The sequence below is a fragment of the Bos javanicus genome, chromosome 5 (assembly GCF_032452875.1).
Source record: "Bos javanicus breed banteng chromosome 5, ARS-OSU_banteng_1.0, whole genome shotgun sequence".
Taxonomy (NCBI): Eukaryota; Metazoa; Chordata; class Mammalia; order Artiodactyla; family Bovidae; genus Bos; species Bos javanicus.
This window is the reverse complement of record NC_083872.1, coordinates 55012598-55156776: the sequence shown is the minus strand read 5'-3', so window position 1 is coordinate 55156776 and position 144179 is coordinate 55012598. Positions and strand designations below refer to the sequence as shown.

At 39.5% G+C, this 144179-nt stretch overlaps 1 protein-coding gene across 2 annotated transcripts; it reads right to left on the bottom strand.

Annotated features, from left to right (window-relative positions):
• Positions 1 to 73389: 73389 nt before the first annotated feature.
• On the bottom strand, positions 73390 to 125188 carry LRIG3 (leucine rich repeats and immunoglobulin like domains 3). Of its 2 annotated transcripts, XM_061416645.1 has the most exons (19): positions 124618 to 125188; positions 118687 to 118758; positions 118325 to 118399; positions 93862 to 93993; positions 93238 to 93381; positions 92070 to 92213; positions 91629 to 91772; positions 91052 to 91195; positions 89743 to 89823; positions 88645 to 88716; positions 86386 to 86457; positions 85713 to 85876; positions 82848 to 83168; positions 80765 to 81046; positions 79140 to 79592; positions 78007 to 78165; positions 76248 to 76391; positions 75881 to 76156; positions 73390 to 74669 (listed from the first exon to the last, which is right to left on the bottom strand). In XM_061416645.1, the coding sequence occupies exons 1-19, from the start codon at positions 124851 to 124853 to the stop codon at positions 74425 to 74427; spliced, it is 3360 nt and encodes a 1119-aa protein (XP_061272629.1). In that variant the 5' UTR covers positions 124854 to 125188; the 3' UTR covers positions 73390 to 74424. The 2 variants fall into 2 exon arrangements, with proteins under 2 accessions (XP_061272629.1, XP_061272630.1); XM_061416646.1 differs by lacking the exons at positions 73390 to 74669; positions 75881 to 76156 and having other exon boundaries at positions 76304 to 76451; positions 124618 to 124953.
• Positions 125189 to 144179: the final 18991 nt, after the last annotated feature.

Genomic DNA, 144179 nt, shown 5'->3' with positions numbered 1-144179 from the left:
TGACATTCCAGATGTTCAAGTTGGTTTTAGAAAAGGCAAAGGAACCAGAGATCAAATTGCCAACATCTGATGGATCATCAAAAAAGCAAGACAGTTTCAGAAAAGCATCTACTTCTGCTTTACTTACTATGCCAAAGCATTTGACTGTGTCGATCACAATAAACCGTGGAAACTTCTGAAAGAGATGGGAATACCAGACCACCTGATGTGCCTCTTGAGAAACCTATATGCAGGTCAGGAAGCATCAGTTAGAACTGGACATGGAACAACAGACTGGTTCCAAATCGGGAAAGGAGTATGTCCAAGCTGTATATTGTCATTCTGCTTATTTAACTTATATGCAGAGTACATCATGAGAAACGCTGGGCTGGAAGAAGCCCAAGGTGGAATCAAGATTGCCAGGAGAAATCTCAATAACCTTAGATATGCAGATGGCAGCACCTTTATAGCAGAAAGTGAAGAAGAACTAAAGAGACTCTTGGTGAAAGTGAAAGAGGAGAGTGAAAAAGCTGGCTTAAAGCTCAACATTCAGAAAACAAAGATCATGGCATCTGGTCCAATCACTTCATGGTAAATAGATGGGGAAACAGTGGAAACAGTGGCTGACTTTATTTTTCTGGGCTCCAAAATCACTGCAGATGGTGACTGCAGCCATGAAATTAAAAGATGCTTACTCCTTGGAAGGAAAGTTATGACCAACCCAGACAACATATCAAAAAGCAGAGACATTACTTTGTCAAGAAAGGTCCATCTAGTCAAAGCTATGGTTTTTGCAGTAGTCATGTATGGATGTGAGAGTTGGACTATAAAGAAAGCTGAGCACTGAGGAATTGATGCTTTTAAACTGTGGTGTTGGAGAAGACTCTTGAGAGTCCCTTGGACTGCAAGGAGATCCAACCAGCCCATCCTAAAGGAGATCAGTCCTGGGTGTTCATTGGCAGGACTGATGTTGAAGCTGAAACTGCAATACTTTGGCCACCTGTTTTGCAGAGCTGACTCATTTGAAAAGACCCTGATGCTGGGAAAGATTGAGGGCAGGAGGAGAAGGGGACGACAGAGGATGAGATGGTTGGATGGCATCACCGACTCAATGGACATGGGTTTGGGTTGACTCCAGGAGTTTGTGAAGGACAGGGAGGCCTGGCGTGCTGTGGTTCATGGGGTCGCAAAGAGTCGGACACGACTCAGCCACTGAACTGATTCAGCATTTATACCATAAGTACCTAGTATACCTTCTAATAGACATAGAAGGAAATAAATGTCAAGTTCACTAATTCATTACACCTTTATTTTCTAGATCTCATAGGGAAACATGAAGCATTTTTATTGGCTAAATAAATATTGGAAGTGTATTTGTAATTTTTTTCCCTCTCTAAACAGCTTAATCATAGTGACTATGGAACTGTGTCGTTTCCCTCAAACTTTCTTACTTACCAAAAAAGATTATTTCCAAAATCAACAACCACAACAAAAAAACATTTTTAATGTTTTGTTCAATTCAGTTTTAGGACCCAAAGAATCTAAATAGATTAGACCAGAACTCAAATTCAAGATTTCACCTTACTACCTTGAAGACTGCCCATTTATGGTTTGGAAGAGAACACACAAGTAGTGTTCAACACTAATATTGAATAAAATGTTTTTGAAAGACTTAAAGTAGTCTATCCACTAGATCTCTCACTGAAATGTAAAATTTTTGTCTCAATATAAAGTATTTATTTAAAAAAAATTATGGGTCAAATAATCATCTTGCAATAAAATTCAGAAAGCAAATAGATTTTTTAGTTGGGTGAAAATAAAGAGAAATTAAAGATGCTTACCACCAGTGGGGGAATGGGATTAAAAAGGATATGAGGAGAAAATATCTCCAGGCCCACCCACTGTGAGAAGAGGTTCAGTTGGACCCAATAGCAGTAGTCTAAAACCAACATGACAAGAAACAGCAAAAGGAATGAAAACTTGGCCTTCATTCCTGCCCACACACATGCAACTGCAGTGGAAAGACTCACCAAGTGAATTGGCATCTGATAGTTTGCATATTAAGAGAATCAGCAAAGGCTTTTTGGCTTATGTTTAGTTGAAAGCTCTTTTCTAAGTTCACAATATAAAATTATGAACATATTAGTCAAAAGAATTTGTGCTGTTAGTATTCAGTAAAAAGTGCAAGAAAGTATGGAAATAAATAAAAACAGTAAATAAATATCAATGGAAAGGTTACATTTCTTTTTCCATTATTGTAAAAATTATGTATACTATATCAGAAAATGAAAGCTATAATGCAGGAATCTTCATCATTAAGACTTGTCATATGTAGTTTTTATAACTTCAAGCAAAAAAGGCACCAGATATATTGACTTATCTGTAGAAATAAATCTCATATGCTTAAACACTGGTAACTGATGACTATAATGATTAATAAGGTAATGAAGTTTGTTGTATTAAATCATTAATATAGTCTTATTTTCTTTGCAATTCTCCCTAGATGGGCATGTCACATAGCAAAAGCTCAATATATAGTTGTTATAATCAATAATAATAATCATAAGATTAATAGTTACTGTGGCTCAGATCATCTTTTTTTTTTTTTTATCTAATGGTTTTCAAGCCAATCCATCATTTGGCATCTGTGTACCAAGATATTGTATCAAAACGTTACTAAACTTATTTGGATTCCATTAACATGTCAAAAGTTTTGCTTTTTAAAGTTTCCAATTTCAACAAATACTTCTTAGGAACAAAAGCAGATACAAATACAAGCTTGCTATGAAAATATTTGATATGTCCACTGACTATAACTCACTTCAGTAAAAAATTTCTGGAGAAGAAAAAGAAGAATGTCATCTTAAGAAATGATATTGGGGACTTCCCTGGTGGTCCACGGATTAAGAATCTGCCTTGCAATGCAGGAAACGTGGGTTTGATCCTTGGTTGAGGAACTAAGATCCTACATACTGGGGACCAACAAAGCACGCAAGCCACAACTAGAGAGTCTGAGCACTGCAACAAAAGATCCACATGTGTGTCCCATGAAGATCCTGTGTGCCACATGCAACAAAAGATCCACATGTGTGTCCCATGAAGATCCTGTGTGCCACAGCTAAGACCAGGCACAGCCAAGTAAATAAATAAATATTTAGGTTTCCCTGATGGTCCAATGGTTAAGAATCCACCTTGCAATGCATGGGACACTAGTTCAATCCCTGGTCCAGGAAGATGCTACAAGCTACGAGGCAACTGTGCCTGTGTGCCACAACTATTGAGCCAACACTCTAGAGCCTGCAAACTGCAACTTCTAAGCCCATACACCGCAACTACTGAAACTTGCATGCCTAGAGCTCATGCTCCACAACAACAGAAGCCACCACTATGAGAAACCCAAGCACCACAATGAAAATTAGCCCTCAGTCTCTGCAACCCGAGAAAGCCCCTGTGTAGCAATGAAGATCCAGTGCAGCCAAAAATAAATAAATAATCATTTTAAACAAATAAATAGTAAATATTTTGAAAAGGAAATGATGCTGAATGGCAATGGGTATGGCTAAATAAAGCCCACCAAAACCTCTCTCATCCATAAAAACAATAAGAGCACTAGCAAAAAATCATTTAATTTTTTAAAACTCTGGAAATTAACCAAAGGCTTGCAACAGTCTGGAGATCATTTAAGAAAGATGACTAAACTTCAGTAAGAACAGCAAGCTCTGTGGCATTTACCTTGTTCCAGTCCCCACTCACCTTCCCAGTTCTGAGTCTTAAAAGCCAACAGCCCTGAAATTGTGGTGAAAACTGGCTGCCTAGCAGACACTGGAGGCCAAAGAAGGGGTTTGAGTTCCTTCAAGTTCTCCTTCCCAGATAACTATTATTTTCTGGCCTCCCTGGCACTTTCCTAGAAAATCTCTTTTGTGAACCTTGTCTATTTGACCTGACTGAGAGCTCTTTTTTTCGAACTGTGGTGTTGGAGAAGACTCTTGAGAATCCCTTGGACTGCAAGGAGATCAACGCAGTAGATCCTAAAGAAAATCAGTCCTGAATATTCATTGGAAGGACTGATGCTGACACTGAAGCTCCAATACTTTGGCCACCTGATGCAAGAAGTCAGTTCATTAGAAAAGACCCTGATCCTGGGAAAGATCGAAGGCAGGAGAAGGGGACGACAGAGGATGAGATGCTTGGATGGCATCACTAACTCAATGGATATGCGTTTGAGCAAGCTCCAGGAGATGGTGAAGGGCAGGGAAGCCTGGCGTGCTGCAGTCCATGGTGTCGCAAAGATTCAAACACGACTGAGTGACTGAAAAACAAGAGTTCTCTTAGTGGAAAAAAACCAGCCTTTTCTCTGGGGCATTTGTCAATAACAATCAATGGCAGCTGTTTAACATGACATGACAACTGCTTGAAGCTGTGATAATGGTTGGGGCAAACAACAAATTGAACAAAGCACTTCAATGAATACCTGAGAATGAAATGTCCAGAGGAGGCTTTAAAAATTTCCAACAGATTCCTGAGAATCTAAAAAGCAATGTACAAGAGTTGAGCTCTGTAACTGCATAAGAAAGATCTGAGAGGGCTCTACCATCTCACTTACTGTTACTCTGAGGTTCTGTGTGATCAGGAAGTGAAGATTAAGACAATGTGGCAAACTACCTGCCTGTGCATTTAGGGCATGTCCCAAAATAGACACTGAGTCCTTCATAAAAGGTTTCATCAAAGGCTCCAAAGACAGACTTATTGGTTCAAGGCCTTTAAAAATATCTCAGACCAGTCATTATCTAACCACTAAGCTAATTAAACAAAGATTTCAGTAAGCATGCATAACAAAGAATACAGGCTTAGCTCAGGAAATTAAAAGAAAAAAAAAACAACCCAGCCATATTTAAAAAACAGCAACAACAACAAATACTGGTGAGGAAGAGGAATTTTATTCCCAGTGTCACCGCATTATATCACTGAAATGTCCAATTTTCAAAAGTAATTACAGAATATGTGAGGCAATAAGAAAGTGTGGCCTATACATAGGAAGGAGAAAAGAGTCAACAGAAATTGCATGTGGAGAAGCCCAGACATTGGACTTATTAAACGAAGACATTCTATCTAGCTTAAAATCAGCTATTTCAAATATGTTCAAAGAGCTTTATAAAAGAACAATGTCTCATCAAATAGAGAATATCAATATATAGATATAAATGATGAAGAAGAACCAAAGAGAAATTCTGAGTTGTAAAGGACAATAATTTAATTGAAAAATTCTGTAGAGAGGCTCAATGGCAGATTCAGCTGGCAAAAGAATCAATTTCAATCAATTGAAGACAGATTATTTGAAGTTCTCAGGGAGGCCTGAAGTGCTGCGATTCATGGGGTTGCAAAGAGTCGGACATGGCTGAGCAACTGAACTGAATCTAAGGAACAGAAAGAAAAAGAAAGGAAGAAAATGAATAGAACCTGAAAGTTCTGTGAGATACCATCAAATGTATCAATATATGTATAATGAGAATCCCAGAAAGAAAGCAACAGAAAGAATAGTTGAAAAATTAATGGCCAAGCCTTTCCAAATTTAATGTAAACATTACTCTACACATGAAATAATCTCAATGAAATTCAAGAAGGAAAAACTCAAAGATAGCCAAATGTAGAGACACCACAATCAAAATTTCATATGCCAAAGCCAAAGAGAGAACCATGAAAGCAACAAGAGAAAAGTGACTAGGACATTCAAAAGGTCCTCTATAAGACTAACAATTCTCATCAGAAACTGTGAAGGACTGGGGCTTCCCTGGTGGTCTAGTGGTTAAGAATCTGCCTGCCAATGCAAGGGACACAGATTTGATCTCTGGTCCAGGAAGATCCCACATGCTTCAGAGCAACTAAGCCTGTGTGCCATAACTACTGAAGCCTGGAGCCTGTGCTCTACAACAAGAGATGCAATGAGAGCCCCATGCACTTCAACAAAGTGTAGCCCCTGCTTGTTGCAATTAGAGAAAGCCCATATGCAGCAAAAACGACCCAGTGCACCCAAAATTTAGAAATCTTAAAAAAAAAAAAAAAGGAACTGTGAAGGCCTAAAGGCAGTGGGATGACATTTTCAAATTCGTAAAGAAACTTTGCCAATCAAAAATTCTATTTCTAGCACACTAATCTTCAAAAAAGAAAAAGACATTTCCGTGAAATAAAAAACTGAGTGAATTTATCATTAGAAGACCTTCCCCATAAGAAATACTAAAGGGTGTTCTTTTGCCTGTAGACAGTCAATTCCAATTCACATAAAGATATAAAGACAAGTAAAAATATTTACAAAGGTAAATATAAAAGATAGTATAAATTTTTGTTGTTCTTGTTTATAATTCCTTTTCCTATCTAACTTAAAAGAGAACTATATAAAGCAATAACCTTAAATCTGTACTTGGGACTTCCTTGGTGGTCCAGTGGCTAAGACTTGGCACTCCCAATACAAGTGGCCTGAGTTCAGTCCCTGATCCCACAAGCCTTACCTAAAGATCTGGTATGCCCAACTAAGACCTGACACAGCCAAGTAAATAAATATTTTTAAAACATTTTTGTATCGAGACTAATGGTATACAGTGCATAAATATGTAATTTGTACTAATGAGAGGGAAGAGAATAGGGCCATAAAGAATGTTCTATGATACAAGGTCAATCATTAAGAAGATATGACTAACATTAATCATTATATTATTTCATTTATATATTATTAGCATATTAATTATATATATAAACCATAATCAAAGTCTCTAAATACAGAACAAAATTGACAAAGAGGAGAAATATACAATCAATAGTAATTGGAGATTTTAATAATGTGTAATTTTAATACACTACTTTCAATAATGAATAGAAAACTAGACAAATGATTATCAAGGAAGTAGAAGACATGAACAGCATCATGAATCAACTGAACCTAACAGACATTTTAAAAACACTCCACAGAACAACAGCAGAAAATACATTCTTCTCAAGTACACAAGGAACATTCTCCAAGATAGACCATTTATTAGCTTATAAAACAAATCTCAATAAATTGAAATTATAAAAAGTATGTTTTCAGCAGTATGAGTCCAGATACCGTTATTGAAAGATCTCTTCACCCCATGGAAAAGAAATGCAAAAAAGCAAAATGGCTCTCTGGGGAGGCCTTACAAATAGCTGTGAAAAGAAGAGAAGCAAAAAGCAAAGGAGAAAAGGAAAGATATAAGCATCTGAGTGCAGAGTTCCAAAGAATAGCAAGAAGAGATAAGAAAGCCTTCCTCAGCGATCAATGCAAAGAAATAGACGAAAACAACAGAATGGGAAAGACTAGAGATCTCTTCAAGAAAATTAGAGATACCAAGGGAACATTTCATGCAAAGATGGGCTTGATAAAGGACAGAAATGGTATGGGCCTAACAGAAGCAGAAGATATTAAGAAGAGGTGGCAAAAATACACAGAAGAACTATACAAAAAAGATCTTCATGACCCAGATAATCATGATGGTGTGATCACTGACCTAGAGCCAGGCATTCTGGAATGTGAAGTCAAGTGGGCCTTAGAAAGCATCACTACGAACAAAGCTAGTGGAGGTGATGGAATTCCAGTTGAACTCTTTCAAATCCTGAAAGATGATGCTGTGAAAGTGCTGCACTCAATATGCCAGCAAATTTGGAAAACTCAGCAGTGGCCATAGGACTGGAAAAGGACAGTTTTCATTTCAATCCCAAAGAAAGGCAATGCCAAAGAATGTTCAAACTACCGCACAATTACACTCATCTCACACGCTAGTAAAGTAATGCTCAAAATTCTCCAAGCCAGGCTTCAGCAATACATGAACCGTGACTTCCAGATGTTCAAGCTCGTTTTAGAAAAGGCAGAGGAACCAGAGATCAAATTGCCAACATCTGCTGGATCATGGAAAAAACAAGAGAGTTCCAGAAAAACATCTATTTCTGCTTTATTGACTATGCCAAAGCCTTTGACTGTGTGGTTCACAATAAACTGTGGAAAATTCTGAAAGAGATGGGAATACCAGACCACCTGATGTGCCTCTTGAGAAATCTGTATGCAGGTCAGGAAGCAACAGTTAGAACTGGACATGGAACAACAGACTGGTTCCAAATAGGAAAAGGAGTACATCAAGGTTGTATATTGTCACCCTGCTTACTTAACTTATATGCAGAGTACATCATGAGAAATGCTGGACTGGAAGAAACACAAGCTGGAATCAAGATCGCCGGGAGAAATATCAATAACCTCAGATATGCAGATGACACCACCCTTATGGCAGAAAGTGAAGAGGAACTCAAAAGCCTCTTGATGAAAGTGAAAGTCGAGAGTGAAAAAGTTGGCTTAAAGCTCAACATTCAGAAAACAAAGATCATGGCATCCGGTCCCATCACTTCATGGGAAATAGATGGGGAAACAGTGGAAACAGTGTCAGACTTTATTTTTCTGGGCTCCAAAATCACTGCAGATGGTGACTGCAGCCATGAAATTAAAAGACACTTTACTCCTTGGAGGGAAAATTATGACCAATGTAGATAGCATATTCAAAAGCAGAGACATTACTTTGCCAACAAAGGTCCATCTAGTCAAGGCTATGGTTTTTCCTGTGGTCATGTATGGATGTGAGAGTTGGACTGTGAAGAGAGCTGAGCGCCGAAGAATTGATGCTTTTGAACTGTGGTGTTGGAGAAGACTCTTGAGAGTCCCTTGGACTGCAAGGACATCCGACCAGTCCATTCTGAAGGAGATCAGCACTGGGTGTTCTTTGGAGGGGATGATACTAAAGCTGAAACTCCAGTACTTTGGCCACCTCATGTGAAGAGTTGACTCATTGGAAAAGACTCTGATGCTGGGAGGGATTGGGAGCAGGAGGAGAAGGGGACGACAGAGGATGAGATGGCTGGATGGCATCACTGACTCGATGGACATGAGTTTGAGTGAACTCCGGGAGTTGGTGATGGACAGGGAGACCTAGAGTGCTGCGATTCATGGGATTGCAGAGAGTCGGACACAACTGAGCGACTGAACTGAACTGAACTGAACTTCATCTGGAGCCTTCATTAGGGGCCTTCCTCAGTTGCCGCTGCATAGTCTACCTTACTTGGGAATAGGGGACTCCTGATGACAGTTTTCTTCACTTAGTACTTCCAGTTTCTTGCCTTTCCCCTTGGTGTTCCCTGGGGTTCTGCGTACATGAACCTTCAGGAACCTTTTCTGTTCAGGGCTCCCTCTACAGAGAGATGACTCCCACCCATATGCTAATTAACTTGGTCCTTGACCAGTGTCATTTCATGGGGAAAATGGAACAAAGGAGAATCAGCATTCTCTCAAGTTTAGCCTCTTGCATAGACTAAGTAAGGAAATAATTAAACACTTGACTGTTATTTTGGCTTGCTATCTTAACTGGCTACTCCAACACCTGGCAGCTTAGCTCTATCCAGCTCTCCTGAGTTCCTATCAGACAGAAGACCAAAACTGGCAAGTCTTTAGCTAGACTGGCCAAGAGAAAACAAAGAATGCTCAAATTACTAAAATCAGAAATGAAAGAGGGAACATTACTACCAATATCACTAGAAGAAAATTACAAAGAGAGAAAATTATAAGTAATTATATGTCAACAAATTAGATAACCTAGACAAAATGACAAATCCCAGAAAGGCATAAGCTACTGAAATAGAAAATCTAAATAGATCTACACCAACTGAAGAGATTCAATCAGTATTCAAAAAAATTTCCACAAAGAAAATCCCAAGACTGAATGACTTCAATGATGAATTCTTCCAACATCTAAGGACATCTAACAATACTTCACAAACTCTTCCAAAAAAATAGAAGTATTCTATACTCTTCTAGTCATCCCATTAGGCCATACCACACTGATACCAAAAATATCACAAAGACAAAGACATCACAAAAAGAGCAAATTATAGACTAATATCATTTATGAATATAAATGCAAAAAGACTCAACAAAATACTAGAAACATAATCCACAATGCATGAAAAGTATTATACAAAATGAGCAAGTGGGATTTTCCCCAGAAATGCAAGTCTGGTTCAAAAGTCAATCGTTATGATAAACCAATTAATACAATGAATGTCAAAACACACATGATTATCTTAATATATGCTTTTAAAGCATTTGACAAAACATTCAATACACTAAGATAGGAAGGAATTTCTTCAGTCTGTTAAAGGGCTTTATAAAAAAATCTACATTTAACATTGTACCTCATGATGAAAGACTGAATGCTCTCCCTCAAGATTAGGAAAAAGGCAAGGAAGTGCATTTTTCTTTTTTTTTTTTTTTGGTTGATGTTTTTATTTGTTGAAGTGGAGCTTCAGTCACTCTGCACACATTTAAGAAACATGGACCACTCTTTTTTGAAATAAACTCTTTACTTGTTTTCTCTAAGGAAGTACATTATATTTAACATTTTTCTAGAAATTCTAACCAGGGAAATTAGGCAAGAACAGGAAAAGAACATCTTCCATATTTGAAAGAAAGAAGTAAAAGTATGTTTATTTACGGATGACATGATCTTACATAAAGGAAATAATAAGAATCTCCCCTGCCCAGTACTAGAGCTTATAAGTGAGTTTAACAAGGTTATAAGATAAAAGATCAATATAAAAATCCAATTACATTTCTATGCACTTGCAATCTAAAAGTAAAATTAAGAAAATAATTCAATTTATAATAACATCCTTAAGAATAAATTTAAATGTAAGACTTTTACATCAATAAACTACAAAACTTCATTGGAATAAACTAAAGATATAAATAGATTCAAAGACATCCTGTGTTTATGAATTGGAAGACTTACTATTGCTAAGATGATCATAGTTCTCAAAGCTATCTATAGATTTACTGTAATCCCTATCAAAATCCTCTATGATGATTTTGCATTAATTGATAAACTGATACTGGAATTCATCTAAATATGCAAGATACATGGAATAACTGAAATAATGTTGAAAGAGAAGAGCAAATTTGGAGGGCTCACACTTCCCAATTTTAAAACTTACTACAAAGCTATAGCAATCAAAGCTATGTGCTTTGACATGAGGATTAGTATATAATCAATAGAATAGAATTGAGAGTCCAGAAATTAACCCTTACATCTATGGTCAATCAATTTTCAACAAGGGTTCCAAGACAATTAACTCTTTTCAACAAATAGTACTGTGAAAACGATATCCAAGTGCCCAGAAATAAAGATAGATCCCTATCTCCCACCACATACAAATGGATCAAAGGCCAAATGCAAGAGCTAAAACAATAAAATTCTTAGAACTCATAGGCACAAATCTTTGTAATGTTAGATTGTTGTTGTGTTTTAGTCACTCAGACTGTGTGACCCTATGGACTGTAGCCCACCACGCTCCTCTGTTCATGGGATTCTCCAGGCAAGAACACTGGAGTAGGTTGCCATTCCCTTCTCTAGAGGATCTTCCTGACCCAGGGTTTGAAGCTGGGTCTTCTGCATTGCAGGCAGATTCTTTACTGTTTGAGCCATGAGGGAAGCATGTGATGTATTAGGCAATGGTTTCTTATGTATAGCACCACACAAAGAAAAAAAAAAAAGATGGATAAATTGTATTTCACTAAAATTAAAATTTTTTGTGCTTTGAAGGATACTATTAAAAAAGTGAAAAGATAACCTGTACAATGAGAGAAAATATTTTCAAATTACATATCTAACAATGAGTTTTTATCCTGACTATATAAAGTATTCCTATAACCCAACAGTAAAAATTTAAAAGTGGGCAAAGAATTTGAAAATAAACATTTCTGCAAAGATTATCAAATGCCCAACAAGTACATGAAAAGGTGCTCTACAGCATTGGTCCTCAGGGAAATGCAAATCAAAACAATAAGGAGACCACTCATGTTCAATAGGTTAAATATTTTTTTAATGTTTTTTAAAAACCAACAAACAAAAAATAACAAGTATTTGGGGAGGATGTAGAGAAATTGGAACCCTCATACATTGCTGATAGGAATGTAAAATGCTACAGCCATTGCGGAAAATGGTTTGGTGGTTCCTTGATATGAAAAATATATGATAGAATTAGAATACAGTAGAATCCAACACATAGAACACAGACTCCAACACAGCAGTTCCACACCTACTGGAAGTGAAACTACCTAACAGAACTGAAGACATATGTTCACATAAAAACTTGTACATGAATGTTCATAGCAACATTCTTTGTAACATCCTAAGTGTAGAAATGGTCCAAATGTCTATCAACTGTTAAATGGGTGAAAAATGTATATTCATGCAATAGAATACTTTTGTTGTTGTTTAATCACTGAGTCATGTCCAACTCTTATGCTACTGTGTGGACTGTAGCCTGCCAGGCGCCTCTATCTGTGGGATTTTCCAGGCAAGAATACTGGAGTGGGTTGCCATTTCCTTCCCAGGGAAGCTTTCTGACCCAGGGATCAAACCTGAGTCTCCTGCTTTGGTAGGTTCTTTACCACTGAGCCACCAGGAAAGCTCCAACAGAATATTACTCAGCCATAAAAAAGAATGGAGCTCTGAAATATGCTACGTATGAACCTCAAAATATTACACTAAGTGAAAGAAGTTGTCCACAAAGGTTATATGTTGTATGATTCTATTTATCTTAAGTAGGCAAGTAGAGACAAATAGTAGTTATCAGAGGCTGGAGGTAGGGAGGAATATGAGTGATGACTAATAGATACAGGGTTTCTTTTGTGGGTGATGAAAATGTTCTGGAATTACCAAACAGTGATGACTGCACAATTTTGTGAGTATACTAAAATCCACTGAGTTGTATACTTTTAAAAGGTGAATTTTATTATGTGTAAATTATATCTAATAAAAATAGAATTTTTACTGGTTTTCATCAAACTTTGTTACCATGATATAGTTGAGAAACAGCTTGATAAAATTTTATTTTATATAATTTATATAGTAGGCATCTTTCTTTTGCTTGATCTTTTGCTTTTTATTAAAAACCATATTTAATGTAATCATTGGCATTATTACTCTACAGCTTCCCACATAAAAGAGGTATAAGAAACTGTCTATAGAGCTTTCCTGGTGACTCAGTGGTGAAAAATTTGCCTGCCAGTGTAGAAGACATGGGTTTGATCCCTGATCCAAGAAGATCCCGCATGCCGAGGAGCAACTAAGCCCTTACACCCCAACTACTGAGCCTGTGCTTTAGAGCCCAAAAGCCACAACTACTGCGCCCACGGACTACAACTACTGAAGCCCGCGTGCCCTAGGGCCCATGTTCCGAACAAGAGAAGCCAAGGCAAGAAGCCTGCTCAATTGTTAGAGAGTAGCCACAACTCTCCACAATTAGAGAAAAGCTCACAAAGCAACAAAGATCCAGCGCAGCCAAAAATAAATAAATAGATAAAAATTAAGAAAGAAACATTTATAGACTATCTTAGACAAAATTGACAAAGGAAAACAGTGTAGAATTAGTTAATTGGAAATTATGGAAGATATAAAAGAAACACATTTGTAGATATTTAGTGATGTTTTCAGGTAGGAGTGTGTGTGTAGAAATGATAATGAATAAAATATGGTTTTCTCATTAGCTTGGATGTATGCAACCAGAAATCTATCAGCAGCAGGGTAATTGGTAGACTACTTTTAAACCAGAAGAATCTTTGGTACCATGTTTTAGAAAAAATATATACTGTGATCAGTTTTCTGGCATGTACCCCTTTTATAGGGATCCATGAGGTTGTGAAAAAGTGAATGGTGAAGAGTAATAACTACTAAAATTTTACATCAAATCACCTAGTTGTACTAGGAAAGTTCCACTAATGTTGCTTTAATATGATTTCTCCTAAAATAGTACTCTTTTTCAAGCAATGCTTGATTAATATAGTCATAGCAATTATTTATATCCCTTTTCCACCCACATAATGTCAATGAAAACAATTAGATAACTTCAGCTAACAGAAGATTCTTTTTAAAATAATTACAGTCTTTATTTTCACCATTAAATTTAAATGAAGAAATATGACTGATTCTTACAGTCATTTTAGCTCTAGAAAAGATGCCATCTATAAGCGAATTCAAACTTTCAATGTTGTCACAAAGATTTGTCAATAATTTATTATTTAATATTAAAAAATATTTATTATTCAGTTCAGTTCAGTCACTCAGTTGTCTCCTACTCTTTGCGACCCCATGAATCGTAGCACGCCAGGCCTCCCTGTCCATCACCAACTCCCAGAGTTCACTCAAACTCATGTCCATCGAGTCAGTGATGCCATCCAGCCATCTCATTCTCTGCTGTCCCCTTTTCCTCCTGCCCCCAATCCCTCCCAGCATCAGAGTCTTTTCCAATGAGTCAACTCTTCACATGAGGTGGCCAAAGTACTGGAGTTTCAGCTTTAGCATCATTCCTTCCAAAGAACACCCAGGGCTGAGCTCCTTTAGAATGGACTGGGTGAATCTCTTTGCAGTCCAAGGGACTCTTAAGAGTCTTCTCCAACACCACAGTTCAAGAGCATCAATTCTTTGGCACTCAACTTTCTTCACAGTCCAACTCTCACATCCATACATGACCACAGGAAAAACCATAGCCTTGACTAGATGGACCTTTGTTGGCAAAGTAATGTCTCTGCTTTTGAATATGCTATCTAGGTTGGTCATAACTTTCCTTCCAAGGAGTAAGCGTCTTTTAATTTCATGGCTGCAGTCACCATCTGCAGTGATTTTGGAGCCCAGAAAAATAAAGTCTGACACTGTTTCCACTGTTTCCCCATCTATTTCCCATGAAGTGATGGGACCGGATGCCATGATCTTCATTTTCTGAAAGTTGAGCTTTAAGCCAACTTTTTCACTCTCTTCTTTCACTTTCATCAAGAGGCTTTTGAGTTCCTCTTCACTTTCTGCCATAAGGGTGGTGTCATCTGCATATCTGAGGTTATTGATATTTCTCCTGGTGATCTTGATTCCAGCTTGTGTTTCTTCCAGTCCAGTGTTTCTCATGATGTACTGTGAATATAAGTTAAATAAGCAGGGTGACAGTATACAGCCTTGACGGACTCCTTTTCCTATTTGGAACCAGTCTGTTGTTCCATGTCCAGTTCTAACTGTTGCCTCCTGACCTGCATATAGGTTTCTCAAGAGGCAGGTCAGGTGGTCTGGTATTCCCATCTCTTTCAGAATTTTCCACAGTTTATTGTGATCCACACAGTCAAAGGCTTTGGCATAGTTAATAAAGCAGAAATAGATGTTTTTCTGGAACTCTTTTGCCTTTTCGGTGATCCAGCGGATGTTGGCAATTTGATCTCTGGTTCCTCTGCCTTTTCTAAAACCAGCTTGAACATCTGGAACATTAGATATTAGCAAAAGTATATATCATGCTGAATACTTAGTTAAATTATTCTTACTTATGCATGTTAAGATTTGGGTACCAAGCTGTTTTAGGTTCCTAATATTTATTGTGAATAATTTTTTATATCAAATTTAACCATGTGATTATTACTACTGTTGTCTATTTTGAAAGATATGTTTTTCCTATCTCAAAGCTCTGAGGTGCCTGTGTTTATTCTTCTTAGGGAGTTGTCTGGTAATTGTTATTATATGCTATAATGTCTGACTTTAATCATTGCCCATGTTACTACTTTTTATTATATGTACTTGCCTTTGGTTCCTGCAAAGGGCTTTGCTGGTGACTCAGACAGTAAAGAATCCACCTGCAATGCGGGAGACCTGGGTTCGATCCCAGGGTTGGGAAGATCCCCTGGAGAAGGGAACAGCCACCCACTCCAGTATTCTGGTCTGGAGAATTCCATGGACAGAGGAGCCTGGCACGCTACAGTCCATGGGGTCACAAATAGTTGGACATGACTGAGCAACTTTCACTTTCACTTGGTTCCTGAATCCTTTGTGCTTGGGTATAAAAGTCTTGATAAATAAATGCCCAGTATCTTTTGGCAGATAAGTTGAAAAAAAGAAGCAGCAGGTAAGTGAATTAAGGAGCAGAGTGATTTAGCACACAAGGAGGGAAAAGAGGGAAGAGAGATTAAGAATCAAATGAGGATTAGTTTACAATCAATTAAAAATTAGATGTAAAAGTACTTAAAAATTTTAGCCTTGAATTAAAAATAAAAAAAAAACTGTACTCAGGAAAGGGACATATTAATGTGTGTTGAACTTGTAGGTGATTCTCACAAATCTTTGGACAGCCAATAGAAATTTTGCCACCCAATATTTCAACAGAACATGTGAGAAGAGGTCAATAATGTGTTGCCTAAGCTTTGTCAGGTTATTTTATCAATGTCTATAGGTCATAAATTTTGGATATTTAACTTCCTCTTCTTTATATTTGTGTGGCAGTTTGTTTTTCAGAAGTAACAGTCCAAAGAGTGAGGAGAGAAGCAATGAATAGACAAACCACGGAGGATTTTTCAGGCAGTATGACTCTTCTTTGATACCATGATGATGTCTATATGTCATTATACTTTTGTTCAGATTCGTAGAATGTACAACCCCAAGAGTGATCTCTAATGCAGACTATGAACTTTGGGGGAATATGATGTGTCAATGAAGGTTCAATCAATTGTAACAAATATTCCACTGTGGTGGGGGATGGTGGTCATGGGGAAAACAGCATGTGTGTGGGTAGTGAGTTTGTGGAAAATCTCTGTACTTTCAATTTTACTGTGAACCTAAAGTTTTTAAAACAGACAACTCATGCTGAAAACAAACTTCTGCTGCTACTTTCATAGGAAAGCATTTAATTTATTGTGTTGCTAATCAGGTGAGTATCTGTGCAATATTCTATATAAGTTTGTTTTACAGTCTTTACAGAATGATAAAGTTATAAATAAAAAGACATCTGGTTTCTCTAAGTTCACAAGAGTATGTTTTCAGTCTTCAAATGTATATTGTTATTAATATCTTGTGCTATATTACAAATTATCTCAAACAGCAATCTAAAACAACATAGAGTTTAGTTAGTCCAGAGTCTCATGTGGTTGTAGTCTGCTAAGTCACTTCAGTCGTGTCCAACTCTGTGCGACCCCATAGATGGCAGCCCATGAGGCTCCCCCATCCCTGGGATTCTCCAGGCAAGAACACTGGAGTGGGTTGCCATTTCCTTCTCCAATGCATGAAAGTGAAAAGTGAAAAGTGAAAGTGAAGCCGTTGAGTCTTGTCTGACTCTTAGCGACGCCATGGATTGTGGCCACCAGACTCCTCTGTCCATGGGATTTTCCAGGCAAGAGTGCTGGAGTGGGGTGCCATTGCCATCAGCTAATACTGAAGTCATCTTGAAGCTTAATTAGAGCTGAAAAATCTAATTCCAACCTCACCCATGTGTTTATTGGCAGGGCTTTGAGAAAGGGCAGTGGTTCTGTAAAAGATCTGTCAAGAGAATGGAAAGACAAGAAACAAACTGGGAGAAAATATTTGCAAAAGATATATTTGATAAAGGATTGTTATCCAAAATATACAAAGAACCCTTAAAACTCAACAATAAGAAAACCAACAACCTGATGAAAAAATGGACCAAAGACCTAAACAGACACCTCACCAAAGAAGATATACACATGGAAAATAAACATATGAAAAGATGCTCCACATCTTATGTAATGAGGGAAAAGCAAAATAAAAAATTATTTAGGTGTTTTCATTCCTCAAATAGTATTTGTGCTGAAACCTTTAGTTCCTGGATGTGTTGAACCTTCTCATTGTGTTACTGAGTGACCTCATGATATTTGAGCTAGTTTTCTCCGGTACAAGTGTTGAGGGAGGGAGAGAGAGAGAAAGGGGCAAGGTATAAGCCAGTCCTTTTGTAACTTAATCTTGGAAGAAACTTAATCTTGAAAGTACTCTTGTTACTTCCAAGAGTAAGTGTCCCATTACTTCTGCCATATTCCAACCAGTAGAAGTGATCAAGTCCAACTACACTCAATGGGTGGGTATTCATAAGGGTGAGTAGCAGTGTGTGGGATCATTGATGGCCATTTAGAGGCTGCGTACCGAAATGTGCCAAAGTCACCTGAGACTGATAGGATATCAGGCTACATAGAGTTGTAATCATTTCTTTAGAGAAAATGTTAGCTCCCAAGTTTCCAATGGGAACAATTGGATAGATAGAAAGGACCTTTATTAAGCAAGAGAATATTAGTGGAAGGCTGGGTTTGGGAAAGGAGAGCTCAGTTATGGGTGAGGTTAAACTGGTTAAGCTTGTGGTTAATTTGAGATGGACAATGGGAAGTGTCAAGTCAACAATTTGTTAGATGTGTGTAGCTCAGAGGGAAAGTTTGGAATAAAGATATTTATTTGAAAGTATTCATCATATAGATCATAATTAACAATATGGGCATGGAATAAATCATAAGAGAGAGAGAATATAATGTAAGAAAAAGAAGAAACCAAGTTCAAAGCCTTGGATAACTCAAGATTAGAAGCCAGTTAAGGACAGAGATCCTGCCAGGGACTCTGAGATAAATTATTGCCAAAGATGAAAGAACAGAGAAAGTTAGATCCTACTGAAGCCGAGAGCAGAGTGTTTCAAGAAAGAAGAATCTACAATTTCAAATGTGCTGAGAAGTCCATTAACAGGAAGACAGAAAAATGTCCATTGGCATGGCAGACAGAGAATTCGCTGGTGACCATTGCAGGAAGCCATATGGATGAAGGAGGGGGACAGAGCCCAAATTGGAGAGAGTTGAGGAATGAGTGGCAGATAAGTGAATCAGTGAGTACAGGCAGTTTTTTCAAGGCTTTGCACAGGAGAGGAAAAAATACAGCAACTATCAAAAGGAAAGCATTAATAGTCAAAAATGGTGGTTTCTTTTAAATATGGGAGTGAATATTTCTTCGCTTTTAAAATATGTGCATTATTTAAATAATGATGAGAAAGATGCCACAGAAAGAAATTAAAGAAACAAGAACAAAAAAGACTGTTGTAAGGTCCTGGGGAAAGCATGGGGATGTGAGACCACTAACACAGAGGAGGGCTATCTCCTGCACCATAATAGGAGGGAATGAAAGTGGAAGAGACAAGAGATAGGGACGCAGAAAAGTTTACAGATTTAATGGCCAGAAAATGAGGGCATTTTCAATCTGCTGGTTATATTTTCTCTGTGAAGTTGAAGAAGTCATGTGTGGAGTGTGTGCATGTGAATGTGTTCATGAAATGACACTTAGGTTAGGGAAGAGATACGTGAGTAAAGCAGTTGTTGGGAAACCTTCAAGTAAGCCGAAATAGGAGCAAATACAGTTACCCTGAAATGGCCTAATCCTTTGGAGAAAGCCAATGCTTGGTTAGACCATGATGGTGCACATGAAGCACTCTACTCTCGTTTATAATCTTGTTTCCTCTGTCATGGCTTTTGTGCATTCCTTGCTCCTTCTGTTACAAGGAGAGGAATCTAATGAAGGAAGTCTCCCCACGTGTCAGGGATTTGAGTGATAGTGACTCTCCGAGTGTTTGCTTTTAAAAGAAAGATGTCCGAAGAGGGTAGTGACCTCTGCCTAATCCCAGAGAGTGAAGTGCTAATTAAGAAATACAATTTATAGCAGGGTCTGGGGTCTACAGCTCTACCACCTGTAGGCTATGTGCCCTAGCTGGGCCTTAGTACAATCAGGCAAGTATAAATAATCATACTTAATTTTAGAAGTTTTAAAGAGATTTGACATGTTATCTATCAAGTTCCTGACACTCAGACACAATTATCACACTCAAGCAAAATAGTAATAGCTGCCACTGCTACCAGCACCACTATTATCAATGTGGTTATTATCATTCATGTTGTATATGTTGATCACAGGAACTTTCTTGGAAATAGTGCCTCATATACCAATACCTAAAGATCCCCTGGAGAAGGAAATGGCAACCCACTCCAGTATTCTTAGTCTGGTAAATGACTAACACCTTCACATTTGCATACCAATACCTACTGGGAGAGGAGTCAATTTATTCATTCATTAAATAAATATTTCTGAAAGCCTGTTCAGTTCAGTTCAGTTCAGTCACTCAGTCATGTCTGACTCTTTGCAACCACATAGACAGCAGCATGCCAGGCTTCCCTGTCCTTCACAAACTCCCAGAGCTTGCTCAAACTCATTTACATTGAGTTGGTGATGCCATCCAACCATCTCATCCTCTGTCATCCCATTCTCCTTTCACTTTCAATCTTTCCCAGAATCAGGGTCTTTTCCAAAGAGTCAGTTCTTTGCATCAGGTGGCCAAAGTATTGGAGTTTCAGCATCAGTTCTTCCAATGAGTATTCAGGACTGATTTCCTTTAGGATGGGCTGGTTGGATCTCCTTGTAGTCCAAGGGACTCTCAAGAGTCTTCTCCAACACCACAGTTCAAAAGCATCAATTCTTCGGTGCTCAGCTTTCTTTATAGTCCAACTCTCACATCCATACATGACTACTGGAAAAGCCATAGCTTTGACTAGACGGATCTTTGTTGGCAAAATGTCTCTGCTTTTGAATATGCTGTCTAGGTTGGTCATAGCATTTCTTCCAAGGAGCAAGCATCTTTTAATTCCAAGCCTGGGTGCTGCCCTAAATTCACCATCAGCTTGAGAGGGCAGGAAGGCAAGTAGACACATTATAATGTGTCAAGTGTGACATTCCTAGACAGAACCAATGTGCTGTGGGAGCCAAAGTGAAAGTGAGGTCACTCAGTCATGTCCTATTCTTTGTGACCCCATGGAAAGTAGCCCCCCAGGCTCCTCCATCCATGGGATTTTCCAGGCAAGATTACTGTAGTGGGTTGCCATTGAAAGGGGGCAAAGCCAAATGTGCCTGGGAGAATGAGAGGAGCCATCACTAAGATAAAAAGTTTAAAATGGGTTTTGAAGAATGACTAAGAGTCTGCTAGGTAGAGAAAAGGTACTTACGACAATGGGAACAGCATGAACAGAGGGCCACTGATCAAGGTAAAAGGCAGTTTTAAATGCTCTTGGCTTTCTGTGACTTGAATCTATGAGTCAACACTTCATAAATATTGCTTCTGATACAGAAATTGGACTTTGAGCCTGAGAAATAGTTGTACAAAGAGTGAAATTCATCTGGTCAGAAACAACTATTTCTTTGACACAAAGCTCAAGGGTAGGGAGAAACTCATGAAAGTGGAAGTTTAACTTAATGAGTTACTAACAGGCAAACACATTCCCTTCCTACAAATGCTTTTTATTGCAGCAGAGTTATGAGACAAACACCCCAGTCCACATGGAGCACATGCAAACCAGCTCTGTCAAAGGCGGTTAGTTTCCCCCTCTTCCCCTACCATAATAAAATCCCTCATTTGGGGTTGAGTATATCATCACCTGAACACAGATTTTATTTGTGTCTTTTCAGCTACTAGGTGTGGTCAAATGGCTAACTGTAGGGAAGTGATGTGGTGATTTCTGGTTTTTATTCTTCTAAGTGCATTCCTTTCATCCTCCTTTTTTGATCCTTGGAATGCATATGTGATGATTGGTGCTCTAATGATCATGATCTTGAAGTCGAAGTACCAAGATAGCTCACTTTTGAGATGGTGGAACAGAAAACTGTAAGTTCAGAAGATACAATGATGGGACCAAACTTAATGGCCTATGCATAAAATTAAATTTTATATTGCTATAATATTAATATTTAAGCAACTGCTTCAAAAAACTGTAACCCAACCTTTATTCTAAGTAATACATCAACTAGCAAATAGCATTCTGCTTATTTTGTAAAGTTTTGGCTAGGTTTTATATTTCTATGTTCTTATTTCTGTGCAAAGGGGTATCTTTTTAGTTGGTATGTTTTTTCCTCTAAAGGGCATTGTGATAATTATTTTATAGAAGCAAAACAAAAAATAGAAAGAGAATCTCTTTTAGTTCGACATGAAAAAATAAATATGTGCTTTTTACCCTGAGTTTCTCAAAAAGTATAATTAACTGCCTGCCTACTTGCTCTGAATCTTCTAGTCTCTGGGTTAAGTTCTTCCAGTGGATTAACTCATTCAATCTTCCCAACAGCTCTCTGAAGTCGGTGTTATTTTCAGTCCCATTTTACAGTTCACAGAGGTTAAGTAACTGACTAATGCCTCATAGCTGGAAAGGGATGGATTGGGGCTTTTAGCCCAGGCAGTCTGACTCCACAGCTTAACTATTAAACACCACTCTTACTGCTCCACAGATATGGATAGTCCTTTAAATTCTATGACCAGGGCTTGTCCTTGGCAGAAAAAATACAAGTAGAAACAAGCAAGTAAATGGCCTGGCATGAGGCACTCTTGTTGATCTATTGCTTAGTTCTTTTTAGACTTTATTCCTTGTTCCTGAGATGTTTAGACTGAGTTCCTAGTTGGCCCTTGGTGACTGAATTTTCTTTTGCTGAACCCCAGGTAAGTTGTCTGTAGCCCTTTTCTGTATAGTCAGACATCTGGAGCCAGAACATGATTTTGACTACTTGCTGTCCACAGTGGTCTTCTTCCCATTCTTCCTGGGCTACTGTATCATTTTCTGTCCTGACTTTAGATTTGTGTTCTTGACTGTTTTTAAGTTTCCTTATGGAAAAGTCAGTCACTGACTTGGAACCTTTGTTCCAATTCTTTATGTAGCCTGGCTTCTGGATTTGTCTAAAATTTCATTGTCTTGTCTCTTGGCCTTACTTCCAAACCCAAGTTTTAAACACTTAGGACTGAGAGTAACAATTTTGGTTTATAGTTTGATTCTAAAATAAAAGTACATTTAACTGCAGCATTGTTGGGCCACAATCTAGACACTCATTGGCTGGATCCATTCTCTCATTTATTCACCAAATATTCACTAAGCTCTAGTCATGTGCCAAGTATTGTGTTCCGTGCTGAGATAAGACCTTAAATGGGTTGATTCCTACACTTATAGAATAGTTACAAAGTAGTGAACAATATTTTAGTATTGTTCAATATAAGTATAGTATAGTATTCAATATAAGTTTAGTATAGTATTCAATATAAGCAGTAGTTACAGTAGTAAACAATAGTAATAGTAGTAAACGGTAGTCACAATAGTAAACAATGGTTACAAAATGGTAAACAAGAAATTAGAAGATTGAATGATGAGGATGGATCCAAGGCAATAATAGACCATCTGTGGTAAGTGGAGCTTGATCTGGGTTTTGAAAGCTATATGGTTAAGGAAATCAACCCTGAATATTCACTGGAAGGACTGATGCTGAAGCTCCAATACTTTGGCCATCTGATGTGAAGAGCCGACTCATTGGAAAAGACCCTGATGCTGGGAAAGATTGAAGGCGACAGGAGAAGGGGGCAGCAGAGGATAGGATGGTTAGATAGCACACTGACTCAGTGAACATGAATCTGAGCAAACTGAGGGAGATAGTGGAGGACAGAGGAGCCTGGCATGCTGTAGTCCATGGGGTCGCAGAGTCAGACATGACTTGGAGCCTAAACAACAACAATAGTTCACCAGATTGACAAGAGGAGGAAGGCTAAGACCAAGGGAGAAGCATTTACACAGGCATAGAAACAAAACTGGAAGCTCAGGACAGGGCAGAGGGAAGAGTTGGAGATGATGTGGAAGAGAGGTTTAAGTTATATTAGGAAATGCCTCATTTACCATGTAAAGGAGTTTAGGTTTTGAAGGGTTTTCAACAAGCCAATAAAATGATGAGATTTGCCAGCTTACCCACTCCTAAAGGCTTCTACACATCAACCTGCCACCAGGCTAGTGAACACAGAGTAGTGATTAATGAGCTCTGTGACCACCCAGAAAACATTCCTGGCAGCTGCAGGCCCCAAGATACATCTAGGAATCTGCTTCTCTGGGAACATTTAGGTCAGAAACAAGTTTGTGTTTGAGAATTCTGCTGCTGCCCGAGTCACATCTCTTTTTATCTACCCTGTTGCTGTTACCAGAGCTGATTGCTTCCTCCTCCTTTGGGTTATTTTCAGGGGTTGGTGTATAGATTAGTTGATACAAAGAAGGTTTTCATCTCCCTTGTTTTGAGATCAGGTGAGATCAATTGTGCAAATGTAAAAATAATTTGGTAGCCCATATAAATTCCTATTCCTAAGATGGGCAATAACTTATTATTCCTCTGTGAAACTGTAGTTTATTGAAATGGAAAATGACAATATTTTCTTGAGAATGGCATCCTGACATGTCTTCTGATCCTTTCAGCATCCTCACTGTCTGATGATGCCAGAAAGGGACATTTCTAGAGAGGTCCTGGAGTTGCTCTTCCTGACTCCAAACTTTCAGGTTGATGGATAAAGACAATCACACCTGATAGACTCATCAGTTCTGTCTCCATGACCATTTAACTTCATGTGTCATTTTGCATCTTCTGACAGCATTGGAATATGCAGTGGATTAGTACCAGGGATTTATCAAGATGATGTTGTTTATTGATACAAGACTCCTTTGGATCAAATAAGAAGTACCAAAGTCTAATTTTTGGAAGATGGAAAGATCTGTGTGGTCTTGTAATCACCACAGGCAGCTGTATAATATTCAGCTCATTTGGGGCTCTCTAATCTAGCCTCGAGGAGCTGCTTCATGTTTCCATCTTTTAAAACATGAGAACAGTGTTTCTTTCAACTTTTACAATGATTGAAATTCCCAATACCTCAATTCAGTCCAAAGAGAAAGAGTACAAGCAGGAGGAGAATGTTCCAAGCACAGGATACATATTTTTTCTTGGTGCAGCAATACTAAGAATTGAATATCAAGACAATGATTATCGTCCTGGATTAGAAAAAAAAAAAAAACAGAGAAGGTTACAAGGAGAAATGAAATGCTGGCTAGCAGAAGCAGCAGAGAAGATTTCATATTGGATAGTAACTAGTTCTGAGGCATTTTGGATGTTTTCTTGCTGACAACTAATTGGAAATTAAAGATTCCCTGGTGGCTCAGCTGGTAAAGAATCCACCTGCAATGCAGGAGACCCTGCTTCGATACCTGCGTCAGGAAGATCCACTGAAGAAGGGATAGGCTATCCACTCCAGTATTCTTGGGCTTCCCAGTTGGCTCAGCTGGTAAAGAATCTGCCTGCAGTGTGGGAGACTTGATTTCAATCCCTGGGTTGGGAAGATCCCCTGGAGAAGGGAAAGGCTACCCACTCCAGTATTCTGGCCTGGAGAATTGCATGGATTGTATAGTCCGTGGGGTTGCAAAGAGTCATACACGACTGAATGACTTTCACATGTAAAAAAGAGGTTCCTGCTTGCAGCTTTGTATTCTATTATTCCTTCTTTTCTCCTTTTATGCCTGACTTCCATGTGCTTGGAATAATTCATGAGAATTACTTTAAAATTTCAGGAAAAAAAAGCAATAGGTAAAAGCTTGCTAACTACAAAAGTATTACAGGGATGATTTCTGAGATTAAAAAGAAATGTGGCAATCTTTTCCACTGCACTATCTTCAGGGGGAAGAATAAACCTGGTATCATCAAAAGCAATGATTTTATAAAGCAACTATACTCCAATAAAAACTAATTTTTTTAAAAAGCAATGATTTTAGAGTCAGGAGACCTGGGCACAAGACCTCACTTGTATTGTTAAATAACTGCGTGTCTTTAGATGAATTCTCTGAAACTCAGTCATGTGGTCTGTAAAATGATGAGAAATACTTGATAACCAGTAAGGGCCCTATGTTTGACAATCATTTATGTTGTTTTAGAATAAGAAACGGAGAAGGCAATGGCACCCCACTCCAGTACTCCTGACTGGAAAATCCCATGGACGGAGGAGCCTGGTAGGCTGCAATCCATGGGGTCGCTGAGGGTCGGACACGACTGAGCGACTTCACTTTCACTTTTTACTTCCATGCATTGGAGAAGGAAATGGCAGCCCATTCCAGTGTTCTTGCCTGGAGAATCCCAGGGACGGGGGAACCTGGTGGGCTGCCGTCTATGGGGTCACACAGAGTCGGACACGACTGAAGTGACTTAGCAGCAGCAGAATAAGAAAATCTGCCTGCCACTGCAGGAAATGCAGGAGATATGGGTTCAGTCTCTGGGTTAGGAAGATCCCTTGCAGAAGGAAATGGCAACCCACTCTAGTACTCCTGCTTGGGAAAATCCCGTGGCCAGAGGAGACTGGCGGGCTACAGTCCATGGAGTCGCAAAGAGTTGGACACGACTAAGCACACACATTCACATACTAGAGTAAACCTCAAGAAACAGAAATGATGGGCACTGCCATCAACTTATTTAGAGGAATGGGACTCACACACGAAAAAAATGGGAGTTGCTCTTTCCTCACACTTGAAGCTGGAATTAGCTACCATGTATTTTAAAAGGAAACTTTGGAACACAATGAAGCTAGCACGTAGGACTAGAGAAGAAACCAAGCAACAGCTTCGGAGGGCAGGAGAGGTCCCAGTACAAACTGTTCCCTGTGGTTATTCTGTATCTGGCCCTTGAAGGGTGAGATTATAATTCACAAGGGGCAGCCTTTCGTCTCGCCTGCAGACCTCAGTTCGCACTAATACTCCAAATCAGTGGGAGTCCATCATGTCTGCCTCGGAAACAGCCAAGTCATTTCCGGTCTAGGAAGGAATAGGTATCAACACTGAAGGCTTGAGTAATGAAAGAAAAATACATCTTCTAAGATCCTGGAACACGGGCCTCCAAGGCGGTCCAAGGATAGGATTCAGGGTTGTTCAAAATGAGTTTTCTTTCATTTTATTTTATGACTTTGAAAATTATCCTTTGGACAGATTTTTGTCAAATTAATAAAGTCAAATTATTAAAGTATTTATTAAGGAGCTTCAGGCGCTGCTGTAGACAGTAAAATGACATGTGATTGTTGTGCTGCCATGTTATGATGTCCAGAATAATTTTTCTCTGATAAACATTAGGAAAAAATGAATCCTTGTGCTTATTAGGTAGTTCTGAGATCCCTTTCTTAAATGTATGCTTTTCTTAAATTCTTAATTACAGATCCAGATGCCGCAGAAGAAAGATGTATTTGTCATTTGGGGTTAGGTGTCCATCTCTTAGCTCAGTGGCTATGGCTATTGAATTGGGTCATATTACAGAATCACGGGAGTGCCTGTTTAACTATATGTTTGGAGGAAAAAAGAATTTTTAGAAAAGGTCTAGTAGACAATCCTGTAAATAAGTCCCAGTGCAAAAGCTGAAGTGCTCTGTGAGTTTTTTATTGTACTGCCAAGAAGAGATGTGACACAAATTGGACAGGCTTCAAGGAAACTGTGCTTTGGAAATAGAAGTGATTTGTGCCTCAGCTTGTGGTTTGTGCCTGTCTGTATCATCCACTCCAGAAATGTGGATCTTTCACTTAATATTTTGAAGGAAGTCTTAGAGAAATTGGCAGGTATGGCCTCCTTCTTTGGCATAAACTGGATGGAATTACTGATGTCCTCAAATGCAGATAGTTCCTGGTTTTCTTCCCTTACGGCTCACTACAGGACTTGGGACCAGGTCTCTATGGTTTACTGCTGCATCCACAGTGAATGGCATACAGTAGGTACTCAGGATATTTGTTGAATATATAAATTATGATGCCATCAAAATATTTTCCTATTTTATGTCTGTTCTGGAAACTTCAAGGAAGTTGATGTCTCTGGTTTGTTAGAAAAGAAAAACACAGTGTCTTTGACTGGAAGCAAAATGTTGGGACATTCTAGTTAGGTAGAGCATTTGAAAGATTTGGCAGTACATCTGGGGTTTTTTTTTTTTTTTTGGCTAAAGATAGAAGCCCTACACCGCATTACAGCTTATTGCAATAATTATCTTTCCCATTCCTTGTTATATCCATAAAACCCAAGAGAAGTCTTGATCCATAGTTGGTACCTAATAAATATTTGCTAAATTAATTATTACAAATACATTAGAATGTAATGACATCAAAGATTTTTGCCAATTATCTTGAAATAAGCCATGTCTATTGCTATGATGCTGTTGCCTTCATGAAAAATAGAATTTCTTCAAGTTTATAAGAAATGGAAACAGAGTATAAATTTCTTTTCACTATGTACAAAAATCTATGATTTTCCAGAAGACAAGTCACAAAAAACTTGATTGAACCTGAGGAGGACATTTCATTTTTATTGAAGATTAGATAAAGCCCATTCTAAAGCAGTTTGACAAAGAGAGGCTCATTACTGGCCTGGATTGTTTGCTGGATAATTTTAGCCAACCTAATCAGGTAGCTTTCTGTTTCAATGCCCTGCAGTAACTAACAAGCTTTTACTGAAGGCCTTATAATCTCCTTTGACCAAGCTGCTCCAATAGAAAAGAAAATGGAGGCAGAGTGAGCCGTCTAATACCAAAATAAATGCTTCTGTAAAGTGCAGTTTCTAAAGCAACAAAGTGAACTGCAGCAAAATTTTCTGTACATAAGTCTTACACATTTCAGGGGAGGCTGGTGATAGCTTTCAAGGAATTCTCAATGAGCTTTTGACTCCAGAATGTTAAGAACCACTGTTATCCCAATATTCAATTTACAGATGAAACTACACAAAGGTTAAAAAGTACTCTGTTATGGCTTCTGTGGATAATGTTCATTTTCCTCTCCAAGGAAAGCCTTTAAATGTGGGTGAAGGTGGAAGGCTTTGAGCTTCATGTTTATTATCTCATTTATTTATTCATCTTGATGTATTTTCAGTTTTGAGGCTGTGGCCAAAAGCGTGTTAGTTTCCTTTCTTGAGCAGCTGGTTAAATCCACATCCCACACTCCTCCATTAAGGTCTCAAGTTCCAGGCATCAGCCCTAACTGTCCCTGAGGGCAGATACCAGAGGACAAGGGACAGACCCTATACCTGGGAGCCTGAAAATTATTTGAATTAGCCAATCCACTGAAAGCCTGCAACACCCTTCCCGTCCATACCTGACTCCCCATACAAAAGTTGTCCCTCTTCCAGCCCCCCGTATTCCAGCTTGCTGTCACCTTGTCTCTGGAAACAGCCTCTGTGCTGTCATATGGAGTTGTCAATACTTCTGCCTTTCCTCTGTCCCTGTGCCATCATGCTCTGTCCCACAACAAAGGTCTTTAAATCTTATATAATACTCTCACAATAATCCTGCGAAATAAACATGGTTTGTGCATTGCAGATGAAGTAACAGCCTCAGAGAGGTTGGTCCATAGCTCAAATTTAACAATCTGTTAATTGATAGAGTTGATATCACAGTTCATATCTGCCTATTATGCTATTGCATGTGGTCCTAAGAATGTTTTAAATTTGCAAATTCAAATAACTCAAAATACTATATATTTCAATGATTGTCCTAGATTCCTTTGATCTATAAACACAAATGAGAACAAGACAGAGACAAAAACTACCAATATATGGTTAAGAAAAGGTGACTAAAATATGTAACTATCAATAATCATCACAAGTGACAGTGAATCTTTATTAGCAATTAAAAAAGAAATCAGTCATGATGGAAGTACTTATACCATGGAATTTGGCAAACATTACAAATAAGCACTTTTTTTTAAATGCAGGAAACATAATGTACCACTGTCACCATATATATCTTGTGAAAAAATGGTACCTAACAATTGAAGGTCAGTCAACAAATTAATAAATTAACATTAATTCTTACAAAAGAAATATTATAACTGCAATAGATGAATATCAATATAGGGTAGTATACAAAATATATTGCTAATTTTAAACTGCAATTGGCAAAGATGAAGAATTACATAATCTCTTTTTGTAAGAAAATAATATGCAAGAAAAACATGGCTGAAAACTGGTTACATGTGACTGATGAAATCATGAGTGATTTTTTGTTGTCACCCTAGATTTTCTAAATCTTCTGCATTTTGCATGAATTACTTCTGGAAAACTTCTGAATTTCCCTCTAAAAGTAGGGTCTTGGTGCTGTAAATCTGATTCCTTTTGTCTGATCATTGATCATACAAAACCACTGGAACAGTCAAACACAATCAGAGGTATTACTAGCAGGTGAAGAGCAGGATATTGTCATGAAGCAGACACAGAGTAGATCTGGAGCCGGAAGTCCTGAGTCTGAGTCTCAGCATTGTTCCTTATTAGCTGGGTAACATTAGACAAGACAAACTTCCCTGTAAAGAGAGGAGGGCCGTGCCTGCCTGGAGCATTCCTGCAGGGTCACTGTAGGACAATGTAACCCAAAGAATAAGACATTTTGTAAGCACAGAAAAAAAGACGTATGTATGATTAGGAATTATATTCAAGAGTCTCTTACTTGATGTTAGATGACTTCATCTCTTAGCTATTTTCTTTTTTTGTTGTAGTTACAATTTTTTATTTCCTGCTTTGTTTTTTGTTCTTATTTTTGTCTTTCAAAGCTCCACCCCTCCATTAGGAAACCTCCTGTGTCATCACCTTAACTATTTATTTACTTATTAATTAACTCTTTTCTGGTTTTCTATATTCCTCATGTACTGTACTATTCAGAATTTCCTGTAATTTTATATTTTTGCAATGTTCTGTTTAAAATTACATTTAAAAACTTAAAAAAAAATCATACCCACAAAATGGTAAATCTGAGTTATATGCAATGGGGTTCTACTATGTAATAAAAGTAGGAAGTAGGAATTCTGTATTTAATTTAATCAACAAATTATGATGTAAAATGATAATTAGGAAGCATATATTCAGGACAGAGAGCAATGAACACATAAAAGTGAGACTTTGAGAAATCACCTAAACTTTTTTTTTGGGGGGGGGGCTGCACTACATGGCTTGTGGAATATTAGTTCCCCAACCAAGGATTTAACCTGTGCCCTCAGTACTGAAAGTGCTAACCACTGGACAACTGGGGAATTCCCTCACCTGGTCTCTTCTGCTTTATTGCCATCACCTGCAAAATTGAGCACTTCAGTTTGTGTATTGTACAGAAAAAACAATATTATGAAAGAGACGTGCTTCAAACGAAAACACTTTCCCCAAAGAGGAGACTCACTATAATGTGCATTAATTTATTGCTGTGATGGTAATTCACACTTCAAATTGTAATTAATTACTCATTTAATGGACAAGTTTCTCACAATAGACTCTTGCTTTCTGAGATTAGGCAAGGAGTTTTCCCTAGCATCCAGTTTAGTTAGGAGTACATAGTAGCCACTCCAGAATACAATTAAGGAATACATGCATCCTTAGCAGCTCAGAATGGATTCACAGAAATAAGAAAATGGGTCTACACAAAGGAAAATATTTTTGCTTGTATGAATACATTTAATTATGTCCTTCATGGCACTGAGGATGTCCTTTCAGAGACAGAAGGGATAAGGTTTGACCTGGAGCAAGAACTGATGGGCATAGGATGTATCTGATCAATATGGCAAGTCCATATTGATAGGTTCTCAAACAGAAGCCACCATATCCAGTGGACAGGGAAATGCGGGCTCCATTGGTGTTAATTCAGTCTTCAAGATCCTTTGCTTCAGCTGTCCTTCCACATCACATACCTGATGGGTCTGCCCCACTCTGCTACCACCAGCTACCACCTTCAAATTCTTGAGGTGTCCTAGTGGAAAATCTTTGTTCTTGGACCTGCCTTCTTCTGTAGTCCTGCCCCTCACCAATAATTCTAATGAAAATTATTTCATCTGAAAGTATTTTTCCATTTCAACTTAGGAGATATGGTTTCCCTCAAAAGCCACACTGCTCTTGTGTTCCTACCAGAGGTGTTTTCTTAGCAAGAATAGTCCGTGTGTGTGGATGGTAATGACTTAATCACCTTCTTGTAAAGTTATGTCCATCTGTCGCATAAAAGAACAGTACCCTTTAGAGAGCACTAAAGGAAACTAGAGGACGGGTAGGAAAAATGAGCAGCTATTAAAAGAGGTAAAATGCTGCCAGTGAGTCTAACTGATAAGAGCAATTAATAAAGCATTAAATGTAGAGTAGCAAATATACAGCTTGGCATAAATTATAGTCACAGTTCATTTTTCTGTTGTTCCTAGAAGTTAACACACAAAACCCCGTGGCCTTCCAAAACAATACTTTCAGCTCTGTTAATGATGCTTGTTTCCTTGTTGAATGTAGCAGGTAATCTCTCCAAATAACTCAACTGCTTGGATATGATTAAAACTATGTCACAAAAGAGCTGAGGCAAACTGAAGCTGTAAGTGGGAGGAATGAACAGCTAGGGTATGGAGAAATAGGATTTCAGCAATTAGGAAGAAAGAAAGGAGGTTATATAGTTAAAGCTATTCTGACCTTCTTTTCTAAAGTACTTGAATGTTTATCAGCGAATACTCTCTCTCTGCCAGGTCTTTCACATAGCAATTATAACAATTTCTTAATCTCCAGAGAATGCTAGTATCTTCGAAGGCAATAAAACCTGTTCTAGAATGATGTTATGGGCTCGCAAAATACTTTTGTAAGCCTTCTAAAAATGCCATCTCCAGAAGTTGCCACTTTAGAAATGATATCATACCCCACATATTTGACATTTTAAGATCAGGGTTTTTAAGTACAATTTATTTCTGATGAAGACAAAACAGAAAGCATGTTCTGTATTGAGAGGCAGCCATGAAAATAGGTTAGTTTCAGTACTTTTTGCTGTTATGATTAGAAGTCATAAAACCCTGAATAAAAGATATATGATTTTAAATCTGAGGAGGGCCAAATAAATCTGCTGGCTTTCTCTAAGCAAAAGGTGAGGACATGGCCTAGAAACCTGTTTTGTGTGATGATGGTGAGGTCGATCATACCAATTTAATTGGTATAAAAAATTGAAATATGTGTGCAAAATTATTCCTCTGCGGTTATTTTATTCCCAAGATATTATAGATTTACACCCATCTAGGTAAAACTTCTTGCAAAGGGTAATTTCCATCCTGAACTCAAAGTCTAAATACAGTTAAGAATAAATTCATGCAAACTTACAGTTGACAGTTGAAAAAAAAAATGCATCTACAGGGTATAAAGTGGCCCATGCTAATTGGATACAAATTCTAAATACCTCTCATGCATGGATTCCATTTCAATCAGCTGTTAAAATGCTTGATAATATAAAAATAAGATGGAAAGGGGATCTTAAAGAAATTGCATCCCCTCAGGCAGTTTGATAAGTGTCTGGAGGTGATCCAGGTCCATTCGCTTTGCATAAGATTGGCCGAATCTACAGAAAGAATGTGAAAGATTAATGGCATTATAATTCAACATTACAGGGCTCACCAACCATATTTCATTCATTACCCACTAGATTAACAATGCAGGGCGCTGCCAATAAGCAGCAAGACAACACAAAGGGAGAGAAAACTGGAGCCATGTTACTTGCTCACTACACACTAAAAAGAAACCTGTTACTGCACAGTTCAATACAAACAACATTGGAGCCAGATATTTTCCAAAGAATCCTAAAATGAGTGAAGACAAGATACAATTTTACAAAGTACTATTTCCCAGGGAAAGGGCAGAGATTCTTTCTTTGATGACACACAGAACAATGATGGAAGTCTGTTCCACTTGGAGTTAGTTGTTCCCTCTATATGGAGAACCAATCAATTTACAACTATTTGTCTCATTTTACTGACATACCAGCTCTATGAGGTATGAATGATTGCCCTTATGTGAAAGACAAAGTTATAAAGTCTTAGAGAAGTTCAATGCCTTCCCCCACGTCCCTGGCCAGTGGCTGAGGAGCCAGAGCCCAAGTCCTCTTAAGGCCAAGTCTCTGTATGGAGCAGTGCTCTAAAGTGGTGCTTCTCAAATTATGCATGTTGAAAGAATTTTTTTATTTTTATTTTTTTAAATTAATTTTATTTTATTTTTAAACTTTACATAATTGTATTAGTTTTGCCAAATATCAAAATGAATCCACCACAGGTATACATGTGTTCCCCATCCTGAACCCTCCTCCCTCCTCCCTCCCCATACCATCCCTCTGGGTTGTCCCAGTGCACCAGCCCCAAGCATCCAGTATCGTGCATTGAACCTGGACTGGCATCTTGTTTCATACATGATATTTTACATGTTTCAATGCCATTCTCCCAAATCTTCCCACCCTCTCCCTCTCCCACAGAGTCCATAAGACTGTTCTATACATCACTGTCTCTTCTGCTGTCTCGTACACAGGGTTATTGTTACCATCTTTCTATATTCCACATATATGCGTTAGTATACTGTATTGGTGTTTTTCCTTCTGGCTTACTTCACTCTGTATAATAGGCTCCAGTTTCATCCACCTCATTAGAATTGATTCAAATGTATTCTTTTTAATGGCTGAGTAATACTCCATTGTGTATATGTACCACTGCTTTCTTATCCATTCATCTGCTGATGGACATCTAGGTTGCTTCCATGTCCTGGCTATTATAAACAGTGCTGCGATGAACATTGGGGTACACGTGTCTCTTTCCCTTCTGGTTTCCTCAGTGTGTATGCCCAGCAGCGGGATTGCTGGATCATAAGGCAGGTCTATTTCCAGTTTTTTAAGGAATCTCCACACTGTTCTCCATAGTGGCTGTACTAGTTTGCATTCCCACCAACAGTGTAAGAGGGTTCCCTTTTCTCCACACCCTCTCCAGCATTTATTATTTATAGACTTTTGGATCACAGCCATTCTGACTGGTGTGAAATGGTTCCTCATAGTGGTTTTGATTTTCATTTCTCTGATAATGAGTGATGTTGAGCATCTTTTCATGTGTTTGTTAGCCATCTGTATGTCTTCTTTGGAGAAATGTCTATTTAGATCTTTGGCCCATTTTTTGATTGGGTCATTTGTTTTTCTGGAGTTGAGCTATAGGAGTTGCTTGTATATTTTTGAGATTAGTTGTTTGTCAGTTGCTTCATTTGCTATTATTTTCTCCCATTCTGAAGGCTGTCTTTTCACCTTGCTAATAGTTTCCTTTGATGTGCAGAAGCTTTTAAGGTTAATTAGGTCCCATTTGTTTATTTTTGCTTTTATTTCCGATATTCTGGGAGGTGGGTCATAGAGGATCCTGCTGTGATGAATGTCAGAGAGTGTTTTGCCTATGTTCTCCTCTAGGAGTTTTATAGTTTCTGGTCTTACGTTGAGATCTTTAATCCATTTTGAGTTTATTTTTGTGTATGGTGTTAGAAAGTGTTCTAGTTTCATTCTTTTACAAGTGGTTGACCAGATTTCCCAGCACCACTTGTTAAAGAGATTGTCTTTAATCCATTGTATATTCTTGCCTCCTTTGTCAAAGATAAGGTGTCCATATGTGCATGGATTTATCTCTGGGCTTTCTATTTTGTTCCATTGATCTATATTTCTGTCTTTGTGCCAGTACCATACTGTCTTGATAACTGTGGCTTTGTAGTAGAGCCTGAAGTCAGGTAGGTTGATTCCTCCAGTTCCATTCTTCTTTCTCAGGATCGCTTTGGCTATTTGAGGTTTTTTGTAATTCCATACAAATTGTGAAATTATTTGTTCTAGCTCTGTGAAGAATACTGTTGGTAGCTTGATAGGGATTGCATTGAATCTGTAGATTGCTTTCACCATTACTATTCAACATAGTTTTGGAAGTTTTGGCCACAGCAATCAGAGCAGAAAAAGAAATAAAAGGAATCCAAATTGGAAAAGAAGAAGTAAAACTCTCACTATTTGCAGATGACATGATCCTCTACATAGAAAACCCTAAAGACTCCACCAGAAAATTACTAGAACTAATCAATGACTATAGTAAAGTTGCAGGATATAAAATCAACACACAGAAATCCCTTGCATTCCTATACACTAATAATGAGAAAACAGAAAGAGAAATTAAGGAAACAATTCCATTCACCATTGCAACGGAAAGAATAAAATACTTAGGAATATATCTACCTAAAGAAACTAAAGACCTATATATAGAAAACTATAAAACACTGGTGAAAGAAATCAAAGAGGACACTAATAGATGGAGAAATATACCATGTTCATGGATTGGAAGAATCAATATAGTGAAAATGAGTATACTACCCAAAGCAATTTATAGATTCAATGCAATCCCTATCAAGCTACCAACAGTATTCTTCACAGAGCTAGAACAAATAATTTCACAATTTGTATGGAAATACAAAAAACCTCGAATAGCCAAAGCGATCTTGAGAAAGAAGAATGGAACTGGAGGAATCAACCTACCTGACTTCAGGAAAGAATTTTTTAAATTCCCAGTTTGTCATTATTTTGTGATGATGCTTGGGCTAAAAGACCAGATTTTCCTAAAGTATTAATGGTTTTCTAAAAGTACTTTACAAACACTTATGAAGCACTTATAAATGTAAGAAACTATTCTAAGTCCTTTGCACTTATTAACTTAGTCTTTGTAATGGCCTGCCTGGTGGCTCAGTGGTAAAGAATCTGCCTGCAATGAAGGAAATGGAGAAGACGTGGGTTCAATCCCTGGGTCAGGAAGATCTCCTGGAGAAGGAAATGGCAAGCCACTACAGTACTCTTGACTAGGAAATCCCATGGACAGAGGAGTTTCGCAGGCTATGGTCCATAGGGTCCCAAAGAGTCAGACACGATTGAAGTGACTGAGCACACATGCAATGACCTTATGAATTAGTAGATAATTCATATGATACTATGGTCATTTTAGGATGGAAGAAATTGAGGCTTCTATTATATAATATTGAGGACTTTTTCCTTGCTCCAGTCTGGACCACAATTATCTAGACTTGCTAAGCAGCCATCTTGGGCATTCCCTTTACTACTCTCTGGTGTGAGATCTACTTGAATCTGGTCTTATCCTCTTTCTTGATTTTCTGTCTCCTTTAACTCTTCAGAAAGAGTACATGGGAAATAAAAATTTTTGACTTGCATATTTGAAAATATCTTTATTCTTCCTATATTACTGAGTGATAATTTAACTAGAAAAAATAATTTGATCTTGAAAAAAATATTCCCTTAGACATTTGAAAGCATTGTTTGATTATCTTCCAAAAGCTTTTATTGCTGATGATAAGTCTGATAATTATGTTTCTTATTCTATGGTATACTTCTACCTTACAATCTTCTAATCACTTTGACATTTTGAAATTTTGTATATAGGCCTAGTGTAGGTCTGTGGTAGGAAGAATTCTAAGATGTTTCTCAAGGTTTTCTGCCACCCTGATCAACATGCTCTGCACAATCGTAGGGTCTGTGAATCTTAAGAGTTTTACTCTCATTAATGAGCTTAAGTTTATGGCACAGTTGAAGTTAAGATAGGGGGATTAAGTAGGAGCTTGAATTAATTACATGAATCTTTTAATAACAGAAAAGTTGATTTTGTCTTTTCTTTTTTTTGTTTTGATTTTGGTTTTTTCAAGTCACAGAAAAGAAAATCAGAGATTGGAAGCATAAAAATGATTCAATGCACCATTGCTAGCCTGAAGATGAAGGGGGTCACTTGGCAAAAAAAGCAGGTGGCCTCTAGATTCTGGGAACTATCCCATCAGGATTTCAGTCTTTCAACCACAAGGAACTGAATTCTGCCAATAAGAATAAAATTGGAAATAGATTTTTCTCAAGAGCTTCCAGGCAAGAACTTAACCTGGCCAACACCTTGTTTCCAAGCCTTGTGCAGAGAACCTAGTCAAAGCACATTTATTTTGGATTATTTAAAAAATGTTGGTTTTACTCTTTCATGTTATAACTTTTTCATATATTTTGTAATCCTATTAATATTGTAAATTACATAATTACAATTTGTTTCCTTTTCCACTAAGCCCTCAACAGATACTTGTTGAATTGAGAGGAGGAATGAACAAGATAATAGAACTTTGTGTACTGGGTAGAGTTTCAGTGAAAAAGTTCTGCTTTATGGTGAACAGTCCAGGGAAGGCTTCTTTTTTGGAGATTGACTCCTCCAATATTTTGCCTGGGATAAATGCATAGTCATGATGAACACAGAGATGATTCAAGAGAATCAAGAAGGGTTAAGACTCTGCATACATCTTTATTTTGTCTCCTTTTTCTCAACCCTTCTTAATGTTTCTGGACTTCATTGTACCCACCACCCCTCAAAGCCTACCTGCAAAGTCTCTCTAAGGTTGTGCTGGCAACATAGGTACCCTTCTTGACTACAGCCCCTTTTCTTCGTGTTTAGTTATTTCTAGCTTCTTTTTCTATGTTTAATCAGTAAATGTTTTTCAAATTCACTTTCCAGAAATTTATTAATTTCTTTATCTGCTGAAGAGCCTCTCCATTCTTTTCATTGGTGAGAATTTATAATATTTTATGCCATTATATTATTTTAATATAATATCAAGATGGGGAGAGGAAGTGGGGAGATAAACACATGCTCAGTTAATAATCTTGAATCAGGAATTTGAAGAAAACATCCATTAAATTAAATTTATATATCTATATCTATCTATATATATATATATTAAGCTCTGAGTAAATGATATTACTCTTAATTTGAAAAATGGTATTTGATTGTTCACCCAAATGGATACAATTGGTGGGCTTACACATTATTTCGAGCAGAAAGCCTTCCCTTAAAAGAACTCTCAATTATACTTTCTTATAAAAGTCTTGGGAAAGAAATATAGGCATATGAGTATTAGAATTCTCCAGTGCTTCCTGCTAGTGAAAAAAGACAAGGAAAAAAAAAAAAAAAAGGCTGGAAAACAAGCTCAAAGTTCACAGAAGATCTCTAAGTTCTTGGGTATGACTTGAGAGAGAAAGGACAAAGGAGAGTTGTTTGTACCCAAATGGATTTCTCCTGTGTTTCAGACACTGTCAGTAGTAGATGCCAATTGCTGTAAGGCAGGGGTCAGCAAACTATGGCCCATGAGATGGATCTGTACTGCCATCTGTTTTTATAAATGAAGATTTGTTGGAACACAGCCATGCCCATTTGTTTATGTATCATATATGGCTACTTTTTCACTATAGCAGCAAAGGTGAGTAGTGCAAAAGAAATTGTATGGCCCACACAGCCTAAAATATTTATCACTAGCCTCTTCCTCCCTGGTGGCTCAGATAGCAAAGAATGTGCCTACCAAGCAGGAGACTCGGGTTCGATCCCTGGGTCAGGAAGATCCCCTGGAGAAGGAAATGGCAACTCACTCCAGTATTATTGCCTGGAGAATCCCATGGACAGAGGAGACTGGCAGCTACAGTCCATGGGGTCGCAAAGAGTCAGACATGTCTGAGTGGCTAACACTTTCTTTCACAGCCTCTTCCAGAGGAAGATAGTCTACCTTGGCTTAAGGCAAAGAGAACAATCCCATTCCTCTTTCTAGTAACTGGTTTAGGAAAGGGGGCATATGACCAATAATTGCCAGTGAGATGTGAAGGGAAGACAGCTTTGGGACTTTGGGAAAAGCTCTCCGCCCTTTTAAAGGAATGATCTTTCTTCTGCTAGGTGTTGTGTCTGGAAACGTGGAAAGGGCCTGGCTCCTGGAAGATGTATTTGAATCATTAAATTAACCAATTTAGGAGCTGTTCTCCCTCAGGACTTCTTGTTTTGTGAGATAATAAATGTTCCTTGTTTAAATCATTTTGAGTTCCTGTTCCAGGCAGCTCTGACATCCAGCTGAAAGTCTCCTATATACTATAACACCATTCTGCTTCCAGTACCAAGGCCAGCAGGGGGAGAGGTAAGAAAAACTAAGCTTCTGTTTCCATTTTCTCTCCCACAGTTTTGAGACCTCTGCTGCTTTGGCTACATCACTGCTTTTTAAAGAAGGGAGATCAATTCTAAATCAAGCTCCTCAGAACTACAGCATTGTGTTTGTTCCAGGTCCCATTTGGATCCTTTCATCTGCCAGAAGCTTCTAGAACATTCATGCCACAAGGGAAACTCTTGCTTTAGAAGTAAGGAAATATGTCTATCTGGATTTTTTAAGATGTCTCTAAATTACTTTATTTGAGGATTCAAAAAAAAAAAAACACAACAAAAGATAAGCATTTAAATGCAAACATCAAGTGTATCAAAATTTCTAGTTTCTACAAAATTTTAACACAGTTGCATATTTCAATTCATATTATGTGTATATATGTTTTAAATAATTAATTTTTTCTTCCAGGTAATGGTCTAAACTCATGATGGTTTCTAGAAGAATAATATGATTATTTTGTCTTATAAATACTTAGTGAGTACAGTGTTTTATGCATTATCTCAAAGTACTACCTTAAACTTAATTTAGTAAATCTAGTACCTTAAATTCCTTTGATTCATCACCTGGTCTACATAATTCAAGGTTCCTCAGAGAACTAATCGAAGCTATTTTCCAATTTGTAGCTGAAACAAGTATTTTTTCAGTGCAACCCCATTTCATAATAAAATGTTTTCTGGCAAATTCTCTTCTAGTATATAATTGTGATAGTCCTAAAGGCACTTTTAATTTTGTTAGCATCAAATTGTTCATGCCACTAGGTGTAAAGCTCATAAAATAAAGATGAAATTCCCAAACAACATGAAAATTTGGATCTCTTTATTTATATTGCTGTATTTTGTCTGTTTAATCTTTTATATAGTTGCTTTTTGCTTCAAGGGGAAAAATGGACACTGACACCAAGGAGATTTTGAAGCACAAAGCAAATGCAAGTTAAAGAAATATGTTATATTCTTATATATAAATATTCCTTTTCTTGGAATCATTCCCCTTAAGTACTGAGTTTATCTATTTCTTAGTCTGATTTGGGCAAAAAGAACAACAGTTACAACATTACATTCTTAATTTCTACTTAAAATTAAATACATAAATTCATTTAAACTTGATAATAATCCTACTGTTGTTATTATCATATTATATTGCAGAAAAAGGAACTGAGGTTTTTTTTAGAGTAAGTAATGTAACCAAGGGCTTCCCTGGTGGCTCAGTGGTGAAGAATCTGCCTGGGCAATGCAGGAGATGTGGGTTCAATCCCTGGATTGGAAAGATCCTCTGGAGAAGGAAATGGCAACCCACACCAGTATTCTTGCCTGGAGAATCCCATGGACAGAGAAGCCTGGCAGGCTGCAGTCCATGGGGTTGCAAAGAGTTGGACATGACTTACCGACTGAACAACAGCAACCAGGTAGCCAAGGCCACACAGTTCTTAAGTGGCAGTCAGCCTACAAAGCCAGTTCTGTCTGAGCAGAGAGCCACTCTGCAATATTCATAACCCATTCAAGATCAACAAAAAGAAATGAATCATTGATAAGAATTAGGTTAATAAGAATTTATTATAATATGCAAAACTTTTATCATGAATAAAGCATAATATGTCGGATGAGTCAGTGTTGGAAGGGAAAATTTAGTTACCAGTTAACAGAGTTTCCATTCAATCCTCTCATTTTCCTAATTAAAAATAATAACAATGGTGAAATAACATCTATTTATTCAGGAAATCAAAGTAGACAAAACTCTTTTATCTCCATGTATATCAACTTCTCTAAAATGGATAGAAACTCATACATCTCAATTACAAAAAACAAACAAACAACAAATTCCAATTAAAAAGTGAGCAAAGATTCACATGTTGTATGGCAGAAAACAACACAGCATTGTAAAGCAATTTTCCTCCAATTAAAAAATAAAACTTTTAAAAAGTGAGGGAAGGATCTGAATAGACATTTTTCTAAAGAAAACGTACACTAGTCAATAGGTATAAGAAAGTGAAAGTTGCTCAGTAGTGTCCGATTCTTTGCAACCCCATGGACTACATAGTCCATGAAATTCTCCAGGCCAGAATACTGGAGTGGGTAGCCTTTCCCTTCTCCAGGGGATCTTCCCAACCCAGGGATCAAACCCAGGTCTCCCATATTGCAGGCAGATTCTTTACTAGCTGAGCCACCAGGGAAGCCAAGAACACTGGAGTGGGTAGCCTATCCCCAGGAATCATTGCAGGTGGATTCTTTACCAACTGAGCTATCAGTGAAGCCCATGTGAGGTGAGGAATGTGCTAACTAACCTTATTGTGGTAATCATTTTACAATTTTCATGCTAAATCACTTCAGTTGTGTCCAACTCTGTGCGAGCCTATGGACTGAAACTCACCAAGCTCCTCTGTCCATGGGATTCTCCAGGCAAGAATACTGGAGTGGATTGCCATTTGTTTCTCCAGGGGATCTTCCTGACCCAGGGATAAAACCCATATCTCTTAGGTCTCCTGCATCAGCATGCAGGTTCTTTACCACTAGCGCCACATGGGAAGCCCATATTTTACAATATATATATACAGAAAGTCATCACGTTGTACATCGAAACTTACACGGTGTTGTATGTCAATTATGTCTCAGTAAAGCTGGGAAAAAGATAAAATTTGCCATTGTACAAGAAACCTGAAATATTGTGTTTCTTATAGCTCACAGATGAAGGAAATTATTGATAGATAAAGCTTATCACAAATTTGACAAGAGTCTAAAGATTTATTGACATTGTAATGAGTTGGAAGTAAACAAAAAATTTCTAAACTATTAATAATTTTTAAAAATCCCACAAATTTCTATCTGACTGAATTGTCTTTCTTATCTGTCTATGGACAGATTATAAAAAAGATTTTTACTATAAAGAGATAGCTAAAAACTCAGGGTATATAAAGGTGTTGTAGGCAGTTCACCAGCAAACTTTTTCTGTCATTTGTTTTTCTAGATTTTCTTATGTTTGTGGTATTTTTCAGCTTTTATAAAATTCAGTATTTTATTAAGATTTGTTACTTCATTTAAAATAAGTATTCAGGGACTTCCCTGGTGGTCCAGTGGTTAAGACTCCACGTTCCTAATTCTGGGGACACGAATTCAATCTCTGGTAGGGGAACTAAGACCTCTCATGTCTTGGGTATAGCCAAAATAAAATTAAATTTTAAAATACTTTAAAATAAAATAAATATTCAATTTGCACTAAAAATAATTCAAGGGTTGTAGGTAAATATAAAGTTACATGAAAAATAAAACCTTAACCCATTTTATTCACCTTAGGCCTTCCATATATTATTGCCCATTGTCTCTTCAGATATCTGTCATATGCAAAGAGTCAAATTGAACTAGCTAGGGTTGAGTATAATTTTACAAATGTTTTAAAAGGCTGGAATTAAAATAGCTCAAATATGAAACAGCTGTAAGGTATTAAGTAAAGTTATTATATCCTGTAGCTCTCTTATAACTCGGTTTAACTTCACTGGGATTTAAAGATGACACTATTTTTAATCTTGTAATATGAATGTAGTATATGCAGTTTAAGTAGACAAGCTTCACTTTTCACTCATCCTTTTACCTTTTCCGGGGTAAAAAATGAGGGTATTGTTTGGTTATGTCTTCCTTGCTAAACTGTTATGATTAAAAAAACAAAACAAAACAAAACAAAACACTTCTGTCAGCTTTCTTAATCAGTAATCCACAAATAAAAGATGCTTCTCCTACATGTATAGTTCAATGAAATTTCACAAGCTGAATGCCTCTGTAATCAGTACCTTCTATGCTATTCAATATAGCCACATGCAATCATTTACATTTAAATTAATTAAAATTAAATACAATTTAAAATTAGTTTTTTAAAATTCCAGACAAAATAGAGTAACAGGGGCCAGAGTTCCTTTTTTTTTTATTTTATTTTTAAACTTTACATAATTGTATTAGTTTTGCCAAATATCAAAATGAATAACCAAAAGCCAGAAAAGCATATGAAATAGTTTTCATAATACTGAACTTTAGACAAAAAAAGGAAGTGATCCCTGAAAGATGAAAACTATAAAGAAGGGACTTCCCTGGTGGCCCAGTGGCTAAGACTCTGTGCTCCCAATGCAGGGGGCCCCAGGTTTGATCCCTGGCCAGAGAATACCCCGTGTGCTGTAACTAAGACCCGGTACAGCCAAATACAGGAATAATAAATAAAATAAAATAAAAACAGTAAGGTGAATCCTGCCACTGCTATTGCTTACTGCCTGGAGGTTTCCAGCAATCAATACAGTAAGGGGAAACTAAGGGAGAACCTGATGAGAAGGTACACCTGGGCCCCTCAGTGTCCAGGATGACTGAAGTTTATAGGACAGAATACCAGAGAGGAGGAAGCTGCCCAGAGAAAGAATCCTGGGAATTTGCAGATATTCCTCTTTGAGTATTTAGTTGTGGAATTATCAGTACATGTGTGTGAGGAAATCACTTAAGTCTGGAAAATGAACCACCTGAAAGAATTAGAGGAAACAGTGGCCATCGCGATTTCAGGAATAGTGTTTGCCTCTCACAGTCAGGGCAGAAATTTCATAATTGAAGGACTTGGGTTAGAGCACAAGAAGGCTATTGGCTAAGTAGTGGGAAAAATTAACCCTAGACTAAAAGAGATCACCTCCAACAGACCTCCACAACTAGAAATGTTACAGAAAGTCCTTGAAGCAGAATAAAAATGTTACCAGATGGAAACCCAGACCTTCGCAAAGGAATAAATAGCACCATAAATGGAAACTACATAGATAAATGTAAAGTCTTTTCTTCTTATTATTTACATCTCTATAAAAGACAGTCAACTATTTAAAACAAAAATGATAACAATGTACCATGGGATTGTAATATATGTAGCTGAGTGTGTGCTTAGTTGCTCAGTCCTGTCCAACTCTTTGCAACCCCACAGACTGTAGCCTGCCAGGCTCCTCTGTCCCTGGGGATTCTCCAGGCAAGAATACTGGAATGGGTTGCCATGCCCTCCTTCAGGGGATCCTCCCAAGCCAGGGATCTAACCCATGTCTCCCTCATTGGAGGCAGATTCTTTACCGTCTGAGCCACCAGGGAAACCCATATGTAACAGTAAAGCAAATTAATAACACAGTGGCTGGGAGGGGTGAAATGGAAACACTGTTGTATACTCAATGTGAAGTGATGTACTGTTATTTGAAGGGAGAATATGATAAGTCAAAAATATATATTATAAACTCCAAAGCAACCACTGAAGTAATATAACAAAGAGTTATAGCTATTAAACCAATGGCAGAGATAAAATGGAATCATGAAAATGAACAAAAAGGAAACAGATGTGACAACTAGAAAACAAATAAAAAGATGGCAGATTTAAACCCAACCATATCAATATTCACATTCAATGTTAATGGTTTAAGTATCTAAAAGGCAGAGGTAGGATTTAATTAGAAAGCAAGACCCAACTGTATGCCACTTACAAGAAACTCAATGTATAAAGACAAAATTGGTTAAAAGTAAAAGGATGAGAAAAAACACACTGTTAACACTAAACAAAAGCTAGAATGTGCTGATTTATATTAGACAAAATTTCAGACAAGTACAGTATCAAAGAAAAACAAGGTAATTTCTTAATGATAAAGATGTTAATTTATCAAGAAGCAATAAGAAACCCTAAAGGTTGAAGCATCTAATAACTGAGCTCAAAATAAATGTAGCAAACCAGTAGAAATGGAAAGAGAAATAGACAATCTAAAATGTATTTGAGAATTCCACACTGTCTCTTCATTAGTAGTATAACAAGTAAATCCCCAAACAAAAAAGCAGAGTAAGTGACATTATAAAACATTCCTATTCTCTGTGCCTTGGCCCGTGCTGTTTTCTTACCAACCTGTTCCTTGCCTACAATTCCTTTCCTTGTCCTTTCACCTTTAATATTCTATGTTCCCTGTACCTCTGAGAATCTTACCTGTATATCTTTTGCAACTTTGGGCTTAAAAGCTCCTTTTAAAAATTTCCCAATTTCCTTGTTCCATATTGCTTTAAAATCAGCTCATTTTGAGACTGGAGGGTATGGACTTTGTGCCACCATTCATACTATCAATACATCGAGAATGCAGCAAATATTTTGTGTTGCATGTGAACAATACAGCTGTGTAATTTATAAAACATACATAGATGAGAATCTTTATCTGGAATGCTGATTGTGAGCAATTTATAGAAATATAAATTATCTTTGGGGCAAACTGTTGTGAACATCAAAGATGCAATTATATTCTATAGAAATATCAATCTCCATCACAGTTTGCAATATATATATACATGTGTATATATATATATATATATATATATATATATATATATAGTAATATTTAAAGGGGAAATGGCATTATAAAAGCTATGTTATACAGATTAACCAATTTCTTTAGAATTCTAGCTAGACATGGCTGTCATTGTATTCATTATGTCTTGTAGGAGTACTACACACATTTCAAAATACACACACCATTTCATCTACATTTTAACATTGGATCTGTTCAACAGCACTATAACAAAGGTAGGACAGGTATTGCCATATTATATTGTTGTATCTGCCTCAAGGAATAGTGAAATTCTTGCCACTACAGGCATTGCAGCTCAGCTGGTAAAGAATCCGCCTGCAATGTGGGAGATTTGGGTTCGATCCTTAGGTTGGGAAGATGCCCTGGAGAAAGGAACAGCTAACCACTTCAGTATTCTGGCCTGGAGAATTCCATGGACTGTATAGTCCATGGGGTCGCAAAGAGTCAGACACGACTGAGTGACCTTCATTTTCACAGGTATTGAAGTCAAGGCTGGATGATAAACTATCCCCAATGGGCCCTTCTCCATATTAAAAAAAAAAAATCACCACATAAAAGTCAGTGTCTTCTTGGCTGTTGACAATGACATTTTAGGAGAAGTTATTTTTTATGTAGGTCACATGTGACATAAAACTTAAAGCTTTCATTTTTGATTTAAAACTACAGAGCTATAATTTTATCGAAAGAAGTCGTATTTCACCAGACACATTTAATGGAATCACTCATGTTTTTCTTTAGTTATTTAAAATAAACTATCTTCACTGTGCTTTCACAAAGCTCTTCTTCCATCTTTATGACTTGCTGTTTAAATGGGCACGGGTTAAAATATGTCTGCTGGCCAACCTGTGAACCAGCAATAAACAAGACAAATCAAACACTTTTCTGATATCAGATGTCTAGTGCTACAAAAGGCTGGCAATACCATTTTGCATAAAGCACACTTTTATTTACAGTTTATTTTTTGACACAGGCAAGAGTGAAACAGGAGGTAACGATGAGACAGACCAGCAAGCATCTCCTGAACAAGAGGTGTCAGTCTTCCTCCTAACTCTGGATCCTATTTGCTCTGGAAGAGCTAAGGGGGTTAGTTTTGTCATTCACTGTTTGTAGATACTGTCTTCATAAGTCAAGTCTTTTATTAGCATGAATAGAAAATAGCATCTCCCCTGTTACTTATAGACAATAATCACCCACTTTACAAATTGCTGATTGAAAAGATCATGGCCATTAACATTTGTTGAGCAGCCCCTGGGCACAGTGGGGCTATAACAGGAAGAAGAGAAAGGAGAAATGAATGTAAAGTGAAGGGCAGTTTCCAGAGAGATTTTAGGCTGCCTATTAAGACTCTTAGACATACTATGTGTGCCAGGAAGGCAATTTAATTAAGCAAATATTTATTTACTATTAACTGAAGAACTGGTATAGTTTTAAAAGATGATTTTTAAAAGGCCCAGGAATAATATGAGGGACTTCCCAGGTGACTCAGTGGTAAAGAAGCTACCTGCCAATGCAGGAGACATGGGTTTGGCCCCTGGATCAGGAAGAAACCCTGGAGGAGGACATAGAAACCCAATCCAGAATCCCATGGACAGAGGAGCCTGGCCTACCGTCCGTAGTGTTGCAAAGTATTGGCGATGACTAAGGGGACTTAGCATGCGCATACAGATAGGATATAAACTTGTAAAAGGTAATTGATAATACAATTCAGTAAATTAGGTTCAAACGAGTAATAAAAAGCTATGGATATGAACAACTGTATAGGAAGAAAATATGACTTCTCAGAAGAAATCTATTTTGAGATAGATCTTTAAAACTTGGCAACAATTGCTACATGGAGGAGAAAAAGGGAGTCTGTACAGAGAGTCAGCGATAGGGTCACACAACTCTTCGTGAGAGTTATGCTGAAGAGAGTGTAAAAGTTGTTGCAGAATAAATCAAAACTACATGAGTTTTCACATCACTTCAATCAGAATGACTGTCATTAAAAAGTCCATAAAAAATAAACGCTGGTGAAGGTGTGGAGAAAAAGGAACCATCCTGCACTGCTGGTGGGAATGAAAATTGGTGTAGCCACTATGGAGAACAGTTCATCGCAGCACTGTTTATAATAGCCAGGACATGGAAGCAACCTAGATGCCCATCAGCAGATGAATGGATAAGAAAGCTGTGGTACATATACACAATGGAGTATTAGCCATTAAAAAGAATACATTTGAATCAGTTCTAATGAGATGGATGAAACTGGAACCTATTATACAGAGTGAAGTAAGCCAGAAAGAAAAACACCAATACAGTATACTAACGCATATATATGGAATATAGAAAGATGGTAACAATAACCCTGTACGAGACAGCAAAAGAGACACTGATGTATAGATCAGTCTTATGGACTCAGTGGGAGAGGGAGAGGGTGGGGAGATTTGGGAGAATGGCATTGAAACATGTATAATATCATGTATGAAACGAGTCGCCAGTCCAGGTTCGATGCACGATACTGGATGCTTGGGGCTGGTGCGCTGGGACGACCCAGAGGGAGGGTATGGGGAGGGAGGAGGGAGGAGGGTTCAGGATGGGGAACACAGGTATACCTGTGGTGGATTCATTTTGATATTTGGCAAAACTAATACAATATTGTAAAGTTTAAAAATAAAATAAAATTAAAAAAAAATTGCTGGTGAAGGTGTGGAGAAAAAGGAACCATCCTGCACTGCTGGTGGGAATGTAAATTGGTGTAGCCACTATGGAGAACAGTATGCAGGTTCCTTAAAAAACTAAAAAGAGGGTTACCACATGATCAAGCAAGTGCACTCCTGGGAATATATCTGGAGAAGACCATAATTTGAAAAGATACATGCACCCCAATGCTGATAGCAACACTATTGACAACAGCCAAGACATGGAAACAAGCTAAATGTTCACTGACAGATGAATGGATAAAGGAGATGTGGTGCATATAAATAACAGAATATCATTCAGCCACAAAAAAGAATGAAATAATGGAATTTTCAGCAACCTGGATGGACCTAGAAATTATATTAAGTGAAGAAAATCAGACAGAGAAAGGCAAATATCATATGATATCCCTTAGATGTGGAATCTAAAAAAGTGACACAAATGAATTTATTTAAAAGTCAGAAGTAGACTTGGAGACAGAGAAAGCAATCTTATGGTTACCAAAGGGGATAGCAGGGGGAAAGATAAATTAGGAGTTTGAGATAGACATATACACACTGCTATATACAGAATAGATATCCGACAAGGACTTACTATATAGTACAGGGAATTATACTCAATATCTTATAATAACTTATAATGGAAAGCATCTGTGAAAGAATATATATGTAAAAGAATCACTTTACTGTACACGTAAAATTAACACAACGTTGGAAATTAACTATACATCAATTTAAAGCAAAGAAGTTCTTGCAGAATAATGGGAGGCAAGCACAAGAAGATGATTTGGGTCATGACTGTGGCAAACTTAGAATAATAATAACTATATCTTTTAATGAATTCTTCATGCCAAAACTATGAGGGAGATAAAATTTTTTTATTTTTGTGCTTGAAGAATTTGTTCTCCTATATTTTTTAATAAGTTCCCCACATTCTGACTTTTATTTCAACCAACACACGTATATTGGGTAACGACTCTAGGAAGGGCTCTGGGCTGAGGTCACAAAACTGTGTTCAAGATCTTACCCTGGGAAAACAGATACCTAGAACATAAGTGAGTCTAATCTAGGGGAGAGCATACTTCTCTGTGTAAGAGAGGTTTCAGGTGAGATGGGGAAGAATTTACATATCACTAAAGGTAACAACACAAATACATTATAAACATTTTTGGTCATAGTGCCTGAGATGGCACTTGGGTTTGAGGATTTTTCCAAAGGTTCTTTGCACAACCAGAAAAGAGCTGTCAATCCCCAATAAGCAGTGCAGTTTCAGGCTCTATGGCCAAAATTTGGGATAGGTAAGGTGAGGATGAGCATCAGGATGTTTGACATATTTCTCATCAGATGACTACCTTTCTGTGTGATGAGACTCATGGGAGCACAAGGAATCCTTAATTCTGCATGCTATAAAGAGTGGGTTGCAGATAGTTGAGTAAACTGTGGGGCTCTGAGCACATGGGTAAGACCATGGGTCTCCAGCTCACAAGGAGGGGGAGTCTGTACAGACACCTCTCAGGGCTGTCAGTGATCTTCTGGCATCAATATCTATTTTGGGGGGAAATACCCACACTTGCTTTCATATTTAGAAGAAAAGTATACACCTGACTTTTCAAAGAAAACTATCATGAAAATAAGGTAATGAGGAAAGCTGGTGAAAAGACAGAAGGGAAGACCTGCCCCTGTGTGTTAAAAAGGTCTTCTTTTCTCACAATGAATGAAACTGTCGACCTGGTTGAGAAGTAGTACTGTAAACTAAATGTAAATTGACAAAAATAATTTATCTTTTATTGAAGTTAATTTTCGTAAGGAACTCATTTTCTACCATTAAATGATGATGATTTAATGACTATCACATACTATGGTAACTGAAAAATATCTACAGAGTGCTTTTTGGTTAACTAAATATATTTTTTAAATTTGTTTTTGATGCATCCCTAGTGGCTCAGACAGCAGAGAATCTGCCTGCAATGCCGGAGACTCAGTTTCAATCCCTGGGTGAGGAAAATCCCCTGAAGGAAGGAATAGCTACCTATTCCAGTATTCTTTCCTGGACAATTCCATGGACAGAAGAGCCTGGCAGGATAATAGACTATGGGGTCACAAAGAATTGGACATGACTTAGCAACTAACACTTTCAACTTTTTTTTTTTTTTACAACCTTAGCTATAGGTTGAGCAAACATTATGCTTTCTCCTTTTTCCAAAAAAAAAAAAGAGGACCAAAGAACTGTCTAGAAGTCCAAAGTCCATGTTCTTTCCAAATTACAACACTAAAACCCCCATAAAATGGCTCTGTGAAATACACCTTTCCAAAATTAAGGGAGGTTAAAAATCTAGAAACGGATACGAGTAGACATAAGAATTTAGTATACAATAAAAGAAAGACTTTGTATGAGTAGAAGAGGAATGAAGGGTTTTATACATGATCTTGGAACACTGTTAAATCATCTGAAAAAAATTAGGTCCTTTTCTTCTATCAAAATAAATTCCAGATGTACCAATACTTTACATATAAAAAGTGAACCCCTGAAATAATCAGAAGAAAATATAGGTGGAATTTCTATACCTTTGGTATAAAGATGACTTAGGATAATTTACAGTAAAACAAAAGCTAGGAAAGAAGCCAGTGGTGTATTTGATTACATCAAATATAAAACTTCTTCAAGTCAAATTACAATAGAGTTAAGATGAATGAACTCACCTGAGTTGATGCCAGAGGGAAAATTTCTGGGTCAGTTGCCTTGAGAAGGCAAAGGAGTATCTAGTGCACAACAAAAAGGTGTCTTCATGGGTTCCCAAGACAAACAAAGCTTCACTGGTAACATTTCATTGGGAGGGTGAAGTCACAGGAAGCAGAAATGAGGAAAAAGGGAGGGTGGTGGGAAAGGAAGGGAAGCAAATATAAGAGAATCATATTGATCTGACTATAGCTTGTGACAGACTGATTGCTCAGTCTTAAGGGAGATCTTCAGAGATGCCATATCACAGATGTTAGTAAGTTCTCAGAGAGACAAGGATTTATTCAACAGTTCAAACCTCCCATCTGTCAAAGTTGTCTTCCTTTAGGGGAGACCCAGGGTAGGAGGTGAGAGGTATGTGTAGGAGGTGACATCTTCTTTACTGTTACCTAGCAAAACAGTAAAGAAGATATCAATGGGTTAAGCTCACAGCAACTCTGAAGCCTGCAAACCATGCCCAGAATGGGCCCTTTTTTCTGCCACAGCAATGGCAGCAGCATACACCTAGATCTTGGGTGGTATATGCTTAGGTTGCTTCAGGTGGAGGACAAGACAGTGCACTGGTCTGGTTCAGGCAAAAACTGGAAATAGTACAGAAGGATAAAGGCTTTGGCTGAAAAAATGACAGGTCAACTAAAAAGAGAGAGATGGCTAGTTGTTTGGACATTGATGCGGATAGATGTAGTGGTGGAGTTTGTGACAATTCTGTTTGCTTCTATTTTCTCAGTAAAGCTAGCTGAGTTGAGAACAGGAGATCAGGAGTCTTGTGGACAAAAGAAGTTAAAATGGTCATTTAGGAGAATGGGAGGACGTGTTCTGTCCATAAAAGCTTCCTGGGGAAGGGGATCTTGAAACTGAGACCTTAAGAATTATCTGGAGTCAACAGAACAGACAGAGGACTTATATTCTAAAAAAGGGAATATAGAATGTGCTAAGACCTAGGGACTAGGAAAAGCATAGTACAGTTGGATGTAAATATTGCTGAGTGTAATACATGATGAGGAAAAAATAAGAGTGTTGAAATAGATAGGTGGAAGATTTACTCTTCCTTCCTTATATTTCATGGGATTATATAGATAATATCCATAATAAGGAAATATTAAAATATATTAACAAATAGATAATTATTCTTAACTCCTTAATCACTCAAATGGGTAGGGATTTGGTCTTGTCTGACACTGGTAATAAAAATACTTGGTGAATTAGGATCCTTGAAGTGCAAGTAAAGAGTTAAGGAATTTATAAATACTTAAGAAATTTAGATACACTGGGAATTACTGATATCCTGAATTAAAGTCACAGTTAGTCCCATGAATGGAAAAGTAAGTATGACTGTGAAATACAAATATGAAAAGTATTAATCATTTCACAAACAGTAGACTATGAAAAAGTTGGCTTAAAGCTCAGCATTCAGAAAACTAAGATCATGGCATCTGATCCCATCACTTCATGGGAAATAGATGGGGAAACAGTGGAAACAGTGTCAGACTTTATTTTGGGGGGCTCCAAAATCACTGCAGATGGTTATTGTAGCCATGAAATTAAAAGACGTTTACTCATTGAAAGGAAAGTTATGACCAACCTAGATAGCATATTCAAAAGCAGAGACATTACTTTGCCAACAAAGGTCTGTCTAGTCAAGGCTATGGTTTTTCCAGTGGTCATGTATGGATGTGAGAGTTGGACTGTGAAGAAAGCTGAGCGCCGAAGAATTGATGCTTTTGAATTGTGGTGTTGGAGAAGACTCTTGAGAGTCCCTTGGACTGCAAGGAGGTTCAACCAGTCCATCCTAAAGGAGACCAGTCCTGGGTGTTCGTTGGAAGGACTGATGTTGAAGCTGAAAATCCAATACTTTGACCACCTCATGCAAAGAGTTGACTCATTGGAAAAGACTCTGATGCTGGGAGGGATTGGGGGCAGGAGGAGAAGGGGACAACAGAGGAGGAGATGGCTGGATGGCATCACTGATTCGATAGACATGAGCTTGGGTAAACTCCCGGAGTTGGTGATGGACAGGGAGGCCTGGCGTGCTGCAATTCATGGGGTCGCAAAGAGTCAGACACGACTGAGCGACTGAACTGAACTGAACTGAGACTATATTATCTTCAGCTCTGTAATATCTTTATAGCTATTACATCAGAGAGGAATTTAGTGGTATACTTGTAATATTTAGTATCATTAATAGAAGTATCCTAAGAGCATACTCAGAATTCCACAAACACACATCTAGCAGATAGATAAGTTTGGCAGGGAACCTACATAAAATATGAAATGGAAGACCATTAAAAAAAACCAATTACTATCTTGGCTATAGAGTTATTTTGCTCTACTTAGGCATCTCTGAAAATAAGAGTATGCATTAACGTCAATTCAGATAGTAATATGTTTTGATACTTATATCTCTAAAAGTGTTTTATTCTTCTTATAAATAATCAAAATATACTCGGACATAATGACATCTAAAACTATAAAGAATTAAGATAAAATCTGACAGAATAATGAGACTTAGGCAGTTTAAAAAAGTCATGCTTGGGGTGTGTTCAAAGTTTAGGTGTTCAACTAAACTTGCTAACACTGCCCTACTTATCTTGTGTGTCCTGAAATAATGCATCTTTGAGGACACTCCTTTCATTTTATTAATTATTCCTTGTAGTATTTTTGTGTCTACTATGCACTCAACTTTCGTCGTGCTTAGTCCTGTCTGACTCTTTGTGACCCTGTGGATTATAGCCTGCCAGGCTCCTCTATACATGGGATTTTTCAGGCGAGAATAAATACTGGAGTGGGTTGCCATGTCCTCCTCCAGGGGATCTTCCCGACCCAGGGATCGAACCAGCGTCTCCTGGGTCTCCTGCACTGGCAGGCAGATTCTTTACCACTGAGCCACCTGATAAGCCCCTATGAACTCAGAGTTATAATGGCAAATACTAAAAGAAGTATCTACCCTTGGGGAGGTTCACGGAGAAAATAGGTGAGAACTACCATTCTCCCTCTATCCTCCATTCAGATAAGTTGATTGGCTTAAATCCATGAGGCCTCTCCAAGTGGACGAAGGGTCAGGTATGACCACATGAATCATGCGTGTGTTTATCATTAGCCATTAAAACACAGTGGAAAATTTTAGTCACAGAATGCATGATATGCTGTGGTCCACAGAGGGGGAGAAATGGTGTGCCTCCTTTAATTATTCCCATGGAAATAAGCATATGTCTAGCCATGGTCTTTTCTTTTACTATTTTTCAAATAATGAGTCCTCTGATTGCTTCAGCTGGAGCAGCCTTGCTCATTTTAGTACTTGGCTGGCAGTGCTCTTTTCCTTTCTTTCTCCCTCTATTCTCCACACACATTCTCCTCTCCCTCTCCCCCGCCCTTTTTTGCTCTGAATTTGACGAAAGAATGGTTTTTACCCCCTGAAAGTTTTAAGTGGTTCAATTAAATCACAACTTGCTTTGGTTAATCATTGAGGGAGCTCTTTAGGAATTGGGGAAACATTTTATTTATGACTCAGCTTTCCACCTGTGCTGACATGGCATAGAATTTACAGCTATATTGAAAGCATTATAACCAGCACCTCAGAAATTCCACATTCTCTTGAGTTGCATTATTATGAAACATTTGTCAGGCAGCCAATTGCTGTGTCAGCCCCTAATTGATTTATATTAGCAAATCTGTAGGAAGGAGGTGGAGTGAGGGTCTGGGGGAGCCTGGGTCCACTTCAGATTACCCAAGTCCTGAATTTCCTGTGGACATGAGAGGTTTGCAAACAAAATTGAACATAGCCACTGTGTTTCTCTGTTTTATTTTTACATGACATGTTTAAAATTATAGGCATTAACCAAGCCAGTATAAACTTTTATAACTTTGTAAACAGTTGATGGAGCTTAGCCTCTTCCTGCCATGCTATCACTTCACTGAAAAGAACACCTGGTCCTAAAAGGTAGGCTTCATTTTTCCCTGAGGGGTGAGGATAAAGAAACCAAGAAATTCCTTCAAAATGTTTTCCTCTGACAGACTTCATTTACAAAAAAAAAAAGAGTAGTTAGTTTTAATAGCTCTTTTTTATACTTAGATTCCACTCTTCCTGGATTAGAAACATAAATCTATATTACTCATTTAGAAACACCTGGTCTGAGGTTGGGTCCAAGTTGAGAGCAGCTGGAGAAATCAGACAAAGGGGATCGTGGTGAGAATGCCCATGGCATTCTATTCATTGCAACACTTGTTTCTTGGGCGCACACTGTTTGTATAAGAGCCCCCAAATAGTGCAGTCCCCAGACTGTCTTGGTCAACAAGGCTTTAGCTGCTTGCATCCTTGATGGACACCAGAGTCCTTCCCACAGCCTAATGTATCTTATCTGGCTCAAGCACACATTTAGGTTATGTGTCTGGACTTTGTTGGTATGTGAGTTTGCAATGATTTATACACCTTTCCTGGAGAAGGAAGTGGCAACCCACTCCGATGTTCTTGCCTGGAGAATCCCAGGGACAGGGGAGCCTGGTGGGCTACCGTCTATGGGGTCACACAGAGTCGGACACGACTGAAGTGACTTAGCAGCATAGCATACACCTTTCCAGGTGGTGAGAGTGGTAAAGAACCCGCCTGCCAAAGCAGGAGATGTAAGAGACAGGGGTTCAATCCCTGGGTCAGGAAGATCCCCTGGAGAAAGGCATGGCAAGCCACTCCAGTATTCTTGCCTGGAGAATCCCATGGACAGATGAGCCTGGTGGGCTATGGTCCATAGGGTCACAAAGAGTCGGAAAGGACTGAAGTGACCTAGCGCATATCCACACATACACTGCCATCTTGAAACTTCTGCAGGAGATGCATTTCAGGGGGTGGGGATGAAAGGAGATAGGTATGGCATGAGTGTGGAGACTCAACAGCTCTATGATGGAAGAAAGAAGCTACTTAGGTTTACCTGGGCCTCTAGCTGGGTGGCAGCCACAGCTGAGAGTAACTTTACAGAAGGGGCCTCTTTCTGCTGCTCCCAGGGAACTACTGGCTGGTCAATGGGGTCCTGGTGGCAGGCTGGGTGGAACCAAAATAGCTCAGTTGGGAGACTGTTAGACTGAAGACCTAAAGGTCCCTGGTTCAATCCTGCGTTTTGCCAGTCAAACACCTTCTGGGGCTTCCCTGTTGGCTCAATTGATAAAGAATCTGCCTGCAATGTGGGAGACCTAGGTTCGATTCCTGGGTTGGGAAGATCCCCTAAAGGAGGGCATGGCAACCCACTCCAGTATTCTTGCCAGGATAATCCCATGGAGAGAGGAGTCTGGTGGGCTACAGTCCATGGGGTCACAAAGAGTCGGACAAGACTGAGTGACTAAGCACAGCACAGGTGGCAGGCTGGGAGCACAGTGGTCCTGAGTCACAGAACTTTTGGGCCACAGCAAATTGGGGTTACAGTGTCATTTGATCCCCATGTGCCTGGGTTACACTGGGCACACTTTGTTCACAGTATCCTGGGTCACAGTGCTCCTTGGGTACCGTGTACTTTGATTGCAACTTGCTTCAGTTACAGACTCATTAGACCTGTCAGATCTTTAGTCAGAATGCATTTGTTTGGTCAGCCTGGGCTTGGGCTACAGTGCTTTTGGTCCCCGTAGGACTTGGTCCTAGCCTATTGGCACAGAGCTCCTCTGACATAGTATGTCCTTGTAATGGCACCAGTGTGCTTTGGTTGTACCATGTTTTGGCCACAGTAGGCTTGCTTTCTCATGCAGGTATCTATGTGGATGGGGCTCACTGGCCTTGGTTATTGAGGGCTTCTGTCTCCATGTACTTGAGTCACAGAGTGACTAGCATGCCTTGCTCACTGCTTACACGATGGTCACCATGTACTTGGGTCACTATGTGCCCAAATCATAGGTCATCTGGGTCACAGCATGATATGGCTACTATGTGATTTCTGTTTGCAAAGTAATGGTGAAAAGTGAAAGTGGCTCAGTCCAAAAAAAAAAAAAAAATCAGCTCAAATACAATAAGAACATGAAATCCATTTTAAACTGTGGGGTCCTGAGCCCTTATACTCAACCTTTATATAGGGCACCATAGTCTGAGTGTTTCCGGATATGTCATTTCCCTAATCTCCACAACATTCCTGTGATAAATACTAATTTTAAAAACAACATTTAAAAAGTGAGGAAATGAAAACTAGTTCCCCCAAACACTCAAAGTCTAGTTTCAGGTCAAATGGAGAACCGACTCTTTGGGACCCCATCGACTATAGCCAGCTAGGCTCTTCTGTCCATGGAATTTTCCAGGTAAGAATACTGGAGTGGGTAGCCATTCCCTTCTCCAAGGGATCTTCCTGACCCAGGGATTGAACCCAAGTCTCTTGCATTGCAGGCAGATTCTTTACTATTTGAGCCATCAGAGAAACAAAGTAATGGTAATTACAAATAATCTCTTTCTTAGAGCATGGAGGTGAAGTACGATTCCAGAAGTGACAGAGATGTCATATAGCTAAGAAGATAGATCTGATTTAAAATCAGATTGCAATACATAGTGAGAGATATGTAGTATCTAAGTTGATACATAGTGAAAGAATTTGTGTGCATAATGTTAAAATGGGCACTTTGGAAATATGTCTGCATATACCCAGAAGCAATGGCACCCTACTCCAGTACTCTTGCCTGGAAAATCCCATGGACGGAGGATCCTGGCAGGCTGCAGTCCAGGGGGTCGCTAAGAGTCGGACACAACTGAACGACTTCACTTTCACTTTTCAGTTTCATGCATTGGAGAAGGAAATGGCAACCCACTCCAGTGTTCTTGCCTGGAGAATCCCAAGGATGGGGGAGCCTGGTGGGCTGCCATCTATGGGGTCGCACAGAGTCGGACACAACTGAAGTGAATTAGCAGCAGCATACCCAGAAGACAGATGCAAGATTTACACCTAAATGGTAACAATTAGTTCTCTGGGGAGTAGTATCACCTCTTTTATTTTTTATTCTTTGTAAACTTTTTCTTTTCAAAATCCTTGTAATTAATTTACTTTTAGGAAAATAAATCCTTTTATTCTTCAAGACTCACCTCCAGTGTGACCGTCACTGGAAAATCCTGCCAGATGGTTACCAGTCAGAATCAATCTCTTCTCCCTTAGGCTTCCAGACACTGGCTCTGCCATTGTCACGGATCACACTGAGGCAGTGGTGGAGATGGGCAGGAATCTGTCCCTTTGTCTTATTCATCACTGAAAGTGAAATCACTCAGTCATGTCTGACTCTTTGCGACCCCATGGACTGTAGTCCATGGAATTCTCCATGGCCAAAATACTGGAGTGGGTAGACTTTCCCATCTCCAGAGGATTTTCCCGACCCAGGGATCGAACCCAGGTCTCCTGCCTTGTGGGCGGATTCTTTACCAGCTGAGCAACAAGGGAAGCTCAAGAATACTGGAGTGGGTACCCTATCCCTTCTCTAGTAGATCTTCCTGACCCAGGAATCAAAACGGGGTCTCCAGCATTGCAGGCGGATTCTTTACCAACTGAGCTATTCATCATTATCTCTTTAAAAATCCACCTTTCCTTTGCCAACAGAATGTGACAACACATTTCTATTCACAAAGTACTCAGTGAATCTTTGTTAAATTATCTGGAGCTCACTCCACTCTCTGCATTCCTGTATAAATTCTATAAAGCTTACAATACAAGTATAGAGATCTTTTCCTCATTTTTCTTTCTTCATGTTGAAATGAGACTAAAGCCTTCTAGAGAGCACACAATGGTTAGTCCATTGGACTAACATTACTTAGTCCATTACAGTTGAAAAAAGCTTTTCACATCCAACCCTGGGTCCTGTTCTCCAGTGGATGCCTTAACTGACCCTAAGAGCAATGAAAGGATCTGCCTCAAAATCATTCAAAAAAATATTAGCTCAGGGACTTCCCTTCTGGTCCAGGGGTTAAGACCCTGTGCGACCACAGAAGGGGGCGCAGGTTCAATTCCTGGTCAGGGAACTAAGATCCCACATACCAAAAAAATTTTAAAAGTATATCAGTTTAAACATAATAAGAACATGGAATCCATTTTCGGCAGTGGGTCCTGGGCCTTTACACTCACCCTTTATATAGGGCACCATAGTCTGAGTGCTTTCAAATATGTCATTTCCCTGATCTCCACAACATCTCTGTGATAAATACTTTACACATTTAATTTTTTTATTTATTTTTGTTTGTTTTTTATATTTTATTTTTTAACTTTACAATATTGTATTGGTTTTGCCATGTATCAACATGCATCCGCCACAGGTATACACGTGTTCCCCATCCTGAACCCTTAAGTATTTTAAAAACCATATTTTAAAAGTGAGGAAATAAACGATAGTTCCCAGAAACACTCAGTATAAAGTGTTAGTTGCTCAGTTATGTCCGACTCTGCGACCCCATGATTTTATGTAGCCCACCAGGCTTCTCTGTCCATGGAATCCTCCAGGAAAGAATACTGGAGTGGGTTGCCATTTCCTTCTCCAGGGTACCTTCCCAACACAGGGATCAAACCCAGGTCTCCTGCATTGCAGGTAGGTTTTTTACCATCTGAGCCACCAGGGAATGTATAGTTTCAGGTCAAATGGAGAACCCAAATCTCTGTCTCAAACATAGGGTTTTTCATTTACATCTACAATTTCAGAGTGAGATAAGTATAGGAGCAGGTGTTTTTTCTTTCTTTCCACAACGAGAATTTGTCCAAGATTTTCACTGGCAGAAATGAAGCCAGGTTTCCTATCTGCTCAATGTTGTTCAATAATAGTAAGAGTAAAATGAATAATAATAGTAGATATTTTTATTTAACCAGGTGCTTGGAACCACATTCTTTTGTATTATTTATAGCCTTCACAGAAACTCTAGAAAGTAGGTGTTATCACCAGATGACATATAGGGAAACTGAGGCTTGGAAATGTTAATTTCCATCTTAGGTAATTAGATAAGGGATGTCTGACTCCTGAATTTAGGACTTCACTAAACTGACATGTCCCATTTAATTATGAATACTTGTTTTATTTCTGTAATAGTCTTATTGCTTGTTCCACAAATAAGTACAAGTCACTGATGAGGTTAAATCTAATTTATTTGTACAGAAAGTTTCTCTCTTATTCTTACCCCTTTCACACACTTATAACTCATTCAACAGTGAATCTGGCCAACATATCAGTATTTTTTTCCCAAAAATATGGCCTCCCTGAAAATAAATTGAATGTGAATACTAAAACATTAGGTAGGTTTCATCCATACATTTCTTTCCAAATTTTCCCTCAGAAAGTTGTTGAGATTTGATTATGGAAACATAATTTGATTATGGAACCACATTGTTCATACTGCTTTTCAGGTCTACTATATCTTTCTAATTTCCTGTCTACTCATTCTATTAATTTTTGAGAGTTTGAAAAAAAAATTTTTTTTTGAGAGTTTGATACTGAAACTCCAACTAAAAATCTCAATTTACCTAAATAAAAAATAATTTTAATATATAGTGGAACTATATGTAACTTTGCTTTGTATTTTCCAAGTCTCCTGTAAATGTATTATCATACTTTCATAATTTAAAAAATAAAAAAAATAATTTGACCACATTTACCAATATGTACTAAACTGGTCACAAAATAGTAATTTAATTATACAACAATTACATCTTTAAAGAGTTAGCATACCCTCTCACTCATGAAGCTTTAAAATGTGGTCAAGCGGAATCCAGTTTATAAGCCATCGCTTCAGGTTCTTAAAAAGTGTTGTGTTGGTATACATGTATTGTCTGAGATCAAATTGGTCTCTAACACCTCCTTTATTTCAATCTCAGCCAACTCCTTGTTCACTGAGAAGTTAGAAGATATCAAAAGAGAACTCCCACTATCTTCCACCACCATGTACCCACCTTCCAGTATCAGTGTCCACATGGTCCACCTTCCCTCCTGATACCAGCCTGGAACTGTCACCCATGATCATTGTTAAGGCTGCCCACTGGTCCAGTGAACTCTGATCCTGAGATTCTCTCTATCGCCCTCTCTCTTTTGTGCATTAGCAATTTTTAATTCTCCACTAGCAATTTTTAATTCTCATTAGCATAAAATATACTGGGACAACATCAACCATCTTATAAAACAAAATCAAACAAATAAAACTCTCTTCCTGGCTTTTCTCTTGAAGTAGTTGCCCTATTTATCTTCCTGTTACAGAAGGACACCCTGGAATAATAATTTATGCTTTCTATGTCTAAATTCTTTCTTTCCATTCTCTCTTGAATCTACTCTAATCGAGTTTTCACACATATGACTCCACCAGAACAGTTACTGTCAAGGTTACAAATGATCCCCATGTTACCAAATCCAATGATAAATTCTCAGTCCTGCTCTTTCTTGATCTGTGTTAGTAGATTTTACATGGTCAGCTATTCCTCCCTTTTGGAGGGGTGGGAGGGCTTGGCTTCCAAAGACACTGTCTTTGTCTCTTTTCCTCCTACTTAACTATTGGTTTCTTCTTAATTGGCATATATGGATTCTTCTTATCTCCCAGACCGCATTATTGGAGAAATCCAGAGCTCAGCCTTGGACCTCCTCTCTGTCTATGCTTACTCCTTACGTGAATTGATTTGGTCCAAAACCTTTAAATGCTATCTCTAGGTTAATGACTTCTGAATTTGTAAATTCGTCCAAGACTCATTTTCAACTACCAACCTGACATTTCCACTTAGTCACTCAGAGTTCATGGATCTACACAAGCCCCAGCTGATAGTTTCTAGCCTGATCTTCCCACAGTCTTCCCCAGCTGAGAAAAGAAAACTCCATCCCTCAGTTGTTTTGACCAAAGTCCTTATGGTCATCTTTGTTTCCCCTTTTTCCTCTCACATGTCACATCCAACCCACCAGTAATTCTGTTGACTCCAAATTCACAATATATAAACAATATTATCCTTACTTCCTTTACACTACAACTTTAGTCCAAAGGACTATCACATCTTGTCTGGATTAATAAAATGGTCACATCATTAGTCTGTTTACTTCCAACATGCCCTCTTTAGTCAATTATCAACACAGCCATGAGAGCAATCTGTTAACACAGAAGGCTTTCCTCTGATCAAAGCTCTTTGAGGTCTCTGCCTGCTCCACTGAGAAAAGACCAAAGTCCTTGAAATGGCCCTGTGATCTGAGCCATGTGTTACCTCTCCAGCATCATCTCCTACTCTTTTCTCCCTTGCCCCTCTATCCCTACTCATCACCTCAAAGTCTCCTGCCTCAACACCTTTGTACTTTCAGTCTTTCTGCACTGAGTGGTCTGCTCTGACCCAAGATATCAACATGGTTGGATCCCTCACTTTTTAAGACAACTCAAATGATAGTAAATTTTCTTCGGCCACCCAATATAAGGGCTTCCCAGGTGGTGCTAATGGTAAAGAAACTGCCTGCCAATGCAGGAAAAGTAAGATATGCAGATTAGATCCCTGGGTTGGGAAGACCCCTGGAGGAGGGCATGGCAATCCACTCAAATATTCTTGCCTGGAAAATACCATGGACAGAGGAGCCTGTCTGGCTACAGTCTATAGGGTTGCAAAAAGTTGGACATGACTGAAATGACTTCTCATTCTCACCCCATGACAAATATTAGCCCCCATCCTTGATTCTGCTAAATACATTTGCTTCATTTTTCTTTTTAGTATTTTCACTATGTAACCTACTGTATATTTAACTTATTTTGCTTATTGTCTGTCCGTCACATTAAGTTCAATGAGGGCAGCGACTTTCATTTTGTTTGTCCTCATATTCCCTGCAAGTAGAATAATGCTTGACATACAAAATTAGTCAATACATGCTTGTTAAATAAATGAATGAATATTGGCAATTAATGCATTTTAGTTCTCCTCTTTCTCCTTTATTTTTCTTTCATCTTTCTGAAAACTCTTCCCAGGCTTCATTGCTAATTCCACTTCATTAATTTGTTCCCTATAATTTTGGCTGTCTTATCTACTCACCCTACTAGCTTTCTTGGTCTCATCACCTCTCAGGGCTGGGACTAACTCATGTGATAATGATTCACACTTCTAAATTAGGAGCATTTTTCAGATTGATTATATTCTTTGCAACCAAAGATCGAGAAGCTCTACAGAGTCAGCAAAAACAAGACCGGGAGCTGACTGTGGCTCAGATCATGAACTCCTTATTGCAAAATTCAGACTTAAATTGAAGAAAGTAGGGAAAACCATTAACCATTCAGGTATGACCTAAATCAAATCCTTATGATTATACAGTAGAAGTGAGAAATAGATTCAAGGGATTAGATCTGGTAGACAGAGTGCCTGAAGAACTATGGATGGAGGTTCGTGACATTGTACAGGAGACATGGATCAAGATGATCCCCAAGAAAAAGAAATGAAAAAAAGCAAAATGGTTGTCTGAGGAGGCCTTACAAATAGCTGAAAAAAGAAGAGAAGTGAAAAGTAAAGGAGAAAAGGAAAGATACACCCTTTTGAATGCAGAGTTCTAAAGAATAGCAAGGAGAGATAAGAAAGCCTTCCTCAGTGATCAGTGCAAAGAAATAGAGGAAAAGAACAGAATGGGAAATACTAGAGATCTCTTCAAGAAAATCAGAGATACCGAGGGAAAATTTCATGCAAAGATGGGCACAATAAAGGACAGAAATGCTATGGCCTTAACAAGCAGAAGATATTAAGAAGAGGTGGCAAGAATACACAGAAGAACTACACAAAAAAGATCTTCATGACCCAGATAATCACGATGGTATGACCACTCACCTAGAACCAGACATCCTGGAATGTGAAGTCAAGTGGGCCTTAGGAAGCATCACTACAAACAAAGCTAGTGGAGGTGATGGAATTTCAGTTCAGCTATTTCAAATCCTAACAGATGATGCTGTGAAAGTGCTGCCCTCAATATGCCAGCAAATTTGGAAAACTCAGCAGGGGCCACAGGACTGGAAAATGTGTTTTCATTCCAATCCCAAAGAAAGGCAATGCCAAAGAATGCTCAAACTACCGCACAATTGCACTCATTTCACATGCTAGTAAAGTAATGCTCAAAATTCTCCAAGCCAGGCTTCAACAGTATGTGAACAGTGAAATTCCAAATGTTCAAGCTGGATTTAGAAAAGGCAGAGGAACCAGAGATCAAATTGCCAACATCTGTTGGATCATCGAAAAAGCAAGAGGGTTCCAGAAAAACATCTACTTCTGTTTTATTGACGATGCCAAAGCCTTTGACTGTGTGGATCACAATAAACTGTGGAGAATTCTGAAAGAGATGGGAATACCAGACCACCAGACCTGCCTCTTGAGAAATTTGTATGCAGGTCAGGAAGCAACAGTTAGAACTGGACATGGAACAACAGACTGGTTCCAAGTCGGGAAAGGAGTACGTCAAGGCTGTATATTGTCACCCTGCTTATTTAACTTCTATGCAGAGTACATCATGAGAAATGCTGGGCTGGAAGAAGCACAAGCTGGAATCAAGATTGCTGGGAGAAATATCAATAACCTCAGATATGCAGATGACACCACCCTTATGGCAGAAAGTAAAGAGAAACTAAAGAGCCTCTTGATGAAAGTGAAAGAGGAGAGTGAAAAAGTTGGCTCAAAACTCAACATTCAGAATACTACTATCATGGCATTTGGTCCCATCACTTCCTGTGAAATTGATGGGGAAACAGTGGAAACAGTGACAGACTATTTTTGGGGGCTCCAAAATCACTGCAGATGGTGATTGCAAGCCATGAAATTAAAAGATGCTTGCTCCTTGGAAAAAACATTATGACCAACCTAGACAGTATTACTTTGCCAACAAAGGTCCTTGTAGTCAAAGCTATGGTTTTTCCAGTGGTCATGTATGGATGTGAGAGTTGGACTATAAAGAAAGCTGAGCACCAAAGAACTGATGCTTTTGAACTACGTTGTTGGAGAAGACTCTTGAGAGTCCCTTGGACTGCAAGGAGATCCAACAGTCCATCCTAAAGGAAATCAGTCTGAATATTCATTGGAACGACTGATGCTGAAGCTGAAACTCCAATACTTTGGCACTTGATGTGAAAAACTGACTAATTGGAAAAGACCCTGATACTGGGAAAGATTGAGGGCAGGAGGAGAAGGGGACGACAGAGGATAAGATGCTTGGATGGCATCACCGACTCAATGGACATGAGTTTGAGTAAACTCTGGGAATTGGTGATGTACTGGGAGGCCAAGCAGGCTGCAGTCCATGGGGTCGCAAAGAGTTGGACATGACTGAGCGACTGAACTGAACTTCACTCTCCTGAGCTATATGGTCTTTCGAACAGCCTCTTGAAGTTTTCACTTGTTTTTCTGGTTAAGTTCCACCAAATAGTATAAAAGAAAACTCATTACCTTCTCTCTCCAAACTTCCCACAGCCTGTATCTTGGTTAACCGTGCTTTGTGTTGTGTTCAGTTGCTTAGTCGCGTCTGCCTCTTTGTGAACCCCTGAAGTGCAGCACACCAGGCTTCCCTGTCCTTCCCTGTCTCCCAAGGTTTGCTCAAATTCATATCCACTGAGTTGGTGATGCTATCTAACAATCTCATCCTCTGCTGCCCTCTTCTCCTTTTGCCTTCAAATGGACAAGATACATCAAGCAAATAAAAAATGTAGTTGGTGTAGTCTAGACAGATTGACATTAGGTCCTCCAATCAGGTTAAGCCTGAGTAGCAATTTTTTTTTCCTTTAAAAAAAAACACACTTTAAATTTTATATTGGAATATATCTGATTGACAATGTTGTGATAGTTTTAGGTGGACAGCAAAGGGACTCGTCCATACATACAAATTTCCTTTTAAACAGGAGCCTTTTTTTTTTTATTTTGAATCTCCTAGACACTTAGTCCATGCAGTACAAAGTTCTGTGAAGAGTGATGAGGAGAGAGTAAGATGCTCAACGTCACTTATTATTAGAGAAATGCAAATCAAAACTACAGTGAGGTATCACCTTGCACTGGTCAGAATGGCTATCATCACAAAATCTACAAATAATAAATGCTGGAGCGGGTGTGGAGAAAAGGGAACCCTCTTGCACTGTTGGTGGGTATGTCTATTGGTACAGTTACTATGGAAAATAATATGGAGATTTCTTCAAAGACTAGGAATAAAATTACCATATGGCCCAGCACTGATTTTTAAGGAGTTGGTCAAGAGAGAAGATTCAGTGAAAGAGACCAAGAAAAACTGATCAGCAAAACACATGTAGAACTAGAAGAATGTAGTGATTCAGAAAGGAAGAAGCATACAACAATGCATTGGTCTGGTCAATAAGGACTGTAAAGAAGATATCAAATTTGGAAGTTGGGGTATTGGTGATCTCGGCAAAGGCAAATTCAATTAAAGATAAGCAAATTCCTATCTCCCAAGTCAAACAGGAATTCTGATTTTGAGAAGTTTGAGGGAAAATAGGAGAGAGGACTACCTAGAGGTGAGGTTAAGAAAGATGAATATTGTTTTATAATAGGACTCATGTAACTATAGGTTGAGAATGAACAGATCAAGATGGAGGGGTGGCAACTTCTCTTTTCAGCTACCTCTCATTAGGCCCCCACATAAATCACATTCTCTTTAACATGAGGCCTCTCACTGGTCCCTGAATAACCTTATACCTTCACCTCTTTTTGATATTGGTTAGTGTCCAGAGCCTTGAATTTCCTTCCCTCTTTTGCCAGTTCTAACCTACTCCATTTATTCTTGCCTGGAAAATTCCATGGTCAGAGGAGCAGAGTGGGCTAAAGTCCACAGGATCGCAAACATCTGGACATGACTGAACACATACACACACCTACCCTTCTAGACTCAGCTCAAATATGCCCTCCTCTGGTAAACTTCTGACCTCTCATAAGGGAAAAAAAAAAAACCCTCCTTCTATTGTATCCATTGCCATTAAGTTGGTAAAAAGGGTCCATTTTTCTATAGCAATGTAAGATATTGTTTATAGATGGGATAAGAAACATCCTATCTATTATGATTATGTGTCATTTCTAGATATGCTACAAGCCATGGATTTCCCACCTTATAATGAGTCATATTTTCCTGCTTCTTCGTGTGCCTGGTAAGATTTTATTGTATATCAAATAACATGAATTTGACCATGTTCAGTGCTGGATATATTTCTGAATTCCTGTAAATATTCTTGAGCTTTGTTTTAAAAGACACAAAAGTTCCTTGGAAATAGGTTGATCCTTTCAAGGCTTGCTCTTGAAGCATTTTTAGGTTGAACAAGAGCAGTCTTCAGCCTAGGGTTAATTGTGTCCCACTCCTGATGCAATGTCCTTAGTACTCAACCTGCTGCCCATTGAACCGTGAGATTTTCCACTCTGGTCAGTGGGGACAACTACTGCCCCTGTGGGAGCTTCAGGAATTGTTCCTTTTAATCCTTTCGGACCGTTCTTCTTTCCCTGGTAATAGGTGGTTGCCTCACATACAGATTCTGATTGGTATTCAACCAAATACTCAAGGCGGACCCTCCACAGATCTCTGGGATTGCCTATGATTGGTATTCAACCAAATACTCAAGGGGGACCCTCCACAGATCTCTGGGATTGCCTATCTGTGCAGTTCTCTCTTTTGTCGTGCCCTAGTGGCCCTGGCCTTCTCAGACTCCCAGCTCTGCCTCCTTGACTCAAGATAGTTTTTTCCTCTTCCCTGTGCTACAACTTGGTACATGGGGGTCACCTGGTATCAAGGGCTCATCTCATTTGTTTCCCTTTTCTTGGGTATCACTGCCCTGTGATGCCTGATGTATAAAATCTGAAAACAATTGTTTCAGCTGTTTTAATAATTACATTTTAATGAGGAATATCAGTGGAGGTCTAGTTGTTGTTTTCAGATAATAAAAAATGTCAATTATAAAGTTGTAAAGGTATAAATATATAAAGTTTAAATATTATGGAGAAAATTCTAACTTTTGATCACAAGGAGATTTTGCAGATTAATGGTTTTTATTTTCCTATACTGCTGTTATTACAATCAGAGTCAAGTTTCTTAGATATTAGCATCCATGAAATACAAGTGAATTATAAGGCTACTTAAAGGAACTATGCTGTGTGGGCAACAGCACTTTTAATTTTTACTGCTTTTTGGGTAGTGATCAGTTGTGTCATAAGAAAGGCAAATCACAATCACTAATTGTTGTTTAGTTGCTAAGTGGTGTCAGACTCTGCAACATCCACTAATAAACTGATTATATTAGTATCTTTATTATATTAATATCTGGCTCTTATACTTTGGCCACCTGATGTGAAGACGTGACTCACTGGAAAAGACCCTAATGCTGGGAAAGCTTGACGGCAAAAGAAGAGGATGACAGAGGATGAGATGGTTGGATGGCATCACTGACTCAATGGACATGAATTTGAGCAAACTCCAGGAGATAGTGAAGGACAGAGGGAAGCCTGATGTGCTGCAGTCTATGGGATCGCAAAGAATAGCACATGACTTAGTGACTGAACAACAACATCATCTTTTATTGTGAAAATACAGCTGTTCAGTAGACCTTTAGTAGATTGAATGTAAGTTGATTTTCCTGCTGAGTGATAGACCAAAATACCTGGTGATTTTTTTTTGAAAAATATCCACTGATCTTTCCTTTCTTCCTAGAAAATGTCCTATTGACAGACAAGTTAGCTGTTCTTAGTATTTCCCATACAATGACATCAATGACATCACAGCTGGCTCTGTAATTAACAGCTTCCCTGTGGTTTTTCTCAGGATGGTTCATAGAAAGTCCTAAGGGAATAAGTTGCTATGCTTGGGATGAAAGGAAATGCTTGGTTTGGGAAAGGAGCTAGATTCTGCCAGATAAGAGAGAAAACATTTCAAGGTGGTAATTTTGCCATCTGTCTAGGAGCTTCTTGGGAGAAGAGTTTGTTTTAATGGTGTTACATACAGCTCAAGCATCTTAAGACAGAGCCTAGTGTAGTAGCCACTTAAAATTGCTGAACCAAAGATAAAATATGCACAAGGACAACTGATAATTGTCTAAATTGTACTGTTACCAAATTCCAAATCTGAGCTGTACAGATGTCAAAATAAAGCCACAGAGGGGCATGGGGGCTAGTCACAGGTATGTACTGTACAAAAATTGGGAGTGGGGAGGAGTCATGGTTTGAAAGGTGGGCTGGGATCAATGTGTAAAAGGTCTTATACATTGTGACTAGGATTGAAAGTTTAGCCATCAGAGGTTTATAAACAGAAAAGTGACGCTTTCAGATCTATTTTAGAAAAATACTTCTGATAACAGTGAAACAATGAATTGGCTAAGAGAGAGACAAGGGACAAGAGGACACTGCTGCAAGAGACAGATAAGGGTCTGAACTTGACTGTGGCAATGGGATAAGAGGGAAGGTATACACAGCCTTGAGAAAATTCAGGTGTGAGACAACAGGAATGATGACTGATGATTAAACAAGAACAGAGTATGGGATCTGCAGTTGTTCTGGGACACAGGTGGAAAAACCCGGTAATCAGCTTGTTCTGTGGCGCTGAGACTGCATGTAACATGTTGCAGTAGCTCAGCTAGAATTAAACAGTCAGTGCCTGTGCCAGGTGTCCTGCTAACCCACAGCATTCAACAGCATTTAACACACTGAATTGTAAGGATGTATTTATGAATCTGCTTCCTGTCCCACTGGTAATTAGGACGAGGATCATTTTTATCATTTTATATCACCTGTGCAAAATATACAGCTAAAGATGTTAAAAAAAAGTTTGACAGTTAATACTGCATTGTTACCAAATTTCAACTCTCTGAGTTGTAGGTAGGTCCAAATAAAGCTATATGCAGGGGTGAGGAGGAATAAATTAGGAATTTGGGATTAACATATACACACTACTATAGATAACCAACAAGAACTATGATATAGCACAGGAAGCTATACTCAATCTTTTATAATAATGGGAAAAGAATATATGGGAAAATAATATGAAATAAACATATGTATGAATAAATCACCTGCTATACACTTGAAACTAACACAATGTTGTAAATTAACTATGCTGCTGCTAAGTTGCTTCAGTCGTGTCCGACTCTGTGCGATCCCATAGACAGCCTCCCACCAGGCTCCCCCATCCCTGGGATTCTCCAGGCAAGAACACTGGAGTGGGTTGCCATTTCCTTCTCCAATAAAAAATTAACTATACTTCAATTAAAAACATTTTTTAAGAAGATGGAGCTGTAAATGATACATTAGAAAATATGGATACATAAATCTATTATATGTTGTTTTACTCTGTACTATTTGTATAAAAATACAGATAGAAGATATGAGTGGAGGGAAAGCCATATGCAGAGATACTATAAAACCACCACCAAATCAATGACAATACTCTCATGAAAGCAGTAGGTGTTATATTCAAACATGCTTTAAGAGAAAAGGTAAACTTATTTTTTAAAAGCCAGAATCAACCATGAAGCCCAATAAAGACAGAAGAGAAAAATAATTGGAGAAGAAATCCAATAATGAAATTGTATACATTACACTTTAAAATGTATTCTCAAAATTCTTTAATTAAAAAATCCTAGTAAAAATTTACATATGAATATTAGTTGTAATTTCTGTGTTCACAGGTATCATACATCATTGCATGGAAAGATATGAAATTCAGGATATAGAATTCAGATCCTTGATACTAAATAGAACAGAAATGGGAAACAGAATTTGCAATTTTTGCAATAGTAAGAATGTATTTGATAAGATGTATACATTCCAAAAATTTTAAAACATTAAAAGAACTAAGATCATGGCATCTGGTTCCATTACTTCATGGCAAGGGGAAGGGGGAAAAAGTGGAAGCAGTGACAGATTTTATTTTCTTGGGCTCCCAAAATCACTGCTGACAGTGACTGCGGCCATGAAACTAAAAGACGCTTGCTCCTTGGAAGGAAAGCTATGACAAACTCGGTGGTGGTTTAGTTGCTAAGTCAAGTCCAACTCTTGTGACCCCATGGACTGTAGCCTGCCAGGCTCCTCTTTCCATAGCATTTTCCAGGCAAGAATACTAGAGTGGGTTGTCATTTTCTTCTCAAGGGGATCTTCCTGATCCAGGGATTGAAACCAGGTCTCCTGTATTGCAGGCAAATTCTTTACAGACTGAGCTACCAGGAAAACCCTAGTAACAAACTTAGACAGTGTTATTAAAAAGCAGAGACATCACTTTGCTGTTGTGGTTTTTCCAGTAGTCATGTATGGATGTGAGAGTTGGACCATAAAGGCTGAGCGCCGAAGAATTGATGCTTAACTGTGGTGCTGGAGAAGACTCTTCTGAGTCCATTGCACTGCAAGATCAAACAAGTTTAACCTGAAGGAAATCAACCCTGAATATCCATTGGAAGGACTGATGCTGAAGCTGAAGCTCCAATACTTTGACCACCTTATGTGAAAAGACAACTCATTGGAAAAGACCCCAATGCTGGGAAAAAATTGAAGGCAAAGGAGAAGGGGGCGGCAGAGAATGATGGTTAGATAGCATCACCGACTCAATGGACATGAATTTGAGCAAACTGGGAGATACTGTAGGACAGGGAAGCCTGGGGTGCTTCATCCACTGCATATTCCAAGAGCAGGAGACAGAGCAGGCATTTTGCAATGACATGTGGTTCTCATTCTCTTTGAAAAATACCAGGATAATTCATCTATTGTTGTAATGTTGGTTATAAAGTACCTCCTATCACATTAAATCAAAAGGACTAGAACCCCTCAAGTGTGTACAAATACCAAATCACTCTTTTTTCTATCAAGTTTTTCAAAGGGTACCTACCATTGGCTTTATTCTGAGAAGTAACTTTTGGTTTCTTTCTGTAGGAACACTGTGACAATAGATGGTGATGCTCCACAGGAGTTTAGTATTTATAAAATGTTGCCTACCACAATTAAGGAATATTTATCCCTCAATATCTTAAAAAAACAGGTAAGATTATACCCAGTAACTGCCCTTTCATTTTGTGTCAAAGGTGGAATTGAGGTAAAATATACTAAAGTTGTGAGAGTATCTACAGAGATGTGTTATAAAAGAATTAGTCTTATATCAGAAAGCACAGAAAGATTAAACTGAAAATTTTAAGCATTTGCTCTCATAAATAAGCCAAGTGACTTGATATTTATATATATCCTCTAATGAAGTCTGTTTTCTTACGATATCTTAATACCTGCTAGATTCACTTTGTTAACTCAATCTGGAGTCTCAAAATTATATATATATATATATTTTTTTGCAAATGTCAAAGAGAAATTAAGCTTCTGCTGTTTCTCCAGACCACTAAGATTATATATAATCCCTAAGTCAGCAGCATGAAAGAAGAGTAAAAAAAAAAAAAAAAGAAAAGTGAATGGAGAGTGAATCTAATTGTTGAATTTCAAGTGTGAATGATTTAACCTTTGCATTTAAGTCCGGAAAAATTAAATCCTTTAAAAGAAGTTCATAATCCTTGAGGAGACCCCTTATCGCTGCTTGGATCACATCTGGTAATAATGAAGACAAATTAACAAGATTTTGAAAATTTGGCCATATGATAAAGCCAAAGCATACGAAATCACTTTCTGCTCTTAGTCACTGGTTGTCCCAGGAAGGATCAACTTCCTGTCTTGGACTCTGTTATCTAAATTAAAGGAGAGAAGATATTATTGCAGTCTGGGTTCCAGGCTTCTGGCTCACAAAAAACAAAACACAAAACTCACTAAAGAGGGAAACTTCACCCCCAACATATCCTGTGAGATGAATCTGCTTTTCTTATATGTGTTTTTAAATGTAGTTCAAAGAACTGACAATGACAAAGTCACACCTTCAACAGGACCCAGAGGGATGGTATGGGGAGGGAGGAAGGAGGGTTCAGGATGGGCAGATTCATTTTGATATATGGCAAAACTAATACAATATTGTAAAGTTAAATAAAATAAAAAAAAATAAAATAAAAAAATAAAGTCTAATGTACTATATTAACTTCTTCAATGCCAATCTTAAGATTTGCTAAGGGGAAAAACAGTTTGATCATCTAAATTATTAAACTTAATGCTTGTTTCAATTCCTTCAAACTACGTTATTTAATTTTGGAAATGTGTAATTTTCTGTATGTGTGTGTATATATGACAGTCACATAGCAACATTTTCACCTAAACACTGCTTAAAACAAGTATTTATAATAATTGTATATGTTTAAGTAACAGATTCTATACTGAGTTTTTAACAAATAGAGCCATGATGACCAAATTAGAAAAGTATTTTAATTCTTAAACAGTGTTGCTGGATAGCTGAAGAGTGCCTTTTCTGTAAGAACTGCTTGTCCAGCAGAAAATCAATAAGAACAGGAAAGAATTCCACCAGCATCCCATTACAACCTGGAACAGACAATGAAACCCCACATCTGCTACAGACATTTTAACTATAGAAATGGGCAATAAACCACCGTCTTGTTATAATTAAAGGGATGGGGTATGTGAAACTATCTGGAAATGCACAAAGCATTAGACCACATAAAGTATTATGATAATTAAGGAAACATGGCTTGAGCAGTGATTTAAGCAACGGTGGTTGTACTATATAACACTGGACTGCAACCATATATCTTTTTGTTTGTAGAGTTAAGAAATCAATACATATACCTCAAACCTTCGTAGCTCCCTCTCATTTTACAATGGGCTTTCACATACACTAATTTGATTTGAGTCTATAATACAACAACCCCAGGAGGTATGCAGAATGATCATTTGCTCATATTTTAATGTGCTGAATGTAATTTCCACCAATGTGAGACATGATAATATGAACTAATTATGCCTAAAATGCGCTGAAAACAATGAAGATTGTTATTGGATAGATGGGGTTTGGGATCAAAATGAGACATTTTATTAAGAACATGCAAAATAAAATGGAGTGACCTCTATTCAAAAAACGTACAAGACAGTTATTGTTTAAAATGCTTTAGTACTCATTTTCGATAAAAAGGAATCTGGCATTATAAAAATACATAAAATAGTCATGGATTTATACCATTAATTTACATTAAGATATTTTCTGCATAAAGCAAAGTTATAAAATAGTAAAGGTATTCCTATATGAAAGATACTCCCAGTATAAAATTTTTATGCCTTTTTGTAATTTTTGTCTATCTGTATAAATAAGACATTTTATCCTTTTAAAATTCATAGTTCCATTTAAAAACATAGGCTTCTCTCTCTCTTTTAAATAAAAGTCCACTTGAGGTAGTATGTTAGAACTTGTCCTTGGTCTCATTAGTTTATGTGTCCAAGTCAAAAGACTGAAAATTTGAAGTCCTGTGGCTTTCTAAGGTCTGTTTATGGGTACATGTGTGATTTTCTTGCTGAAAATCTGTCCTTTCTTTCCCATCTTCCTCTGACTCATAGCCCAAGTTCGGGGAAGAACGAGCTTTCAAGTGAAAGGCTCTTGGCTGACAATCCGATGACTGCCCAGAGCTTGAAAAGGCATCCAGGTGAGGTCTCCTCAGAGGCTTTCCAAATGTTCCTGAAAAAAAGAAACCCCTTGAGCACAGGGCCCTTTTGGAGCAATCAACAGAATGCATTTCAAATGAAGGGGCATCTTTCCCTGTAAATATGGGTGGAACTTTCAAGTCCATGTTATGGGATTCAGGTAGATGGCTATATTCTTGTGCTATGGACAGAGACCTTATAGAGTGGGGCTGAAGGCGTGTGCACCCCTCTGACACATACATCCACTGAATACAAGCAGCCCTTCTCTTCTACTTTCAGGACCTATAGTAATATTATCAGCAGCAAGTTCCCCAATAGAAGTTCCAGATCCTGTATTCACTAAAAGCCCACCATTCTCCACCATGTACAAGTAAACTGTGCCTCAGCACAGAAAGCTTCTCTCAAAATAACCCGTATGTCTTGCCCTTTCTTCCTCAGTAGCAAATAATAATTCTATTGACTCAAATTCTCTCCTAGGCCCTATAAAAATTATTATTCATTTTTTAAAAAAGGAATATAAATAATGATACCATGAGAAAACATGACATTTCTTAAAGTTGGGTAAAATCCTTAAAAATTCTAATTTTTTTTTTAGAAGTTGTGGTTCATTTTTCCACATTTCCATGCAGCAAAAAGATGATCTCAGTTCTTCCACTCAATCATCCTCATGCACTAGACTAAAAACTTCAGAAATGAATCTCGGTGTCAGCCAGTGTCCACGGCCACCCCTGTGGGCTTTAGGATTCCAACAGCCTCCTCTGTAGGAGGCAGCCCAGCCTGGCTGACGAGTGGCTGTTGCCAGGTAGGACGCCGTCTGCACTCTGACTGTGGGTTTAGTTATAAGCCAGCAGACATCCCAAACCACAGTCATGCCGTGCACACAACTCCACCCCAGAGGCTGCTGTAGCCCAAAACCACGTTTTCCACATGACTGACAAACTGCGATCCTCAGTCACTTCCAAAACTCTTGTCTTCAAGGCGATGCCACACACAGAGTTGCCCAGAAAGTTCCTAAGGCTTAGTGTTGGATTAAATACCTAATCAAGTAAAATCCCCATGTCTGCCTCTGCTTTTAGAAACAAGGATACTAATTAATAGGATGTCACAACAGCACCATTAAAAAAGATACATATACACACCAGAAACTATTCTTCACGTCTGGCATTCAAAACTCTCATGGCTCTCCCCCGTGCAACTTGCAATGTGGGTCTGGAGTCAAGGTATCTAATAATTTAATAAACTTACCCATGAAAGAATTACTCAAAGTAACTGATGGTGGCTCTGGACTTGGACTAAAATCTGCAGAAGACTTGTTCAGACATAAGTTGTTCATTCCAGGTCCTTCATGTTGAGAATAAGAAGAGCTGAGTAACTTCTTCGCATGAGAAGGCCATCCTGTATCACTGACGCTCTGCTCGCAGGATTCCTCTGAAGGATGAGGACATGGGTAGCATTCCTTCTTCTTTATGTAACTGGGCTCATAGTGGTCCATTAAAGCTGATCTCAGGTCAGGACCACAACCTTTTAAAAATGGGGACAATATCGGGAGACAGAGTTAATGCTTCTAGAGGTCTCTCCAGGAAACAGAACTCAAGAAATGAAAACTACATACCTGTATGATAGGCTTCAAAAGGATCTGAGCCATACACGCTCCCCTTCAAATACACAGGGCCTGAGGGTCCCAAAAAGGGACAAAGGAACGGGTCTGTGGCAGCTTCCACATCGGCTTCACTGCTGTTGTCAATGTGGCATGTCCCTTTAAAACACGTCTTAATCACTGAACCGTAAGTTCAATTACCATTCAGCCATCTCTTCACTTTTGAGTTTCCATATTTATAGATGAAAAGTTCAGACAGAATATTATACAAAAGAAATACTGCAGAAATTTACAGAAGGGTTTTTTCAAAATTTAATGATGCCTATAGATTAGTGATTAAATAAGTTTATGATATCTTACTAGAAGAGAACTTGATGAACCATTGAACTGGATGTGTTAACCTCATCGGTGACCCCACCCCCTGGTTTCCAAGAGAAACCGATCTATGCATGGACACTGTGGCTGAAGCAGCGATGGTTTGAGCCACCAAACCAGCACTGCCTGCTTCCTCCACAAAATCACTGATGACCAGGATGAGGTACTGGCACTTAACCAATGACCTCTTAATGCCCGGCTCAAAGATGAAGTCAGCCAAAAAGAAAAAAAACAAACAGAAACCTATCATGAGTTTTCTGCACTAAGCAACCCAGAAATGATATTCTGGTTAGCAGGGGACCCAGCAGCTGAAGGACAAGAGACATCATGAGGGTGAGAGATGCCACAATGGACCATGTACCCGGGCAGCAGGAACTGGGCAGTCCTTGTGGGGAGTGGTCTCAGCGAGAAGCAAATGTGTAGAATGTGATTTCATACCACTGGCTGTCTCTATTCTGAGAGAGGCCTGACCTCCAGCCCCAGCACCCAGCAGACACGGCACTATCATGCGCCAGTTCTGTCCCTTTACTTTTTAAAATCCCTTTTCAGTAAACCTGGCTCTATTCAAGTGAGCTTGGGCTTCTGCTCTTTGCAAGCAAATGAATCTAATCAGAACAACTGCTTTTATGCTTCAATCTTCTCTTCTATCTCTATGCTCTCGATCACTGCCTTGTCAAGCTCTTTGCAATTATTTGTTGAATTTTTTGTCTCACTGCTGACTAAACTGTAAAACTGGAAACATTCTTCCCTCTGAACTATGGAGTCCACCACAGAGCATATACTCAATCAACACTTGTGAGAAAAGATGCTAAAATATCAACAGCTTCTACTAAGCACTTAATATGTGCCAAGCACCATATACTATCATTTTATCTAGTGTTCACAACAACCTAATAGGGAAGAATTATAATTGCCCAAGGATACACAGGGAGTAAGTGTCTGAAGTGGGCCTTGAACCAAGCTGATGCTCTTATATTATACACCCTCCATTATAATTCTTTATACAGTTCTTAAAGTGAGAGTCAGAATTTTAAGTCTCTAACAGAATGATTTTAAATCATTTGACTTTTGAGACCATGCATGACACCAGTTAGTGTCACTGAAGTAAGAAGAACATTCAGGGCCAAAGAACATTTACAACATAAAGGAAATACTACATCGCATGGAGGAATTAAATTTTACCTAAGCTACTTGTCTTCTTTTATTGCTAGAAACAAAGATTTTTCTAGTATTTAAAAGAAAGGCTTAGAACTATTTAATATCAGCTTTGCTAGTGATTTTGGGCCAGGTCCTAAATATATGAGTCTATCAATTCCCTGTGGAAATTAACATTGTATTTGAACTTTCCAAAGGGTTATTTCAAAATGCCAATAGCCCATGTTCCGTTTTAAACACGTACCATTACTATCGTGCTGTGGTAAGAAAAATCCGCCTCCAGAAGAAGTGACGAACTGGTGGTGGCTTCCATTTTCTGAGGAGATGTACCCGTCCTGTCTGTCCGCTAATGTTCCCTGAGATGACAAATAACTCGGGATATCAGCTGGCAAGTTGGTCTCATCTGTAATCAACAACAGTGTTCTATGAACCAAGAATGGTCACAACTGCCACACAGGCTTCCCTGATGAATGATATATAAGCTTTTGTTTTGTTTTCTGTTTAAATCAAATCAATCTACCCTTGCAAAACCGTCTTGATGGACAGCACACCAGGGCTCTGCTGCTCTGGGGCACCTCAGCTGATTTTCTGCTTTGTGGCCTGTGGGATCCTTCTCTCAAATTTACTTCTATTTTATTTTTTTAAATTTTTGTCTGCACTGGGTTTTCACTGCAGTGCACAGGCTCTTCGGTGCATTGTCCAAGCTTCCCTAGTTGTGGCACATGGGCTTAGTGGCCCTGCGCCATGTGGGGATCTCAGTTCCCTGACCAGAAATCGAACCTGAGCCCCCTGCATTGGAAGATGGATTCTTAACCTCTCGACCACCAGGGAAGTCCCACTCCTCCCAACTTTCAAAGACAACAAATGCTTACAAAGATAAAAGATAATTTTCATGAGATAGTATTTTAGATACTATCTAAGCTTGATTTCTGCCATATTTCTGACTTTGTATTATTCAGTGATACAAGAGTTTGCCTATACAATCAAAGTCCCTTTATCCTAGATGCCTGCACACACACACATGCACACGTGCTGGCAAGGGCCAAGACAGTGGCCGAGGGTAAGCCTCATGACTGAAGGCTGTTTCTGGCCCTCCACCAGCATTTGAGGGTGTGCGCTACCCGAAGCTCTGCATGGGCTTTCACAGCCCACATGCTGTTCTGATGAGGTTCTGACAAAAAGCACTCATCTTTAGCCATCAGCTTTATTCTGGGCCGGGGTGTTATTCTTAGCTAACCATAGTTGCCCAGCTTGAAACAAATGAGTCACCCTTGTGACGTGGCCTCAGACTGCGACAAGACACACTCAGAAGCAAATCTCGGTGGAACAAACACACACACGACTCCTGCGCCCCGTGCCAGGCTTCTGTGGACACACCTGTGTTGGTGATGCTGCAGTCTTCGTTCCTCCGCCGTGTGTGGTAGATGATGACCACCCACACGAGTGACGTGCCCACCACGCAGCAAACCACCGCGATGATCACGATGCCCACGGTGGCCCAGCCGTCGTCGTCCAGGGACGAGGCCGTCATCTGAGGGGAGTCGCAGGTTGGGGTGGGGATCACGCTGAGGCGCACGTGGCCTCTCTCGGTGCCCAGGGTGTTAGACATTTCACACGTGTACTTCCCGGCATCGCTGATGTCAGAGTCCACAATGATTAGCAGCTGGTTGCCTGCTGCGAAGAAGTGTCTTTCGGTGACCACCAAGGGGCTGTCATCCTTGGTCCAGTTCAGTCTGGGGGGAGGGCTCCCCCCTGCAATGCACTGCAGGACGGCCGTTTCCCCCTTGGTTACAGTTCGATCTAACAGGGGCCGCAAGAACGACGGTGTCTCTGAAATGACAAGTTAGGCTTTTAATCTCTGACATGAAGTTAGGGTTTACACAGCATAAGACCTCGTGCTTCGATTTATTCAAAGGGGAGCTGAAACTGGATTCTCCCACAGCTTCACGCCCATGCCTCTTTAAAACCTTGAACATGGATGACATCTGGGCTTTCATTTCATCACTTGGCCGTCATCTCCTTATAACACCAGTTAAGGATAATATTTACTGTTTCTCACTTAGTCTCCCTCATTCTTGGCAAGGTTGGGGAATGAGGGAAGTCAGGCAAAGCAAAACATTTTAGACATATTTTAGAAATAGAAAATGCATAAAAATAATATTAAGCACAAGGGTGTGTTGATGGATGAAAAACATCAGAATGTTTAAATTTTTAAAGGGAAACTTTCTAGTGCTAGATGTCCCCACCTGTATTAAAATTCTGAAAATAATTTACTTTTATTATTTGGTGTTCATAAGGTTTACCCTGATTTACTCTTTCAAAGATATACATATATGATTAACATGCTCACATTTTTAGAAGGCATCTATTTAGGTAAATGATCCTGATGCTGGGAAAGATTGAGAGCATGAAGACATGGGGAAGACAGAAGATGAGATGGTTGGATGGCATCATCAACTCAATGGACATGAGTTTGAGCAAACTCCAGGAGATGGGGAAGGACAGGGAAGACTGACGTGCTGCAGCCCATGGGGTTGCAAAGAGCTGGACACAACTGAGTGACTGACAACAAAGTAAATGATAAAGGATGAACTCATTTCCAGAGTGGTATGGGAGGCTGAGGAAAAGAGGCCCCTCTGAATTTATTCAGATACTTATTTTTTTTTTTTTTATATTCTTTAAACTGTTAAGACTTTAAGTACAGATTGTATAATGGAAAGAGTAGAGAAAGGTAATTCCAGAAAAAAGGGAGAGCATCAAAGCATTACTCTTCTCCCTCCTCAGAAGGGAGGGGGCAGATTCATCTCACTGCCCACAGGTCTGAAGGTGTGATGTATTCCCCGACCTGAAAGCTTCTGAGAAGCCAGTGTCACCTCCAGGAAAGGGCACTGTCCTACAGATCAGCCCTCACCCTCCCGAGTTTTGGCACTTCTTAGGGCCTTTGGGTGAGCTGATATCCTAAGGACTAACATGCATCACAGAATCTGAAAGCGTCCACTCACCGAGGACAGTCAGAGTTGCATTTGCGGAAATGCTGCCGGCACTGTTTTGGGCGGTGCAGCTGTACACCCCGATGTCCTCTATCTTCACATCCACAATGAAGAACACATCATCCTCAGGCATCACGTGCATGCGTCTCTCCCTCGCGGCCGGGAAGTCCGTGCCCCCGTCTTTCTGCCAGGCTATCTGAGGGGCTGGGTGTCCCAGCGCAGCGCACTCCAAGCGGGCCATGGCCCCGGCACGGATGGTGAGGTCCATGGGGGTTTTGGTGAACGAAGGAAGCACTGAAATAAGAAATACAACATGGGGGCATTAGCATTCTAGAGTTAGGGGGTTCATTTTCATCCCCCCCTCAGCCCCCGCTTTTTTGGGATACTTGCAAATGTCCCTGACATAGTGAGACAGGGGTTGTTTCCAACTGCAAGAGATGGAGTGATCAAGAAGCTCCTCAAGGTTACACAGGTACAGAAATGACCGAGTCAGGATGAAACAGGTCACCTGAGCTTCACACTGATGGTCTTTCTGCTATTTTCCAGCCACTTAGTTTCCTTAATAATTATCTATGAGACCTTAGGCAAATCAGTTCATCTGTCTGTACCCTAGCCACTCTTTTATTTTTTTTTAAAGTTCCTCCTGGCTCTAACATTCTATGACTTTAGACATGCATTTTACCCTACAATTTTCTGTTCTATGTGTCAGGCCTCAGCAGTTATTTGTGGAATGAACACATCAATGAGCCATATCTTCTACTATGGACAATAAAAACAATGAAATGATAAACTTCAAAACTGTCTACTTGCCACACAAAGCACAGGCTGAGACATCTCATCAGCAGCAGCTAATTGCTTACTGCATCTACTGAGCACTTACTCTATTCCAGGCATTCTGCTGAGTCCTTTACACAAATCAGTTTATTTCACAAGTATACCTCTGTAAGGTAGGTACTATTATTCCTATTTGAAAGACGTAGAAATGGAGATACAGAGAGGTTAAGCAACTTGCTGAGAGTCCCACAGCTGACAGCAGGAGAGGCAGGACTCAAACCGAGATCTCTAAGCTAAAGGTGGTGTGTTCTGTTGATGGGAATGTAAACTGGTGCAGTCACTACAGAAAACAGTATGGAGGTTTCTTAAAAAACTAAAAACACGGTGACCTTATGACGACCCAGAAATTCCACTCCTTGGGCACATGTCTAGAAAAGACGAAAATTCGAATTCTAGAAGATACATGTACTCCAATGTTCACAGCAGTGCTATTTACAATAACAAAGACATAGAAACAAGCCAAGTACCCTTCAGCAGATGATTTAAGAAGATGTGGTATATACATACAACGGACTAGGAGTCATTAAAAAAGAATGAAATAATGTCATTTGCAGCAACATGGGCGGGGACCTAGAAATTCTCATACTAGTGAAGTCAGTCAGACAGACAAAGACTATATCACCTATATCTGGAACCTAAACAAATAACACAAATTAATCCACGTATATAAAACAAACAGACTCACAAACACAGAAAACAAACTTATGGTTACCAAAGGGGAAAGGGGCTGAGAGATAAACTAGGAGAATGGGATTAACAGATACCAACAGCATAAAACAGATAAGCATCTAGGATTCCCCATAAAACACAGGGAACTATATTCAATATCGTGTAATAACCTATAATGGAAAATAATTTGAAAAAATATACATATAACTAAATCACTTTATTGCATACCTGAAACTAACACAATACTATAAATCAACTATATCTGAATTTTAGAAAAAGGTGATATCCTTTAACTCTGTTCTTCATGGTCTTCCTCATCAGATCAAGCACACCATGAACTCTCAAAGAACAAAAAGTGTATGGTTTATCTGGGTTATAAGCATGGGGTCTTCAATACAAGAACAGCTAGCTCAGGCACACATACCAAGAATATTAATAATGTGGAGTTGAGAGGTAGGGAAAGGCAGGGTTTAGGTGGAGAACTCTGAGAGCAGAGGACAGGGTTGGCAATAAGAGAAAGAGAAGAGACCAGGTACTTTCTGTTTCATAAAAACGTATCTTTAAATGCAAGAGGAAAAGTCAGATCACATACTATTTACTGTGAGCTTGGCTTTGACAGAGTAGGATGAACCGAAGTGATTGGAGATGACACACTGGTATTTCCCTTCACTGGTAAATTCCACGTTACGGAGTCGAAGAATGGTGGTGTACTCCATCACCTCGCCACCTTGGGCCCGGAGGTGTGCATAATTTTCCATTTCAGCATCGTGCAGTAGTTCATTGTCTTTTTTCCAAGCGAAAGTCATTGGGGAGTCACTGCTGCTGGCAGCCGAGCAGATAAAACTCAAATTGGAACCTTTTATCGCCGACTGCGTTTCTGGCTGAACCGTGATCTGGGGTTTAGGAAAATCATCTGTTCAAAATGGAGAGGAAGAAACAAAACAGCTTTAAAGCTTGAGAGTCCAAATGCTACTCAGATTGGAACACCAAGAAACTCAAAACAAACAGTGGCTTAGGTTTTACACTTTGTGTATGTTTCACAGATGGACTAGCAGTCCCAGTGTTGAAACAACAGGCTGGGAGAGAGTGTATAAAGTCATTCATTCATTCCAAATAGAGACTGAGACCTATTTACACATCACTAACTGAGAGGAGACTGATATTTTGGAATACAGTTTACTCCAGACCTCCTGTCTTCTTTTTTTTTTTCTTGCAGAAATACAAGAAGAAATTGGTTAAGACACGTTCAGGCTCATGGATCACCTTTAAATGCCACTATCAGGAACTGCATTTTCCCCCATGTTCTCCACAAATAAGAAGCAAAAAAATAAGAAATCTAATTTCAATTATGATAATCCGTATCACTAAAGACAGCAATAAACATTCCATTTACCAAAACTAGAACTCTTATTAAGTGTTAGTCACTCAGTCGTGTCCAACTCTTTGAGACTCCATGGACTGCAGCCCGCCAGGCTCCTCTGTTCATGGAATTCTCCAGGAAAGAATACTGAAGTGGGCAGCCAGTCCTTTCTCCAGGGGATCTTCCTGACCCAGGGATAGAGCCTGGGTCTCCTGCATTGCTGGAAAATTCTTTACCATCTGAGCCACGAGGAAACCCAAAGAGCAGTCATTTTTAGGTAGAGCAGGAGAAAACAAACCTGCAGTGAAAGACAAAGCATCCCTCAAGCTCTCTATGGGCCCCTGGTTCCAGCCTGGAGTTTAGGGTGGACAGTCCATCAGGCCGCTGCACTGCACTGTCAGAGCTACATTAGAATTACAGATAAGCAGCTCTGTCATTACAAACAGTTATATTTAGTTCTGTTACTTTTTGGAAAAGTTACCTTTCTGAACTTCAGTTTCTCAGAGATGGTCCACACCCAGAAGGAAGCATCTTAAGTCAACCAAATATATTATTTGGGTGCACTGAAAAAATGATGCACCCATGTGTGTGCGTGTGTGTGTATGTGTGTGTATGAACAGGGTATGGAGAACCCTTTGACAACTCCAATGCAGCTAATTTCCAATGCCACACCTGCATGTTGTAACCAGGATGGTTTCTTTTTCTGTAGGACTGTTCTAGAATTCTCATCTGGTAAATCAAGGTTCAGATTCACAATGGAGGGAGTGAAAAATCCATGGATGTGACACCCACAAAAACACACACCTACACCTATGTATTTCTCAAAGTAACAGAGAGCTGTATCTTGAGACTAGAGAACTCAGAAATAAAGACCACGGAAAAGGAATAGCTTAGGCCCTTACAAACGAATGCCAAATGCTTATTTAGATCCAAAAGCTACATCAGATATTTTATTTGCAGAAACTGTTGGCACCACTTAATGAAGCAATGCAAAAAAAAAATGTTTTTCTTGTAGTTTAACTAAACAATTGTAGGCAAAGCAGTTTTAAATAAAATTTAAAGGCAAATGAGTTGACTCATTGGAAAAGACTCTGATGCTGGGAGGGATTGGAGGCAGGAGGAGAAGGGGACGACAGAGGATGAGATGGCTGGATGGCATCACTGACTCGATGGACCTGAGTCTGAGTGAATTCCAGGAGTTGGTGATGGACAGGGAGGCCGGGGGTGCTGCAATTCATGGGGTCGCAAAGAGTTGGACACGACTGAGCGACTGAACTGAACTGAACTGAATGCAGTAAACAGGAGACTGCACCAGAGAGATGGAAACCTGGGTATCTGAGCCAGATCTGTTAACTAGCTCTCTGAAATTGGGTAAGCAGACATCTATGCTAAGAGGCTTAGATGTGTAATAAAACAATGGACCTTAAATTTATTTATAATAAACTCAAACTTTCTGTTACTTGTAATGTTTTACTCACCAACAGTAAAATTTTAGATAGCAACAGTGACTCAATGGACATGAATCTGAGCAATCTCTGGGAGACAGGTGAGGACAGAGGAGCCTGATATACTGCAGTCCATGGGGTTGCAAAGAGTTGGACTCGACTTAGCGGCTGAACAATGACAATAAAATTTTTAGTAGTCTATAAATCACTAGCTAATAATTGTCTCTTTCTATTCCCTGTAAACATCTGCACAAGATTCAAGTCAGTCTCTTCACTGAACTCAAGAGAACCTCTCAATAACCCCTGGATCTGGGGAGGGCAGACAGCAGTATTCCCATTTCACAGATTAGAAGACTGAGATTTAGGGACCTGCAATTACGTAGCAGGGTTGCTGCTATCCTCCAATTCTCTCAAGATAACAACATCACTCTCTTTCCACCAGACCACCCTGATGCCAACACAAAGAGGAAGAAATTACAGAAAAAAAAAAAAAAACCTGCAATCATCAGCAAACTACAGATCCATTCTCATCTACCTCAGCAGAAATAAGAGCTCATTTAGGGTATATAAATTTATGCAAATCCATTCTTTGGACAAATGGGAGGGAAAAAAAGAAAAATGAATAAAAGGCAAAGACCACAGTTCCACTCACCACACACAAAGCCATCTGGACTAACAGCAAAAATACTTCTTCCCTTCAACAGCTGAGGATGGGCACAACTGGCATTTACGAAGCTCTGAAAGTTGTTTTCCGCCACCCACTGTGGGAGCCATTTCAGTTGGCAATCGCACAAAAGGCTTGATGTATTTAAGTGCCTGAGGAGAGTAATTACATTCAATCTGTTTTGTATGAAATGCAGATTTCTACAAGTAAACTAAATTCAAGTAAATATTAACAAAGCATTGAATGGAGAAACCAAATACACACATCCCATGGAATAAATATTCTATAGTGCATCTTAAAATGCAAGGCAGGGAACTAGCACTATTTTGTTGTTGGTGGTGGTGCTGTTCTTATTGATGGGAGAGACAGAAGTATAGCAACGCTGAAAATATCTCAGTACTGACAACTGGTTACGATGATGAGGCATTGCGCTATACTGGGTCTCACAAATTTAAATCGCGTATCTGAGAAAAAGAAACTCCTCTTTGCAACAAATGGAACAAAAACCCCACTCCTCCTGCTTTCTGGTAATAAAAGTTAAGTAATGTGATGAACGTGCCACATGCTTTCTACAGATACATAATCCAGGACGCCCCATCCCTTGACAGTCGGCCCCTCAATGCTTTACGTGAAAACTCTTGGAAAGAAAAGAAATGCTTACAGTTGTTGAAGCTTCTTCATTTGTGAAAAAGCATTGCCTTGTAATGACATGATTGCGTTGTCACTCAGGTCTCTGAAAAAGCCACCAAATCAAATACATGAGAGGAGATTACAGTCGCTGTGTGCCTGCAGGCACAGGCTGGGCCCATGCTGCCTACCCCCAACCCACCCCCAAAATACTCTATGTGCTGAAATGCACAGATAGGGTGATCCGAGGACTCATCAGGAGGCTTGTGTTCAAGAACAAGGATATCTGATTCAGAGGCAGATTCCGTTACGGTGAGAGAGATTTTATATCACCATATACAGATTTTTTGACTCTTAAGGGCCTAACCTGTTCTGCCGTGTTATTTTCTTGTATTTCTCATTATTCAAATTAGTAAACTTTAGAAACTTAAATACACATTTAAAATTCCTCATAATTATGCTTTTAAAAAACCATCACGTATAGAATATCTTCTATGACATGCAACCACGTTAAGTGATTTTTGTTTACACATTATTACATTTTATTCCTCACAGCAACACAAAAAAGAAGATGGTATAACCACCTTGGCTCGGCATGAAAGGGGCAGATAAGATTTGAACTCAATTATTTTCAATTTCAAAACGGACGTTCTTAGTCACTAGCCTCTCCTGATACATACAACTTACTAATGGGGAGACAGGTAGGTGTTCAGACAAGAGGTACTTACTAGAACAAACAAACAAACCAACAACCACTTCAGGCAGGACGTTCATAAAATGAGAGAATATTCTGGGCTGATTTTTTTTCCCACTGGTGCTAACAAGCAGTCTGAATTAAAGTCCTCCCCGCCTGTACTACTCTGTTTTCTTTTACAGGATTCAGAGTGGACAAAGGGGATTCTGAATGAGATGAGGGGCAAGAGAAGACAGAATCAAGGTCCCAAACGTGGGCAAAGAAAGACGCTGGGAGAGTTATGAAGGTTTAGGAAACTGAAGGAGAAGTTAATGCTCCACGGATCCACTAATTTCACTTTCCCAAAAGTGCAAGGCTCAGATGACAAACCCTTTTGGCTAGTTTCCCTTTGAAAATAACTTGTTTCAGGAAGCCCAGCAATACTGGCCCGCCCTTCCAAATTTTGCTCTGCACAGTCACCCCACTGTAACCCGGACTGCGGTACTGCTGCCATGGCTGGCCGTCCAGAGCTTTCTGCAACCCAGGGCTCAAGGGGAAGATGACAAGAAAGTGGTGCAGATAATAACTATGCACACAGCACCAGTGACGGTACAAACCAATTGTGTATTTTAAATAACTTCTACTGTCCAGGTTAATAGATAATAAAACCTTCGGCTATAAACATTACAAGTCAGGCTGGACACACTGTATACTGCTCCAGACTCCCACTGTACATATCAATACATACATTCACCCATGGTTATCAGAAGCTGGCGCTCTGTGCTCCTGCAGGTGTTGACTCCCACTGAAGCTGGCTAGCTTCCGCTCTTTGTACCTGAAAACATCTGTGTCCCTAACTGTCATTTCAGAAATGTGTGCCTCCAGCTCCCGGGCAGGCAGAGGTTGTGAAGGAGACAGCTGCTATGATGGGAGAGGCTGCCCTGGTTTGAGCCCAGCTCCTGCCAGCTGCTAACTTAGAGGTCAGTAGCAAAAGAGAATGAGAAAGAATAAAAGAAGGAAAAACAGGCTGCATGCTTTTTATAATTAAACAACAGCAACAACAAACAAAAGTTCTCCAAGTAGTGTTACAACTCTCCAGTCACTCGCAGGAACTGGGGTTGGGGGGCTGGGAATCGTCTTTATTGATCTTGCAAGTAACCCTCTTAACTCTTCAATTTAAGGAAGGAACTCTTAGAACCTCCATGTCTTAACTTAAAAATTGAAATAACAATAGCTATTAAATAGTTTTCTCGTGAGGATTGAAAAATATAAATAAATACCTGACATAATGCTTGATGTGCAGTGGGTACGTAAGAAATAGTAGTTTTTTAAAAAAAATTAAATATGCCACTGCTTGAGAAACATAACTAAAGAAAACCCCAAAATGATGCAAAGAAACACCCTTAAATGCAAAAGAAACATGTATCTGTGCACTTACACTTTCATACAGGTATAGACAGACAAGTAAGTAGGTAGATAGACAAAGGATGGATAGATGTGTACATTTTATATGAGAGGATACCAACAAAATTACATTCTAGTTTGTGTTATCTTCCATGACAAATAAGGGGATAACCATTGCAGACTGTCTTTTAAGGTAACTAAACTCCTGCTACTCACAGATGTTCTAATGCATCCAAACCAGTGAAGGCTTTTTTGGTAATGGATCGAATCCGGTTTCCCTGGAGTATTCTTTAAAAAAAAAAAAAAAAAAAAAGTTACAATAGAACAGTTAGTAAAAAGCCATTTTGGAGTGCAATTCTCATGAAAAGAACTGCTCTTTAAACCATTTGTGAATATTCTATTTTCTTCAATTAAAAAATACATCCTTAAAAAACATATCCATGATACTGATTTCAGTTCAGCATGGTTGCAAAGCATTTGACAGAGAACCCAGCAAAAATAGGTATTCAAAAATTACTCTGATGGGTAAACCAGTGATTTTTTTTAAAGAGGCAGAAACCTATTCCAAGTAAAATGTCTCAGAACACTCATAAATAAAGCAGGTAACAGTGGAGACTGTCTCCTTACCCACCCACTCCATGGATACCTTCATTACTCACAGAAGTTTAGAACTAAATGGATGTCAATTTGAAAGTTACTCATTTAAAACACAGAATTTGCCCATCTGCAAGGCCATTTTGTGGCCAAATAGAAACATGTTTTTATCCTGTACTGCTTGGAATCCACTGATAACCCACCAATGATCAATGGTCACTGGATCACCTCGTTTAAACATTCCTGTGACATTTCAAATTCTGAAGTTAGTAAGTGCACTAACCTTTACACAACAGTAATCCCAAGAGTCTAAGCTCTCAAGACAATTGAAAATTCTTATCTGGATATTAAAATCAGCTGCAATAACCCAGTTTCAGAGTAAAAGCACTATAATCAAGGAAGAAAACCTAATTAATATACTTCCTGTATAACAGCAGTCATTTGGGGAAATGATAAAAGGTAGCAACCAGATTAAGCACCTTTTTTCACAACTCTTTAAAGATGTCAACTTGTATGTGAAACTGAGTCTGATTAAGATAAAATGTTTAGGGAACACCCTGGTGGTCCAGCGGTTGGACTCAGGGCTTCAAATGCTGTGACCCCGGGTTCAATTCCTGGTTGGAGAACTAAGATCCCTCAAGCCATGTAGCATGGCCAAAAACAAAAAACAAAATGTTTGGGTCAAAGAGTGACACAAATTATGAAGCAAATCATACTCACAGGCGCTTCAGTTTGTCAAGCCCAGAGAAAGCACCATTCATGTCCTCAATGGTCCAAGAAATTTCATTATTCTTCAGATCTCTAGTTAAAAAGGAAAGATACTGAAACTGGTACCAGATATGTAACAAAAGATAGAGGCCTTTTTTTTTTTTTTTAAATCAAAGTGGCCCAGATGAGATTGGGTTTTTTATTTATGTAATTAATTAATTTACAGTTGCACTGGGTAGGTCTTCACTGCTGTGTCTGGGCTTTCTCTAGGGTGTGTGGGCTTCAGCAGTTGTGGCCCTTGGGCTCTAGAGTAAGGGCCCAGTTGTTGTGGCTCATGGGTTTAGTTGCTCTGTGGCATGTGAAATCTGCCCGGATAAGGGATCAAACCAGTGTCTCCTGCATTGGCAGGTGGATTCTAAACCACTGTGCCACCAAGGAAGCATTCCCTATTAGAGACATGCTTAGAAAGCAAAGATCATGTAATTTCTAATAAATCCCTCATAACTCCCCATATCATCTCTGTCCCTTTCAAAACAATAGAAAACTCTTTTTCTCCTCAACATACTTCTGACCTCCTCCCTCAACAACATTTTACACTTTTGCCTGAAATTAGGATAGTTGACTCTGGTCCTATGAACTCCTCTATCAAGATGACTAAATTCTGAAAGACTTGAATAGCCTGAAAAATACGGTGAACTTTAAAACCACCGTTCCAACCACACAAGGAGCAGGTTGCCAAAGCATACAACATACTTTTCAATTATGTAATGCTTCAAATAGTGTACAGAGCAAAAGTTTCTGACAGTGCAAAAACCCAGAGCCCATTGCACAACATTCAAATGAATATTTGAGAGGTTTTTCAAAGGTCAATTAATCCCACTCTCTCTTCCTTCTCTTGGGACAGAGATCAAGTCTGGATAGAACTGGTCTCACAAACAGGCATCTTCCTTTGCTGCCCTTTATATATCTTTCGTGCTCTGGGTAATTTTTAATCTGCATTTTTACAAAGAAAAAATTAGTGGATTTAAAATTGTTTGCCTCTTGAGCAGTTACCAACTTCCTGGAGATCCTGAGAAGGCTAACTGTAATCACCTCACCAATCTGATCACTGTTTCTTCTAATCCCTCTAAGAAGCACATATGGATGAAATGACTGATTTTAATCAAACTGATCTGGGAAAGATTAAGACACTTCTTCTGAGGCTGTACACATTTCCTTCACAACAAAGGAAATCTGCTTGGAGAAAAGTAGGTATGCTTAGGAACCAATCAGCTTCATGCACAGAGAGCAAAATGTGTAACTTGCAAAATGTGTAACTTACAAAGTCTTCAAGCTGGAAAGCCCCCGGAAGGCACAATCAGCAATGTAGTTGACTCTGTTATTCCCAATGTGCAATGTATTTAGCAAGCTTAGGCCCAGGAAGCTTGAATCATCCAACCTCGATAAGTGATTGTACGTTAGGTCCCTGTAAAGAGAAAACGAACAACAACAACAAAAAATCAACAATAGCTTTTATTTTCTAATTCAAAGCAGTGATTTGTAGAAAAAAACAAAACAGGTAATATATATTACCACAATAATCCTTATTTTAAAACTCCTCCTTCTTAATAATACTCAGATAAACATTATTTCTAATCCTAGTAATTAAAATCTTTTTATTTGAAAATCACCACCATTGCTTTAGCCCCTGTGCCACAGAACTGAAACAGCAGTTGCTGAAGTTGAAGCTAGCTTCAACTTCTCACAAGAAAACTATGCCTAGGTTGCATGTGAACAAAAAAGAAAAAAGCTGTCACCTTGGAAACTCTGTTATGAAAATTTCACAGATCAGTGGTAAGAAGCTCATGCTCTGGCATGATTCCTGCTCTCAAACCTGAGGAGAATAGCAGGCTACTCACAGCTCACTGAGTTTCTGGCAGAACTCCCAGGCATCAGGGCTGATCCTGCTGATGGCATTCTGACTGAGATGAAGTTCCTGCAGCATCAGCAAGCCGTAAAGCCAGCCTTTGGTAATCTCTGTTAGGTTGTTATGGTCCAGCTGCCTATATTGACGACAGTCAAAAGCAAGATCCTAAGTTTATTATCGAGACTCTTCAAAGGGGACATGATTACGACCTATTACATATGCCTAGTGGGGTGTGTAGCTTTTGTTATACAGAGATATCACGACAAAATACTATGCTTCTACATTCCCAGTCACAACACATGAAACAAAACTAAATATTATAAAATTATCAATGATGAGGCTGTAACACAGGATTTCAAAGAAAAGCTGCTGAAAGCTTACTGAGCATTTCAGGATCACACTGCCTGAGCAGGAACTGACCACCCACACTTACAAGATTTCCATGTTGCTCAGCCCCCAGAAAGCTCCATCCATAAGTCTTGTCACTCCGTTTCTTTGCATTTTCAGAGACTTCAGAGCACCAAGCCCTTGGAAAGTGAGCCCATCTATGTTTTTAATCTTGTTTCGGTTGAGTTCACTGCATTGGATGTTAAACAGTTAGCTTATACGACAAATTCTGGAGGCAGTAATAAAATGTGACATACGACAATACAGTTAAACTAGCCTGCATTAAATTACAGAAGATACTTTAAATTTCTAAACATTTTTATTGAGAAGAATTTTGATTTATTAGCAGTGAACAAATTTCCTTCCGACACATGGGATGCATTTTCAGAATGATAAAACACGGACACCAGACTGCACTTGAAGTTTCTAAACTGTTGTCCATTCAGTGTAGAACTAAACATATTAATATCAGTTTTTAACGTTATCCAGAATGGGAGTACTGAATATCATGTTAAAACATGAGGTCTATTCAGGAGCAGGATCGTCAAGCTTATCCTGTTCAACCGCTTACAAAAGTTGATTTCCCTCTGTCACGATTTGCCCTGTGTTTAATGCTTTCTCTTTGAGGCAGTCATTCTTAATCTTGTTGGCACCCTGGAAATACCTGGGGAGTTTTAAAAAATTATTGAAGCCTGGATCCTACTCCCAGAGGTTCTAATGTAATTGGTGTAGGGTGTGGCCTGGGCACTGGGATTTTTATAAGCTCCCCAAGTGTCTGTAATGTGCAGCCAAGGCTGAAAACCACTATATTGTAGGAGCCTGTTCAGAGGGCTCCACCGTTACTAATAAGACAGTTCTTTGTAGCTCCTTAAGCTACCAGGGCCCCTGCAGTCAGTTGCTGGTATTATCCTCGCCATCTGCAGCTCCGTGGACAGTCACATCTTCACTGCCATCATGATGTATATGTACGGAGGTTGTTCAGTGACTACATCCTCCACTCTTAGGAACACCCAACCTTCCTTCTCAGGCAGAAGAATGCATTGGGTGACTTCTAAGGCTCTTTCTGATTCAGATTCTACACCTCCAGCTCTCAGAGAAAAGGCAGCTACATCCTTGCTTCTAAACTCCTTCTGCCACGTGGTGGATTTTAGGGGGGAGATGCCAAGGGTTTAGAGGAGGTGAGGACACCATATCTAAGAGAACATTTTACTTACAGGTGTTGCAGTTGGGGCAGTTTAAACATCTTGGGTGGAAGAGCTGAGATTCGGTTCCTGTTCAGCTTCAACACCAGGAGTGTGCTAGCCAAATTGTCAAAATACCCAGGTTCCATGGATGTGACTCGATTGCTGTTGATATACCTGTTGAAAGTCTGAAGCTGAGTTTCTCTTTGGGAAGTTAAAGTGCGTGCATACTCTGTACAGAAACACTTGTTCAGAGGGCTGAGCCATTATTTGTTACAATGGACATTAAAATAATTAACTCTTTAGGTGCTGAAGGCCAATATCAACTATGATTCACATATTTCTAGGGAAAGAATGAATAAAACATTTGAAGATTACAAACATCTGTTAGAGACGCTTATCTAATTTTTGTGAAATTCATTTATTAATAAAACACACCAGTGGCTTACTTTCAATTAATTTTTTAAAGAAGCACTTGGTTCCTCTAAGTAGTCAAAAGATCTCATTTTTTGCAATCCAAAAGTGTAAAAAGTAAATGAGGACAGTGGTTAAACAAAAAGTCTCTATCTGGTCTCTATCATGAAAGTTGTTTCTTTTTTAATGTAGCACAATATTTTCATCACAGGTGAAAATTTTGTTAAAAACAACTTGACTTACAGATACTTGAGTTGTAGGGGTGGAAGTGCAGTTTTAAGTTCTGAAATATTATTGCCACTCAGGTCCAAAGTTTCAAGGGACTGAAATTGTCTCAGATGTTCAGGTAATATTTCCACAATTTTGTTTCCAGCTCTGGATTTAAAGAATGGCACAGATAACAGGATGAATGGTACAACAATCTGAAAGGTGAAAAATACTATTTCTAACTTGTTCTTCACAAATATGGAAAACTGATTGCTCTAAAGAGCACTTTTAAAACAGCAACTCTTTAGTCACTTCAATGTTTCGCTAAATAATAGACCATAAAGTTAGAAATATGAAAAACATTCCTATATAAATCTGGGTATGTTTAACAGCTGTGGGTATCTGAATGCAATGTATTTAAACTGATTTTTTTCTTTCTGTTATTTTGTTAATGGTCTTTCTTCCTTATCATTTTTATGAAATGAGATGTGAAATGACTAGCACGAAGTTGGCATTCTGGACACTGGTTAGTTCCCTATTAATCCATTTCTACTTCTTTCCTTGAAAAGTATACATACTATAGGGGCAAATGAACTTAGAATACTCATTAGATTGGGCTTTTTAAAAGCCATCATGGACAAATCTCTTTTTCTTTAAGAAACAAGTTTCAAAGCATTGCTGTATTCTTCAAAACCAGTGGATATACTCCAAGGTTTTGAATATTACAAAAGTATTAGTTAAGAGCACGCCAGTCTAAACAATCCCTGGGAACAAGGAGATTTTAAAAAAGCTTGACACTGTCTTAAACACCAGATCATGGTGTCCAATATGGAAGCCACACAGCTACTATAGCTCTTTACATTAAAATTAAAATTAAATGTTAAAGTTCAGTTCCATAGTCACAGTAGCCACGTCAGGTCCTGAATAGCCACATTTGCCTGCTATCAGTCAAATGGATCACTACGCATACAGAACATCCCCACTATCGTGGAAAGTTCTCCTGAAGATCACTACACTAGACCACAAATGAAAAAACAAACATAAACAAGACAAAGGCCAAGTCAAAGCTATCAAACGGTCATCAATACAACAGTTTTCAAGGGGGAGATTCAACATTAAATGACAATCTTGCTAGAAAACAGGAACCAAACTGATGTGCAAAACCATCTTAACTGTCATATCAGACCAGGCAGCTTGGGCTTCTTAGATTATCTACTAGGCAAGAGAAAATAAAATGTCAAGGGAGAGAGGCTTGGATGATGGCAGAGTGTACCTAAACAGAAGGGTCTTTTCTTCACAGCCCAAGGACAACGAAACAATCTGAAGGCTCTAACTGGAACTTCGTATGTCATAAGTCACGTGCTGCCATTTCTAGGCATTCAGTTCAGTTCAGTTCAGTCGCACAGTCACGTCCGACTCTTTGCGACCCCATGGACTGCAGCACGCCAGGCCTCCCTGTCCATCACCAACTCCCGGAGTTTACTCAAATTCACATCCATTGAGTTGGTGATGCCATCCAACCATCTTATCCTCTGTCATCCCCTTCTCCTCCTGCCTTCAATCTTTCCCAGCATCAGGATCTTTTTTTTTTTTTAATTTTATTTTTAAACTTTACATAATTGTATTAGTTTTGCCAAATATCAAAATGAATCCGCCACAGGTATACATGTGTTCCCCATCCTGAACCCTCCTCCCTCCTCCCTCCCCATACCATCCCTCTGGGTCGTCCCAGTGCACTAGCCCCAAGCATCCAGTATTGTGCATCGAACCTGGACTGGCATCTCGTTTCATACATGATATTTTACATGTTTCAATGCCATTCTCCCACATCTTCCCACCCTCTCCCTCTCCCACAGAGTCCATAAGACTGTTCTATACATCACTGTCTCTTTTGCTGTCTCGTACACAGGGTTATTGTTACCATCTTTCTAAATTCCATATATATGTGTTAGTATACTGTATTGGTGTTTTTCCTTCTGGCTTACTTCACTCTGTATAATAGGCTCCAGTTTCATCCACCTCATTAGAACTGATTCAAATGTATTCTTTTTAATGGCTGAGTAATACTCCATTGTGTATATGTACCACAGCTTTCTTATCCATTCATCTGCTGATGGACATCTAGGTTGCTTCCATGTCCTGGCTATTATAAACAGTGCTGCGATGAACATTGGGGTACACGTGTCTCTTTCCCTTCTGGTTTCCTCAGTGTGTATGCCCAGCAGTGGGATTGCTGGATCATAAGGCAGTTCTATTTCAAATGAGTCAGTTCTTTGCATCAGGTGGCCAAAGTATTGGAGTTTCAGCTTCAGCATCAGTCCTTCCAATGAATATTCAGGACTGATTTCCTTTAGGATGGACTGGTTGGATCTCCCTGTAGTCCAAGGGACTCTCAAGAGTGTTCTCCAACACCACAGTTCAAAAGCATCAATTCTTTGGTGCTCAAGCTTTCTTTACAGTCTAACTCTCACATCCATACATGATTACTGGAAAAACCACAGATTTGACTAGATGGACCTTTGTTGGCAAAGTAATGTCTCTGGTTTTTAACATGCTGTCTAGATTGGTCACAGCTTTTTTTCCAAAGAGCAAGCTTCTTTTAATTTCAGGCTGTAGTCTAAAATTAAATCACCATCTGCAGTGATTTTGGAGCCCCTAAAAATAAAGTTTCTCACTGTTTCCATTGTTTCCCATGTATTTGCCATGAAGTGATGGGACTGGATGCCATGATCTTAGTTTTCTGAATGCTGAGTTTTAAGCCAGCTTTTTCACTCTCCTCTTTCACCTTCATCAAGCTCTTTCGTTCCTCTTTGCTTTCTGCCATAAGGGTGGTGTCATCTGCGTACCTCTACACATAGTCTTAGGTAAACCTCACTTAAGAGGAACATTTAGACATGAGATTGTATGTGTATCTTTGTTACCAATAGCCACATTTGTAGAGTGCTTTGAGTTCATTAATATATTTCTGACCAGAGGATTCTTGCAAATACTAATGCCCGAGGCCAGAGATTTGTTAATACTGAAACACTCCATTCAATAATGTTCAGGTAACAAAAGATGCATTAAAACGTTTCTGGGTCTGTAAATTGTTAAGTTCTTTTGCATTATTATGATTCATGTGCCTCTCACCACAGGAGCACCTCTCGTGTATTTCCACAAAATCCTCTGCTGCATCTGACACAGCACTTTTTATGCTGTTGGTCTCTTCTGCCATACTGTGAGCTCCTTTGAAACTGTGTCTCTACCCCTCAGTTTTGGAATGTGCATGTGTGCCTGCTAAGTCACTTCAGTCCTGTCCGACTCTTTGAGACCCTATGGACTGCAGCCCACCAGGGTCCTCTGTCCATGGGATTGTCCATGCAAGAATACTGCAGTGGGTTGCCATGCCCTCCCCTTCAGGGGATCTTCCCAACCCAGGGATCGAATCTGTGTCTCTTACATCTGTGTTCGCAGGCAGGGCAGGAAGCCCATTTTAGAATATATAAGGAATCTAGTAACACTGAGGACATATTAAAAGCCAAGACCTATGCTAGACATTTTTCATATATTATGCCATTTAATCATAACATCTCTCTGGTGTTTAAATTAGGAACTACAGCTTTTAACCTATGAAGTCTAAGCTCTCCCACCTCGCAGAGTAACTCCCTATTGGTCCCGTAGCACTCCCTGAAGGCTGTTTCATTGAATACAAACATAGTTTGGTATGAAAGTGCTTACATGAAGATGCACCTCCAGAAGGGCCTGCAACTTCTCACACTTGCAAAAATGCTGAACTACTGATTCCAAACTCCTCTGGGGGTGCACACCAGCTCACTGAGCCATCATCATGCCAACACTGTGTGACCAGTCACTCAGCTGTGTCCGACTCTTTGTGACCCCATGGACTGTAGCCTGCCAGCCTCCTCTGTCCATGGGATTCTCCAGGCAAGAATACTGGAGTGGGCTGCCATTTCCTTCTCTAATGCCAACACTAAGGAGGCCCTAGAAATGGGGTCTCACCCCAGGTGGATTAAGAGGAACCCAGGAGTTTGCATGTGTTTGGCACCCAACAGAGTAGAAGGCCAGCTTCCCAATTACCTACAAATGTCAGGTGCTGCTTTTCCCAGTAGGGGAGAAAACAGGCCATACATTTTAAATCTATTCCAATAACAAAGCACTAACAAAATTCTCAAAACAGTGTTGAAAAACCTCCATGTGTTACCTCTAAGGACTGTCAGGGAATTGTCTTTTTTAACCCAAGTCATCTAAAAATCTAATGCCATTTAAAAAATAATCCTACATAAGGCAACAGGCATGGGTGATTTATGTCCTAATAGCTGAACTCTGTGAAAATAGTAAGGTTAAGCAAAAGGCGGGGGGATTAGCAGTCCCATGTATAAGTTACAATTATCAAGCTCCTGAGATTCCCATAGTCTTAACAGAGTTTGTTTAGAGTTAAGTCAGCCACGACCTCTGATTCTGACCATTTCCCGCATCTGGATTCATCATCATGTAAACCCCTTGATCTAGCTGTGAGGTACAGGGTAAGGCAAGTGAGACAATTAGTCAGTTTCTACGTCCCGGAGATGGATTCAGTCCAACAGACAAGCCACAGGGCCACAGGGTCAGGGTGTGTGGGTTTAAAAAAAAACCACATTTCGGGGGACAAAAATGTTCTCTTAAATGCATTTAGCCCAAATGTTTGCATTACCAGGATGTCCCCTCCACCAAACAGCATAGTAACCCTGAAGTACCCCCTCTCATCTCCTTCCCTCCCTGTCTGGTCTGTAGGCACTGCCTCCCATCAAACTCTGCATCTGGTTTTGGTCCCCAGGTTGTTTGGGCCTAGCTAGCAGAGCTATGCTTCTATTTAACAACAAGAAGAAATAGCCATAGGTTCGCAATAAATGGAGCAAACTAGTAATTGGTGGGAGGGAGAGGGAGACCCACAGGTGTCTATCACGTTGCTCAAAGAAGGCTACAAGTTAGATAACAGGCCACACAATCTTTGGTTTGTGTATTCGTTTGTTTATAAGGTAATTATGAACAAGGTATTAAAACTGCCAATTACTTGAGTGACGAATAAAATTTTCCTTGCAGTTAAAGTGTGCTCGGGCCAAAGCCGGCAATTTCCTGAGCTGCACACCTCCTAAATTGCAGTGTGAAGGTGCTCAGTTATAAATGGAGCCTGTACAGTGCGCCTTTGTCAGCGCTATGTCCCAGTACAAAATCCCTCACAACTGCCAGGATAATGGGCCCTGTATCACAAAATTTTAACTCTGTTCTAATGGAACTGAATTAAATCCAAATACCAGTTTCATATTAGCTCTCGGATTAACTGGCAAATAACCACCTGATATGTACCAGTTTAAAAAAAACAAACAAACTTGTTCTCTACCAAACAAGAAGGGTTTTTAAAAAAGACAACTACATTAAAAAAAATGAGTTTAAAAAATCTTTTTAATCACTTAAAATCCTCAAAATAAATGTATTTCATAACAGAGTGGGGTCACAAATAACCACTTGTAGGAGACAAAGATTCAATTCAACTCTAAGTTTCAATTTTTCTCCAAATATGGATAAATGCCAAAATTAATGAACACATTAAAAGCACTGCAGCTAAATAATATTTTTGGCAGAAGATGTGCAATCTTTTAACAAATAACAAAACTGTGTATCTTTTTCCATTACTTAAGTTAATGCGGAAATGCCATCCTTCCATTGAACAAAAACCTGTACTCTTAGCAATGGAAGGCATCTCAGCCTTGTGCAAATCCATCTTAAGGTCCACGAATATTTTGGTTATTTATGCTTGTTGATAGTACAAGGCGTTCCTTGGTCACATCACTGCTGAGGTCAAGTATAATCAGTCCCTTGTGGACAAATACAGACTTGGGGGCTGGGTCAGTTGGAATGCAGATGGTGGCCTTAGGCTGCTCAGAGGCCATGGGAAAAACAGGAGGCCTAGGTATTTCAGCCTTGGCTTCTCAGGTCCAACAATGATGGTCTCACTCTGTCGCTAACTTCATTTTTCAGCCTACTTTGCCAAATACCTTTAAGCAGAACCAAACCCAACTTACCACTTTTATATGGTGGTATTTGCTCTGAGTGTGCGGATGGCCTGGCAGAGAACAAGAGGGATGTCATCCCTGACCTCACAGCACTGCAATTCTAGTTGGGGGAACAGGCAGGCAAGAGGAAGCAGCCACCACAGGGACACATGAAGACGAAAGGGCAGACTCCTAAAAAGCGGCGGGAGGGGTGTGGGCACCAGCAAACTTCCCCTGGCAAAGGGGAGGCCAGTACTCTTGCCTGGAAAATCCCATGGATGGAGGAGCCTGGTAGGCTGCAGTCCATGGGGTCCCAGAAAGCGACTTCACTTTCACTTTTCACTTTCATGCATTGGAGAAGGAAATGGCAACACACTGCAGTATTCTTGCCTGGAGAATCTCAGGGACAGAGGAGCCTAGTGGGCTGCCGTCTATGGGGTCGCACAGAGTCGGACACGACTGAAGCGACTTAGCAGCAGCAGCAGTGCTCTGAGCAGAAGCAAGGGACCTAGAGACTGTCAACAGAGTGAAATAAGTCAGAAGGAGAAAAATAAATATCGTATATTAATGCATGTGGGCGGAATCTAGCAAAATGGTATAGATGATTTTATTTGCAAAACAAAAACAGTCACAGACACAGAGAACAAACATGGATACCAAAGGGGAAGGGGAGGTGGAACAAATTGGGAGACTGGGTTGACATATTTACAGTACTATGTATAAAACAGATGACTCATGATAATCTACTGTATAGCACAGGGAACCCTACTCAATGCTCTGTGGTGACCTAAATGGGAAGGAAATCCAAAGGGGAGGGACTATATGTATACGTACAGCTGATTCACTTTGCTGTACAGTAGAAACCAACTCAACACTGCATACTCCAATAAAAATTAATTTAAAATAAAATATAAACAAAAGGGAATATTAAAAAAAGGAAGTGAGAGCAAGGCAAAGCGTTTTCCCCTTCAAGAAATGGAAGAAAGCCTTGATGGTGGGAGGTCCTGAGTGGAGACGGGAGAAACAGGAAGCACAAGAGTGAGGAGCTGGGAGGAGACGAGAGTAGGTCAAGTGGGACCCTGTAAACCACGTTAGTCATTTGGCCTTTATCTCAAGATCACTCATGCAGAGGGGCGAGGACAGAGGACTTCACATGGTGGCTGACAACAGCTGACGGACATGTTGGAGAGGCTACTCTGGCAGCAGTGGGGAGAAAGATGGGCTTGGGGACAGGCAGGAGGAGGTGCAGAGGAGGGATGGGGGGAACAGTGTGGTCTGCCTGGACACCCATTTTGTGAGGGATAACCCCATTCTTCCTCTGGTTTGCAGGGCTCAGGCTGTGCTTTCTCCTCCACTGACATATGGGCTCAGGTTTCAAGTTCTGCAGCCTCTGGACACTGGGACCCAGTTCCCCTCCACGTGACTCACTGCCCCGTGTGTTGTCTTGTGTATACGAGAATCCTCAAGGGGTCCCCTTCGAAAGCAGACTAGAGCCCCCTCTTGCTCAGATGTAAGATGCCACTGACCAGAATAGCCCAGTTATGGCATTTCCATGTCTGCAATCCCTAGGAACATGGCAAAATGTGTAATTCTCATGTGTGAGAAATATATCTGTTTGTTCTCATACTCTGAACCCTGCAAAGAATGTAAAGGTGTGAAAACTGTTAGTCACTCAGTTGTGTCTGATTCTTTTCAGACTCCATGGATTGTAGCCCACCAGGCTCCTCTGTCCATGGGATTTTCCAGGCAAGAATACTGGAGGGGGTTACCATTTCCTTCTCCAGGGGATCTTCCCAACCCAGGGATTGAACCTGTGTCTCCCATGTTGGCAGGCAGATTCTTTAGCACTGAGCCACCTGGAAAGCCCTCATGCAGTCTTAAGTGGACATAAACTGTGTTAGTTTATTTCCAAAGTTGGAGAGCAGAGTCCCAGAGTGGAAGACTCTTCGTGAGGAACCAGAATATCAAGTTTTATCACACTGGAATGCCTGAAACCAATTAATCCTGAAACCAACTAAACTGTAGCTTCTTGGTGAATAAGAGATATCTGTCAATGGTCTCAACTGTCTCCTGCCTGTTAGACAACATAAAGGCAGCTGAAGGTTCTGCAGTTTGTTGTGTAAAGTCATGCAAGTTTGGCTGTTTAGAGAAGGTATGCACATGTGGCATTTTCCTTTTAGAGAGGATATGTGCAGTGAAATTTAATCTGAAACCATTTTTTTTAAACATGCTGCAATGCCCTCTTTTCTTAGAATACATTACTTTGACCACATCCATGAAGTCTAGTTCAGTTATTGCAGCCAACAAATTCCTGAGTCCATGGTCATTCCATACAACCAGGGAACAAGCACATTAACTGTACGAACTGGGACAATCGGCCAGGCCCCAAGGAAATGCTGATTGCTATATATAACTTGTAAGTCACCAGTTTAACACCATTTATAAAGGTATTACAAGTTGTAAAAGAAAACATTACATTTGCAAATACATTAAAGGTCGTTTGTATTTCCAAAAATAACCTCTCTTTTCTCCCCATCCCCACCAAAAAAAAAAAAAAAAAAAGCTTCCTTGAAAACTACCTTGGCTGGAATAACTAACCCCGTTATATTAGGCTTCTTTTAGCAAAGAACCTCTCCCGTGCAGATAAAAATAAACTGTCTCTGCTCATCTTTTTTCTAAAAATATAATTAAGAAGTTTCATTAAAAGAACACATGTTTAGACTGGTCCACTGGGTCCTGTAGCATCAAAGGATAAAGCCAATTGAGGAAGCTTCTGCAAGGAGACAGATTCCTGATGAAGCATTAGTGATCTGTAAGGAGCACAGAATCCATTCTTTCAGCTAAACGCCAGTTCAATAGAAAAATATAATTATCTTTGGGATCAAGAACACGATAAAGATGTCCACAAAGTTTTAATACAGAGATCCTCCAATAATGAGGGCCCGGGTGGCTCCAACAGTAAAGAATCTGCCTGCAATGCAGGAGATCCGGGTTCAGTCCCTGGGTTGGGAAGATCCCCTGGAAGAGGAAATGGCAACCCCACTCCAGTATTCTTGCCTGGAGAATTCCATGGACAGAGGAGCCTGGCAGGCTATAGTTCATAGGGTCACAAGAGTTGGACAAGACTAAGCAACTAACACTTTCACTTTTACAAGACTGAAAAAAGAATATAGGTAAAAGAATATAGGTAGAAAATGCCCTTGTGCCACACACAAAACAATCCTTTTTTTGATCCCCCAAATATGCATTCTATTCAGTCCTTTCATGTAAACAAAATTTAAGGACAGGTCCTAGAAGACACCAGGATCCTAAACAAGATACTTACTGAACAATTGTTTGAATTTGAAATAACTGAATTATATACGATAAAAATTAACTCTAATAAATTAAAATTTTTTTCCCTACCTCTCTTTTGAGGCAGGGTCTTCCACAGTCATTTTCACAGGTCAGACCACTGCTGTGACTCATCTGTGACTTTAAGTCTTCCCACAAGCTTGTGGTTTACTTGTGATAGAAGAAAATCTCTGATTCATCTTTGGTTCTCAAAACTCAAGAATTAAATAAATGGGTTCATGACCATGAAGTGACCAAATAAATCTTGATCAGTCTTAAAAACTCTAGATCAAGCTTTAGATTGGCCAGTAAGGATGTACCTAAACTGTGGTTCAAGATGCGTATGTACATCAGAAAGCAGTATCATCACTACACCTTCCAGCCAGAAAAAGTGAACATACACTGGGATTCCACATGTCAGTCAACCTGCCAAAAGTAGGGTCTCTCTGAAGCAGCAGATCATAGCACAGTTCCCCAGCAAGGAGACTCTGATTCTGTTCCCACTTGTGTGTCTTGATCTACCATACGGAGTGAACTGATCTTCTCACTGTCAGTGGGAGGAAATGGAAGGAAAAGTCCTCTTCCAGCTCTAAGGAGTTGTGGACTGGGATGACAAATTCTGCAAATGACCAGATTCGCTGCAGAGGCTTCACACAACCGTCCTATAAAACCGTAGCCTCTTACAGAACCTGGTCTCACTTTGGCAGGGGACTTCTTTCCTGTGAGAGTCCCACTGCCTGGTTGCCCAGTCTTTCTTGGTTTATTCTCATTTTCCTGAAGTATATCCTTCACTAGCTTTCTAAAAAATCAAGTGCAGAGACATGTTCTTTTTTCATACTTGGTAATGTCTTTATTGACAGCTGGCTGTGGACAGAGCTGAGACGAGAAATCCTGTTCCTTAGGATTCTGAAGACTGTTTTACTCTGTCACAACACTCAAGGATGTTAAGTCTGGGGAGCAGAAGAAACACAGCTTCTCAACAGCAGTGTTCTTAAACTGCAGCAGGCATCAGAAGTGGGGCAGAGGCCTGCTGAGGTACTGATTGTTGAGCCCCACACTCAGTGTTTCTGTGTTAGTAGGTCTGAGGGTGACCTGAGAATCTGCATTTCTACCAAGTTCCCAGGTGACCACTGCTGATCCTTACAGGTGACCTGCTTTGCATTTTAATTTTCCTCCTCTCAGAGCTTCTCCTTAATCGTGATATTCTAAAATTGCACAGTAAGATTCCCTTAGTATATGTCATTTTAAAATTTTCATTTGCAGGCACTCAATATGGTCTCTCAAGTTAGAAATGTATGTTCTTTAGCTCTGGGAAATTTTTTTGTCTCTTTGATAATTTCCTCTTTTCTATTTCCATAGATGTCTCTTTGTGAATTCTATAGATTTCCTAGTTCATCCTCTAAGTTTCTTATTTTTTCCTCTCCTGTTTTCCATCTTTTTGTCTTTTGGTTCTTCTTTTAGAGAGTTTTTCAACCTCCTTCCAACATTTCTATTATCTTTTTAAAGTGTCTGTTATACTTACTTTTTAAAAAATAATTTCCATTTCCTCCTCAGTTTCAGTCTGCTATTACATTTAAGAGTCCCGTTCTTCTTTTCTGAAATATTTATTATTATTTACCACACTTTTCTTGTTTAGTGGATATATATGTTCTCTCTTCTTTCTAGAGATACAGGTTGTTTCGAAGTTCCCATCTCCCTCCATTGTCCCTGGTTCCCTGTTCCCATGTATTTCAGACTCTGACTCGACTTATAGGAATTCTATCAATGATTACTATGTATAAAGTAGATAACTAATGAGAACCTACTGCATACCTCAGGGAACTCTACTCAATGTTCTGTGATAACCTAAATGGGAAGGAAATCCATAAAGGGAGGGGATATATATACATATAGCTGATTCACTGTGCTGCGCAGTGGAAACTAACACCACATTGTAAAGCAACTATACTCCAATAAAAATTAATATTAAAAAACAAAGCCAGTGGTCACTGGCTATCTGCTCATATTTAGTGAAAAGCAGCCCCCAAAAGCTGGCTGAGCAGGGTCTGTTTCACAATGGATCCATACACATCTGTCTGATGGCTCAAGCCATCCAGCCTCAAGGCTGGTGTAATAAGCCTGAAGGCTAGTCTCTAGGAAGGTGAACAGAAACGTAAGCTAAGAGGAGGACTATCACCCTCATATTCAGACTGGACTTAACTTCCCTGATTGCAGAAGATGCTATCCTCAAGCCTCACCCCTAGCCTCAGCAGGGCCTGTGCCGCATATCCCCAAGAAGTTTTTTCAACTCTCTAGAAAGTAAACTTCCAGTTTTCTGCCTCCATTAAAGGAAGGGCGGTCACTTGGCTTTAAGTTCTGGAGGGGGAATCTGGAGGTCCATTTCACCAATCCCCCATTTTCAGTCCTATCCTGCACCCCTTTCTTGACCAGCTTTGAATTCTTGAAGCATTCACAGAAGCATTTTTGCAGCAAGAAAAGCATTTATTTTGGGATCCACTCTCACTAAGCCATTTACTATTGGTGTTCTTGCTTGAAAAATTGTTGTGGCATCTTTTGTTTGGACTCTCTCTCCTCCTGTTTGTCTTTACTCCTGTCTGTGTGCTTCCTTTATTTTCATTTTAAGGGGGTTCTTGTTTACAGCAGAGTGAAGCAAAAGTGCTCAGTCCACCAGGCCTTATAGGATGTTTTCAATAGTCATCTGATCATTGAATAAAACCAGCTTTTCTCTTAGATATTCAAATTAGATATTCTAACAAAAATACTAGCCTATGTAAATTTTACCTTAAGATGATACTATGAACCAGAAAACATGGCATCATTATTCTGAACGTCAAATTAGTAAAGAGCTATCATACAGAGGATTCATCCTGTATGAACATATCAGGCTAAATGAAAGTCATTTTATTTTTTCTGATACGGTCCACAGACCAATGGACTAGGAAGGAACATCACAGAATGTTTTGGTTTAATAAAGTACTTAACTTGTCCTTGTGAACAAGAGAAAGTACACGTGGTGGTGATGATCCTACAGGCAAGCGAGTTCACACGCTGAGTCTTCAGTCACAGACTGGCACGGACCTTTGGGGAAGATGCTAAGTGGCTGCTGCTAAGTCTGCTGTCCGTGTTTGTATGAATACAGATAGAGATGTGAATAATCAAGTGCACACACAGCAGGACTGCAAGTGTCATGATCCCAAGCCCTTCAACAGACTAAAATGATAGTCTAGAAGCAACCAGTGAAATTAAGCTGGGGAAAGGCAGTGTTTCGAATTTTTAATCAAGCATTTATAAAGGCCTACTTGGAGGCAGTTCTTAGGAGAATGACAACAGACTTGGGAATCTTGGCTGACCACAACTCAATATGCGTCAACAATACATCACAGTCCTTAGAAAGCTAATTTAATCTTACACTTCATTATCATCCCATATTCTGGTCAAGAGATATGGTCCACCATATTCTGCATTAGACCACACCTCAGGTATTTTGCTCCGAGCACTGGGTTTTAGTGTCATACGAGAGGATGAGTGTAAGGGGAAGACTTTCAGAGTCTAGATCTGCACTAGCCACTGTAATAGCCACGGGCCACATGTGGCTCTTCACACAAAATTTAAAATTCCATCCCTCAGTCACACCAGCCACATTTCACACGTGCAGTCTCCATGTGTGCAGCAGGGACACATGCAGGCCACACCATGGTGGACCACACGTTTCCATTATCACAGAAAGTGCTCCTGGACCGCACTGGTCTAGACTCCATGTCATCCAGAAAATGGGAATTAGAACTCATGCTAGAAGAGAAAGCTTTAAGCAGCCCTGACAAGTTAAGACTTCTACGTGCTTGAATGTAGAAAATAGACTGGAGTTGTTCTCCCCAGTGCACAGAACTAGGAGAAGAGGCAGAAGCTGTCGAGAGAAAGAGCCCAGCTTAACAAATAAAGATTCCCAACAATTAAAACTATTCCAAATGGAATGGCTCCTCACGCAGGAGTGGGCTTTTGTCCCTTAAAGTGCTGAAGAGGAGGCTGGATAATCTCTCTTCCAGAGATGTCTCCACATGGAGAAATGTCTCTTCTAATTCAAAGTTACAAGGACTGCATGCAAACACTCAAGACTAACAAGACACGGGTTCTGACGGATTATATAATCTAGCAAAGCATTTCCCTCACCTTTTTACTGATGTTTACATATGGACGGTGATGAAGTGAAAGCAAGATAGATAGATAGGAGGAGAATAAAAGAAAAGAGGGACTTATATGGTGAACTGCCGAATGTCCTGATTCTGTAAACATACATTTGTCTTTAAAGAGTACTGCCCTCCCTCCCAGGTCAGGACCTTGAGCAGGACATCACGGCCATCAGTGATGAACTACAAAAGCATCTTACTTTTTCTAAAAAAGTTATGCTCATTTTTATTCTAACTCTATATGTTCATTTTGTTATAAAACCATTTAAAATTGCTTACCCACAGTAAACCTGACAGTCCAAGAATGTATACCAGGCTTATCCTGTTCTAGATGGTACTTGCCATGAATATTACCTTCATATTTTACAATGCCTTCAATCTCACTCTAGAGACTACTCTATCAGCTAAAGGTTTCTGGAGAGGGAAGGAGAAGCAAGGCAGTTGCTTGGAAGTGCTAGAAAGGAGGTGCTAATATTTATAACTGCCCTTTTTTCATGTCTTAAATTTAGTACTTAAGCAACTTGCAGACAGAGAGAGAAAGGGAGGTGCTGGTTAGAGCCCTGTGTCATTGTTCTGGTGTCTCTAACAAACAATGAGAGCCTGAACCTCTTGACTATGGAAGACAGCACAGATTGTGAAAGAAGGAAGAGAAGGAGGAAAACTAATGAGGCCAGGATACAGACACATGTTCAGTCTTGCCTCCCCAAACACGCAAAGCAACTGGTTGTAACTTTTTGTTTTGTCTGTCTTGGCAGCACAAGCCTCATTCAGCAGAGAGAGGTCTCTGGCAGGAGTTGCATTTGATACTTCAAAGCAGCCAACAAAAGGCTAATGTAAAATTGAGGAAAAGGATGAGAAAATGGTATAGGTTCAGGATAAACACTGGTAATACAGGAGCTCTTGCAGCAAGCTATACTGGAAAATCAAGTTTGAGGGCTAGCAGGTCAATTTTATGGGCTCCTAAAGTACCATTGAAGAAAGGTGCCCAATGGGCCACCAAGTCAAGTCTAAGAATGTTGTCACTTTGGAAATAAGTTCTGTTAATAAAAACAATTTTAAGTGTGTGCAGAGAGATGAGAACAAAAAGGTTAACTGACTAGTTTCTTTTGCAATTAACTATATGTTAATTTGGACTGGGAAACTGATTCAGTCATTCATTCAACAAATGTGGACTGTTTACCATATGCCAGGCGCTGAGCTCCACAGCAGAGTAACAACAGGGATGAAGAAAGACAAGATCTCAGCTTTATAAGGTTTCACTCTGATGGGGGAAATGGATATGAAAGAATCACAAATATACAACAGAAAAAAAAAAGAGACTGAATATATAACAAGGTAGATACTATAAACAGAGAAGACATAACAATGTGGAAGGTGGACTTAGCAAACGCTGGGGGAGGGTGAATATTCCAGGTAAAGGGATTTGAGGCAGGAACAAGCTGGAACATTCCTAGAAGTGAGGAATGATTCTAGAGAAGGCTCAGTGGGAAAAGAAGACTCAGGTCACGCAGAGCATTGCTTATCTTGAGAAGGATTTTTGCTCATGACCTAAGAACAATGGGAAATTCCTAAAGGGTTTAAAGAGCCACAACATGATCACATATTTATGTTTCAAACACAACCACTGTAAATCGAAATTCAAAAACCTAGCAAACGTGTATTCTGGGGATCAGTTTATGACTAAAAGTGAGGATAAACGTAAGAGTATTACACATATGGCTCTGTGTACAGTAAGCTCTCTTGTGTGCAAAATATCATATAAACATTTTAAAGTCTAATAAAAGATTACAACTTATCATATTAAGATGCTTATGTGTTTGTTTTGTAGGACTTGGGCTTAGGGAGCTCATTGCCATGAAACACAATAATGTCTGGTTTGTTTGTACTGGTGAAGGTGGTGGTCCTTGAATGCAATGTCCTTCACATATGAAGACACTAGTCCTTTTTATTCTCATATGGAGAGCATACATTTGGGGATGAATTTTCCAGTTAAGGTGCAAATTCCTTAGGCTTATCTACACCCACATGTGGGTAAAGATGGGATATAGTTTGTGTCCACTTTATTAGAAGCCTGATTCCCCAGAAATTTAAGTTCTAATTTTGGCTGAAGCTTCTCCGAAATTTCCCTTAATTTATATGATGACCTCGTTTCAAATACTAACTTATACAGATTTTGATTAAACAAACCAAAAAAAACCTGTTTTTACCTTTGAGCTTTTACCTCATGGTTATAAAATTACTTAGCTACACCATCACTTGAAATCATATAAAAATGCTTGTCTTTCCCACATGCAGCTTTGTTTCTGAGCTGTGGGCTATTAAAATATCAATATACTTTAAGAGTTATAAACTGAATGTGATGAATCATTTAAATAAACTCTGTGCCAAGAAACCAGGCAATAGTCTCTTAAGTCTCCCAAACTGATTTTTCATTAATCTGATTTTGGGAATATAACAAGAAATGCACGCTCATGGACAGAATTCCCACTTGATACAGTTCTGGATTCCATACACAGATAACGTCATACTGCATTATTTGACTTCTAGTCATTAGTTCAACTCTACTCCTTTTAGCATACAGAAGTCAAGGCTCACATGATTCCCGCTCCACGTCAATTTCCTTTTGTGGAAAACTAGAAGTGTGGCCCTAGCACACGGCAGGGCTCAGGGGACAGACAGCCCTAAAGGTGGATGGATAATAGGCATTTGGCAAATCATAACTGTTAATCATCAAAGCTTTGTTATTGAGTTGACTATGGCCCTTGACTCTGAATATGAACACTGCTTAATGACTACTTGAAAAACAGTAGAGAAGCAGAATCTGTGCTAAATTGAACTGCAGTGATTTCATTCCCCTGCTTTAAAAAAAAGTCAACTACTCTCCAAACCTGTAAAACACTTGAGCTGATCCCTGTCAAAGTACCCAATCTCCTTTCAGGTCCAGACCTCACTCACCCTTTCACTCTACACATTGAAAGGACGGCCTTCCTCTGCTTCTATCATCCAGGGCATCTCCTCCTTGGAGATGTCTTTATTCTTTATTGTGTCTGCCCATTACATTTATTCAAAGCCCCTGGACAGCAGAAGCCAAGTTTTCCTTTGTTCTCCAGCATTAAGAACACAGAGCTTCCCCAGAAGCTCAGAGGTAAAGAATTCACCTGCTAATGCAGGAGACACAGGTTTTATCCCTGGGTCAGGAAGATCCCCTAGAGAAGGAAATGGCAACCCCCTCCAGTATTCTTGCCTAGAAAATCCCATGGACAGAGGATCCTGGTAGGCTACAGGCCATGGGGTCACAAATTGTCAGACACGACTGACCCGCTAAGCAACAATGCAGCACATCGGAGTGCTCTGAACCCATCTTACAGTTATGTAAACCTTCAGGCTGGGAATGTTGTTCATTTATTAATTGTAGTTGAGTGGTGGTCTTGGATTAGTCATTAAGTCATGTCCAACTCTTGTGACCCCATTAACTATAGCCTGCTAGGCTTCTCTGTCCATGGGATTTCCCAGGCAAGAATACTAGAGTAGTTGCCATTTCCTCCTCCAGGGGATCTTCCCAACCCAGGGATCAGACCTGGATCTACTGCATTGCAGGAAAATTCTTTACCAACTGAGCCACTAGGGAGGCCCTTATTTGAGTGCTCACTGATTGTTTTTAACCATTTGAAGAGAGCAAAAGTTTTCCTTGACCACTCATCCCAAATGCCAAGCTCTCTCTCCCTCCCTCATTTATTGCCTCCAGGATAATGTTTCTAAATTCTTCCTTCCTCCTGTGACTCTCCTGTTTTAGACTCCACGGTGCACGGGCCCCCTCCCTGCTCCCTAGTGCACTCTGACTGTATCAGCAGCAGCTGCGGCTCCTCATGCTGTCCTGAGTCCTTTCATGTACAACCTGACACTTGATCCTTCACCGGAACCACACGGGGTGGACTGGCAGACATCTACACTGCTCCTCCCAATAAAGCAGAGTTCATTAGCTCTGCTTCAGGTCAGGTGGGTCATTAGCGTGAGTCAAAGGAAACCTGGGGGCCCCATTCCTTGCTCAGATCTCTACTTTCGCACAAGGGCCCGAGATCTCTCGTCCACTGAGATGTTTAATCAGAACCTCCTATGTGGCAGAGAATGGACTGGGCTGCTGAGGGAGCAGACGTGAGTCCTACCCTGGAGTAAGACGGGTGACAAATGCCAAGGGAGAACCACACAGACTGCACTGGTGGGAGTTTCATATCTGAAGAAAGAAAGGTCATCACCCTTCTCCAAAGTCTACAAGAACAACTGTTCATGCCACACGAATTGCTAAGACTCCCTATTAGCCCGGATTATTGTCTGTAGCATATAAATCTGACCAGACCTCTGAGGGAAGGCGGGACTCTCATACCTTCTTGCATCCCAAAGCATCTCCCATGCAGGAGGACATGTGATGAGATAGTACCACATCTCAGGCAGCATCAGGTTCTGAAGCCTGGGGTGGGGGGGAATCATCTATCACTGATATATCCGTGAATCCTTATCCAAGTGATCCAACCCAATCGAAAAACACCGTATGCTCGTGCATGCGTGTGCCAACTCCCTTTGGTCACATCCAACTCTTTGTGACCTTATGGACTGTAGCCTGTCAGCCTCCCTTGTCCATTTTATTTATTCAAGAATACTGGATTCTCCAGGCAAGAATACTGGAGTAGGTTGCCATGGCCTTCTCCAGGGGATCTTCCTGATCCAGATATTGAACCTGTGTCTCTTACATCTCCTGCATTGGCAGGCAGGTTCTAGCATCACCACCATGTGCTCAGTTGTATTCAACTCTTTGTGACCCCAAGCACTGTAGCCTGCAAGGCTCCTCTGTCCATGGAATTTTCCAGGCAAGAATATTGGAATGGGTTGCCATTTCCTACTCCAGGGGATCATCCTAACCCAGGGACCAAACTCTCTTCTCCTGTGTCTCCTACACTGCAGGTGGATTCTTTACCACTGAGCCATTGGGGAAGCCCTTGAACCCTTGAAACACTAACAAACGTATTTTTATGCAGACATGTATCCTGTCTCTCTCAATAATTCTTGTAGGGCCAGTTTTCCCTGTGGTGTTTGGACAGATCCATTTTGTGTTTTATGGTTTTGTATTCTGAATTTTTAGTTCAGGACCTGATGAAATAGTTCATTCACATGCATTTCAGGCCCACTGGGCTAGAAAACACCTCTATTTCTGAAGACCAAAGTCAGCCTCCGTGGGCTGAGACAGACAAACTTTGAAAGACAAACAGAAAGGGAGATTTTATCTACTGCACACTTTCATTTCACACATACTCCATGACATGTGATCACCACATAAGATTGGTGAGTTGAATCCTTTGGCTACTTAAATTACTTCTCTTGTGTTTTTCCTTCCTTTAATCATTATTATTGTGGTTGTTATCATGTATTTTATTCATTGCCAAGCATGCATAACTGAACACCAGTAAGATACAGGTATGCTTTTTCTCCACTGTAAATTTTTAGCCTTTGCTATGGACTAAGTCTCTAGGAGATTTGTTTGAATAATACTAAGTATAGGAGCTGTTCCACAATACTCCTTAATTCAATTCACATATTAATTAAACACTGATTGTATGCCATAGGGGATTCCCAGGTGGCACTAGTGGTAAAGAATCTGCTTGCCTATGCAGAAAACATAAGAGAAGCAGATTCCATCCCTAGGTTGGGAAGATCCTCTGGAGGAAGGCATGGGAACCCACTCCAGTGTTCTTGCCTGAAGAATTCCCATGGACAGGAGCCTGGCAGGCTCCAATCCATAGGGTCGCAAAGAGTAGGACACGACTGAAGTGACTGAGCACGCATGCGTGCACGTATGTATGTATGTATGCCATGAAGTGAAGTTGCTCAGTCGTGTCCGACTATTTGCAACCCCGTGGACTGTAGCCTACCAGGCTTCTCCGTCCATGGGATTCTCCAGGCAAGAAAACTGGAGTGGGTTACTATTTCCTTCTTCAGGGGATCTTCCCAACCCAGGGATCGAACCCAGGTCTCCCACATTAGAGGCAGATGCTTTAACCTCTGAGCCATAAAACCTGCATTAAGTGCTAGGGAAAATGAGTCAAACCCAGAGGTGTCATGATAGAGGAGGAAAATAAGACAAAATCATTTTATGGCTACATCACAGGTGAATTTACAAGGCAAGAAGGGACTGGAACAGGACAGGGGAGGCTTAAGGACAGGACCCCTTCCTTCCCCCACATACCATTCAGGACACTTTTCATGGCTCCCTCCCTCACCTGCAGGCTCTGAATCAAGTGTTACCTTCCCAGTGAGCTGCTCCCTTCAATCACATTTAAAACTGTAAACCCTCCTCCTCATCTACCACACACACTCCTTTACATCCTCTCTCCCTGGCACTTAGCATCTTCTGACCACATCTTCCACTTATTTTATTTCCTTCCTTTTTCCCTGAGAAGGTCAGCCCCAAGATGGCACAACTTCTGATTTGTTCAGTATTGAACCTCCATCTTCGAACAGTACCGAGCACAGAGCAGGTCTTGGAAATCTTCAAAAATCAGCCTTCCCGACCACCCTAAAGGGCAGCTGACTCTCTATCCCTCTGCCCTTTCTTTTTCTTCACAGCCATTATCGAAGAACTGAAGTTATCTTTTAAAGTTTGTTTACTAATTTTCTCTCATCCCTCCACTTGGATGGAAGCTTCATGATAAGAGGAAGTTTTTCTGCTTTGTTCACTTGTGTCCCAGGCACACTAAACAGAAGCTGGCACCATTTGTTTCTTCCATAAATTCTGGCTGAATTAATGGTGGCTCGTTTCCACCGAGCACTCAGTCTATGGCAGTCAGGTTTCACTGTATTCTCTCCCCCAGTCTTCACAACAATCCAACGAGGTGGGCACTATTATTTCCCTCATTTTACAGAGTAGGAAGTACGGACTGTACCCTGCCCGAGGTTGCAAACTGGCAAAGAGAAGAGCTGGCAATTAACTGCTAGCCATTCAACTTGAGTTTTGCTTCTAATCACTGTTCTGCTGAACTGATGGCAGCTGCACTGCAGGAGAACGGTGCCACCATCGCTCCAGGGCAGCTGTAGTGGCTTCTTCATCATCTGGCTCCTTTAAGCCCCTCTCCTGGCCATTGCCATTCTCCACACTAGAGTCTGAGTGATATTTTCCAATGGCAAAACTGATCATCTCACTCTTCTTTAAATCTCTTCAATGGCAGTCCATCATCCATAGACCACACATGTTGAGGTCCCACTGGCAAAGTGATCAATATTTATGATAACCTCCCTAGAAGGATGATACTGTCATCTCTGGAAAAATGACAGGTTATGAAGAAAAGGATGGACTTCAGAGAAATGATCCACTTTTGAGATGATAATGAGAAAAGGCTTGTTTGGTCATGATAAGCTGACTCTATCAGTAATTTAGAAAGATTTATGTAATAGCAGAGTCTCAGCAAGGTAGATGTCTTAAAATGGATCTACTTGGGCCCCACCAAAAAGCATTAATCTAGGTACATCTTTGACATTCCTTGACTTAAATCTTTTCAGGTCTTAAGATACCAGGCAAAGCATCTGCATTTTGGACAGTATCATATAAACCATCAGTCAAGATAAGACCCAACTAGCTCTACTGAATGACCAATAAGGCCTCTTTGGTTCAACAGTAATGCTACATAACTTACAGATTCAAATCTGCCCTAACTCAGGCCACAGGTTTCAAAAATGTCCAATGTGCAACTTCCCTGGCAGCCCAGTGGTTAAGACTGCCGCAACGTCCAGTGCAAGGGGCATGGGTTTGATCTCTGATAGGCGAACTAATAAGATCTCACATGTCTGCACCCCTCCAAAATAGAAAAACAAAAATGTCCAGTGCTTGGGCAGCTTATGCCACATGACAAGAAGCCAGAAGAACGATTACATCTGATAAAATCACCTTGCTTATGCCAGGTCAACAGTTTTAGTACAGAATATGCTCATTCCAAAAATTATTCCATTTCTTCCCTTAAAATATACCATCCTGCCATGTGTGGCTAGGAAATGAGGAAAAGTAAACACAAAACACAAACCACATTTTGCTCCTAGCATGTCAGACTTTTGAACTAGTGCTTTGTGGGATTCAGAGGAAAGCAAGCCTATTCAGGCTTCTCACATCCTGAAAGTTCCCTAATATGGTCAGAGATGAGTTTTGCTAGAGGGGAAGCTCAATGCTCATCCACCCATCATCCCAAGATGCTGGCATTCTACCCGGCTTCCTTGACATTATCAGAACTGGTCCCCAACTGAAATAATCTCTGGCCAAGAGGTGACAGTTGACCCAATATTAGCTGCTGGCTCTTGCGGCTGAGAGAAGAGGAGGGTCTTACCAGGCACAGTCTTCCCTGCGTCCAACCTCTCCAGCCAGGAGGAGCCCCCACCACACAGAGCAGCAAGTGTATGGGCACTGACATTAAACCTCAGGCTCAGGGTTCCCTGGTGGTCCAGCGGTTAAGAATCTGCCTGCCAATGCAGGAGACATGGGTTCAATTCCTGGTCAGCGAAGATCCCACGTGCCACAGGGCGACTAAAGCCACGTGCCACAACTACTGAAGTCTGAACACTCTAGAGCTCGAAGCCACCACAAGGAGAAGCCTGAGCACCACAACTAGAGCGTCATCCCTGCTCACTGCAATTAGACAAAGCCCATGTGCAGCAACGAGACCGAGTGAAGCCAAAAAATAAATAAATGAAAATTTTAAAAAATCTTATGCTCAAGACTACAAATGAGTTTTTTTTTTTTTAACACATCTTCAAATTATTTAACTTGCACAAATTACCCAGAAAAATGTTTTCCCTCACAAAATGTTTTTTAAAAATCTCAACAGAAGTCAGTCTGGGGACCTACTGAAAAAATATGGGATTTAATGGTGGTGCCATAGCAAATTTCTAATCTGCGCCACGTTATATAGTTTAACAATTTTTTTTTTTTTGAAATTTCAGAAACCTATTTAAGTACTGCCTTTCAGCTCTGGTTATTTTTCAAGTGCATCTATATAAACTTAAACAGTCTACCCTACACCAGACAGAAATTAACAGTGCTTTAGAAACAATGACCGTGTATTACAAAATCCAAAAAAAAAGCCTAGAGAAGAAAACAAAACATTTATAGAGAACAGCCAGGAAAGTAAATTTTTCAAGACACTTCATAGGTATAAAAACAATTTTTACTATGCACATTGAATTAGCAGGCCCATGAGGTAAATTACTCTTTACAGAGTCTATGTAATCTAGGTAGTAAACAGGATCTACCATTTTATTAGAGGAACAAAGCAATCCCTGGTTAGATGCACTACAACAAATTAAGGGAAAAGAAAGTGAGATTATTCAAATTCAGGAAAGATTACTCAGCATTCACTAAAGTGAAAGGCAAACAAAAACATGAAGAAGAGCGCAAATATTGAAGGTTTCTAATTTTCCAGATGTCATTTCAATTTTCTAATTACAAAATTATAGCTTTAAAATGTAAAACCACCAGGTTACTTACTTCTGATAGAACTTTCTAATTTCCTTACAAGTTCTTTCGCTTTCAACTCTATACCATGTGCAAAAGAATACTGTTTTCTCCTCAACCCACCCAGATTCTAAAACCCCACTGCAGACCCTCTCAACCATGAAGCGTGCAACGACCCTCAAGACCCTTTCAACATGCTGACAGGATCTGCCAATACACAGGGCAAGGACAGCGGGGCGAGGAAGTGTCATTCCCTGGGATTTAAATAGGCCCCCTTGGTCAAATGAGAACAGCGAGATATTAAAGATACCAAAAGCAGTGCTCCATTCAGACTCCAACATTTTAAACAACTGGGAAAGACAAAACAGGTATGAACACTAGCATAAAAATCTTTCTTTAAATTCGGTGTTTATTTGTCAAATACCAACTTTTTCTTTTATTCCTTTCTGTTTCTGATCTTTGGAAAAACCACATCAGTATCAAATGTCACTCAGTTCTTATTCAAACAGAGGAAAGCAGACACAGCGGCTGCACCCGTGACTTAGCTGACCTGGGCTCTCAGTAAAAACAAACCTCTATAAATCACCAGATGTAAGCAATTGGGTAGTGATCACTTTAATTAATTGAACAGCTTTCCTGAAATTTACTGTATAATTTCAACCCTCCCAACACCTTTCCCAGATGCAACTAACAATGGTGGTTTTTTTCCCTTAAGTTGTTTAAAGGAGGAAAACATTTTTAACTTCGGGGGCTTAAATGTATTTTTAAATTAATCAAGATGGATGTGGTAAACTACTTCATTTTAGAAATCAAACCATGCTCCTTCAAAATGACTTTAAAGGCTGAAAGTCAAAATTATTCTAAAACATCTCCAATGTGTAAATATAAATACATCATCTGACCTAATAATACAGAAAAATGTAACACAATTTTAATCTTATTTGAAAACTCAGATATGTAAAAGGACATGCAATGATATTTCTAACTTCAATCATCTATTGAATTTTAACCATATTAAGTGAATAGTTTGATATTTCTCAACTAGATTTCCACTGCAGGTGCCACACTTAAAAGAGGATAGCCCAATGCTTTCTTTTCAACTCCATTTCTCCTCCCCAAATAGCTTATTCTCCATGGAACTATGTAACACTGGATCCATAGATCCCATGCCAACCATTGAGTGATACCAGAATTTAAGTCCTAGTCTACCATAATCAAATCTTCTCTGTCGTGTGAAGGTGGCTTCTCTGCATCTTGGAGGTCACAGCAGCAAAGGATGGCAATGTATAAAGCATCCTTGCTACAATGATACTCAAAATTTAGGAGAGAAAAAGAGAGAGGCTAGGAAGCAAGTTAACCAGTTTAAAGGAAGCATATTGTACTTGTAAGATCTGTAGTCTAGCCCATATGAAACTGCTCCCCATGGTCCATGCAAACATACATGTGAAATCCTTCTAACATCCACTTACAAGGAGAGAAGTGTAATATTTGCTGTAACTGGTCCTAAATTTGGAATGGTCTCCAATTCATTGTTGTTCAGTTTCCTATAAATGCCAAAGAGAGAGAGAGAAGCTGATTAATTTACAATCTGTATTCCGTAAAGGTGAAAACGTTATAAATTCATTTAAAGATCCCTCTCCCAAGTTAAAGGTTTTAAATATTAGGTTGGCCAAAAAGTTCACTCCAGTTTTTCCATAAGATGGTATGGAAAAACCTGAATGAACTTTTTGGTCAACCCAACAATTATTGTAACCCAAATGCTCTTTACAATCAAATACTGTGATGGATAATATATTGATTCAAATCTCAAACAGGAAAGAGCTGAACTCACACTTCTCGAAGGCTGTGAAGGTGGCTCAAGGAACTTGCCTTGATGAAAGACAATCTGTTGTGACTTAAGTCCCTGTGGAAAAAAAAAACAAAAAAACAAAAATAAAATTGTAAGTAGTTTTCAAAAATCACTAACAGTGCTTAATGATGTGCAAGACAGAGTGGATTTACGAACTCTCAACACCAGCTACAACATGAGAAATAATTGGTCTGTCCTGTCCATAAACTAGAGGGCAAAATCCAAAATACAAACTCTTGACAAAATTAGTTTAGGAGGCTGGCAGATTCAAATGCTCCAAGCCCGCAAATGTTTTAGGAGATGGTTTTTGGCCCAGGGTGAACAGATCTTTGTGAACTGGTTGTTTTGCCTCACCCTCCCCACCCCCTGCCATCTCCTCACTTCCAACTTGATATGATGAAGTCATAGCTTATGAAAAGTGGCTAATTAGGCAGGTTGCTGAAACTCAAATGTCTAAAGAAACCTTTTTATTATGGTAAAACTAAGTATCAAAGTCCTTATTACTGTCAAAGAAAATAGAAATTGCTTTTCATACGTATTTGTTTCCCTGGATTAAGGCACCAAATTATTTAAAGTACTGGGGGGGGTGTGTGTGTGTTGAGAGGGCAGGAAACAACCCAACTTCTGTGTGTGCGCGTGTGTGTGCGTGTGTACCGCAAAGATAGGAAACAACCCAACCTTTGCTTTCCTGATTTCCCCAAATCTCAATATCTTAATATAGTGCGTAATTTAAAGCACATCAACCACCTAACACAGTTAAGCAGACTGTTCAGAACCTGTGATCAGGTTTCTTTTCAATCGTTAAAATAAAACTGCTTCTAACTCAGAGATTCCTTATAACTTAGTAACATTTCTACAGGACATCAGTATTTAAAAGAAAGCAAAACCAAACTCCTACATGTTCAGTGTTCTAGGACAGGCCATCAGCTCAGCACTCAAGAGTCAAAATGTGAAACAAAATCTGGCAAAATACTTGGTTATACTGACTATGTGCCTTCAAACTGATCTAAAGAAAATGACATGGCTGAACATCTACTGAAGACCAGCCTGACAGACAGGATGGGCGAAAGCTCTCCCACTGAAAAATGTGTACCCAATCCTACCAGATTAATTTCTTCAGTGTTTAAAAGTGAAGATTTTAAAATAACCCAAGTTAGAGATAACCAAGCTTGACTGGAGAAGAACAGGAACCATGTGCTATATGCCACTCCCCCTGCCTGCCCCCTGCCAAAAAAAAAAAAAATGCAGAGAAATCACATTCAGAGAAGCCCAGTGTTACTCTGTGTACATCCATTAAGTAACAATTAGAAATCAGAGATCCTTTTTCAGTCTTTGCATTTTTGGTTTTGAGAATAAACCTGGATCTATTTCACCTAAAAGGAAAAAAAAAGTAATTTTTTTTTTTTTTTGCAAAGGTTTTATTTGAAACATGTTTGCCCAAAGACCTACCAGACAGTAACAGACATGAGTAGATTTGTTCTGGTAGAGTTATAACATGAAGGGGAAAAAAAAAACAAAAACCTGGCACAGTCTTTAAACTATAAAAGTCCAGCAATTACAACCACTGCCGTGCATGCTCCCCATGCTGGAGCCAGACACTTTCCCTCACGGCCCAGCTCGAGTCCATCTGGAGTTCATCAAGGAAACCGTGAGTCCAACGACTCACGTTCGGATTCAGACAAAAACCTGTGTGCTTTTAGCACCACAGACAGTCACAGATTTCCCACGGGCTTTAAAAAAACAACCAAGGAAAAGAGGCCTTCACCTGGGAGGTAGCCTGAATCAACAGAAAGGCTCATTTGGACTCACTTAACTAAAGAACGTTGCACTCAGCCTACTGGGCTGCATCCCTATTGTTCAGAGGAAAGGGGGCACCCATCTGGCATTTCCAGCTCACACAGGTGATTTCCTTTCTAATGAGAAAAAAACAAAAATTCCACTCTTTCATTTTTCTCAGGGCCACGCTGTGAGAAAAATAAAAGTTAAAAAAGACGGAGTGCTTCAACTTTTTTCCTCCTCCCTACCAGCAGTGGAATGAAATCTCCAACAAAAGACCTTTAAAAAGAGAAACTGCCTTCAGAGAACAGGGCACATGCTGGGGACCCTTCATTTCTGATCCATAAGCAGGAGTAGGCAGCCTGAAATAGTTCAGTTACTGCAACACACTTCCATTCCTGAGTTTTGCGTACTATTAAAACCACAGTATATGTGGGAGAGAAAAAGAAACACCCCTGAAGTGACTCTTATTGCTAAATACTTGAAGTCTTGAAACTTTTAATGCACTTAAATTTAGGTTTCATACAGTTTATGTTTCAGAAATGATCCAAGGATGTCACATTTTGTAAATCTTCCCTTGTATTGTTTTTTATGGCTAGATCACTAAAAATACCACTAAAAACAGATTCAACTTATACAATGTCAATGTTTTCTGAAATCCCATTACAGTCAGGCAGGCAGATTCTTTGTTTTTAGAGTTCCAGTAATGAACATCCTCCCTAAGAAACCTTTTCTAAAAAAACTTTTTGTAATGAGGTTAATAAATGGGAAAGGTGGTGAGGCAGAGAGGTGTTAACTATTTACCCAAAACTCAGCTGGCCAAACACCTGAAAACCAAACTCTACACAGGAGAGAGAAGTCTCTCTTCTTGCATATTAGCAAGCGGGTAAATATATATGAAAATAATTCATTTACAACATTTGGTCCCAGCTCTCATTTTCTTCCTTTTAGCATTTGGAAATCTGACTTCCAAGTCAAATTTTAAAATGCAAATCCCCGGCACAGCTTCTTAATCAATCCCACTGGGGCCTGTAGAGCTGCTAATTCAGCAGAAATCTGGAAAGCTGAAAAACAAAAAGCCAGGCTGTAGCTGTTTTAAGACACTGATCCAAAGTGACTCATAAATCAGCCTGCTATGTTCAAGTTTTCGTCTGGAAAATACAGAAAAACAGCTGTGAAAACCAGAAGGACTATTACCCCCCAACCCCAGCCCCAGTTCTAGTACGGACCAGAGGATTTATAACAGGCAGACACTAAAGAAGTCACACCAGCAGAAAGTACCTTCCAGACTTTTTTTTTTTTTTGGCCTGAGCTCAGCTAACCCAAACCTTTCTATTGTGATAAGACAAATAATTCTGAAAATCCAGTGAGGTTTTAAAACTACTTGAAGCTCTTATTGACAACTGGGCAACTTTCCCCCCCTTTGGCTAAGTAAACATATTCTAACTAGCCTTCCTCTTTGGGTTCAGAACTCCTTGCAAGCACACAGTCTAGATGTAAACTCAAGTCTGCCTTTAAAGACAGTTGTAAGGATCGCTTCAAATAGTGACCGTTTTAAGAGCCACTTTCATTAAAGTATTAGAAGTTCCTTTTTTTTTTAAAGACAACTGTGATATTATTATTTTACAGCTCAAACAATTCAACTTTTCACCCGTGGGATTTTTATGGCCCTAAATCACAACTGAATAAAGTGGAAAAAATACATACACACATGTGTATTAAAGAGAATAAATTTTTAACTTGCCAATTCAACAAATGAAACAAAAGGTATGCACCAAACTTTTTCTGAAGAATGCTCTCATGAACTATTCCTAAGGCAAACTTTGACTTTCTTAATTACCTGAGGAAAAGGAAGTTAAGATATGGGGACGAACAACATGCATTTTGCTACGTATTTCTAAACTCGGGGCCAGTCTACCGAAAAGCTTTTCTAATTAATTAAAATTTAAGCAGCAGCTATCTTATGCCTCCTGTTCCAAACACCAAATAACAGAGAAGTTAAAGCTCAATTCTATGCATTTTGCTGCTCATTTCAAAGGTGGAGAGAGGAGACCTCTAGAGCTTTAGGCACAAACAAAAGAAACATTTACAATAAAGAAACCTGGACCACATGGTTTGGTGACAACTACAAAGTTGGTTAAAAGTCACACATGTACAAGAACGACAGAGCTGTCCAGTGAGTGATCACTGTGGAGCTTCTGACAACAGACCTAGCGCTTATTTGCACAAGTGGAACTTATTTTCACATACATTTAAGGAATGTGGACTTGTATTGAGACAATTTACTGCTGGCGGAAATGTAATTAAAGATTGTGCTAACCAAATAAACTGTAATTTGTTTTTAGTGTGCCACCAAATTATCTGGAAAACAAAATCCTAATTAGGTCAACTCCTTTTAAGACAATGTTTAAACAGGTATCAAACCCCTTTTGGTTTAACTCAACTTCTAATCAAGAGCACTACAGTTTTTTTTTTTTTTTGAAGACGTCCAGTTTTTTAAAAAGACATTCACACAAAAATATATTGCACACCGGCATGATCCAACAGGCCACTTAACTCGGAGAAACTACTGAAAGTTAGAGCACGTGAATGATCTGAGCCATTCTAAACACACCCCAGGAAGCACTATGTTCATTCTTTCTCAACCCTCTATTATTTATAAGTGTTCACCTCCAGTCATTCAAATGTTCAGTTCCACATGTTGTCAATAGAGCCATTCACAGCGCATGAATAAGGCAGCATGACCTCCACAAGAGGCAATTGAACAGAATTAGCCACAACTAATTGAAAGTCTCCCTGTTTTAGGTTAAAGTCCTTATCTCCTTCTTCAATTGTAATAAAAACTACTAAACAAGACATCCCATGATAAGAGATTACATATCAATCTAAAACTCTTTAACTTTTTTAAAAATTAAGGCACATCAACACAAAGCATACGCTTTCCCACAGTTGACAATTCTATATTCCACAAAAAAAGACTTTGGTGAGCATAGAGATTTAAAAACACAGTTTTTTAAACAACCTGTCCAAACTTTCTACCACTACTATTTGGAATGTTAGGATAGTTGACTATAAGTTTCAAGAGTTTCAAATCTCCACTACTACTCTGTTAGGCCCAAATCTGAGTATTAACGATGGACTGCACTTTGGCTTTTTTTCAACAGGATAGCTACTTAAAAGGAAAGAAAGAAATACAAGTTGTGACTGTTAACATTTTGCACCAGCCCTCCAATTTTAACAAAACGAGGGCTCGGAGAGAACAAGACGACGACATTTGGAAAAAATTAGCCTTTCCAACTAAACGACATTTTCTTCCTTGTTCTTTCACGCAGTTGGCAGTGATTTCAAGTTTTTCAGACTTCATACCTAGCATCCAAAAACTTGCATAACAGCACCCAGCGCTCTCTCCTAAACCGCCTGGTCGCGCTGAGAAGCCACAGAAATCACGCCTTCGGTTCTGAAAAAACTCTAGTTCCTTCCCTTCCATATCTACTGCTCAGTCTTGCCAACTTCTCACCGGAATGGGGATGTGCTACAGTTTGGTCGAAGAGGGGAATTTATGGAATTTACTAACGCGAAATTAAGCGAGGGTAAAGAACAACAAAATGATGTCTACCATTGCTTGGTTAAGGGACCTAATTGTTGAAAGGGCTTCCCAAACGAAAGAGCGCGCTCGATTACTATAGTGTTGGGAACGCAAAAGGTGACTTGAACCTGGTAGAAACTCTAGTTGCGCCGCGGGATCATACTAGTAAAGTGAAAACAGAGAACTCAGGGTGGCCGAAGGGTGTCAGCTCTCCCGCCCCGGACTGGCAAGGCGCGCATCTGAGCCCCCTAGGCGAGCTCCGCACAGGACGCGGATTCTGCCCCCGGGAGTTGTCAGTGGCTCCATCCCGTCGCCCAAGTGCGGCCGGGTGGGGCAGGCCAGGGCCCACCTGCGCGGTCCGCCAAGCGCCAGGGGATGGAGAGAGACTGAGGCCCGGTCAGCTCCTTTTTCATCCCCAAGGGGCGCCGCTCGAGGCCTGGGCCAAGAGGAGGTGCCCCGGAAAAAGCTGCTGCGCGCCTAGCATCCTGGCCCCTAGCCTGCAGTCCCGAAACTCAAGCGGTTCCCCCTCCGCCCGTTGGAAGAACACTTACAGCCGAGCGATCCAGGACGGAAGCGGCTCGGGAAGGTGCGCCAGTCGCTGGCGACTGCAGTCCAGGAGGTCCCCGAAGCAGCGGCACGGAGCCGGACACTGGTGCTCAGCGCCGACCCCAGAAGGCGGCCCCAGCGCCTCGAGGCCGCCGCCCTCGGCCGGGCCCGCGTGCCCCAGCACCTCGCACAGCAGCAGCCCCAGCGCCGCCGCGAGCGCGCGGACCCTTGGCGCGCCCATCGTGGTCCCGCAGCTTCTAGCTCGGCCCGGGTCTCCGCAGGCGGCAGACACTCTGGGCCCGGCACCAACTTCCAGCCGGTAGTGGATGCCGGCGCTCGGGGCCGCCGGCGCGCGCCCCCCTCTCGCGCTCGCAGGTAAGCCCCTTTTTTCTTAGTCCAGGCAGCAGAGCTCTTTCGTGCTCCCGGGCAGCCACAGAGAAAACGAAAACAACGGCCAGCTGTGGCAGAGTTGCAGTGGGAGCAGCGTCCGCGCACCGAGGCCCTTCTTGCCGGCAAAAGAAACTTTTTCGCCTTCTCCTTGCCGCGGAGCGCCAAGTCCCCGTGCGCCGGAGCCGAGGGGCGGTGCTGCCCAGACCCGCGCGCTCCCATTGGCCAGCCCGGCCTGTAGCCCTCGCGGCCACGTGACAATAACAAGGTTCCCGCCCCCGGCCGGAGCGCGGGAGAAAGGGGAGCTGAGATTGTAGGAAATTCGGAGTTATATTTTCCAGCTTCTCGGGCCCCAAGTCTCCACTACGTCCTGGGAAACATATATCAAATGGAGTTGAAGAGAAAAAAGGAGTGAGCAAACAAGTGAGCATATTTTAGGCCAGCTTTCGGAGTAGGGGCTATTTCGGGGCACTTCAGGGGAGCAAAGTTAAGTTCTATTATTAGGAGACTTTGCATTCCAAATTTTAAAAAGAAGTATAAATTATCTTACCATTCACACAGGAAACAATGGTTTAAATAAAAATACAGTTGTTTTTTTTTTAATCTTAAACACTGGTTGGGTTTTCCCCCATATGTCAGCTCCAATAGTAAAACTAATTATAAAATGTAAAAGTCATGGTATTAGAAACGGTATACTGAGTTACATACAAATAGCCAGCCTTAGTGCATTGGATAGAGCTGGGCGGAAAGTGTGGGAAATGACCTCGTATACCGCAGTGGCAATCATAGATTGCATGCAATAAGTAAAAAAATCAATAAAAGTAGTCACCATAATGTTTTAAAGCTAAATGAAATCAAGGGACCTTGGAGGAAAAATTAATATATGCACCATGGTTCACCTGTGCCTTGAGTGATGACAAATTATGATTGAGAATGCTCCCAGGCTAGAAGTAGTACTTGCCTTTTCCCTCTGCTGGGGGACGATTCAGGCCTACAGGACTTACCATTGAAGTCTGTCCTTTGACTCACCCTTGCAGGTGACTTCGGCCGCAGGAAATGATGGAGACCTCAGAGACCAAATGGGAATGCCTTCCTCCTCTAGGTGAGGAGATACAGCCATGGAAAGTAACTAACTTCTTTGTAGCAAAAACTGAAAACTTACTTTAAACTTTAAGGAATTCCCTGGCAGTCCAGTGGTTATGACACAGTGGGCTTCCACTGCAGGGGGCACAGGTTTGATCCCAAGTCAGGGAACTAAGATCCTGCAAGCTGTGTGGCCATGGTCAAAAAATAATAAAGTACCACCAAATCATCAGAGAGTTTACCATGTGGACTTCCCTGGCAATGCAGTGGTTGACTCCACATTTTCAGTGCAGGGAGGCGGGCATCAGACTGATCCCCTTGTCAGGGAAATAATATCCCACCTGCTGTTTGATACAATCAAAAGCTAAAGAATGAAAAAAAAAAACCCAAAACTGTTTACCTCCACACACTGTTTCATGAGTGTCATCTGCCAAAGCATCCCTTGGGGCTGCTTAAACTGCTCATTACTCAGGAGTGGAAGCCGCTGGGAGAGGTGAGTTTAACTGCAACTCACACTCATTGATTTCCACTGTAGCCAATTACCAGAATGAACACTCAGATTCATGAGGGTGGGGAAAGATTCATCTCGGAAGTTGAAAGCCACCAGTTTAGATGTGACATCCCATTCTCTTCTTTCCAGCTACCATTGACATCCAGCCCACCACTTTTTTTTTTTTTTTTTGATGAGTTCAATTAGAAAATATTTATAATAAAGGCACTTCAGTCTTGAGTGATTATTTTGCCTACTTGGGTGTGGTCAAGGCATATCCCAGTTATGGTATAGATTTTCCAGCTCAGTCCCTCTCGTCTATTTTATATATGGGAAATCAGGCTTAGTGAATTGAATTGAAATTTTAAAAAAGAAGAAAGATGCCATTATACACATGCCATTAGGTGTAGGCATGGTGCCACCAGTATGGTGGCTTGCTCATTGATATGTCATGCCTGTGATAGATAGCTACCTCTTGGGGGTGGGTTGGCTCGTTTTCCTTCTGCATTCTCTACTCCTTATATTATTTCATCTTCTTTTGTGGAATTCCAGTTACATCCACATGCTGATATTTACCACATCCATATTTGTAGCCCAGATCTTTCTCCTAAACTCCAGACCCATATAGTCAACCACTCATAAGGTGTCTCAAATTGGATATTCAAATATAACAACATTTCTAGAATTGAATTTCACCACCCTTGAAGCTTATTCCTTTTCCTCCTGAATTTACTATCTCAAGGAAGGATACCTGCCTCCATTCAGATGACTACTGCCCTTTGGATTTCCTCATTCTCACCACCACCCCTGCAGTCAACCAATTAGCAAGTCCTAATGAAACTAGCAGCTAAATACATCTCCTATCTCCATAGACATTATGCAAACTCAGCCCCTCATCAGCTCTTGCATGGTTGACTGCCACAGACTTTTTCCCATCTGGCATTCCAGTCCTTTCTCCACAGTGCAGTCAAGTGATATCACAAAAGCTCAAATCTGCTCCTGTAACTCCACTTCCTGGTTCCTGTCTCAGGCTCCCATTGTCCTCAAAGTAAAGTTTAAATTCCCTAGAGTGACTTATGGAGTATTCGGGTGTGCTTGGCCTCTGCTTGCCTCTTTAACTCATTTAATTTGCTCATCTCTCTTTTACTCTAGGACCTACTTGCAGTTCTCTTCCGTGCTGTGCTCTTTGCCTTTGGCCTTCCTTCACATACTGGTCCCTCTGTCCAGATCACTCTCTGCCCCTGTTCTGTCTGATTGGTTGGCCCTTCAACTTAAGCATCCTTATTTTGGAGATGGTTTCCATGAGTCCTGTTTTGGCTATCCCTCTAATGCATTCCCAGAACATCTAGTATTCACTGGAATGTAACTGGCCATTTCTACTCTAGTACTTCCTAACTAATGCTTAGAATTATTTCCACATAACCATGCTTCCTGTATATCCTTTAAGGGTTTACCAAGTATGTGCTGTTGATTAAGTTACTTAAATTTTCAGTACCTCGGTTTCTTCATCTGTAAGTTGGGAATACAATAAACACTCTCTTATTACTTGATTTCCATTCATCAGTTTACTGCATTAGCTGTCATTCTCTGCCCTCCTCTAAGATTTATGGACTAATGCCCAAGACAAGCGGAAATCCAGTGGCTACCAGCCCCTCCCCAGTACTCTATTTGCATGTTTTCTCCTACTCATTGTAATTCCAGACTTGTTCATATCTATAATTACTCAATTAAATTAAATATTGCATCAACCACATACAAGTGCAACCAGAAAGTAACTTCATTTCTATGATAATGAATTTGAAGCTTGGGAAAGCTTCTTTACAGATAATAACTAATACCCAGTGCTATCAGATTAGATTTGCATGAGACAATTGTAAAAATTGGGGAGAAATTGGAAATCTAGATTTCTTCACACAGATTGCTTTGCAAGCATCTTTAAGTTCTTGTTCCACTTTAAATTTTAAATTGGGAATCAATTAGCAGGGGGTGTTTTATGGGTGTGATTTGTGCTTATTCAGAACCTCACATGGTTTTTGAGAAAGTGGACTATGATGATACGGAATGGATGTGTTTCACATTAAATAAGGTTATTCTCCATCTCAATGGGCTTCCCAGGTGGCTCAGGGGTAAAGAATCTGCCTGCAATGTAGGAGACCTGGATTTGATCATAGGGTCAGGAAGGTTCCCTAGAGAAGGAAATGGCAACCCGCTCCAGTATTCTCACCTGGGAAATCCCATGGACAGAGGAACCACAGAGGAGTCCCACGGAACAGAGTCCATGGATCACAAGAGTCAGATACAACTTAGCAACTGAGCAGGAACACCATCCCAGTATATCCTGAGCAATGCAGTCAATAGAAAGAGGAACTAGTCCTATGTGGGAACTTTATTATTTTTTTTTTTTTAGTGGAGTGCAGTTTATTACACCAGCGGGCCCAAGGCAGAGTCTCCTCGTAGCCAAGCACCCCGACCAGCATTTGTGAAAATCTTTTATACCCCATTGAACATGTCTGAACCCACCACTCCTTTAAATCAATGTAATGTTTTCACCAGCTTCCCAAACCCTTCACAAAGTACAAGGCAGAACCTCCATGGCTTGTCTCCCTGAGCATAGATTGTTTTTGAGGTCTCTCACAGCCCTGTGTAGCTTCCTTTAGTATTGATATCTGAACAATAGGGATGAAGGCACAGCGCCAAGAAAAATGGTCTGTATTGGAGGGAAAAAAGAAACATAAAATTTTGTATAATTTCCCAAAATTTATCAGTGAATAACAATGATCCCAAAACACCCTTTATGTGTCACTGAATTCTCTGACCCTCTCGTGGTGTTGTTATTCTGTACACACACACACACACACACACACACACACACAGAGTATTGTAGTATCAAATGGCAATTCTCAGCTCCTGTGTCTAATCTTTCATAAATAAGGATTTACTCTGAGGTGATCAGATTCATTTTGAATGTAGGTCTTTTAACATTTGGATTAAAACACTCAAGTGTTGAATTTCTCTACTCCTTAGAGGTTTATACTGGTTAACTGGGCAGTTGAAAATTGACTCTCCATTGGAAATGACCTAAATCACACCAGACAGTTTCTCATTTATAACTTTGTCCTGGAGAATGGCAAGGCCCATCCATTTTCAAAACAGCCTCCTACCGTCCATTCTGTGGTTAGCACAACTCAGCCCCAGTGCTCTTTTCAGTTTTTCTGTTGTTTTTTTCTCTCCCTCTGGCAAGTGTGAGACTTTCTTATCTTGAGTGCTGGCAAGGGCAATGACTCACCGATAAAAAGTAATAGAGGTGCTAAGCTGTCAGTTTTAACATCCAAGGACAAGAATGAAAGCTAAACATTCAGTACTTGCTTTATCATTACAATGAGTGACACAGTTTGTGTAAGTGTGAACTGTGAAAAGGGAAAAGAGATAAGGCAGAGGAGGAAGAAAAGCACAAAAATCCCCAGATAATGATGCCAAGAAGCAAATGTTGCTGTACTCTGTAACCTAAACCATATCTTTTCCCATTCATTAAGGCATTTTAGAAGAAATAGATAACCCTCTTTTCTCACAAAAAAAAAATGCCATGCTGCGCTTAAAGAGCAGGAGAATAAAATCTTACTTTGCATAACCCCTCCAAGGAACATGTCTGGACTCTTTAGAAAATATTTAGAAAAATGAAGATAGCCACCCATCTGTTTCTCTCAGTTGGCCAACTGTATGATGTTGCTTGAATTGAAAACAAACAGTGTTATCTGCATGTTCACTCAACTATAAATTAAACATATGCTGGCTTTTATTTTACTTATTTCTCACGTCACCCTCTAGGAATAATATATGCTCTGAGGAAAACTCCTGTGATGGATGAAGCTGGGGTTCCCTGGAAATCACCTCAGTGGATGTTAGATCTACTGGGAGCTGTGAGCCCTGGAATGGGGGTGGGGGATGGGTGAAGGCTCAGGGCAGCTGTGACCCTCAGATTTTCTTCAATGGTGAGTGTCCTTCCCCAGCTCAGACCTTTCTGCTCTTTAAGTTTCTCCACTCATTTAAGGACCTCAGGATATTTTCTATTCTTCTTCCAAACATGTTCCATGTTTTTCTCTAGCTGATAGCAATAAGAATTCCCTGAGAATCTCAACACATAGGTAATAACCCACCCTGCCAGAAGTGCAGAAATCCAAATGCTTGGGAATTTGTTACTGAGGACACAAGGTGGTCCACAGTCTGACACTGAGGTCAGAAACCCTATAATCTTGGTTGACTGAACAACTCTATACTTCATTTTCTTTACCTGTAAAACAGGGTGAAGAATGACACGTGCTACACTATAAAGTCCCTGGTAGATTCTAGTTCCTATTACTTAACTCTCAAATTGCTGTTTTCTTTTCATTATTCAGGGAGATAAAGTGAGTTAACCACAGAAACGTTCTCCTGCTGGGATTATTGACTGATGGAATGTTGAAATTAAATAAACCTCAAGTATTTGTCCTAAAGTAACATGAAAAGAATGAATGCTAAGATGGAAAAAAAAAAAGCATTTTATAGCTTTCATATCAGACCTTTAATCTGTGCATTAAAACAGCATACTATACAGATCCTGAGATTTCTTAACAGGAATTTTATGCCATCTCAAAGTTAATAACTAAATTTGTTATGGTTTATGCCATGAGGTCAAAAAGAATGATTAGGCATATATACTAAAAATATTTCCTTCTCCCAGGAACTTTTCTGCAGAATATTTTTCTCCCACTTAGATGAACAGTTGGCCTACATACTCTTCTAAGAATTAATTTGAATTTCCAAACCAGGAAAGGGCTCATAAATGAGGTTCTTATTGCTTTTATTTATTGTTTCATTCTCTTACACGTTGGATATTTATGCAGACCTGATTATCAAATTGTTAAGGTCACTTTGTCGTGAATAATCTCACAATCAGGTCCCTTGCACTGAAAATTTTGCTTCTGTTCCTAAATCTCAGGATCACTATCAAATGACAAAATTCACAGTATCATTCTAAGTATTTTCAGCTAGAGAATGAGAAGGATTTTTGGCTATATGGGGTTTGTTTCAACGTGACATGTACTTCTGTTACGCTGAAGGCAGGAAGAATACTTTCCTGCTAAAATCTCAAGTTTTTAGCCCAGAGCTTTACATGTTTCTATTATGTTTAAACACACATACAAAAAAATTTCCAGGGAAATACTGACATAGAGCGTGAAGAAGCTTTCAAGGGCACCTTGCTTATCTGCTTGCCCGGGGCACAACCATGTCTTCAGCAGGCAGCCTCCTCCACTCCCACAGTAGTGATTTCAGACTTGAACAACTTTTTCAGTCTGAGCATTCCTCTTTAGAGCCCAGTTAAATGAATTCCTCCTGCTCTTTTGCTGCCATTTGAGCTTTTATGCTTCTTCTAGGAAAAACAGAAATGATGGCCAGAAATATTCCTTAGCTTTTTTTCTCTGCAGGTTAAATAATTGCAGTTTTTTAAATTTAATTTTTATACAATTTTATATTGGAATGTAGTTAATTGACAATGTTGTATTAGTTTCAGGTGTACAGCTAAGTGATTCAATTATGCATATACTTGAATCTATTATTTTTCAAATTATTTTCCCATTTGGGTTATTATAGAATATTGAGCAGAGTTCCCTGTGTTATATAGTAGGTCCTTGTTATCTATTTTAAATATAGCAGTGTGTATGCTAAGTCACTTCATTCGTGTCCGACTCTGTGCGACCCCATAGATGGCAGCCCACCAGGCTCTGCCGTCCCTGGGATTCTCCAGGCAAGAACACTGGATTAGGTTGCCCTTTCCTTCTCCAATGCATGAAAGTGAAAAGTGAAAGTGAAGTCGCTCAGTCGTGTCCAACTGGCAGCTACTCCATGGACTGCAGCCCACCAGGCTCCTCCGTCCATGGGAGTTTCCAGGCAAGAATACTGGAGTGGGGTGCCATTGCCTTCTCCCAGCAGTGTGTATACATCAACCCAAACACCCAATCTTTCCCTGCCCCCTGCTTCTCCGGTGTTAACCATAAATTCATTCTCTAAGTCTGTGAGTCTGTTTCTGTTTTGTAAATAAGTTCATTTGTATCACTTTGGGTGGATTCTGCATGTAAGTGATATCATATGATGTTTGTTTTTCTCTGTCTTACTTCACTTAGTATGATAATGTCCAGGTCCATCCGTGTTGTGCAAATGGCATTATTTCATTCTTTTTAATGGCTGAGTAATGTTCCATTATATATACATACCACATCTTCTTTATCCATTCATCTGTTGATGGACATTTAGGTTGCTTCCATGTCTTGGATATTGTAATCAGCATTGCAGTTTTCTCTGGATATATGCTCAGAGGTAGGATTGCTGGATCATATGGTAGCTCTATTTTTTTTTTTTAAAGGACCCTCGATACTCGTCTCCATGGTGGCAGTACCAATTTACATTCCCACCAACAGTGCAGGAGGGTTCACTTTTCTCCACATGCTCTCCAGGGTTTCTGATGATAGCCATTCTGACCAGTGTGAGGTGATACCTCATTGTAGTTTTGATTTGTATTTCTCTAATAATTAGTGATGTTGAGCATCTTTTCATGTATGTATCTTGGCCATCTATATGTCTTCTTTGGAGAAATGTCTAGTTAGGTCTTCTAGTTGCAGTTCTTCTTAATTCTTTCTCCCAAGTACTACTCATCCTCTAGAACCCTCATGAGGATCAGAAACGTCCTCTTTCTGTTTATTTGCCTTGTATGGTGGAGTGGAAGTAAGAGGTGCTTGCAGTTCCACAGATGGGGATGTTCAGTATTTGTCAAGCTCTCACCATTCTTACTATTGTCTAAATATTTCATACGTATTAACTCAGTTATTTCCTACAACTATCATGTAAGGCATCATCTCTATGTTACCAGATAAGGAAATTGAGGTATGGAGATGGAATTTGCCTGTGGTAGAGGGGGATTTGAACCCAGTCAATCTGACTTCACAGTGCACCCTCTTAACCACCGTGCACACTGCTTTTCAGGGCTTCCCAGGTGGCTCAGTGGTAAAGAATCTGCCTGCTAGTGCAGGAGATGTAGGTTCAGTCCCTGGGTTGGGAAGATCCCCTGGAGAAGGAAATGACAACCCACTCCAATATTCTCGCCTGGAGAATTCCATGGACAGAGGAGCCTGGCAGGCTACAATCCATGGGGTTGCAAAGAGTCGGGCACGACTGAGCATGCACACACACTGCTTTTCATTGGCATCAGAAGAAGCAAGGGTCTTCCTTAGTGCTCAAGACAAGCAGGGAAACCTGCCAAGCAATTCTTGAAGTTGATCATTTGCAGTCACTCCCTCTCCTTTCTTTCATTCCTTTTTCCTTCCTTTCTTCATTGATCCAAGTTTCGGATGTATAGATCAGTCTTTATACAGATGTGTGAATTAGTCACTTAAGGTTCTGATTTGTAAAGATTGATATCCCTGCCTGGTTGTCAGTGTGATGCCTGAGATCTCAATGTTAGAGATTAACTGTATGTACGCAGGCGTGGCTGTTTCCCTAAAGTTCTCTTCTGTAATGTCAATACATCCCTACTTCCAGGTATATTGCATAAAGTGGCATTGGCATTTAGGGTCGGTGTTCTCTAAAACTATATATGGCTTGTGGGAGACTATGTGTGGTTAGTAAAAAGATGTATAAAGGGAAACAGGCTTTCTTTACAATTTTGTCTGCTGCTGCTAAGTCACTTCAGTCATGTCCGACTCTGTGCAACCTCATAGACCGCAGCCCACCAGGCTCCCCCGTCCCTGGGATTCTCCAGGCAAGAACACTGGAGTGGGTTGCCATTGCCTTCTCCAATGCATGAAAGTGAAAAGTGAAAGTGAAGCTACTCAGTTGTGTCTGACTCTTAGCGACCCCATGGACTGCAGCCTACCAGGCTCCTCCATCCATGGGATTTTCCAGGCAAGAGTACTGGAGTGGGGTGCCATTGCCTTCTCCGACAATTTTGTCTAGTGCTGTACAAATTAGGGGAATCATGAATGCAATACATGTGATCCAAGAAAGCCAGAGAAATAAAATGTTGGTACTAGAGATTACGGTTTAATTGTTGAGATACAATTGTTCTGCTACATGTGGTAGCAGAATTCTCTCTAGTTTTTGGTTTATTAGCTAATGCTAATTATTATGCTCTTCTAACAACTCTTGTACAGGATAAGGAAAAAATTTTTTAAGTGTCTCAAATTGGCTGGTTTTGAATTCTAGTTTTCCAGACAGCCTTTTGAAAAAGGGCTATCCTTTAAAATCCATTGCTCCAGGATAACTCAGTCTTCCTTTCTTTAGGGAACTCTGCCCAAGCCCTTTCACTGCTGACTGAGTTAGTGATTTTCTCACACTCAAAGACCCAAATCAAGTTATAAGGTAGTAACTTTTACTATCTTAATTTATACTTATTAAGCCATCTATCACCATGACAAATGATTTTATTATAAATAATATAGTAGCATGAAAATGAACTTACTGACGTTCTGATAAAAATCTAAATTTTCTAATACTGTAAGAGAAAATACTAGAGATACAAGATACCCAGTGTTAAAAGTTGTGAATTAATTTTTTTAATGATTTAAGGGGTCTCATGCATAATTTTATGAGACGGTACACAAAAATAATTTATTTAGAAGTATGTTGAGTTTTTCAAATATTTCTTAAATATGTTATTAAAACTAAAGTTTATCTGAGTAGTTTGTCCTAGAACATTAAATTATTTAGTGTAGTGGTAAAATTTTTAAAAGCCAAGATATATCTTACCAAGGGAATTTTGGACAAAACTTTTATTTCATCTAATAAAAGTACACATAGGAAGTTAATGGAAACATAGAAAATGAGATTAAGTACTAATGGGTCTGTTTCAAAAGGATTCTGTAGCATTAGAAGTTGATGACCATTTTCATTGACGTGTGTGATTATTCATTGAAAGTCCTATGCATGTGAAGAGAACAATAAAATGCAGTGTATCTTTTTCCTTGTTACTTTGGATCTTTTCCTATAGTGTTAGTGAGAGTACTGTGCTAAATGTCTCAAGGGGAAGGTAGAATTCTCCATCTTGTTAGTTATTATACTTGACTTATTGTGATCCAAAATGAAAATGTTAGAAACACAATTATGCATAATATGAACATACTGATTGTAGTCACAAAAGCTCCTTCTAAAAGTTTTCCCCTAGGCAAAAAAAAAAAATAATAATAATTTAAAAAAATCAGTTTTTATAAAATCACTCAAATGTAGCATGCTTGACTCCATTAAAAATGAATGAAATATCCTAATATAATCTATGTTTGGGAACTCAGATGTGTTTTATATGTGTACGTCTTAAGGGCATTCAGCTTCTTGAAATTCTTGTATTTAAATGAATAAAAGGAGGTTTGGGTCATAGAATCTTTAAGATATCATCTTTTATTTTCATTAGCTCTAAAACTTTATATTGAATGTGATTCATCTGTCTACCATATAGAAGGCATAGGGTTCAACGAAACAGTTAATAGATAATAGTGTTTTTTTCCAAGGGTGATCAGTGTAACTCTAGCATCAGATAGAGGGGAGGCTTATTAACATAAGGACTGTTTGGACCTTTCCCAACTTATTGGGCTTCCCTGGTGGCTCAGACAGTAAAGAATCCACCTGCAGTGCAGGAAACCTGGGTTCAATCCCTGGGTTGGGAAGATCCCTTGGAGAAGGGAACAGCTACCCATTATAGTATTCTTGCCTGGAGAACTCCATGGACAGAGGAGCCTGGTAGGCTACATCTAGTCCATGGGGTCACAGAGAGTCAAACAGGACTGAGAGGCTTTCACTTTCACTTTCAACGTATTTAATCAGAAGTTCTACAGATGGGTTCTGTTCTCTCTTCCTACTCTCCTCTGTCAAATGTAGACGAATCTTTTTCTTTTTTAAATCGGAGGATAATTTCTTCACAATATTGTGTTGGTTTCTGCCATAGATCAATATGAATCAGCCATAAACATACATATGTTCCCTCCTTTTTTTTTAATATAAATTTATTTATTTTAATTGGAGGTTAAGTACTTTACAATATTGTATTGGTTTTGCCGTACATCAACTCCTTCTTGAACCTCCCTCCCACCATATCCCACCCCTCCAGGTAGTCATGGAGCACCAGGTTTGAGCTGTCTGCATCATACAGCAAATTCCCACCAAGTATCTTAAGGAGTACAGACAATATGATTCTATTCTGAGTGATCAAATTTGCCTTGGACTAGTATGAAAATTTGGGAAAAAGAGGTATACTTTTCCATATGTTACATGGATAAGGAGAATACATTCTGTAGTGCCAAGCAATAGATATTTAGATGATAGAGAATAATAAAGAATACGCTGCTATACAAATTTGTATGATTAGCCAGGACTGGAATACCAGATATCCCAACAGGCCACACTATTCAGTTGCCCATGCTAATGACAAATCAAGAAGTGCTTAAATGAAAGTTACGGAAAATCCAGAGATCAGGAAATTTCTGAGTGTGTTTCTATCGCAAAACTTGTCAGAGGACATGTGACTTGTGTGTGTGTGTGTGTTGGCTTCTTCCCCATGATGGGAGCTCCTTGAGTCTTTGAGGTCCTAGACAGAGTGATGGTGATCCCGGAACACCCATCTTAGCTGGTAGCACAACCTGCCCCCTAGCCGCTGACTCCTCCTAGACTTTCTCGGACAGCTACAGCCTACCTCCCGCATCAGGAAGTCCCGTCAGCTGTGTTTTCAGGATGTGTGTGCTTCTCCCTAGTCTCAGTGCCTCCACTCCCACTCGCCTATTCCAGCCATCATCCTCTCTCACCTGGATTCATGGAAGAGCTTCCTACTCATCTCTGATGCCACTCTTGCATTCCTATAATGAGTTCTCCACAAAGCAGCTCAAATCTTCATTTTAAAAACATAAACAAAATTCCTCTCCTCTCTTGCTCAAAATCCTCTCATGGGTTTTCTCACACTTGGAATGAAATCCAGAGTTTTCACTGTGGTCCATGAGGTGCCACAGAATCTGCTTTCTTCTCCAACCTCCTCTCCCACCACTCTGCTGACCTTGTGCCACTCTCCCTCTGGCAACACCATTCTTGCTTCCTTCCCTTCCTTTCATTTCTGGAACACACCAAGGTTATTCTCACCCAAGGATGGTTTCAGCTGCTGTTTACTAGACCTGGAACATGCTTTCTCGATTACCCACTGGCTTGTTCTCTCCTCAATAAGGTCTCCACTCCAATTTCCCCTCCCAGAGAAACTTTTCTTACCACAGCTTCAAAATAGCTTCCCTCCCCTCTCTGCCCTCAGGTAACTCTAGTCCTTACTGGACCTATTTTTCTTCTTTGAAATGACATAGTGTATATGTGTATATATATATACACACAGTATATATATATATATGTACATACATATATACATATATATACACACACATTATATATATATACACGTATATATAGATATAGATATATATACTATTAGAAACTTTGTGTTTCTGGTTGCAAATATTTCCCTTGAGAAGAATGTGTTCCATGCAGTTGAGTGCTCTTCCCCTCTGCCTCCTTGATCTTATCCTCCCATCGGAACACATTTCTTTTCTCCTGTTTAGATGAAAGAAATCAAGGAGAAGGGTAGTTCCTATTAGCTAAAAAGCAATTTGGGACTTATTTTATCCTGTAAAATAATCTGAAAATTAATGTTGCCCAATGGAAGGATATAGAATGACATTTAGTTTATCATGAAACAAGTCAATATCAGAGATAACAGAGACTTAATAATGGGCATTTTTCATTTATTTCTCTTCTTATTCTATGTCATTGAGAACCCAAATACCCTATAAAAATCTACTTGGTGTTCTTCCTGGCACGATTTCAGATTTCTCATCAAGATTCTCAGAGGATACTGGTTAAGGTTTTAGAGTCTAATAGCCTCACTGTCACATTTCTAAACAGAAAGTCTTTATGGGACAAAAAAATCTTTAGAACAAGAGTAATTGAAAAGCAGAGGAATCTTGGGTGGTACAGTGATCTTATGAAAGGTGTCTTTCTGATAATACTCTAAGAATTATCTTGAAGTTATTATCTGCCATCACAGGGAGAGGAGTATGGCCTTTGTGAGTCTTATCCAAAATATTTGGAAAGTGACATTAATGGTGAATGCAAATTAAATTTTAAAATGATGTTATAATTCTCCCATGTCCTTAGAATCGGTTTGAGGTTAAGTTCACACTGGTAGACAACTGCTTCCCACATGTGAAGTACGGTTAAATTATACCAGTGATGTCATTGACGTGGAAAAAAGTGCTGTGATTTTTAGTGATGGATATTTCACCACAGCTGTGAGCAATGTGTTCCATAAAGACTGGTATAATTCTCCCAGGAGCCATGTTAAAACCTTACTCTTGCAACTCTTTGGCAACATAATAATGATTAAAAATGAATGTGAAAGTCATTTACCCACAAGGTCAGTATTTTATGTATTTCCTAGTTAATAAGTAAGAAAAAAGGTTCCGATACTATTATACACATGATATATTAGGCTAAAGTCCAGCATATGCTTTATTATTACTCAAGTGTGCAAATTAAAATAAGAAGGTGATCAAATACAGTAAGAGTGACTTTCTGGTTTGAAGTAAAAGTATAAGCACACAGTGCCTTTGAACTTTAAATATTTGAAGAAAAATAGCCTGGGTCAAAGGTAGAACCAGATTTTTTATTTTTATTTATTTTTTTTCTTTAAAAGCTTTAAGACTGACTGCTCTTATTTTGGTTGGATTAAAGCAGATCTTTAGCATTACTGTAACCTGGGTCAGAGCCGGCCTGGGGGGGATGGCTGTGTGCCCAGCAGACCCACTCTGTAACTGCCCTGGTGGCCCTCTTCACAGGTGTCCTCCACGGAGCACAGTTCTCTCCTTGTGGGGTCTCAGTGATTCACTATTGAATTTTCATTGAAGAAAGAGTTTCTTAAAATGGGAAAAGGAAAGCAACACCCAGCAACTAAAAATGAGCAGCTGTATTTAGCACAGAGAAAGTGAAGTCATTCTTTGTATCTGTTGTCCTTCACCTGTATGCCCACGTCAGACGTGGTGTGACTTTGAACAGAAGCAAGCCTTTGCTCAAGACAACTATCTGTCTGGGTCCTACTTGGCCATGTTTTCAGACTATTTATTTGAGTCATTGTAGAAATAAAGACTCCTGGGTTGGAGTTGTCTGGGGAGCGATGGTTATCCAGGATGATTGAAGGCTCAAGAGTCAGTGTGGGTAATGGTTTTGCCGTCTGTGTTCTGAGTGCATGTATTCTTGAGTTTGGAGAATGCACAAATCATTTCTGAATGATTTAACACACTGAATCTAACCAAGTGCCTAGCACCTAGAACATTTATATTCTCAAAAAGAATGTATGTATGTGTATTAAAGTGAATACAAGGACAATGAAGAAACTTATTAAGTGGGAAGGTGAAAATGATGCTGGGTATCAAGTCTGAAAAGTAGTATGTGACTATTCTCAGAGAACTATACAGAACTCTGAGCTGGAAGAATGAGGCTGTTGAGCACAGGAAAGATCAGTGTGGGTGATCAGGACTAAGATGTGAAGTTTACAAAGTAAGTATATTGGATGCTTTCTAGAATGTCCTCATAGTGTGTAAACAAGGATGGCCTGACAGTTTATAGAAACCATGCACGACACCACAGATTCCCCAGTGGATGCATTTCTTCCTGTGGTAAGTCCCACCCAGGAATCCCTACCTCCCTGCACAGGGCCCTTTTGCCTTGTGACACCCCCTCCTTCTGTTTTCCCTACCAGAGAGTACATAAATCTTCAGAGCACCATGGATTGGCCTCCAGGCCTGGAAGACGTAAAATGGTTTCCAAAGACACTTAATTTGCAATCAGTAAGCAGCTCAGACATCCAGCTATTTTGGCTTAATTAAGAAAAAAAGATCTTTGACAGCTGCAAGTGGAAAGTTCTTGGGATGGGACAGTCTTTAACAGCCCCAGATTTGGCAACCTTCAAAAAAAAAAATACTGCCAGTTCTTAACTGTAAAACTAAGGATATATTTATGTAACATTTAAACAACTGGTTGATTCAGTGAAACTATCTCTCCAATTTATTTGGATGACATGCAGATGAACAGAGCTTTGATTAATTCATCTTCCAATCACTTGTCAAGATGTTGCAAAAATAGGCTGATTTCTGTTTCACACAGCTGAGATTTATGATATCATTAAAGAGCTAAGTTTCAGTGACTTTAAACTATGCTTGAATTATGACTTAAGACAATGTCTAATATTAATAATGGTAGGATATGAAGATTTGTTTTCAAACTAAGTGTGACTTTTTTGGCTTTTATTTTAGTGACGTGTTTGTCAAGGATAAGTAGGTGCTGAGTGCTCAAATATACTTTAACCATCCTTTTCTCTTATGCTTAGAAAACTACAACAGCCTCTTTATTTTGCATTTTATGATGCTAATCTCTTTCTTCCAATCTATCCTATACTGTTAAGGAAATCTCCTTAAATATTGTTTAATAGTATAATTTTCCTCCTCAAAAAACTTCAACGCTGTGTGTGTGTGTGTGTGTGTACAAATTTCATTGTAGTCAATCTAAGTGAACACATGAAAAATAATAAAAGTATGGACAGATATACTTGAAAGTAATGAATATGGAACGTTTGGTTGCATTTTAAAATTCTTGTTCCTTATCTGTGTTTTTTTTTTTTCTGCAGTGAGTGTATTGTGCCTATGCAAATTTTTAAAAATTTCCTTTCATATTTTTAAAGTTTTAATAATACCCATTTCCTTGATTAAAAAAAGAAATAGGAAAAGTAGAAAAAGTGGAAAGTATATAAGAAAAATAAAGAAAAATCCAAATACATTAGTAATCATGATCAATATAAGTAAGCTCCCCCAAAACAAATGTCAGATTGAATTTTAAAACAGAAAAAAGATTAGCTATTTTCTACTCAGGATATAAAACGTTTGTGTAAAGACAAAGTCTGAGAACATAAAGTGTTTATCAATTCAGTGGTAAACAAAGTTGATATTGTTATTTTATTATCATAAAAAGTAAACTGGAAGTCAAGAGGCATTGCTAGGGTTGAAGACTTTAAGTCATCCTTAAGATACAACAGTTTTGTTTTAAATGCACCTAATGATGTAGTCTGAAATTGTATTAATATTAGGAGATCTTATAATAGATTTCTCAGTGCTCAGGGCTCAGTGCTCAGTTGTGTCCCACTCTTTGTAACCTGCCAGACTCCTCTGTCCTTGGAATTTTCCATAACAGAACACTGGGGTGGGTTGCCCTTTCCTCCTCTAGGGGATCTTTCTGACCCAGGGGTTGCACCTGTGTTTCTGAGTCTCCTGCATTGGCAGGCAGATTCTTTACTACTGCAGCACCTGGGAAGCCTTATACATTTCTCAGTAATTGATAGATCAGGAGAAATATAGAAGATCTGAACTGAACAATTAATAACTTTTATACTATATAACAGTATCAGAGAACATTTTACTCTATAACTGAATTTTTTTAAGCACACAAGAGCATTATGAAAACTGACTACATTCTAAAGCATAAGGATATTCTCAAGAAGTGTCAAAAGATTAATATCATATAGCTTATATTTCTTAAACACAATCCAGTGATGTTACAAATTGATAACAAGTTTGAATCTAAGTTTCAAGCTCTTAAAACATGTAAGATACTTAAAAACACATTTTCAAAGAACTAATAGATGTAAAAATCTCATAATTAAAATTATAAGTATTTAGAAATAAGTGATAAAAATGTTTCTAACAAAAGTTTTGTTAGAAACTAAATTTTGAAATGAGTTTTATCTCCTTAAATACTTTCATCAGAAGTAGGTTCAAAATTAGTGAGCTAGATTGTCTATCCAATAATACAAAGTTGGTTTAATAGTAGAAATGAATGAAATTCACTATATTAACACATTAAAGGAGAAAAAGTTTTTAATTACATTACTGAAAACAGTACAGAATTTAGCGTTCATTCATGATAAAAGGTCTTAGCAAGCTTGGAATAAAATTGAACTTTCCAACAACACAAGAGAAGACTCTACACATGGGCATCACCAGATGGTCAACACCGAAATCAGATTGATTATATTCTTTGCAGCCAAAGATGGAGAAGCTCTATAGAGTCAGCAGAAACAAGACCAGGAGCTGACTGTGGCTCAGATCATGAACTTCTTATTGCCAAAGTCAGACTTAAATTGAAGAAAGTAGGGAAAACCACTAGACCATTCAGGTATAACCTAAATCAAATCCCTTATGACTATACAGTGGAAGTGAGAGATAGATTTAAGGGACTAGATCTGATAGAGTGCCTGATGAACTATGGACTGAGGTTTATGACACTGTACAGGAGACAGGGATCAAGACCATCCCCATGGAAAAGAAATGCAAAAAAGCAAAATGGCTGTCTGGGGAGGGCTTAAAAATAGCTGTGAAAAGAAGAGAAGTGAAAAGCAAAGGAGAAAAGGAAAGATATAAGCATCTGAATACAGAGTTCCAAAGAAGAGCAAGGAGAGATAAGAAAGCCTTCCTCAGCGATCAATGCAAACAAATAGACGAAAACAACAGAATGGGAAAGAGATCTCTTCAAGAAAATTAGAGATACCAAGGGAACATTTCATGCAAAGATGGGCACAATAAAGGACAGAAATGGTATGGACCTAATAGAAGCAGAAGATATTAAGAAGAGGTGGCAAGAATACACAGAAGAACTGTACAAAAAAGATGTTCATGATGAAGATAATCACGATGGTGTGATCACTGACCTAGAGCCAGACATCCTGGAATGTGAAGTCAAGTGGGCCTTAGAAAGCATCACTATGAACAAAGCTAGTGGAGGTGATAGAATTCCAGTGGAGCTATTTCAAATCCTGAGAGATGATGCTGTGAAAGTGCTGCACTGAATATGCCAGCAAATTTGGAAAACTCAGCAGTGACCACAGGACTGGAAATGGTCAGTTTTCATTCCAATCCCAAAGAAAGGCAATGCCAAAGAATGCTCAAACTACTGCACAATTGCACTCATCTTACATGCTAGTAAAGTAATGCTCAAAATTCTCCAAGCCAGGCTTCAGCAATACGTGAAGTGTGAACTTCCAGATGTTCAAGCTGGTTTTAGAAAAGGCAGAAGAACCAGAGATCAAATTGCCAACATCTGCTGGGTCATTGAAAAAGCAAGAGAGTTCCAGAAAAAACATCTATTTCTGCTTTATTGACTATGCTAAAGCCTTTGACTGTGTAAATCGCAATAAACTGTGGAAAATTCTGAAAGAGATGGGAATACCACACCACCTGACCTGCCTCTTGAGAAAACTATATGCAGGTCAGGAAGCAACAGTTAGAACTGGACATGGAACAACAGACTGGTTCCAAATAGGAAAAGGAGTACATCAAGGCTGTATATTGTCCCCCTGCTTATTTAAATTATATGCAGAGTACATCATGAGAAACGCTGGGCTGGAGGAAGCACAAGCTGGAATCAAGATTGCCAGGAGAAATATCAACTATGCAGATGACACCACTCTTATGGCAGAAAGTGAAGAGGAACTCAAAAGCCTGTTGATAAAAGTGA

What these genes read in the sequence shown, in the direction of transcription:
- LRIG3 (XM_061416645.1), bottom strand. Translation starts at nt 124,853, where the DNA reads ATGGGCGCGCCAAGGGTCCGCGCGCTCGCGGCGGCGCTGGGGCTGCTG. An exon ending in CTTGACAAACTGAAGCGCCT is followed by an intron (nt 88,717 to 89,742) that starts GTGAGTATGATT and finishes TTTTTTTTAAAG; the next exon opens with AATACTCCAGGGAAACCGGA. An exon ending in CTGCAGCATCACCAACACAG is followed by an intron (nt 78,166 to 79,139) that starts GTGTGTCCACAG and finishes TGTTGATTACAG; the next exon opens with ATGAGACCAACTTGCCAGCT.